This window comes from Mus musculus, chromosome 15 (assembly GCF_000001635.26).
Source record: "Mus musculus strain C57BL/6J chromosome 15, GRCm38.p6 C57BL/6J".
NCBI classification, from domain to species: domain Eukaryota; kingdom Metazoa; phylum Chordata; class Mammalia; order Rodentia; family Muridae; genus Mus; species Mus musculus.
Genome location: NC_000081.6, coordinates 101,320,170 through 101,431,183, shown reverse-complemented (window position 1 = coordinate 101,431,183; position 111,014 = coordinate 101,320,170). Strand labels below are relative to the sequence as shown.

General features: G+C 50.4%; 2 protein-coding genes, 2 long non-coding RNA genes and 1 other non-coding gene across 18 annotated transcripts; 2 read left to right on the top strand and 3 right to left on the bottom strand.

The window, feature by feature from the left end:
* Positions 1-3,377: 3,377 nt before the first annotated feature.
* Krt7 (keratin 7) lies at positions 3,378-18,781 on the bottom strand. Its single transcript, NM_033073.3, has 9 exons — positions 18,405-18,781; positions 17,004-17,215; positions 14,903-14,963; positions 12,771-12,866; positions 11,517-11,681; positions 10,585-10,710; positions 7,694-7,914; positions 4,061-4,095; positions 3,378-3,670 (listed from the first exon to the last, which is right to left on the bottom strand). The coding sequence occupies exons 1-9, from the start codon at positions 18,708-18,710 to the stop codon at positions 3,519-3,521; spliced, it is 1,374 nt and encodes a 457-aa protein (NP_149064.1). The 5' UTR covers positions 18,711-18,781; the 3' UTR covers positions 3,378-3,518.
* A 210-nt stretch (positions 18,782-18,991) lies between these two features.
* Positions 18,992-48,606, top strand: Gm671. Of its 5 annotated transcripts, none has more exons than XR_384459.2 (4): positions 18,992-19,081; positions 32,666-32,887; positions 34,010-34,169; positions 35,483-35,766. It is a non-coding gene; the product is annotated as a predicted gene 671 (long non-coding RNA). The 5 variants fall into 5 exon arrangements; XR_875677.1 differs by lacking the exon at positions 18,992-19,081 and adding an exon at positions 29,495-31,635; XR_003951453.1 differs by lacking the exon at positions 18,992-19,081 and adding an exon at positions 45,731-48,606 and having other exon boundaries at positions 32,495-32,887; positions 35,483-35,684.
* Positions 25,327-72,591, bottom strand: Gm35853. 9 transcript variants are annotated; one of them, XR_875668.3, is made up of 5 exons: positions 72,424-72,591; positions 66,367-66,933; positions 63,744-64,282; positions 27,625-27,745; positions 25,327-27,109 (listed from the first exon to the last, which is right to left on the bottom strand). It is a non-coding gene; the product is annotated as a predicted gene, 35853 (long non-coding RNA). The 9 variants fall into 9 exon arrangements; XR_875669.3 differs by having other exon boundaries at positions 66,397-66,933; XR_875672.2 differs by lacking the exons at positions 66,367-66,933; positions 72,424-72,591 and adding an exon at positions 65,965-66,336.
* Krt80 (keratin 80) lies at positions 61,022-82,869 on the top strand. Of its 2 annotated transcripts, none has more exons than NM_028770.3 (9): positions 61,022-61,429; positions 66,766-66,974; positions 71,644-71,704; positions 72,442-72,537; positions 78,843-79,007; positions 79,385-79,510; positions 79,968-80,188; positions 80,960-81,015; positions 81,145-82,869. In NM_028770.3, exons 1-9 carry the CDS (start codon positions 61,130-61,132, stop codon positions 81,267-81,269), a joined length of 1,359 nt encoding a protein of 452 aa, NP_083046.2. In that variant the 5' UTR covers positions 61,022-61,129; the 3' UTR covers positions 81,270-82,869. The 2 variants fall into 2 exon arrangements, with proteins under 2 accessions (NP_083046.2, XP_006521550.1); XM_006521487.4 differs by lacking the exon at positions 61,022-61,429 and adding an exon at positions 63,475-63,730.
* Positions 61,750-61,832, bottom strand: Mir1941 (microRNA 1941). Its single transcript, NR_035462.1, has one exon. It is a non-coding gene; the product is annotated as a microRNA 1941 (primary transcript).
* Positions 82,870-111,014: the final 28,145 nt, after the last annotated feature.

Here is a 111,014-nt window from a genome sequence, read left to right as displayed (position 1 = left end):
CATACTGTTCCAGGCCTCCCTGTCTGTGCACAGGGAACTGTCCAAGGGGGAACTGGTGGGATGGGGACTATGGCCACTTTCTGTCTGGGTGCCTCGCCTTCTGGGTTGACCCCATCTGTGTTTCAATAAACGCTGCTTCAACGCAAGGCTGTGCGATGTTTTGTGTCAGTATCTTACCCCCCTGTTTGCACCAGCCAACCAATCTTAGGTGAGCTCCAAGGGGCTTATCCAGTCACCCCTGTGACTCCTCTTTTTCCAGTCCATTCCCACACTCTGATCCACACTCATCCTTCTCTCTCCTTGCCAGCCTGGAGCACAGCTCTAGTTCCCTTTATAGCCATCCCCCACCAAAAAAATAAGCCATCTTGTCATCCTAATTAGGGTTACTACTGCTGTGATGAAATCCTTGGCCAAAGCTACTAGGAGAGGAAGGGGTTATATTGCCTTGTGCTTCCATACTGTGCTCATCATAGAAGGAACCCAGGACAGGAACTCGTAACAGGGCAAGAGCTGATGCACAGGCCTTGGAGGGGCGCTGCTTACCAGCTTGTTTCCCATGGCTTGCTCAGCCTGCTTTCGTATAGAACCCAGGGCCACTATGGGCTGGGCCTGCCCCAATCTATCACTAATTAAGAAAACACCCTACAGGCTTGCCTACAGCCTGAACTTATGCAGGCATTTTCTCACTTGAGGCTCCCTCCTCTCCGGTGACTCTAGTTTGTGTCACATTGATGGAAAACTATCTAGCACAGCCAACCCCTTGTCATCTTGACATTCAAACATGCCACTGTTAAAGCCACAAACTTTCCTTCCTCCCCCCCCCCCCACTCCCACGGCCACCATCACACATTAATATAAACATCACAATATAAAACATTTTACAAATTTAAATCGTCCCACTGTCCTACAAATCCAAATAGTTTTAAAACTTCTCTTTTAAAAATCCAAAATCTTGGGCTGGAGAGATGGCTCAGCAGTTAAGAGCACTGACTTCTCTTTCAAAGGTTCTGAGTTCAAATCCCAGCAACCACATGGTGGCTTACAATCATCCATAATGAGACCTGATGCCCTCTTCTGGGGTGTCTGAAGACAGCTACAGTGTACTTACACATAATAAATAAATAAATCTTTGGGCTAGAGTGAGTGGGCTGGAGAGAGAAGAAAAAGTGTCTGAAGACAGCTACAGTGTACTTACATAGAATAAATAAATAAATCTTTTTTAGAAATCCAAAGTCTTCTTTAAATTCTATCAACTGTGGGCTTCTATAAAATAAAATTTTAAGTTAAATACTTTCTTATTTCAAGAGAGAAGAACCAGGGACAGTCATAATCAATTCTATGCAAAACCAAACTTCAACTGTGTATGTAACTCAATGTTCAATGTCTGAGATACACTCATACACTTTGGAGGAGCTGTGGGCTCCTCCAAAGGGCCTGGATCACTTCTCTGTCTCTACCATAGCACACACAGCTTGGATTCTAGCAACACCTGGCTCTATTCCGCCTCTGGTGCTGTTCTTGGTGGTCATCCTATGGTACTGGCAAATTCTGTTGTACACAGCTAAACACTGTGGTCTCTTGCTACAGCTGAGCTGCACTTCCACCAACAGCCTCTCCTGGGCTATCTTCAGAGACCCCAGCCCTGCCACACAGTGCCAAGCCTCAGGTTGTTCCCCGTGACCCAATCATGCCTTCAAAACTAGCACCACCTGGGTGACTCTTAACCTTATCAAGTTAGGCTCCCAGAATGAGGCCCAACCCCTAAATAGAACTGGAATTGGTACCAGGATAGTGAGGCGTTGCTGCGGCAGACCTGACGGTGTTGTGGGGAGGATTGTGGAACTTTAAGCTAGAAAAGCCATTAAGCGTTGAGAGCTCAATGGCCTGTTCTGTAGGAGTTTCAAAGGTAAGAATGTTGAGAGTGGTACAGACCATGGAGGTTGTGTCTAAATGACCAGTTTCCTCACCATTCTGAGCAAAGGGGCAGCTCTGAGTCAGGATGCCCTGGGGACTTGGGCACTTTTGGCTTCTGTTGGACAAATTGGCCCCAGAACCCTTGTGCACCCTACCCACCTCATCCAGTCTTAGCTGTGGTGATGGACAACATCCCAGCTTCCCAGGGGCCGACTTCCACTGCCTGGGCTCCCTCTGCTTGCTGTGCTTGGCCTTTCCCTTCTAACAAAGCTCCTGCTCTGCTAACCATGCCTCCCCCACCCCCTACTTGGCCTTGCTGCCCGGGTTTCCAGTTTGAGGGCTGTGAGCTAGGGAGGGAGGAAGGTTGTCTCTGAGTACCTACCCATTCTGCACAGCATAATCTCCAAGGCACAGCGGATGAGTTGAGAGCCTCCTAATACACAGAACCACAAAGGCTCAGAGAGGTGGACCTGAGACTCCTACACCCTTGATGAGTTAGGATCTCACCACTAGGAATTGCTAAGACACCAGTGATCCACTTCCTACCTGCCCTGCCCCATACCATGCCCAACTTCAATACTCCTTCCTGTGGGGTTAAATACATAGACTCCTCAAATGTCAACATGTCCTTGGCAATGTCCCCATCCTCTGTTCCCTGTGCCACCCACACCTGGCTAGCCAATGAAGCTCACTCACAGAGGATTTTTATTAAAACCACCTTAGGCTGCTTCCACCCCTACCCTGCAGGCCTCAGACTCAGAGACCTCCAACCAGCCCTTGAAATACACTCTGCCCTGGCATAAAACCCTCACTACACAGACACATAAACCTCTACATCAGAGACCAGACATTTGGAAGCCCCAGCACAGAGGTTCCCTCCTCCCTTCCTAGGGATATAGACACACCCATTCCTCCATCCAAGGATCCAGGAACAAACCTTCCTCAACACACACACACACACACACACACACACACACAGCCTAGGCTCTAGGGAACCTCTCTTATAGTCATATCTCCCTCCACGACCATCATCCCCAAAGAATCTCGAGGCAAAGGACAGGACCTCTTGTAAGTATCAGAACACAAAGTCCCAGACCTCAGGAAGGGCTGACTGTGGGTGTCTTGGGGAGTTTGCTGGGCCACCAAAGCCCAGGGCCTTGGAGAGCTGAATGTGTGTGATCTCACTTCAAGACCATAGGCTGTCAACAGAGGGTGTGGAGGTGCAAGTAGACCCTCCCTGAAAGGAAAAAGGTCTTCAACATCCACCTGTTACCACAACCTCCTGTATCCAGTGGCCATATTAAATGATCTCAGGAGAGGCACTGGAACCAGCTCCAGCCTGGATAAGAGCCAAGGTGGCACCATGGATGGGGGTCCAGCACCTTAAAGCCATACCCATGTCAGTCTGAACCCCAGTCCTGAGCACACTACCCGCTCTGTTCCCTGTGAGTACCACTCCTAGCTAGCCGATGCAGCTCTCTCAGAGAGGCCCTTTATTAAAGCCAACAGCAGTTTCAGACTATCTTCCAGGCTCGGGACAGGGACATGAGATGGACAAAAGGGTATGGGGGGTCTCTCCAAGCCCACAGCTTGGTTGTATGTGCTCAATTGTGGGTGCCCCTGCGGGTAGTAGATGTGGTCTTGATGGAATAGGCCCTGAGGGCTCCGGGTCCCCCACTGAAGCTCAGAGCATTGCTTCCCATGGTTCCTCCGAAGATAAGCTTGCCACCATTGCCCCCAGTGGAATTCACAACAGCTGGAAGAGGAGAGGATCTGTTAGTTCACACTCCCCTACCCAGGGAACCCATCCTTTCCCCTACCTACCTCCCCACCACAGCTGCCCCTCTCCTCAATCTGCCTTTCCTCGCTAACAGCCACCCCCCAGCAGCCCAAATGAAACTTCCGATAGTGACAGGAGCCCCTCCCTCCACAGGAGCTCAAAGCCTTCTCTCACCTGCCTTCCCACTACCCCACCCCTGCTCTGAGCCACTGAGCTAGGCGGATATGAGTTCCTTGGAATCTGCCAGAGCTGTATATGGAGTTAGGGGAGGGGGCTCCCAGCCACACAAGCCAGACCTTTGGGCCAATCTACCCTGCCAGAGACCCAGCTAGGTCTACACAGTTCAAGGTGTGACCAAGAACTTACAGATATTCACAGGTCCCATTCCGTCTCCAGACAACCTGTGGGGCAGAGGACAGATCTGTGAAAGCAGCTCTTACCTTAGTGCTGAGCTAGCACCACTGGCCACCTGCTTCGAGCCTCTAAGCAGAATGTCCATCCTTCCTTGTTCCCAGCTTGCCCTTAGCCTTGTTTGAAAATACCTGAGAGACCCCTCTCCCAGCCAACTACATGCCATGTACCACAGTCGCTCCATGTCTCACCTCTAAATTGTTCCTACCTCCAGAACCAAGGTGGCAGGTCTATGTGTGAAGACTGATGCATTGCACTCAATTTCCCTACCAGCCCTGAGCACCTAGGGCTTGGGAAACAGTTGTCATGCTTATTGTTTGCGAGCCGTTCTGCCCTTCCTCACCAGAAGCTCTCAGAATGGGCTGTTGCCTGCAGACTCCTGTGTCCAGCCCCTAGCATGAGGCCTGGAATTAACAATTACTTAATAGGTGCTGAAATAATTAATGAATTGTTGACTGACTAACTTCAGCCCCAGCCAGGACTTTGAGGGTGGGGGCAGGTGGGGTGGCTTTCAGAAGCCCGTGGGCCTGAAACAGGTATTGCAGTGGAAATTAAAAATCTGTCTGAGACAGCTGGGTGTGTTTGTTTGGTGACTCAGAGTCCCATTGTCAACAAGCTCTTGGCCTTGGGGTTCAATTTGCTTGGTTTGGGTAAGAGACACCTTATGTTGATGGGGAGGGGACTGACGCCTAGGCAGCCTTAAACTGAGGAGGGAAGAAGAGACGGGTTTTCTGGGCACTTCCAGGATGCTGGATCAAATGATAGAAATTGCTAGAAGGTGGAGCAGTCAAGGTCAGGACCCTGTCAAGCAGCAATTCCATGTCAGAATGCCCAGTGTACTGTCTAATGGGCTCAGGGGAAAGAGACCTAAGGTCCAAGGAAGAGTGACTGATTTGATTTTTCCTTTCTAATTCTATGTATATGTTGATTTTGTGACTCTATTTGCAACATTGTATCTCAAAGAACACAAACTCGTAACAATTAAGAAAGCTTCAGAGCAGCACAGTCCCCAATGTGCCCAGGAATCACTAAGGGGTTGAGGGATTTAAAACAGGAAAAATCAAGAGGGGGGTGGCGTATGAGTAGAAAGAAGGTTCAGAGAGAGGTGTCTCAGATGCAGCCGCCTGAGTAGCAGTCAGCTGGCCTTCCCGGGGGCCTCTGATGTTTAGTTCCTCTTCCCACAAAGAAGCCAGGGAGTTAAATAAAAGTACTTATAAATAATGTAATAAATTATACTGAATAGGGCACACAGTCTTCCTCTACATCTGACCTGCACCCTCAACCATGTTTCCCCCTCCTCCTACCACCTTGGCTTTCTGCCCCAACACACCCCTGCCTTCCTAGCCATTCGATTCATCCTCACCTACACACATACAGCTCAAGAATAATGCTCAGATAATGCTCAGGAAAGAAAAAGTTCTCCTGTTAAACTTAGTATTAAAAACAACAACAACAACAACAACAAATGCAAGTTCCAGGGGCCAAGTAGATGGCTCCACGGGTAAGAGAGCATACCTACCAAGTCTGACAGCCTGAGTCCAAGCACATGATGGAGGGAGAGAATCTACTCCCAAAACCTTCACACCCAGACACACTGTGGCATGTACACACACACACACACGTTTTTTTTTTAAATTAGGATTTCTTTAAGTGCAAGCAAATACATATTAAATGTTAATAATTAATAATAATAATAATAATAGTAATAATAAATGTTAAAGTGCATGTTCCTGGTCTATAAACACTCTCCCTTTGCAGATGTTTTTATCTCCATGATTTATGCACCTCCTCCCTGAGGGTAGAAACATGGCTTACATATCATCTGACTCTATGCTGGGTTCCAACAAGTGGAAACTAACAAGTCTACTCCCATGCCTATGCCTCTCCAAATTCCAACCATCCCCAGGGCACCGCCTTCGTAGTCAGCAGAAGCAATCAGCCACTGAGGGAGTAAGAACAAAACCAGCCTCAGACTGAAGTGCTCTGTCCTGCCGGAAGCCAGCCCAACCCCTGCCAGCCCCTGCTATCACTGCAGGTGACTGTGCAAACAGCTCTGGGGACAGAGGAAATCTTCTCAGCACACCGAGTGCCACATGGTTAGCCCAGTTAGCCATGAAAGCAGCCTAGCCCCGTGGGGGCCCTGTGGACATCCATGGTCAGGAATCAGCAGGCTTCAACTGCATATTACACTGTCCTTCTGAGGTTCATTGAACCACAGCTTGTCCTTCTGTAGACCCTGGAGGCAATGCTCCTGACCTGCCTTCCTGAATACATGCTGAGAACCAAGTAAGAGAGCCCCACTAGGGGCTGAGAAGACAGCTCAGAGAGTAAGAGCACTTGCTGAACAAGCATGAGGACCTGAATTTGACTCCCCAGAAACAAAAAAAGCCAGGTGTGTGTGTGTGTGTGTGTGTGTGTGTGTGTGTGTGTGTGTGTGTAACCACAATGCTATGAGGGAGCAGCTGGAAGATAGGAGGATCAAGTGCAGTTCCCCCCAGACTTGAGCAGGCTAAATAGACCTTAAATGCTTTCGTGAGGTTGGACCTTAAGGACCCAGGTGGAGTAAATTTCCTACAGGAGTAGACTGCCTGCTGAGCTTGCTTTGCAACTCAATCCAGCTGAAAGGAAGGATGGGTCTGTGGGCTCTCCCTATATAAATACAGTGCTGACTATTAAACTTTGAACCTTGATCAGAAATTTGTCTTGGCTTCATCCTTCTCTCATACCCCATCCTTTTCATTTCCAGCCCCCCATTCAGGTAAACCCAGTTCATCCATAGCTGATGGTTCAGTAAGAGACCTTCTCTCAAAATCAGGCAGACACGGAGCAGGACACTGGCACCCTCCCCTGGCCTCCAAGCATCGGCTTGGATGTGGGAACCTGTGCACACACGTGTTCATACACCAGACACACGCACCAAACACACATTTACACATACACATACCAAGAAGTAAACTATTTTTTAAAAAGACCTGCTAATGGCCCCATGTGGGACTTAACACATAGCCTTTCCTTCTAGAACAGTGGTTCTTAAACCTGTGGGTCTTGAAGTGTTGGGAGTCAAAGGACCCATTCCCAGGGGTCAAATATGAGATATCCTGCACATCAGATATTCACATTATGATTCATAACAGTAGCAAAATTACAGTTATGAAGTAGAAATGAAAGTAATTTTATGGTTGGAGGTCACCACAGCATGAGGAATTAAAGGGTCACAGCTTCAGGAAGGACCACTGTTCTAAGAGGACATTTTCTACAGGGCTAAGAAGCAACCGGCCGGGCGCGGTGGCACACGCCTTTAATCCCAGCACTTGGGAGGCAGAGGCAGGCGGATTTCTGAGTTCAAGGCCAGCCTGGTCTACAAAGTGAGTTCCAGGACAGCCAGGGCTAAAGTGAGAGACCCTGTCTCAAAAAAAAAAAAAGAAGAAGAAGAAGCAACCGTAAGTTTTGTGCACCCTCTCACCCTATGCCCTGCAGAGGAGGGGCACCTAGGGGATGCCTGTAGATCTATCAATAACAAGGACAGACCTCACCGACCCCCAGGACTTAACACATAGCTTGTCTGACTGATTAGCTTGTCTCTCTCACCGGCTCTCCTCGCCCTCCAGCAGCTTGCGGTAGGTGGCGATCTCAATGTCCAGCGCCAGCTTGGTGTTCAGGAGCTCCTGGTACTCTCGAAGTTGCCGGGCCACATCCTGCTTGGCCTTCTGCAGGGCAGCCTCCAGCTCCCCCTGCTTAGCATGAGCATCCTTGATTGCCAGCTCCCCTTGTTCCTCAGCCTCTGCGATGCTGGACTCTAACTTGGCACGCTGTGGGCAGTAGTGAAGCCATGAGTGAGAAGCCAGCAAGCTGACTGCTTGCTGCCTTCCCACCAACCCATTCTGCAGCAAGCGCCTGCCCATCTCGCTGAGGATGGCTTTACTGTCCCTGCCCACTCCCCTGAATACCAGGGAATGCTGAAGGTTAGACACAAGGATGTGAGGTCCAGTGCTCAGGGTCTGGTGCTGGCCTTGCTACTTTCTAGTGGTGTAAGCCTTGGGTGAATTAACCCCTTCTCCTCCTTCTAAAATAGTAATGGTCACAGCATCATCTACTTCATAGGGTTACTGCGAGGGTGTGATAAGCTAAGACACACAAAGTCAGGCTAGAGAGACTGCTCAGTGTTTAAGAGTACTGTTGCTCTTGCAGAGGACCCAGGTTCAATTCCCAGCACCCACATGGACATTCACAACTGTCCCAAAGGTCAGTCCTAGGATGCATGTGATATATATATATATATATATATATATATATATATATATATATGTACATGAAAGCAGGATCCTCATACAAATGAAATAAAGCGAATAAATAAATATAAGCCTCAAATTTTTAATTATAATTTTAAGAGTCTTTTAAAAAGGAGAGTTGTGCAAAGTCTTAACCTGATAGATACCTAGAACACACCACATTGTCAATCAATATTGCTATAGATTACAAACCCTAGCACCTGTCCCTCCCACCCCTCTACCCCCGCCAGAGCTCCCAGGCCATGGGATCCTGACTGGGTCACAGATGCCAGCAGATAACAAGAACTAGATGCCATCTTTAAAACGGAAACCAGCAATTTAAAAGAAAATGGACAGGAATGTGGGAGAAGTTGGAAGGAGGAGGTGATGTAACTACATTTTAATTAAAAGGTATTTTTTTTAAAAAAAAATAAGATAAAACAAGAAGCATGTGTGAATGGAAGGCTTGGATCAGAGACTGTATACCCTGTAGGTTGGGGCAAGGTGACACAGCTCCCGTGAGCTGGTGTCTGCCATGAGCATTGAGGCTGCCCCTGTTTTGGGAGCTTCTGTCATTTGAGTCTTGATTGTGCCACAAAAGCCCATGTGTTGAAGGTCCTGTCCCAGCTGACGGGGTTTACTGGGGGGAGTTGGGCCTTTAGTGGACAGCCCTGGTGGACAGAACTGAGGTCACTAGGGATGTGCCCATGAGGGATATGAGGGACCCTGATCCTTCTCTCCGTCCACACACACATACACGCCATGATGTTCTGCATAGCCACCCACCCAAAGTGATTATGCTCAGTGATCGGCCACTAAAACTGAACCAAAATGACTCTTTTTCTCCTCTAAGTTGGTTCTCGGGCATTTTTTCCACATGGGTAGATAGATGGCTAACACAGCCACTCACAAGAGTGGTCTCACCTTCCCATCCCTACACCCCAGCCAAGAGCTTCTCCACCCTTGCCAAGGACCCCTCTCCACCCTAGGGTCTTCTCTCAGCTGTAGTCTGCCTCTCTACTCCATGGGCACCACTCAGAGGATTCCTCTCACACTAATGTCCCCTGGGCCAGGGCCAGCCCACTGCTTCCAGAGACTCTTCCCAGCCCCTCGAGGCCCGCAGTTGTGATAGCTGTCTGAGTAAGATCACTCGAAAGTGGATGGATATGGGGAAGGTGACAAGGTTTGAGAAAGCGCCCTTGTTCCCCTGAGCCTCCTATCCTGGCCAAAAGTCCTGACTGTTTCAGTACAGAGCTACTCTCCATGCTGCATCCAAGCAGCCACCTTTGTGTACAAACCAGCCTACAGGGCTCAGGGACTTCTGGGTAAATCATCCCCATATTCCCACTGCAGCTGCTGCACCCCCATCGCAGACACCTGCTCTGATTGAACTGTCCTAAGCACCTCCACCAGGACTTAGGGGAGCCTTCCCTCATCAACACCCCCCAATTCTGACTTCCAACCAACTTGCTGTGCTCTCAGCCTCTGCTCCGAGGCTTTCGTCCCTATGGTGTGACGGGTTCCAGAAGACAGGACCAGTGAGCCAGACAGATGGCTTCTGCTCTCAAGGAGTATGCAATTCCAGCCAAGTGAAAACTGCCAGAACCTTAATAATAGCCTCATACCCTCTAGTGCTTCAAAGAACTTCAGATGGGCTGTTGGTGTGATGCCGGGTATTTAAAGAAGCCATCCTCCACAAGGGGGCTCCGGTCCTAAACCCCAGGGATGAGGAAGCAACGGCCATAGCCAGAGCTGGGAGAATCACATTCCAGCTGGATGGAAAGGGCTTGGAGCATAAATGTTCAGTAAAAGCCAGCTTCAGGAAGCATGGCTAGCATGGCCTGATCAAAAGGAGGAGGGGTGTCATCCAGAATGAAGATGGGGGGGGGGGGAGACACGGACGGACAGACATGTATGGACTTCTGATAGGTGTGCTGTAAGCCCCAGAACTAGGAGCAGAGAGCTCAGCGTCATCTTTGGCAGGCAGCTGGAGGTCCCGTCCACAGGCTCCATGCCCAACCATGAATGACTCTTACCAGGTTCAACCCTAAGCCAGGGTCTGGCCAACCTCACTCCACCTGTAGGTCTCACTAAGGACCTGAGATGTGAGCTGCACCCACCTGGGCCCAGGCCTCCCAGACTCACTCTGACCCTGACCTGACCTGACTAGCTGCCTCCCACTTTCAGCAGGACAGGAGAGCGGGTTCCCACCTGGTTCTTCAAGGTGTCAATCTCTGCCTGCAGCCTCTGGATAGAGCGGTTCATCTCCGCAATCTCATTCCGGGTGTTGCGGAGGTCATCCCCGTGCTTCCCAGCCTGGGCCTGGAGTGTCTCAAACTGAAAGCCCAGAAACACAGTTACGGCACGGTGAACCATCACAGCCAGCCACTGGACCCTCTCCCCATCCACAGATTCCAGCCTGCATTCCCAAGAAAAGGTGCTGCCTCTCAGCCACCACCGTTGCCCAACCCCGTCCACGTCCACACCCCTCAAAGTCACACTACAGGACACTACGACCTCTCCTACTCAGAATCTGAGAGCAAGAGTCCAAGACTGAGTTTTTACCCGTGCATACTACGGGGATCCATGCCCTATACTCCCTTCAAACCTGACTTCTGGCTTCCTCCAGAGTCTCTCCCGTTTCTTTAGCAGATTGCTCTCTGCTGTTCTGACTCTGTAGCAACATTCAAGTCTCCTGGACCTGGAACGCTGGACTTCAGGATCCAGTACCTTGCTCTTCCACAAATTAGTTGTGTAGAGCTGGAAGCTCGCTCAAGCCTCTCTGTGCCTACTTCCTTGTGTTTAGAACAACCGTAATAGTGTTGCACACATAAAAGGGCTGTTCTGTGGGCTAAGTGTGTGGAGGTGACAGGCCATTTAACACTCCTCCTAGCCCTGCCCGATTGTCACTATGAAACCGAATGCCATCGATCTGTGTGTGCCTCATTCCTCTTCCTGTGCCCCATCATCCTGGGTTCTCACCTAAGGCAGGGGCTAGCCTTGTCACCTTTCTTTCTGAACTCCAGAGTATACCATGGCCTTAGCCACTGGTGTCTGACAGGTCCTGAAGGCTGGAGACAAGGTGAGGAGCACCCAGAGCCTAGCAGAAAGAGGAGAGATAGATACCCCAGGGAGCCACACACCTTGGTCTGGTACCAAGCTTCAGCCTCTGCCCGGCTGTGGTTGGCCATCTCCTCATACTGGGCTTTGACGTCAGCAATGATACCATCCAAGTCCAGGGAGCGGCTGTTGTCCATGGACAGCACCACAGATGTGTCTGAGATCTGCGACTGCAGCTCTGCTAACTCCTGCAGGGACCAGACAGAACACTGGGATGCATGCCTGGGACATGATCTATCCTGTTCCCAGACCACAGTAGAACCTACCCCACCTGGAGTGGGCAGAATGGCCAGGTAATAAGGGGCACGGACCCAGCACATACCACACAGTTCTGCCCACCCTGGCTGCTAGCATCTCAATATCAGAGTCTGATAGGATTAAAAAGAGATAATTAGACAATGTGGTCCCCTCAGGATACAAGTCTAATGTAACAGGAGCCAGTAGAGATACTGAAACCATTCTTATTCCACCATGTGACATTCTGCAGCCTTGGAAACCACAGCACAGCTGTGTTTACAGGCAGGCAAGCATGTCTGCAGTATGCCGTCATCTGAAAGAACATGGGACTGATTTTCTTAGAGCACATATTTTAGCCAGTCATGGTGGCTCACATCTCTAAACCTAGCTTAGGAAGCTAAGGCTAAAGGATCCTAAGTTGGAGGCCCGTGTAAGCTGTATAATGAGTTCAAGGTCAGTCTGGGTGAAACAATCAGATTCTATCTCAAAACCTGTGCGGACGCATGTCTGAGTGTGTGTGTGTGCGTACAGGCGCACAGCGGTCGAAAAAAGATAAATATAGACACAGTTTATTAATTAATCTGTTTTCAATTTTATGACTTGCTTTTCCGTATTATTTGCAATGGGTATGAACTACTGCCACCAATGAGAAGAGACTGTGTCACGTAGAGTAGTTTTATATGTGTGTGTATACATATATACATCATATACATATACATCATATACAGCCAGCTACATATACATAACACAAGTCAAAGATGGGAAGACCGACCCTGAGCTTGATTTTATGAACAGCCTAAAGACCCTCACTCCTGACAGTAACATGCATGTAAGCACCAGCTCTAGACCTAATGGAGGCTGGATGATCCCGTAAAGGCTACATCTGAGAGACCAAAGAAGCATTTGGTGCCCTGTCCCAGTCAAACCTCTGTCAGATGATGCCATCGTACCTCCTTCCCAAGGCTAGATGCCAGATGGCATCCACTGTTATCCCCTTCCTCGGGCTAGGAGACATGCCACCCACCCACCCTGGAACTCACTGTCTCGTGAAGGGTCTTGAGGAAGTTGATCTCATCCTGCAGACTGTCCGCCTTGGCCTCCAACTCCACCTTGTTCGTGTAGGCGGCATCCACATCCTGGGGTGGAGAGACAGGACAGAGTGACATCAAGTCCTCAAGACAGAAAACAGTCCTCGGAGACGACGGCAGGTTAGCCAATCCTGCCCAAGTTTCCAGGACAAAATGTCCCTGCTTCCCCAGGCTCTCCAGGTTGCTTGCTGGATGGGTGACATTCCCATGCACCCCTGGAACCAACAACACCTGCAGCCCCCCCAAAAAACTGAGCCCAACCCAAACATGTACCCAACTCCCAAGGGCTTCGTGAGGTGGACGGGACCCTGACTGTGTGACCTGGAACAAGTCACGGCCGCACTGAAAGCCTCGACTTCACAGCCCATGCGAGCACAGCACCAATCATTCAGACGCCCTTTGCCCTCCTAAGACGAGCAACTCAAGCTGGCCTGGTTTGCTGAATCACGGGGTGACTCCAAGGCAGGTGAGCCACAGGTAAAGCCCATTTGGGAGCTAGGGTCTCTGAGAGTGCATTTGCATCACTGTGACCAAAATGCCTGACAGAAGCAAGTAAAGGTGAAAAGACTCCAGATCTCAGAAGTCCCAGCAAAGAGCACAGCAGCTCATGTCATGGCTGACCAGAAGAGGGAGGGAATTCTTTATTCTCTCTCTCTCTCTCTCTCTCTCTCTCTCTCTCTCTCTCTCTCTCTCTGTGTGTGTGTGTGTGTGTGTGTGTGTGTGTGTGTGTGTGTGTGTGTCTGTCTCTCTGTCTCTCCCCCATGTATGTCTGTCTCTGTCTGTCTTTGTCTCTCTCTGTGTCTCTCTTTCTGTCTCTCTGTCTCTCTCCCTCTCTCTTTCTGTGTCTGTTTCCATCTCCCCCTCTCTCTATCTATCTGTCTGTCTCTGTCTCCACCCCCCATGTGTGTCTGACTGTCTGTGCCCCCCCCCTCTCTCCCACTCTCTCTTTCCTTTCTGCCCAGGGTCCTAGCCCATCCATCAGATGGTGTTGTCCATATTCAAGACAGATGGTCCTCGCTCAGTCAGCCCTCTCTGGAGACACCCAAAGGTACACCTCACCAATCTTACAAGTGATTGATAATGATATAACTGAAAAGCAGGTCTTCCTGTGTAGCCCTGGCTGGCCTGGCATGCACTGTGTAGTCCATGCTGGCCTCGGGCCCACAGCAGTCCTCTGCCTGTGCCTACCAAGCACTGGAATTAAAGGTATGTACTAGCACATCCAACTCCTGGGTGATTTTAAATGCAGTCAAGCTGGCAATGAAGACTAGCCTTCGTACTCTCTGACCTACCCTTTCTTGGAAGACTCGTGAGTCTTCAAGGTCCCGCTCTGCCTGCAGCAGGACTTGGAACACAGAGCTGCTTGATGAGAGAGTTTGGACTCAGAATTCTAACTGGCAGGTAGCACAAATCCCCCAAAGGTGCTTTTGCAGCTTTCCAAAAGTCACCTGCATGCCTCCAGGGTCAGAGAGTTCATCTTGCTTCAAGATAGTTTACTGTTCACTCTGGAAACATCTGAGGCCACCCAAGAGCCATGGAGTCTGGAGCAACCCCTAGCAGAGAGTTGCTTTTGTGAGCCTAAGAGCTCCCTATCAAACTTCCATCTTCTGGTCTTAGTTCTAATGCTAAAGGCCTGGAAACAACTCTATTCAGTCACCAGAGATATGCATGCACACACACATATACAACACACACTCACACATATACACACATATATATACACACATACACACAAAGACACACATACACATGTACACAGAGACACACACATACAACACACACACTCACACATATAGACTCACATACGCACAAACATGCACACACATATAGACACAGACATGCACAGACACACACATACAGACACACACATATACACACACTCACACGGAGACACACACACAAACACACATGAGCACACAGCATGCGAACAGGGGCTGTGCTGCTCTGGTGTGGCTTTGAGACTTTTCCAAGCTTATCATTCCCTGTTTAGTCCAAAGCAGGCCTTGACCACAGACCTAGCCCTGTGGTAAAGCCAGGGTCCCATCCTGTGTATGAGATGGCCCTCTAGTACCTCTGCCCCTCACCTTCTTCAGCAACACAAACTCATTCTCAGCAGCCGTGCGTCGGTTGATCTCCTCTTCATACCTGCAGGGGGAGGTGGGAGGGTAACATACAGCTTAGCCCCCAAGCACTCACACACAACACTCAGTGACACACCTCAGAGAGCAGGGGTCAGGGCTACAAAACATAATTTCTCTCACCTCCATGCAGAGTTCCAAGGTTCTAAGTCTCGGCATGGAGGGAAGGGGGTTAGGAAATGTATATGAATTAGACGCCAAAGGCTGCAGCTACTGATGGGGAGAGCAATCATAGCCATGCTTAGGGGCTGTATATGGAGCCTGCACTGGTGTGCACTTCCTGTGGGATAACTCTCTCTCTCTCTCTCTCTCTCTCTCTCTCTCTCTCACACACACACACACACACACACACACACACACCCTCCCAACAGCCCCACAATATAGTACTGTAATTGTCAGAACTGAAAACACAGAGGCAGGTCACCAGCCCAGGTCACTGTACTACAAAGGGACAATCCCTAGCTTAACTCCCCACAGCTAACACAAGCCTGACCACTAGGTAGGCCCACCCCTGAGTTGCGAAGAGGAAGCTCAAAGGGGAGAAGCTTGATGAGTCAGGACAAAGCACATGAAGTCCTGAAAAGCCAGGCCACACTGGATGGTAGAGCCTACATCTTTCCCCCAAATCCCTCCTCCTCCTCTGAAGGAGCTGGCACCTGGCTTTGGGAGGATTTCTGCAAGCAGGGCAAACGGGAAGAGTATGCATTTGCCTGTTCCAGTGTGTTTGTAGGGAAGAATCAAAAGAAAATGTAAGGACAGGTGGGAAGGTGGGGATGAAGGACTGAGAGCTCAGGCGCTCGCAGGAATTGCCTGCTGAGACTGGCAGGAGGCAGCCTGGATGAACGGCTTTGGTAGAAAGCAGGGCGCCAGCCAGGAGCCAGGCTGGGGACATTCACACATCCAGAGTGGTACTTCAGTCTCACAGAAGCTACATCTGCAAGGCTCTCTGAAGCTCCACCTTGGGGCTGGGTTGCTGGGCTCCAAATAGGCTTGAGCTCTCAGGGCAGCCATTCCCCTTCCCTGTGCCTGCTGCCTGTCCCTCATTCGTCCTACCTGAAGCTCACAGAAGCCGGCTGCTCTGAGGTGAGGGGGGCTGGGTGTGGGCTGACTGCCTGACAATAGGGGCTGGCTGGCTACCCAGAATCCTCTTGCCCTGCACCTGTCTGGTTCCACCTTCTATGAGATTGTCTGTTGACTTTTGCCCAAGGGAAGCAGCTGGTGGGAGACACTCCCCAGAGGTCCTGTTTGTTCTCCTCCGGTCAGAGCTGGTATGCCTGGTCCCTCTTAGTCACACAACAACACACAGAGCACACTAGCTGTCCCCGGTGCTCAGGGGCAGGGGAGGAGGGGAACAGGGGAGGGGCCCCGCTCAAGTCTTAGGCTTTGCTTTCTGTTCAGTGAGAAAAAAAGAGTTTTCGGGGACATTCAAAGGTACCCACAAATCCCAGGCTTCCTGTCTCTGGTGGCTCCGTCCCTAGTTTGCCCTGAGCCCTGCTGTGTCATGCAAAACCATTAACTCCATCTGTTTCTTTCCTTCTCATATCAGCTCTTTGGCCCCTCCTGGGAATTAAGGACCCAACTTCAAGAACAAGTTTCCTGTGACCTGCAATGTGATTTTGACTAAGTCCCATAGACAGTCTGGTTTCCAATTCTTCATCTGCATGAGGTGGGAAAGGCTGTCCTAGAATAATCTGTGAGGGCTATACGTTCTGAAGCATTCCAGTCATAGGACACCTTCTACTCATGGTGCCTAGGGACTTAGGCACCAAAAAAGGAACTAGCACTGTCAGGGTAGACAGGGTAATTTCTGACTAAGCTGAGGGAAAAAATGACCAGAATGTCCCAGCAACAGCCCCTGGGGGCAAGAAGGAGAGGTGAGGCAGGGACTGTGTCAACAAAGGCCATAGCTCCAGCCATTCCAGTGCTGAGCAGCTGTGCACTCTGACCCCTGACCAGGTCTGAACCAGGGACACTTGTGGAGGGTCTGTGTGTGAGAGGCATACTGTCCCCAGGGCTGGGATCCTCCAAAAGGCACCAGGGACATTACTTATTCTTGAAATCTTCCACCACATCCTGCATGTTCCGCAGTTCCACCTCCAGGCGGCCCCCATCCAGCTGCAGTGTCTCGAGCTGCTGCCTCAGCCCAGCAATCTGAGCCTCAAAGATTCGGGGAAGCTGGCTGCTCTTGGCTGACTTCTGTTCCTGCAGCAGCGCCCACTTGGTCTCCAGCATCTTGTTCTGCTGTTCCAGGAAGCGTACCTGGAGGGGTGTGGAAGAGGAGGAACCTGAGGGGCCAGACTCTACTACCACAGATGTTGAAAAGTCTGGAACCACTGTGCAGCAGAGCCCATGTGCCCACTAGTTGTGCTTACCCCTCATCCCTAGGACCCTATTTCAAGTGTAAGCCATGGAGTTGATGTGCTTGGCTTAGTGGAGTACACTGTTCCTAGCCAATTCTGCTTCAATGGTATTTTCTACCTCTGCCCCTTAAATAGCCCCTTTCTTCTCTGAAGCTGGGGGTGAGAGGGTATTAGGGGACTGACTGGACTGGCCCCTCCTTCCACGCTGGAATTTTTCTTTCTTCCTCAGTATCTTCTCTCCTTCCTCTTATCTCAGCCTGAAGGTGGGAGGCAAGAAAAGCCCTTGAAACCAGCAGCCTGAGGAATCATGAGCTGGATTAGGATGGCACAGCTCAGCATAGAGCAGGAAGTGGGGCTAGAGCAGTCTGGGAAGTTTCTTTTAAGGATTTCTGGGACAGAACGGTACAGGCAGGAGGACTGGAAGGGAGACGGTGAAGCAAGGGATTGGTCCTAGCCAGAGGGACAGGCAGGACTGCAGGCCTCAGCTTCCTAGATGCCCATGAATGACTGGGATGGACAGCCAGGGAGATACCTTCCAAAGGGCCCCTCTCCCAAGTCCCAGTCTCCCACAGAGCCATCTGCAAAGGCAGAGGTAACCTTACCTCCTACCAACAAAAAAGGTAGAGGAACGGGCAGGTAAGTAGGGCAGAAGCCTCCCTCCGCCAGGCCTTTATTCTCAGCATCTACCTCAGATACAAAGTTCTCCCATGGAGAAAGGAGGAGTCATCCCACCCCATTCCTGACTCCTCACAACCTCCTCCCAGGGAAAGGGACCCAGACACCAAAGAACTAACTGCTGGCCTTGGCCTCCAGAGCTCCTAGCCTCACACCTGTTACAAAGTGGCTCCAAATCCCCCGAGACCAGTCAACTATGGAAGCTGGAGAGAACTTGGGGGCAATCCTTGAGTCCTTGAGGAAAGGGAGGGGCCCAAGGCCATTTGTTGGCAGAGCGGAGTTTGGAGACTAAAGGAGGGTGTAAGGAGAAGTACTATACAGAGCCCACCGAAGACACAAGAGGAAAGAGACCTACACCAGCCTCCCAGGGCAAGGCGTGGCCGGAAAGAACCGTGCGACTGAGGCTGTCTCACCTTGTCGATGAAGGAGGCGAATTTGTTGTTGAGGGTCTTGATCTGCTCGCGCTCCTCCTGGCGCACCTGCTGGATGGTGGGATCGATGTCCACACTCAGCGGCGCCAGCAAGCTCTGATTGATGGTGATCTCGCGGATGCCAGCGCCCACCGGGCCCCCATAAGCGGAGCGCACGGCCACACGAGGCCTTGATGAGCCCAGGCCATAGAGGCTCCTGCTGCCGAAGCTGGCGCGGCCCGAGCTCAGGCGCACCTGAGCCCCGCGGCCCGGGTAAGCAGTGGAGCGAGAGCTGAAGTGGATGGACATAGCGGCTGGACACAGCTGGCTGGACGAGGCGAGGAGCAGCGCGAACTCCCTGACCTCAGGCAGTCTGCGACCTTTTATTCCTCCATGCGGGGCGGAGGCTGAGCGCACACAGGTGGGGACAGGGCGGGGCTGGCCGCTGGCCACCTTTCTCTGCAGCCAGGGCCTTCCTGTCCGCCTGCCTTCTGCCCTCGCACCGCCCCCAGCCGCCGCCCAAGGCTCTTCGTCCACTCGGGAAGTGTCTGCAGGAGGCCGAGACGCCGTCGTGAGACACCCACACCTCAGGCAAGTTGTCCAAGATACCCACAGCCCAGAAATCTCTGGACCGCAAAGAGACCACCTTACAATTGGCAGGAGAAGGCTTCCTAGAGCAGGTATGAGGAGTGAATACCTAGATTCCTGAGGCCAGTAGGAAAGCCAAGTGCTACAAAAGGAAGTGCCTGACAAACTTTAGCTCCTGCTGAAAGTTGAAACCCCTCACCCACTGGCTGGGGAAGCCCTAGGCTTCCTAGGACTCTCCTTCCTGGCCCAGCTGCTACTGGAGAGCTCAGCTCAGTTCTTGAGTAACCTGGCCCTGTGACGATCCTTACTGGGAAGAGCTGTTTCAGTAACTGCGCCCTCCCCACCATCCAAGTTCAGAGGGCTTGCCTCACCCCCTCCTCAAACTACTGTATGGGTTCCTGGGATGGCTGTGCGTACCCTTCTGTGCCCTCATACCCCTAACACACTAGTGTGAGTGTATATGAGTGCAGTCTGTGCATGGGGGGTCTGGATTCACAACTGAACACATTTGTATGCACATGTGTGTGTCCTGTCTCCCGTTCACATCCAGACGTTCCTCCCTGCTCTGCCTCATTTTTCCTGCTTACAAACCCACTAGGCTATGCCTGACAAGGGAATCAACTAAAACTGGCCTCTGTGGTAACCCGTGGTGGTGTGCTCAGTGCTCCTCGGAGTGCTCCTGGACTTCCAGTTTTCCCAGACTCACTTGGACAGCCTTTAGCCCACCTCTGGCTCCATGCAGTGAGACTGGTCCTTTAGGGGCGTCCTAGGTGGGGAGGATGGGAATGTCATATTCTTCCTGCTTTGCCTTTTCAGGTAGACAACCCTAAGCTCTCAAGGAGACTCCCTACCCCTCAAGGTGCTTCCTCAGTCCTTTGTCCCCCTCTGCACCCCACTTTCCATCCTGCTACAGCCCCTGCCACCCATCCCCCACTTTGGAGGTTGTTTCTCACCCACACCAAGAGCTCCTTCTCTTTCTCAAGCTGAGCCCCAGCAGGGCACAGCTAGTGCGCTGACCTGGACGGGTCCTGGCCCCCTCAGCCACAGCTCCTTCAGGATGAGGGTCTAACAAGAGCTGGGAAGCACACAGACAAAAGTACCTGGGCACTTCAGTCCAGGCCTCGGCCCCCTATAACCACCACACACAGGCTTGAGAAATACTTCCTCATTCCTGAGCCTACCCCACATCTGCCCTGGGCCTCTTACCCCTCCCTGGAACATTCTTTAAAACTCCAGTGCTAGCTAGATTCCTCCTGCTCCCACATTCCCAGACCAACCTGAGAGGCCACTCAGTGCCAGGTGGAGGCAACACACACACACACACACACACACACACACACACACACAAATGTCCTTTGAAGTGTTTCACAGAGGGCTGCCAGCCCCTGACACCACACCTCCCATCAAATTCCTGCCCCAAAAGAGTTCACAGCCTAGTGGTTCATCTGAACCCAGTCTCTCTCTGTCTCTCTCTGTCTCTCTCTCTCTTTCTCTCTCTCTTACCCATTCCTTCCCCTCCCCTCTCACCACATGCAGACCTTAGAGAGACTACCTCCTATATTTTGCCTTAGCCCCACAAACTCCTCCATTGTCTTCTGCCTAACTCAGTGAGGCTACACACACTCACATACACACATTCACACACACACATTCACACACATATTCAAACACACACCACACATTCACACATACCATACACACTCACTCACACTCACACTCACACTCACACTAAGCGATGCCAAGTGTAAACTTTGCTTGTCCCCTGACTCTCTTGGCTACTATGCTAAGCATCCTCTGGAACCCAACCACCAACAGCAGTGAGCACAGATTATTAGCACTACCTGTATCCACCAATCCTGACCTGGATGCCTGGCCCCTGCAATCCTGGCCCAGTGGACATTGTGGCTCCATTCACAGAGCAGGAGAAACATAATAACTTGTATTCAAGACCAGAAAAAAAAAAAACACACATTCTAATTCTTAGACCGGGGGGGGGGGGAGTTTTTTTTTTCATGATCTTGAACTGTGACTGCTGATCAGACTAAAAGCCATTTAGCAGTCTGCGTGAGCCACTGGGGGAGGTAGCCAATGGCAGAGTGCGTGACCAGCATGTATGTGGACCAATGCTCAATCTCTAATAGTGGCACACACAAAAACTTCAGGGCATACAAGCATAACACAAAGGAGCTGAGGGACACAGGCTGAGAAGGATGTGATGGACAGCAGGCTACTTTCCTGACTGTACACCACCATCCTGAAGAACATAACAGGCATGGAGAATGTGGGCTGTGGTTTACATGGTATCTTCTGCGCATGTGCCGGCTTAACGTACTGAACCATTTTGTCCGTATGATATAACCTATGACACAGAGGTGTATTGTACCTCTCCACCTTTTGTGACAGGCTGTCACCGTGTAGCCAAAGCTGGCCTCAGATTGTTGATGACCCCGTCCCAGCTTCCTAAGTGCTAGAATTATAGACATGTCTCACCAAACCCAGTATGGTCCTCATATGAAGAGAATACATTGAAGTACAAATAATTTAAGTCACTTGCCCAAGCTCCCACAGCTAAAATGTAGAAAAGCTAAGATTTGAACCCCAGTAGTTGGAACCACTAGATTACTTTAAAAAAATAATAATAATGGTGATGATTAGGACCGTGGGAGATGGGGGAGATGGATCTGTGGTTAAGACCACCCAATTTCAGTTCCCAGACTCAGGTCAGGTGACTCACATCTTCCTGCAACTCTAGCTCCAGGGAGCCAATACCATCAGCCTCTGTGAGTGCCTGAAGGCATCTGCATGTACACATGCATACACACATATACACATACATATACACATATACATATACACATATATATACATACATACACATGTACACATACACACATATACATATACACATATATATACACACGTACACATACACACATATACATACACACATATATATACACACATATATATACACACACACATATATATATACACATACACACATATACATACACAATACCCATATACACATAAATACTCATACATACACACATATACATACACACATACACACGTATACACACATACACATACGTACACACATACACATACTAAATAAATAAATGATATATAAATAAAGTAAATACAATTATAACAAAGAAAATTACTTGCAAATATGAAGGACTGCTCAGCACCTCTCAAACTGGGGTAGGAAAAAGAATAGAGGCACAAAGCCAGGCTAGGCATGGTGACACACGCCCATGACCCAAGCAAGGCAGGAGCTGACAGTGAAGGCTGTGAGCTGACGACCAGCCAGAGCTGCACAGCAAGATTCTGTCTCAAACAGTAGACTTGAAACCCTTTTGTGCCTGTGAAGCCAGTGAAGACTGAACCCATGTTAGCAGCACTCCAGCCTTGTGCTGTGCTACTGGGGTTATTGATTGTCACCTCCTCCTGCAGGGAAAGTTGGCAAAAGATCTCAGAATTTAAAAGACATCAGCAGGGGCTGGAGAAATGACTCCATGGTCAAGAGCACTGGCTGCCCTTGTGTAAGGATGGAGTTCCTTTCCCAGCATCAACTTGGAGGTCTGTAACCATCTGCAACTCCAATTCCAGATCTGACACCTTCCTCTGGCCTCCATGGGCACCAGCCATGCACCTGTGCACACACGCATGCAGACATGCACACACACACATGCAGACACTCACAAATGCATATAAGATAAAAATAAATAAATCTTTTTAAAATATGGTCATCAACCTTTACATGAATAAGTGAAACAAGACAATTCCATCAGCCCTTGACTAAGTCAGGGTTCTTCTTTTCCTGGTGGTCACAATAACTGCACATGTACCCAACGGTCCCTTCTGTGCTGTATTATGCTCAGGAAAAACTGGAAACCCAAGTGCTAGGGAGCCCTGATGATGAGTTGAGCTAGCTGCTACATTAGTTACAACTTGGTTGCTGTGTTAAAAGGCAAATTACAGAAGAAAGAGTTTATTCTGCAACTAACAGTTCCAGAGGGTTAGAGTCCATCATGGTGGGCAGAGGCTGCAGGAGGTGGCTCGCCAGCAGCTGAAGTCTCATATCCTGAACTACAAGCAGGAAACAGTCTTAAAACCCCAAAGCCTGTCCCAGTGACAAACTTCCTCCAGCAAGGTCACACCTCCTAAGTCTCCCCAAATAGCTACCAACTGGGGACCAAGAATTCAGATGGGTAAGACTTACGGGGACATCTCATTCAAACCACCACAGCAGCACTCGGTGGCACATTAATACATCCTTTCTTTGCTAAGTTTTCAAGCTTTTAGTTCATCAATTGGTTTTTATGTGTATGGGTGTTTCATCTGCATATATGTGCATATGCAGTCACATGTATGAAGTACCCAGGAGGCCAGTGAGGAGGTCAAATCTCCTGAGGCTGGGGTTGCAGCTGATGTACTCTGCCACCTGGGTGCTGGGAATCGAATCCAGTTTCCCTGGAAGAGCACCCAGAACTCTTAACTGCTGAGCCACCTTTCCAGCTCCCCTGAGTTTTCAATCTTTACATATCTGCTGCAAAACTGGCAAGGCCTTACTTATCTTAATGACGCTTTAGCTCTGCCTGCACAGTGATGGGTTTCTTCACGTGTGTGTGTGTGTGTGTGTGTGTGTGTGTGTGATTGCCCTCTCTCCTCATGCCCCCTTCCCCCGCTGCCCTCTCATGTCATCCCCCCACCACCACTTTCAACTGTTTCCCTCTCTTCACCCAGATGTCCCCTCACCTTTCTAAGCTTTCTTTTCCATTACCCTGTCTCTGAGCTAATTTTTGTCAACTTAACAGCAACCTAGACACAGCTGGGAAGAGGGACTCTCAAGTTGAGTAACTGCCTCTGTCAAGTTGGCCTGTGCATGGGTCTGTGGGGGCATTGTCTTGATTCCTGAATGAGGTGGGAGGACACAGCCCACTCTGGGTGGTGCCATCCCTGAACAGATGGGCCTGGGACACGTTAAAACTGAAACTCAGCAAGCCAGGGAAAGCAAGCTAGCGTGTAGCATTCCTCCATGGTCTCTGCTTCAGTCCCTGCACCAGGGTTCCTGCCTCTAGTCCCTGCTTCAATCTCCTACCATGGTTTCCCTCACTGATGCCATGTGGCCTGGAATCTGAAATAAACCCTTTTCTCCTCAAGTTACTTTGGGTCAGTGTTCATCACAGCCGCAGAAAGCAAAGGAAGATGCCCTGCTGATTCCCTTTCTAGATCCCTGGGTAAAATATCCTCCGAGGTTGTACGTGCCTCCCTCCCTCAGCTGCAGCCACTTCCTGCTAGGCCACAGCCACCTTCTGGCCACCTCTTATCCACTGTTTCCCATTCACAAGAACCCTAGCAGGAAGGTCCTCGGCTCCCACCTATTCCAGCAGCCTCAGTCTCCACACAGATGATCCGCCCTCCTCACTCCTGAAGCTGCTCAATTCCAGCAACTTTCTCTTTCATCTTTATTCTTGAGTCACACCTCCTAATAGTGCCACTCCCTGGGCCATGCATACTCAAACCCCCACAAAACCTAAACTTCATAGCTTAGCATCTATGAAGGAAAGCACATTGAAGCCAGAAATAGAAATATCCACATGGAATCTAGCATTTAGAAGTCTGAGATAGACCAGCTTGGACTAAGAAAAAGAGCAGAGAAGAAGGGAGGAGAGAGGAGGGGAGAAGAAAGGAGGGAAGGAAACCATACACATACACACACTCACACACACATACCAACACATATACTAACATACACTCACACATACACACACACACTAACACACATACTAACACACACATACACACACACCAACACACACTCACACATACACATACATACTAACACACACTCACACACATATACACATACATACACACACATAACACACACACAGCACAACACCACCAACACCAGGACCCAGCTGATTCGCATTCTCCATGCGTCTCTCCCCTCCTCGCCACAGAGAATCATTGTGTTCTTCTTCACTGTGGAAAGCCCCTCTGGGAGAAATTCCACCACCTTCCTGCCTCCCAAATTGACTTCCCTTCCTCATTCTCCTCCCTCCTTCCAAACTGAGGACAGAGCGGCCCCTCCTGTCCCTGGGACACCAGTTGCTGTCATCTCCTCCAGAATTCCACTCCATTAGCAACCTCTTCCTCCTAGAATTCCCATGCCCTTCTCCACCCTGCTCCCTCCAACCACCTCTTCCTTTGCTATTACAGAAGCCTTTCCTCTCTGTGCACCTTCATTGCCCATGAGGGTGAGAAGTCAGACATCACCAGTAAGATGAGGTTTAAGTGGCATGAAGAAGCAGATATTGAAAGGATCTTTTGAAATTCTTTATATTTGTTATTTATTTATTATTGTAAGTGTGCAGCAACAGAGGATATGCTACACGGTGCGCATGTGAAGGTCAGAAGGCAGCTTAGAGTCAGCTCCCTCCATCCACCATGTGGGTTTCGGGGGGTCAAACACAGTTAGCTAGACTTGGTTTCAGCATCTTTACCCACTGAGCCAGCTCCAGCTCCAGCTCCAGAAGGACCCTTTGGAAGAAAGGGAAAATGATAGAAAAGTTGTCTTAAAGCAGTAAGCAAGCTTAAAGAAAGGCCTATTTACAACAGGTGAGACCTATGCACACAGAATGACACATGAGAGGCAGGTGTGTGAAAGGGATCTGAAATGAGAGAGACTTGTGCAAATCGAGGAAGCAGGGGCCAAAGGAATGCTCCTAAGAGACTTGGCAGAGCACAGGAGACAAGGAAGATGAGCTGAGGGCAGTGAGCACACATATATCCAGATGTCCCCCGTGGGTGGTGCAGGCCAAGTCAGGCTCTAGAGCATCTATCTAGGTCAGCTTCTGGCAGACGCATCCGCCTTCTCCAGTACAGCTCCAGGGATTTGCTTGCCTGGGTTACTGAGGAAATAAAGAAAAGACAAACATACAGAGGCAGAAATATTGGCACTGGGTGTTCGGGGCTCCTCGATGAAGACGTGAGGCACCCCGGAAGCTCAGCATGATTATTAGAACAGTTGAATGGGGACACTGGGTCATTGGTAGAGCTGAACAGGAAGGCGGGGTCAGCTAAGCTGTAGGGGCAGTCTCTGTTGGTGAGCAGTCTTCGGGCTGTAAGTACCTGGGAGGCAGAAGAAGCTAGGGTGCTCGTTTTTTGCATACACTGAAGGGAAGACTTTGCCTACAACCTAGCCTGATGGTGGTTTTAATATTTCCCATGGGTCTCAGATATCAGGGTCCTCGACGTGGTGGTGCCCATGACAACAGCACACATCCACTCTGGATTTTATCCACTTAGGTCTTCCCTCACTCCCCACAGCTGACCATTCCATGTGTGGACTTTCTCTAGTCTCTCTCCTCATGGTGTTCCACCCTAAGAGCTCAGTCGCCTCAGGGGAAGCTGCACAGCTCTCCAGAGGAACAGCCTCATCCCAGCTGCATGTCCTTGTAACTGACCTCTGTGAGACTCCACTTATCAATCTGTAAAGTGGGCCTCAGCAGTGTCTGACCCATGGGGCTTAAGTACTGAGAAACAGAACAATCCAGTGTACTCCAGCTCAGAATCCCTTACAAAGATCCAATAATGGAGATGTCACCTTAGCAGCTGATCAATGACACATCTGTCATGTGTTAGACATTCCTAGCCTCTCCCAGTAAAGGTCCCAAGGTTGGCATCTGGGACACCACCTTCCTTATTTTTATTCCCAATTTCACAAGACTTTCCGGTTATCAGAATCCTGGCACTTCGCATGTACTTGCTGAATGTTCTTGGAACTACTTATACAAAGCATGGTTCCCCTACTTTCTGTTGCTGACCACCTTGATATAAAATGGGCAAATGGCGAGCAGAAAGTGAGAGCCCTTCAGCAGCCTGCAGGAGTTCACCGGTCCCTCATGGAAGCATTCTCTGCTGGAGCTCAGCTACAGCACCAAGACCAGCTTCAAGTTCTATCCCCCTGGGTGCAGAGGGGCCTGGGTCAACTCCAACCCCAACTTGAAGTTCTTCTCAAGAGCGGCACAAAGAGAACCTGCAGTTCGAGCTCTTCATGGTGGTCATAATGTTGGCCTTGGAGAACACGCACCAGGTCACCGATGGCTCTGTGGACATAGACGTCTGTGCTCAGTGGGACACCAGGAGAAGACTTGCAGGGCATGCTAAGTACCAAGCTAGACAGAGCGCCAGGCCAGCTCAAGACGGTTCAGGTACAGTTCACACTGAGGGCAACCTTAGTCACATCACCTGATCGATCGGTACCTCATTATTTATTCAACAGATATTTGGAGAACTGTGAGCGATGTGGCAGCCCTGCGCTTTAGCCTCACTTACACAGTGATGCATAGCCCACCAAAATGGCAGAGCCGTGGGTGGGGCTAGGGAGACAACTCAACTGCCACAGTGCTTGTATACACATGAGGACCTCACTTTAGATTCCCAGCGCCCACATAAAAAGCTGGGTGCCGTGGACGCCTGTCGTTCCAATGCTATGGAGGTAGAGGACACAAAGGGTATGGCTGGACAGTAAGTGAGCTCTAGGTTCAGTGAGAAACCCTGTATCAAAAAAAAAATGAAAAAAAAAAGTGGAGAATGACCAAGGAAGACACCCAACACTGACCTCTGACCTCAGCCACTTCAACTTCTGAATCAGGAGTCTCTCCAAATACTGATCTCCCTATGCAGTGTCTCTCCACCTGCAGGTCGAGATCCTAGTCTAACGGTCCTTTCACAGGGGTCACCTAAAATCATCACAAAACACAGATATTTGCAATACAATACATAACAGTAGCGAAATTGCAATTATGAAGTGGCAACAAAATAATCTTATGGTTCGGGGTCACCACAACACACAAGGAACTGTATTAAAGGGTCGACGCTTTAGGAAGGTTGAGAACCACTGCTCTTATGGCTTCCAATTTGGCATCTTCTGAATCCCATAACACAGTCCAGTTTTATTTTTTTTCCAGAAGACGAGAACAACAAATCCCCTACAGAACAAGCCAGAACAGCACCCTTCCTCGACAAATATAAACTTGTAAGCGCACAGATAGCCATCTCTGCTTGTCACATGTTCTTTGGTTGTACTCTGGGGCCTCCCAGGTTATCTACATATCATTCTCTAGCTCTTTTCCCTAGTGGCAAGCATTACTCATTGTTTCTGAAGAGAAACGGGGGAGAATGCTGGGAAAGAAAAGAAGCCGTGGTGGGAAGCAGGCTCTAGACAAACTACGCAAGGCGTCCTCTCCAGTCTTTGCACACGAAGGCTTTGTGTTTCTTACAGCTTTGCTTTTAATTATAAAAGCATTTGATACATAGGGTCATTGTTTAGAGAAAGAGAGGGAGAGAAGGAGGAGGAAGAGAGAAGGGGAGAGAGGGAGGGAGAGGGGAAGGGAGGGAGCAGGGAAAGAGGAAAACAGGGAGAGGGAGATAGAGGGGGCAGGCAGAGAAAGAGAAAGGATGAGAGGGAGAGAGAGGATAGAGAGAGGAAAGGAGGGAGAAAGGGAGAGGGAGAGAGATGGGCATGGAGAGAAAGACAGACAGACAGATGAGACAGAAAAAGAGACAGAGAGATACAGAGACAGAGATTCAAAAATCAAAGGTCTAGGCATGATGACTAACACTCAGAGCTAAAGATGCAGAGGCGGGCAACCTTCTGAGTTCTAAGCGAACTCTGTCTACACAGTGAGTCCAGGCCAGCCAGGGGTACATTGTGAGACCTTATCTTTAAAGGGGGGGCCTCTGGGGAGAATGGCTTAATTCTTTCATTATCTCCCTCAATCCCACACCCTCCCATCCTGCAGGACCATCTCATGTTTCCCCTGCCTTGTGCTTGGAAATGTTTTCATTTGGGTTTGTTAATAGTTGCTTTTCTTTCCCAAGCTGTATTAGACTAAGAATTAATGATTATAAGACTACAGTGTTGCGACCCCTCAGCTCAGGCCAGATGACTTCAGATTTCACTTCCCCTTTTCCCTGACTCTTCTCCCAACCCCACAAAACTCCCCTGTTCCAAACCCTGGGCTTGGCTGAAATAGCCTGACATTGTAGCTCCAATCCATTACTAAGGCTTGACTTGTATTTTCACTCATTTCAAAACCTTTTCCAATTTATGATCACTTAAAATCACTTTATCATGACGCATTTATTGACTATAAAGTTTACTAGCTTGTTGCTGTTCCATGTTTCTTATGATATTTGTCTAATTGTTACTGTGAGTTTGAGATTTCACGTTTAAACTTCATTTGCTTAGGCTACCTTAAGAAATGTTCCATTGGGTATCTTTGTGTTTCTGGAAATGTCTCCTCTTCTGGAATTCTCACGGTTAAATATTTTGGCAAAGATTCTTGGACCTGAGGCTGAGCAAATTTCTGGAGTCTTAAGCACTACATATGTGTCTTATTTTTATTTATTTTAATATTTACTAAATATTTATTTATTATTTTTCTAGATCTTAGTATTCAAGTCTTTGTTTGTTTGTTTGATCAGAGTGTCCCATAGCCCAGGTTGGCCTCAAATTCACTATGTAGCTAAGGCTAACCTCAAACTCCTATTCTTCCCGTCTCCGCCTCTCAAGTGCTCCAATCACCAGCCTATGCCCCACACCTGGCCTCAAGCCTCCTTTGGGTCACACAAACCTTTCTCTGTCATTTTTTCCCTGTTGCTTCTACTCCTTGTGTTGTTTTTAGAGCAACCCTCAGATACAAAGTTTCCCAGCTTCGACCTCCTTGCTCCTTTCAGTTGTAACTTCCACTCCCTTGATACTCAAAACCGCAAGAGAGTCTATGTTCACTCAAAGTGGCAAGAGAGTCTACTCATTTGATGAATCTACTTTTAACTTATTTAACTGGGTTTTAAATTAGGTTTTGTCATTTGTGAGGTTGTTCTTATTTCCAAATTATTCTTTAGCAGTGTTGTCGAAGACCCTAGGGGTGTTTTTGTTGCTGCAGACATTTTTTTAAAATTCTGTCTTTCTAATTCCCATGACATATTCTTCAGTTGGTGGCACGTGGTCTGATAGGTCCTGCTAGGATCCTCCTTCTGACTGGAGCAAATGGGCAGGTGAATAGGATCCTCTTGTGTGAAGAGGGAGGACAGCTTCTATGCTGCCTTCAGTGTCAACAGAAAGGGCAAGCAGAGTGAATGCCTTCCCGGGAAGCTGATGGCAGCATATCTCATACTTAAAACCTTTTGCAGAGTGGCCTTTTCTGATATGAAGAAAGTGATTCGCCAGTATCCATGACTCATGGGTGTCTTGCCTCGCCTTCCTGGGGTTCTAAGAATCCTAAGTCCCTCCTGCATCTGCTCTGGGTTGCAGCAAGCAACTGAGCTTCCCTACCCACTCTCATAGTCAGTTTAGTGTCCCAGCAGGACAATGAAGTAGAGACACCCTTCCCCACTCCACCCGCCGTTTTTATAATTTCCCAGATAGATATAGACAGACAGATATATTGTTATAAATTCTTGCCAAGGTTATACATAAATATGATTTAGAGGCAAACACAAAGCTTATAATGCAGGCTAAGGAGAAGGTGAAGTTGGTAAAGTGCTTGTCTTATAAGCCGAGAGATCTAAGTCCCCAGATGCTATGAAGAAAAAAAAAAAAGGCAAGCATGGTAGTTGTTATGAAATATAATGTAGTGACGATGGGGGTAAGGAGATACCTGGCAGGCCCATGCCAAGGTGTGCCCCTGAGAAATCACGCCATGCAACAGACCTGGTAAAAGAGAAGTTTATTTGGAATGGTGGGAGTGAAGACCTGGAGAAGGAGTAGAAGCAGAGAAGAGAGGAAAGAGAAAGAAAGAGGTAGGCTAAGAACACAAGAAAGAGAGGAGGGAGGCGGAGAGGAGGACTGGAGTATTGATCAGTCCTTGTTATAGCTGCTGCTGTCACACCTGGCTCTGGCAGGCAATGGCAGCAGATGATGCAAGCTTTTGCTGGGTCTCTGTTGCTAGGTCCCTGGGAAGAGCCTAAAGAAATCATTTTAAGCCAACAGTAGTGTGCTTGTAATCCCAAAGTTGTGACACAGCAGCAGAAAGGTCCCTGGGACCCAGGGGCCAGCTATCCCAGTTACCTTGAAGATCCAGGCCAGTGAGAGACCCTGTCTCAAAAAAAGGTAACTATTACCGAAGAATGATACCCAAGGCTGTCCTCTGGCATGTCCAAAAGTGCGCATGTGCGCGTGAGCACACACACACACACAATCACAAATTTCTGTTGAGAATTTCTACTCCCCAAAGGCAACAACATGAGGCTTTTAGCTCTTTCACTGAAAATGCATATTCATATTTTCATATCCTTCATCTGTGCTTCTGCTTCCTGCTTCATGGATGAAGTACCACCTGTACTGTAATATCTCTCCAACACAGTAATAAGAGAGGGACTTTTGATCAGCATTTCCATCTCTGTTTACTAGCTGTTTTCTTCCTGTTTAATCTGGGGTTTTGTGTTTTGTTTTGTTTTATGGGGTTTATTGCTTGTCTTCCTATCTGTGCCTTAAGCTCTAGGTTTTGTCTGAGTGACCCTTCTCAGGTGACTGATGTCCAGTGACCAGTGGATGTCTCACATTTCAGAGTTGTCACTAAAGGCTAGCTGGACACTCTGGTGCATAGAGGCAGAATGTCAAGCCAAGGTGAGTTGTTGGCACTGCCTGCCTGGTTCTGGCATTCTAAATGCCAGGGGAAAGACCAGGATTAGAGGACTCAGCCTTCTGTTACCACCTTTCACTCCCTCCATCTTTTCTGCAGGCACTATGCCACAGCATGGTTTACTGCCCCCTGTGATAAAGACTCCATTTAACTCTCTCCAGAGAATACACTTCCTGGCCTGTGCTGAAATATGAATAGGCAGGATCTGGATGTTCTGAGTGGGCTAGGAGGCCCCAAGGTCCAATCACTTTCTAAGTAGACTTTAACCAGTCTCAACAGGTTGTAGGCATCAACCTATTGAGGTACAAGTTACATACAATTCAACCACACAGTTGGACCAATTCTAATAAGTGTGTTGTTATTATCAAAATAAAGATAAATAGCATATCTGTCACCCCAAGATTCTCTTGTACCTCTTAATAGTCAATGCCTACAACCCAGGTCATAAGCATGCAATACCCTCACTCACTGTTATATATGAATTTGTCATTCCTAGAATTTCATATCAATAGACTTATACAATAAGTGCTATTTACTGTCTAGATTTTTAATTCATGTTAAATTTTTGGAGACTCAATCATATTGTGGCTTATATCAATTATTATTATTTATAATTGCTAAATAGCATTCATGTATGTATAGCACACGTTGTTTACAAGTAGATCTTGGTAGTATTTCCCAGTCTCTTCAGCTCTAATTAAAGTTGATAAATAGACCTTTATATGAGCGTTTTTACATATCAATGTTCTGAAATAGAAACTTCTGGTTTGTTTGGAAAGTCAGTTATGTCAAATGATGTTTTGCTGGGGCACACAGATTGAAAGGATGTCCTGTTAAAGCAGACACATGAAAGAACATTTTCCTGAAGCAGACACAGCTTTGGCAAACATGTGAAAGGACGTGAAGGAGTATAAATATGAGCCCACACACAGTGGGAGATGGAGCATTGGTTTGGTTTGCGCCGACATTCTGTTCTTCACTAACAACTGACATGTATTCGTTTGCCCTACATAGCATTGTTGAGGTCCACTTGTGGTAATGACGCCAGTGAAAGAAACTTGCCAAAGAACTGCTCGTGGCATTCCGGTGGCAGCTTGCCACTTCTACAACCTCACCTCAGGCCAGTTAGTGAACCTTGCGGGTTCTTCAGGATTACACTACAGCTTCTGGTTTCTATTTGGTGTTTGCTATGGAACTGAACTGCTGACAAAGAGGATCAAGCTTGCTCCCAAACAGGTAAACAGGTCCACTTCAATATCCTAATAACTTTTCTCTTCCAATACCTCTGATGGATAGTGGGCTAGAAGAGAGGTTGAACCCTTATTTAAAAGATGTTGCAAGAAATATATACCTACAGTGTTCATTTCTCCTGGATAAGTACCTAAAGGTAGAATTTCTGGATTACAGATATATATATATATATATGTGTGTGTGTGTGTGTGTGTGTATGTGTGTGTATGTGGGTGTGTGTGTGTATAATCTGTAATTCAGGCAGTACGCATCTGTAATCTCAGCACTTGGAGGCTGAGATGGGAGAAGTCCAAAGCAGAGGTTAGCCAAGCTGAATTCATAGCAAGTTCAAGGTCAGCCCCAGATAAAAAAGTTTCCATATCATTTACTATCCACCCAGCAAGATATGAACAGTCTAGTTGCTCAACACAGTTACAGACACCTGATATTATCAGTACGCCTCCTGAGTCACAGCCAATGACAGTTGTAATTGATTTCCAAGTAATTATTAACAAACATTTCATGCACTTACTGGCCATTCATGTCTTACCCTATGATGCATATAATAAATATTTCATCCATTTTTAAATTGAATTATTTGTCTTCTTATTGAAGTGTATGCTGTATATATTTTGCAGTTAGGTCCCCAGTCAAACATATAAATTGTGAATATTTTTAGTCAGTCAAACCCAGAGCCTTGGGTGTACTACTCAACTGTCCTATCATTGAGCTGTGTTCCCATCTTTTGATTTTCTGGTGGCACTTTTTAAAAACTGAAGGGTTTTAAGTCCAGTTCACCCAATCTTTTCATGCTCCATGTTTTTGTGTTTTTTTCCTAAAAAATTTCTCTCTGCCTCAAATTACAAAGTTATTTTTTCATTCTATTCTGGAAGTGTTATAGTTGGTTTTTTTTTTTAAATTGGAATCTATGATCTACAATTGGGCAATTTGTGTAAAATATATTAAATTACTTTTAAATCTGAATATCCAGTTCATTTTTTGAAAGGCTGTTCCTTCTCTATAGAATTGCCTTGTAATTTTACCAAATATCAATTGACCGTGACTGTGTCTAGAGTCTAATCTGTTCCGGTGACCTGTGTATATAACCCTTCCTTCTGCCTGGTCTAGACCACTTTGGTCTCTCCAGCTGTGCAACCACCTGGATCTCCCCAGCTGTGCAACCACCTGGATCTCTCCAGCTGTGCAACCACCTGGGTCTCTCCAGCTGTGCACAGCTTTGCTTAAGGACCTCTGACTACCATCTCCGAGCTCTACCAGGTACATTCAGGTGAGTCTGCCTTCTGGGTTACCCTGGGTCCCCTGTTAAAGCACAAGCCTTCAGGAGTCTCTACCAATGATGGCCCCTGGCTATTCAATAAGGACTCTCCCCACAGCTGAGGGGAACTTGAAGCATCTTTTCATCCAGTTTGAGTTCTGTAAGGTGTCAGACTTTGTGGAGGCCGTTCTTCTTTGCCTGACACCTCATTACTCGGCAGGAGATTAGGATGCCCAGGGCCCATACTGGAGCTCACTCAGTCCTCTCCCACAGATGCCTCCAGAGTCAGCATTCTCAGGCCTAAGTTGCAACTTGCCCTACCTTCTCCTTTCCAAGCATTCTGCAATCATCCCCTTTGTTGTTTTCTTTGTCCGTTGTACGTGCTGACAGCTGAGAATGCTGTTGCTGCGTTCAGCCGTTGCACCTATAAAATTACAGCTGTGCTGCTATAAAACCACAGATGTGTTCCTAAAAAGCACCAAGCTGCACAAACCCAGGCAAATTCCTGAACCACCGGGCTTAGAAAGGAAAAGTAAGATAAGAACATGAGTCTCAAAAACTCCATCAGTTACACCCAAACAGAAAGGGGGCCGAACAAAATAGCAGCTACTTTACTAAATGATTAAGAAATTGGTGTTGCAGGTTTTTTTTTTCCTTGAAAAAGCAAAGTTCAAGTTTTTGTAGCGGTGGATGTGGTAAAGTGTGCTAGGGCTTTTGAGGTGTCCCCCAGCAGTGATAAGAGAGTGGCCTGAGACCCAGCAGCAGAAGACTTTAGTACCCACATAGACAAATGTGGGCAGTAAGTGGAAGCCACTAGCAGATGTTCAAAGCATGCGTTTCGTGGTTCCTACCTGGCTCGGTAATATTAGGCTCAGCTTCCAGAGTCACCCGGGGTTTCTCACGGACAAAACTGTACATAAGCAAATATGAAACTCACAGTATGCTCGTGTATGTTGTTCTGTGAGTCAATCCTGTAAAACCAGGCCCTACTTTCAAATTGATGTGGAATTTGTGTGTGACTTAAACAAATAAACAGCACTGCCCTGTTTGCAGAATTAGGAAGGGATCGTAAGAGTCCCCCGTATTTAACTGGAAGTTGTTTGTGTCTCTCCCAGTTAGACAGCAGGCTCTCCAGATAAGGACTAACACCTCCCCCACATCCCCACTGTCTAGCACAGCACCTGACCCTTACTAAATGCTCACTGATTGCTAATGAACAAGAATGGCCATTTAATATGTGGAATCAACAAGATATTTGTGTGCATTATCAAAAGAGACTGTTAGAAATGAACTCTCTTCTTCAGAACATACCCTTGACTTTACAGAACATATAGCTGCCAAAACATCCCAGTTGGAATTTCTCAGGACAGCTGGAGATTATTTGGACCTAGCTAGAACAATCTAGAAAGTTCTGGAACAAGCCACAGCCAACAAGGAACAGGTCCACTGGCAAGTTGCTGGCATAAAAGACATGTGCTAGTGATCCTATTACTCTGAAGACAGAAGGATAAGGATCAACAGTTCCAGGTAAGCCTAAGTTATACAATGAGATTGTGTCTCAATCAATCAATAAAAAAGGAACCATGTGGTCCCATGGGCCTCAACATTTCAGGGCCTCCAGTCTGACCTTATTCATAAGGCTCCCCTGAGGGACAACGGCTGCTCCAATTAATAGAACAGAGATGTCAGCGTAAAGTATTAACTAGATAAAGAGCTGCTGGCTGCAGGCATGAAGGGGCACAGGGAACTATGGTAGAACTAGTAGGTGAAGCAGCCACAGCAACATAGTTGTTAGAGGGCGTCGAAACTGAGACCTGTGGGAGAAGCTGAAGCCCAGCGGTCCTGGTATGTCTGAGCGGGTGGACACTCTTAGGGTGACTTTGGGTGCTGGAAAACTGCCAATTGGCTGTCAGACCAAGCAAGCTAGTGGCCAGGTAGCCCACAGAGAGCAAGCACCTGGCTCCCTCTTGCGTCCCCTGTTGGCTGACCTCGGTAAAGGCCCCGAGAACACAGAGGTGTGAATTAGCATCCAAACTCCAGCAGCTCCCAGAATATAATGCACAGGCTCTAGGAGCTTACTCCTGTAGTCCCAGCACCTGTGAGCCTGAGGCAGGAAAATTGAAAGATCCATGTCAGCCTGTGCTACAGAATGAAAACGTGTGCCAAACAAAGAGAAAATGTGATTCAATGTGCCCTTCTTTTTTTTTAAGTAGTGTCTGTGTATTTGGAGCTGAGAGGAACTTAGGAACTGTCACAGTCATCAGCCAGCAGGTGACCCTGTCCACCTCATGCCCCGTTTCCCTGAACTGATTGAACCAACCTTTAGTTTAAGCACTGGCCCTCAACTCTCCCCTCAGCTTTGTCCAGCCCCTGAAATGTGGGTTTATGTAACTGAGGTGCCCTGATTCAGGCTTTCTGACTAAGCAATAAAAATATAGTACAGATATCCCAAAGCTTTAGAATTTCCACGTGACAGAACATCTTTTATTGCTGCCATCATCTCTGGCACACAGATTGTCTTTAAATGGTCCTTCAATAAATGATATATATATATATTCAAATACACGCTAGGTATTTTTTATCTTAAAGGTACTGCCTATTTTCTAAGCCACTGTGTTCTGAATCTGGCAGTCAAATTCAGGTAACCCTTCAGGGGAAAAAAAACAATTCAGTTAAACGACTTTTATGAAAATGTCCATCATTATAACAACACACACACACACACGAAGAGAGAGAACATTTAGTATACAATAGTTCAACAGGGATATGATTGAGTAAGTTACGAGACAGCTCCTCATTGACTATAATATGCCTGCATTTAGAATCAGGGTTATGAGAATAGAATTATACTAAAAAAAAATATTTGTACTTTGGAGAGGCTGGTCACCAAAATAGACACAAATGTGGGATCAAGCTTGGGTCCCGATCCCAGCTTCGAGCTCCTGGCGACTGCAGTGGGAGGCTCAGGCTTTATCTGCAATGTCAAGAAAGTGCCTACTTTGCAGGATTATGTCAAGGATTAAATGAGATAACAATTGGTACACAGTTGGCTTGGCATCTCATAAGCACAGGATGTCTTTGTTGTCTTGAGTAAGCGCTCCATGGAAAAGTAGTGCAACACTACACACGCAACCGTGCTTAAGGAAGAGATGCACTGGGGACACTGTGCTTTGCTATGAGCAGCTGGGACAGGAGAGGGAATACATACAGTATGTTTGGTCTCTGCCCCCAGTTCCTGACAAAGCTCCAACCCCCATGGAGTTTCCTGAAGTGAAGGGACACTGAAGTGACTTTTCTTCTGACATTTCAGTTTCCAACAGTCTTCCTAAGTCCCTCATGCGAGCATCTTAGGCTCTGAGGTCACACAGGTGAGCTGCAGGAGGGCCCAGGACCTCAGTCACAAGAAAGGCCACACCAAGTTTGGAAGCCTGGAGCTTTCTGCCCCATTGGCCCTGAGCTCCAGAGAAGCAAATGGGGCTGGAGACAAAAGTACCCTTAATCCCCTAAGTTAGGGAATAGGGAACTTTCAGGTCAGTGAAGACTTACATGCCCCTCAAAGCCCCCAACTTCTCAAACACAGAGACTAGAGGTTGAATCCAGAGCCTTGCACAAGTTAAATAAGCTTCCAATCCTGAGTTGCACCCCTGAACTATCTTTTAAACCTTTTTAATAAGCTGATAAACAGAAGTGAACTGGTCCTCTGACCAGCATTCTTAGCAAATGACCAGCCTTGAAGAGGGAGCTGTAGGAGGCCCAGTCAGATGGAAGTGGGTTCTAAATCTGTGGCTGGGGACCAAAGTGGGCAGTCTGTGTAACCCAGCAGGGTCTGCCTGGATGCTGCCATGCTTCCTGCCATGATGATAATGGACTGAACCTCTGAAACTGTAAGTCAGCCCCAATTAAATGTTGTCCTTTGTAAGAGTTGCTGTGGTCATGGTGTCTCTTCACAGCAATGAAACCCTTACTAAAACACTTAACAATCCTTCTCCCATGACCTCTAACTAGGTGCTAGGATTGCTGTCATGGGCCACTGTGCCTGGCTCTGTGCGGGTTTTCTCAATATGTGCCTGGGAAGTTACTGAGATCCTTGGAGAAGCATAAGAGAGAAGGGCATGAGAATCCTAAGAAGGAGAAGGTAGCCCTCTGGCTTTGCTCATCCAAGAAGTTGGTCCCTCAAGTCACTTCCATGCTGTACTCTGCTGTCAGAGATGCCAAAGTGACACAAACATGGGGGCAACTTAGTATCCTCAGTATCCTTAATATCCACCCAGACAAACACAGCTGCAACTTAGTGTCTTCAATGAGTTCCCACAGGATGTGCGCACCTCCCACTTGCCTTCCTACCCCTCACAGTCCAAACAATGAATTTCAGAAGCTTCACCATGACCTTGGTGTGAAGTTTTCACTCTGAAGAACCTCATGCCCTTAAATCCCAGACAGCTAGAATCCACTGCCCTGAGCAAAATATTTGAGACATCAAGAGAGTAACAATTCACTGGCCAACATTCTATGTAAAGGATGAACATCCTGGATTTCGGAGCCCAGCGTTAGGGAGGGGAACTTCTGGAACGAGTCCCCTGGGAGCACTAAAAGATATCCATGATTCATAGTCTTTCATTAAAATTCCCATTATTCCCATGCTACTTTTCAGCTGAACACGTTTTAGAACTACTTCTCAGAAATAGTAAAGCTTGAAGCAGAATCCTTTTTCGTGAGTCAAGGATCTATCAGCAAATCCTCAAAGGCAATGAGCACAGCCAGGATCTACATCTTGGCACCTGTGGTGATTACATTTTGCTACCTTGACACAAAACAGGGCTTATCTGGGAAGAGGGAGTCTCAGCTTAGAGGATTCTTCCATCAGATTGGCCCACAGGCAAGTCTGTGGGACATTTTCTTGATTGATGATTGATGTAAGAGGGCCAAACCCATTGTGACCAGTGCTACCTCTTGTTGGCCTTGGGTTATATAAGGAAGCAGGCTGAGCTAGCCATGAAAAGCAAGCCTGTGGACAGCGTTACTCTGTGGCCTCTGCTTCGGTTCCTGCCTCCAGGTTCCTGCCCTGACTTCTCTTCATGATGCGCTATGATGTGGTGGTACGAGCAAAATGAACCCTTTCCTCCCCAGGTTGCTTTTGGTCATGCCATTTCTCACAGCAACAGAAAGCAAATCACAGTGGCATCTAAATACACTACCCGCTCTGTGGAGAAATGGTTCTTTCCAGGGTTGGCGCAGAAACACCTTGTTCCAGAGAGTTAGGAAATACTTAAAGGGTAGGAAAGGTGTGTTGAACAGCACCAAAGCCAGCCTGAAGGCACTCTGTTCCCAGAGAGGACATGAACATCAAAATAACAGGTGCAGCAGGTAGCACGTAAAGTAAGAATCCTGTCAGTCACGCGAGGTAAGGAGTCATACGCACACACAAGAGAGTTTCTCCATACAGAAGACACAGACTAGTAACCACCTCGGGGATAACTTGGACTTGGGAATAACTCGGACTTGGCTACTACCATAGTATTCATTAAGCCGAGAAATATCAGTGACGCTGAGACCGGAGAGAGGAAGTTTGATGAGGATCGGGGTGTGTTTACATGGACACAGAGTCTCTCCCCACATTTTCTAATTAAATAGAGGAAAAAGGTAATTTACCATGAAGACACCTGGCAGACACCGTCTTAACCAAGGGACAAAGGTTAACATCTCCAGTAATGGAACAAACTGAAGTCACTTACTGCCTACCAGGCCACTGGCTCTATGGTTCTCTACCCAAAACCCAAGAGAAATCTAATCTGGAGGAAATATCAAACAAACCCAGACTGGGAACCTTCTACTAACCTCAAGGAAGTATCAAAGTCACTAGTGTCGAGATGGGGGAACTTTTCCAGGTTAAAAAGTTTCTAACAAGACCCAGTAACTGAGAGCTAGAAGTGCAGGTTAGTGGAAGAGCACTTGCCTAGTACCCTTGGTTCAATCCCCAGCACAAAAAAAGAAAGGAAGGAAGACAGAAGAAAGGGAGGAAGAGAGGAAGGATAGAGGTTGGGGGGAAGAAAGAGCCTGTATATAGACAAGCCCCGCCCCCATCCCTGACAAGCCCCGCCCCCATCCCTGAGTTTAGTCCTCATCAGAGAGGTGGGGAGAGGAAGAGAGGGAGTGGAAGGGGCAGTGCGGGAGAGGAGGGGAGGGGAGGGGAGGGGAGGGGAGGGGAGGGGAGGGGTGGAGAGGAGGTAAGGAAAGGCAGAAAAGAAATGACAGCCAAATGCAGCAATGCATGACCATAGCCAGTTCCTCTTGCTGTGTACAGGGCATCGTTAGACCGACTGGTAAAACTTGAATAAGGTCTGACAATGAGGTGGCAGTTACCCATTGATAATGAATTCCTGAATCTAATGGCCATGCTGTAACTAAGTAAGAGAATATCTGTTTACAAGAAAGGCACACCACATGTAGTACTTGGGATCGAGGACCATCAGGTCCCGACTTCTCCACAAGTTACAAAGGACTCCAAAAACAGAGTTCAAAAATGTTTTCATCAGCTGCCACCACACGCTCCGACTTCATTTATCTCACTAAAAGCAAAGGCTAAAGCCAACTCAGGCAACCAAACCTGTTCACCCTGACTGTCAGGGACAGGGTGCCAGGCATGGGCTGGGCACACACCTCTGTGTCCAGAGGTTCAGACCCAAGGCTTGGTTGGGGAGGGCCAGACCAAGGCCACAGTCAAGGCTTAAGAGAGGAATTTCAGCGTTAAACACTCAAGAAGCCAATGGCCTCTGGGGCCCAGAGGAGGAGAAGCAAGCTGGTTCTTCTCACACCCCACAGCAGCCAAGACCTTCCCTCAGGCCCAGAGGCTCAGAGAAGGTGAAGGTTGGGAGGAGACAGAAAGCAGGAAGCAGAGCCTCTGCCCACTGGCGTGGCCACATCAGATTGACAATATTGAATACATATTTGTTGATTTAAGTCTCCACACCTCATTGTCTTCAGACCCCTCTGCCATATACCTTGTGTTACTGTCCAGGCAAGAATAGGCAGGGATCAACAGACACCAAGGGGACCCCCTCTCCAGCCAGCCAAGCTCTGGTCCACATTTTGCAACATTTAACAGGCTTGAATTTTCTCAGGGATAGTTTTATAAATGTCAAGAAATGAAAAATGGCCTGGGCTAGTGGTATATGTCATCATCTCAATACCCAGAAGGCTAGGACAGAAAGATCAAGAATTCAAGGCCAGCCTGGGCTACATAGTGAGCCTCTGCCTCAAACAAACCAACAAGGATGGAAAAGAACTGAAAGCCTGTCGATGTGAATCTTCCCTGCGTGTCTGAGAGCTGCTGCCCACAGGCCTGGGCAACTTCAGCTTCATGCCTCCCCATGAGTCCCCTGCCTCCCAGCGCTGTCAAGGGCTGAGCCATAGGGGATGCCCAATGGATGCTAAGTGTCTCTGTGGGTTTATGTCTTTTGTTTTGTTGGAGGAGGAGGTTTCTACAGTCTCCGTTCATATCTGTTTTGTTTTTAGACTGAGACCAGACCAGCCTCCACCCCTGTATGTAGCCTATGTCAGCTCCTGTCTCAGCCTGTCTACTGCTGTGATTGCAGGAATGGATCATTCTCACCATCTTATTTGTCTGATGGTTTTGTTCTACTGTGTTCTGTTCTTCTTGCTTTCCTCTGTTTTGAAGACAGGGTCTTACCCCAGGTCAGGGTCTAACCCCAGCTGACCTGGAACTCACAAACCTCCTGCCTCAGCTCGGGAGTCCCAGATCTTAGGTATGAGCCACCACTCCCTGCCTGTATGTTCTCTGTGTGGGTGTTTGCTCAGAGCCTTTGTCTGCATGCCTGGAAGGCAAAGAGAGGTGACAGCAACGTACTTCATCCTTCCTTCCTCAGCCTGCACAGGCCTCTCCAAGGCATTTGGTCCTTTAGTACGTGCTTGTCCAAAAGGACAAGGTCACGACGTGACATGGGAAGAACTGACGAGCTCTTGGCCCCACATGAAGGATGGCTCCCAGGATGAGAAGCCAGGCGCTAAAGAGACACAAAATAGAGGCTAAAATGGTTGTCATTGCTAGGCACAGAGATGGAGTCAGCAGCCCGCCCTCGGGCACTGTCCATTACCCTGAACAGACATCGTTTGCTGCAGCTGGGTGGGTCCCAGTCAGAGAGGGTGGCAGTTAGATGAAAGGGTTAACAGGAACTCACTACCTACAAATGTTCTGCAAACCCTAGGCGTCTGGACCAATGAGACAGACTAGACCTCGATAAAGCATGAAACACTTAGGTATCACACAAGGCTGTGCCCCGGCTGAGCTCTGGAACTCCAGTGACAATGAGAGGTTCTTTAGACTGAACCAGCCCAGGGATGGAACAGTAGCTGACACAAGGATCCCGTCCAGGCTTGTACGGCCTTCCCCCAGATGTTCTGTCTAAGAGGCATGTGCACATCACGGAGCGCCTGAACACACACCGATAGGGTACTCAGGAGATCCAGGAATGGGTATCACGATAAAATGGCAGCATGTGTGTGTTCCTGCCTGGGTCCAGCATCTGACCCCACGGTGACCTCCCTCCTCCCCAACCTGGGCTGACTCATGCTTCCAGAATGGGAACCTGAGTGTTCTGGCTACCTAGCCACAAGTGACTCACATCTCATCCAGGGGATGCTGTAGAAAGGGCTTGTGGCAGCTGCCAGCTCTCAAAACACACTCACTTATCACTTCCTGAGCACTTCCTGTGCACCGCCACATGGCCACGGGTATATTGACCCTGGGGATGTAAAAGCACCTTCCCCCTTTTGATAAAGGAGGGAAGTGAGGACCAAAAAAGAAGCCCACCCTGAAGGAGCCAGGCCTGGCTGCTCTTACAGGAGCATCCAGCATCATGATAAGATCCTTGCAGCCCCAGCTCAGCCACTGGGTGGGGCTAGCATGGTCCACAGTCAGTCTGACAGCACAGGCTGCACCCGGAAGGAGCTTCACAGGGAGGTGTCCTTGCTCTCCTTGGTCCCGGCCCTGCTGGAGTGGGTGGGTGGGTGGGTGAGTGAGGCGTGGGGGCAACTTAGCCTTTTTTTCATGCCTGTGGTTTCAGGTGGCCACTGAGTCAGACTTAAATGACTGGGGACTCATAGTGTCCTAGGTCAATCTGGCATTTCTTTGAAAGGCGCTTACCATTTCAATTGCCCCAGAACCACAGGGTACACACTGCTTTCCCCAGCACACCTCAGCATTCATAGGGCAACAAAGGCCTTCTTAGGGGCTAATCTCCATCATGAGCATGTGACGACGCAGGCGTGCACATATGCCTAACTCAGGTAAACAGCCAGGCCCTCCCAGATATACAGACCCCGTACAAGCCCTAGCTATGCTCAGTTCTCAGGCACCCATGTGTCTCCATGTTGCTCTTGTGTCCCAAATCCCCCGGCTGCTGTGAGATGGGAGGCTACAGTGCACAGCAGCAGGGCACGCACACACTGCAGACAAGTACATACCCAAGTTGTTCACACAGAAACCTGGGGTGGGACTACGAACAGGAAGAGGCTGCCACTGGCCAGAAGCTACAATCCCCAGCCTCATCTCTAGGAGTCACTGTCAAGTTCTCTGCCCCAAACCTGAACTCTGAGACAGGAAGGATGAAGGAGACCTGAGGAACAAGCTCCCCTCAGTCCTACCACCTGCCAGGTGGGCAGCAGGTGGCACCACTGGGCTGCAGATTAGGACCCAGCTTTCCTTGTGGTGGCAGGAGAGGGACATGCTGGTGGCTGGAATCATGTAGGATGTGGGATAATCTCCTACCGAGGCAGGCAGCTTGAACTCAGAGAGACTGAACCCCAGGAGGAGGTGAGGGAACTGAAGAGCACTGGAAGAGGTGGGAGAGAGAAGAGGGGGGGGCACTGGGTGAAGAAATGGAGAGGGTGAAGCAGGAGAGGAGTGGGCTGAGAGGGACGAGGAAGAGAAGAGGGACAGGAAATGAACAGAGCAGAGCAGAAAGACACAGGGAGGGAACCACATGGCCATCACATAGGCTCGTATCACCAGCCATAGCTCCCTTTACCTGCCAACCCAGGACTCGGTCAGGACAGACAGACACTGCTTGAGCTATGCCTCCTTGGTCCCTCCTTTCTTTCTTCAGACCAGCGATCTGAAGGTTCCTGGATTGGAGGGCTCTGCAGACAAGCAGAGTTCACCACCTCACGTGAAGTGCAGGGAGCAGGGAGTCTGTAACTTAGCTTGCTAGAGCCAAAACTCCAGAAGCAGGGACCCCAGTGCATGGACAAGGTAAGGCATCGTGTCTCTCTCCCCGCTGACCTCTGCTGGCTAGACTATTCCAGCCCAGAGGTGTACACTACCTCAGCACTTTGGCATAGGCTAGCTGGAGCCTAATACCACCACCAGCAAGTTCTGGGTGGCAGGCAAATGTGTCCTAGAGCGCAGGCAGAGGGGGCTGAGCAGAGCTGGATAGTGAGTTTCCCATCTCCCCCACCCACCCCATACCTTAACATCTCCACAGCCCTGACCTGGAGACAGGGCCAGAAGTCTTTGTTGCCTAGACCCCTCCTGTCCTGCTGTGCATAGAGTCAAAGCTGAACAACAACATGGAAGCTGTGGGGCCTACACTGCTGCAGTGTAGGTGAGGCCTGTCATTTAGACCTAACCAGTGACACAGTCTTCCTTGTCCTTTCTGCCCTGGGGGCCTAGGAGGGTCTGAGAGACCTCCTGACATGACCTCTGGGACAGGCTGTTTATCATAGCTTCATTCCCAGAATTCCCTGTCCCTCCAGCACCCAAGCACTCCCAGAGGTCAGGAGAGGCAGCACTGTGATGTGGTCCAGCCTTAGAGGCCTAAAAAGGAGTTGCTGAGGGAACCACAGTGCGCATTTGACCCTCAGTTTCCCCCTGTATCAGAGCCCTGGCACCAAAGCCTTCACTCCATGCAAATAGGTGACCTCACTTTCTCACTTCACTCCATCCTCCTTGATGAAACCAGAAGGCAAACCTCCCATAGTCCTCTAGTCCATATCTGACCGTAGCAAACCCTGCTCAAAGATCCCTTCCATGGCTGCCCACTTCCCCCACACAGGAGGCACCCACCTCTGCCTGCTGCTACATCTTTGTGGCTTTATCGGCAGATGGCAAGAGGCCCTGCCTGCTCCCAAATCACAGGACTGTTCCCAGGTCTCTGAGTGTGCTGGTGTCTTCCCTGTACAGCCACACCCCACCACTGTGAGTGGGTCGGTGTGCACCTCAGAGCCTACAGCCCCCCCACCCCACCCCACCAGAAGCCCTTCCTGGAGCAGACAGCCCCTGAGTATTTCTGTGAATTTCTCCTACTCTGCAATACCCCCTGCTGTGAGAACTCGGGATATCTCTGCCAAATCAGTATCTTTAGCACCTCACACACCACTCAACACCTCAGACGTGTTGATGGATGTTACCAACGATTATTAAACACCAATAATTTCATCATGTTGTGATTCTGGCTCCTCTTGGCCAGAGGGTAGCTGGGGTAGGCAGCTGGAAGCCACTGCTCAACTAACGCTCTCTCTCTCTCTCTCTCTCCCTCTCTCTCTCTCTCTGGTACTAGACCTGCCTTTGCTATGTGGTTCACAGGCCTCAGCAGAGACATCAGAGACTGCTGACTAGCTAGTCCCTAAGACAGATAGTCACTCTGCATCCACACCAGATTCCGAGTTCTGAAATCACTTTGACGGTACAAGGCCTGTGGGTGCACCAGAGAACCCGACAACCTGCCAAAATCCTCCGGGCTTCCGCAGAGCAGCCCAGAGGCTCCAAGGAATGACATCATCTCTTCTCAACAAGTAGCTAGAGCAAGAAGATGATACTCTGAGCCCTGCCCTTGGGAAGCTTCCAGAGGAGCAACACCCAGGAGCAAAGAGGACCCAGGTACAAAGGCCAGGCTACCACACAGCACAGTGGAGATGACATCCACAGCAGTGAGAATGGTGGTCCCCGTTCAGCCTCCGAGCTAAGCCGTTTAATCCTTGAGGCTGTGGAGTAGGCAGGGTACTAGCTTCAGAGATCTAACACCACTCATCCCCAGTGGTGGGCAAGAATCCAAACAGAGATCCACCAGTGCGCATGCACTTGCCCTTTCGTCCACCCTAAGTTCTTGGTAGGGGCTTGTCACTTCCCTTTCAGAAAAGCCTTGAGGGATCCCCACTACCAATAACATAGCCCTTCCCAGTGAGGCTCCCCTCAAACCACAGCCGAGGAAGCAACCACTGTCTTCCACCCACACCGGCCACATCTTAGGTTTCACCCTGGAGTTTCCCAAGTCTCCTCTGTGCTCCGAATGAACCGCATGCCCCATTTTACAGATAAGAAACCAGAGGGTTAAGAATGTTAAGTAACTAGCCCAAGGTCACACAGCTGGGAAACAAATGAGCCTGGCTAGAACCCGGGTCATTAGCATGCCCATTTGTGTTCCAGGCAATTAGGGAAGGGGAATTAACGACCCGTGCTGCTAATGGTCCCAGGGAGAAAGGTTCCAGAGTTGACTAAGGCACCTGGGCCTTGAGAAATGGATGGGTCTGCACAGTCAGAGCAGGAAGAGTGAGAAGAATATGGAAAGTGCCGAAAGGGAGTTAGTGGTGGGCTTGTCCAAACTAGGCAGACATTGGGACACGGTAAGAGAAGCCATAGAATGGGAGTCACTCCGTGTGTCCCCCTAACTTGTTGCACAACATTAAGTGAGCCCCTTCCCTCTTTTGACGACTTTTCTATATATAAAAGACTAATTAAGCCTGGGTGGCTTCTTGGGTCCCATCTGACCCTGACATCCTGGGTTGCCACTGAGCCAAGAAATGAAGACTCTGAGAGCCGATGCTTCAGCATGGCAGGGGACAGGATAGCATTGGCTGGCAGAGGCCCGGCTAATACGGCATCTAAATGGAAACTGAGGGCGGAGCCCAGGCACGCACAGCAGTGGCCCCAGCAACCCTCTTCACCATCTTAGGAACATGTGTGAACTCACTAAGGAGTTCCAGCCTGTAGCTGCTGGACCCTGAAGGTAAGAAGTCCGAACAGGATGTGGGCTCACAGAGAGGAAATGAACCATGCCCACCACTACCTAACATCTGTGATACCTGGTCACCCTCAGGAAAAGGAGAGAGTCCTCGGACAAGGCTCAGAGAAAATAATCCCTAGAAGGATGGAGACTCCAGAACAGAAGCAAGTGGTCTGCAAATTGGAATGTATTTGAAGATCAAGTTAGTCCCCAATCGAAACTGTGTGTGGCACCTACTTTTAAAGAGATTCCAAACCATCCACAAAGGGCAACTGTCCCAAAGGCTGTACACTCAGAGCCACCAGGGCAGAAAAATCTCTTAACTACAGACAGTGGACATGCATGTGTGTGCAGACACACAGACAGACTGCTACTCAGAACTCCAACAAAGCCCATCTTGGGTCACTCATTTCTTCTAAGCCCAGCCTTTCAAACAGCCTCCATTTGACACTGCCACCTGGGAAGTCAGACTTGCTGTCTTGCCTTGGCCCATCTTGCTGCTTTTCCTTTCAGACTCAAGAGGTGCCTGATGGAAACAGTCCACCTACTCCACGTGGCTACTTCCACCTCTTGGAAGGCAAATGTAGCCCTTCTCTCTTCCACCTATTTAGCCTCTTGCTTTCCTGTCTCCTTCACCACAGAAAGTGAACTGAATGAAGGTAGGAGCCCTGTGGTCTGTTCCTGATGTTAGCCCCTCTGCCCCTTACCCCACCACCACCACCCATCCTATCTGTCCAGTAGGAAATCCTTTCTGTAGTTTAGTCTTAGGGCCTCACACCATCTATCTAGAGTCTGAGGTGATGGAGGCTTAGTTAGCTAGTTGGAAGAGTTGCCTCCTTACAGGGGAGAAGGCCAGAAGGGAGATTACTAAGGCGCCGGGCCCAGGGCTGTGACATGCACCTGCCACAGCTCCAGGGAGATGAGGGACCTGCCAACTTACCCCACCCCATGAGCTCATGGTTACATCTGCCAGGCGCTGGCCCGGGGGAGCAGGTGCTGACAACAGAGCCTGGGCACAGGGCCGAGGACGGGAAGGCGGGAAAACTGCTGAGGGCCAACAGCAAAACCAGCCTACAAGACTCTGATGCAGCGGCCCTCTGGCCTCCACGTGTGACCTCTGACCACGTGTGACCTCTGGCCACCTCCGACCCACCATCTCTGTTCCTCCTCAGGCCCCTGACTCTGGGCACAGCCTCTTTCTCATAGTCCTCTGTCTGGAAATCAAGGACGGGAGGAGGGCAGGTCACTCCACTTTCCCAGTGATATTCTCCCTACTGTTGTCTCCCCAGGGACTCTGGACAGTTGCCCTGTGTTAAGAGTTTGCTGGGCAGGAGATGGTCGACAAATGCTGTCATTTCTGAGGTTGTTGTAGGCACACACCTAAACGCCAGTTATAAAGTGACTATAAATCCCCAAATAGATGCTTCTGTCCTGGTACCAGCCCACCCCTAGAGGTAGGACCAAATGGAAGTCAAGCCCAACCCAGGTACAATTGAGCCACTGGGGTCAAAGACCTTCTCCATCAATCCTTGGTAAGACAAGCTGCAGCTTTCAAATGGCAGGACTGAAATGCCAGGAGCTAGACCACCAAGGACAACCACTGCATCCTGGTTTGTGTGCGGGTCCTGAGAGCTATTATACACAAATGCTTCCCAGAGCCTTTTCCACCAGCAAGTTCCAACCAAGCCCAGAACCTTCCAGCTCCATAGCCCTGCCTCATCCTGTTACCCAAGGGACCCCCTCTCCCTCTTCCCCATCCTTTGCCCCCACTTGAAATCCCCCTTCAGATGTGCAAATTCCCAGGCCAGAATTTCTCTAGAACTGTCTCTGGGCTCCTCTCATACTCTCCCTTGGTTTCTCCACAAGAAGCCACTCTTCCTCCTTTCTCCACGAGTCCCATGGAGAAGATACTTAACTGATCCATTTCCTACATTGTCCAGAGAGGAGGACCTGGCTTAGAGCCATACCACATTTCCGTATCACCAAGAGGACTGGGCAGGCATATTGCTGGACAGTCCCCACCCAGGAGGCAGGGTAAATTCTCAGAGTAGCCAGTCACTGAGTCAGGTGGCGGGTGTGGGGTCCCTCGGGACTGGAGGGTTCAGAAATGATGCTATTGAAAGGCCTATTGCCTTCAGCCACCACAGAGACAACTTGGTCTTTCCCAGCTTAACCCACGCTGCCCTTTCGGGAAGCTTCCCCACCCCCACCCCCCGCAGGCCCCACCCAGCTCCAACCACGGCTTACTCCACGTCCCCTCGGCACGTAGATGCAAAGTTTACTGTGTGCTCAGTCGCCTTGCTTATGTGTTCCTTTGCAAATGTTCTCATAGATCTCAGCTCTGCTAGCTACGAGAGTCTCGAGCATTAATTAAGTCCATTTTGCTAGAGGATTAGTCCCTGCCCTTAAGGAGTGCCAAGGAACACTCTGGAATCGAAGTCACATCTCTCTCGCTGCAATTTTTTCCTCTTGATAATCAAGCAATCTCCCTGACGAAACTCCCCTCGGTAAGCAGCTTCTCCCCACTTCTCCTGCTTGGACTCTCCGGGAGGCCCCAGATAAGGTCATATGGGGGCAGAAATCTCTGGAGTGCCTAGGAGAGATTAGTTTCTGTCAAAGGAAAGAAGCGCCTTTTGGTGTACTGCAAATCCTTCCGAGACCAGTTCTACTCCTCCTAGCCCCAGAAACCAAGCTGTCCGCCAATACTGCATCTTCACCAGAACCCAGAGGGCTCCCGGCAAGGCCACATGAAGCTATGGGGAGAGACTGGGAAGGAGCCTGGGAAGGAGCCTGGGAAGGAGCCTTGGTCCTAGCCCTTCCTGACTGTGTGAACTTGACCTCTCTGTGCCTTTATTTCACTATCTGCAGGGTGAGCACAGTAGTCAGAGCCCTGTGAGGGAATGGGTAGCCAAGCACGGAGCTGAGAAAGACACATTTGTCTGTGTTGCCTGGGTCGTAGAGAGTGGTGCGGACAGGCGGAGAAAAAAGGTGGGCCTCCCTGGTATATCCTCCTCATCTCCCTGTACCTGGGCCAGGGATCTGCTTCTGCTCCTTCAACTCCAAGCCCTTAGCCAACGTGGCTTACAGGGGAGTCGGGCATCAGGAAATGCTTTTTATAAAGAGCAGATCAAGGGATCTGGCTCCTTGGGTAAGAGTGCTTGCTGTTTAAACATGAGGACTCTATGAGCAAGGCATGGTTTGAGTTCAAACCCCCAGCACCCATGCAAAACCCTGAGTGTGGTTACGTGTTCCTATAACCCAGCACTGTTGGAGGTGGACTGGAGGGTCCCTGGGACTTGCTGGCTCCCAGCCTCTCCAGTGAGACCCTCCCTCAAGGACCTTGAAGGAGTAAGGTGGAAAATGACAGAGCAGGACACTCAAGTCTCTCTCACCTCTGTGTACATGCACATAAGTCTGTATACATATACCACACAGCGTTCACACCCCACCAATCGGACCGCCAGTGCCGGAGGTATTTATGGGAAGACACCAAGTCCCTGAAACCAAGTCCTTTTGCCAACTTCCCAGCTTACCCTGAGCATGGGCCTTACCGGGGGCCAGTGACAGACTGGCGGTGAGGGCTGCTAGAACCTTCCTAGTGCCAGCACTCCTACCAGGGAGTCCAGTGATCTGCTTTCATGGAAAGCATTTTCTGATGCCCTCGCCCCAGCCATGAGCTAGGTTGGCTAAGGGCTCAGAATTGAAGGAGAAGGAGTGATGGTCCATGGGGCAGGTTTGCCTGGAAGGCCTTTCTTTATACTCTGCCTACCTAGCACCAGACCTTCTCCAGGAAAACGTGGAGAGAAGGGGCCTCTGAGAGCTGGGGTAAGAAGGGGTGAGCCAGTCCCTGCTGTCCTGGTCCTGCCCTCAAATGTCAGATTATCTGTCATGAGTTATTTTGTGTCAGCCCTGTGGGATACAGAACATATTTTACACAGAGGCCAGCACATGCGCGTTGTCGTGAAACTGTGCTTTGTGATGCGTTATCAGCTCTCCATCCTCGTGACCCTCCAGTGAGTCACAAACAAACATCTGAGAAATCCTGTTGCAGGTGATGTGAGCAAGGTTCAGCCCAAGGTGGGTGAGTGCTCCCACCAGGACCGGGACACCCACTCAGCAGGTGAGAGAGGTGGCACGTTGCATCGGCTCCTTCCTCTCTCCCTTACTCATAAGGTCTCATGAGTGGACAGACAAGGCCACAGATAAGGAGGCAGAGAGAAAGTCACCCTAGCTGCCCTCGGTGCCAGCCCCTCAACACACAGTCTCCCTCCTCCCTGGAGCTAGAGCACCAGAGGCCCTTCACAATGGGTCAAGGCCTAAGGAGGCTTTGTAAAAACGAAAGGTGAGTTTGCCACTCACTTCAGGACTCATCTACAGCCAAGTGTGCAATCTCCCATGCCGGGAAGACTTTTAGTGAGTCTCTATGAGCGAGGCATGGTTCTGGGTCCTTGCCCAACCGAGTAAATTTCAAATGGAGGAGGCAAACCTGTAAGAAGCGGTATAAAGAAGATGGAATTGGTTCCAAGCCATGAGGATACAAATAAGAAGAAGCTATAAGTTCACTGAAGGGGCAGCAAGCAAGAACAGGAACCCTCTTGCTTCCTCCTTCAGAATCCAGAGGCCATTTTAACATAATGTTTCAGTCATAACAAAGATATGATGAGAAAGGGTAGTGGCCTTCTTACAAGGGAACTTGCCCAGGGCCTCGAGAACTCCCTGGTAGTTCCACACTCCCTTGCTCATCAGAGGCTGCCCCAGACCAGAGCATCTTGGGCTCGGAGAGGCCTTCTCAGAAGGGACATCTCAGTTCGTGTTGACAGGCACTGTCTATGGTGACTGAAGGAGATCAGATTGCCTGCTAGGGTCCAGGGCACCTTGTTGGGAGGGGCAACGGAGAATATCATCAGCTCAGCAGCAGACAACCAGCCCTGCCCAGAAAGAAGGCAGAGCCCACACCTGGGGCTCTCTGCCCAGGAATGCTACCTGCCAGCTGAAATCCTGGCCCACACGAGCACCCTAAGGGCTGTGGGAGGGGGTGGAATTGGTGCTACCCCCACCCCCACAGACACCCAGCAGGAAATGTGTGGAGTTCGTCAACATCTCCCTAGCCACCAGGCCAGTGGCCCTATGGCTGCCAAATAATGGGGCAGGAGCCAGGTCATTAGGCAGGGAGACTGTCATTAGAGCGGGTGATGCCACCATGTACAGACAATAGCAAATAGTCATTAGTGGCTGTGTCATGGGGTGAGGCAATGCTGGTGGGGGGAGGGGAGCAGCCCTGGGTCCAAGGAGCCTACACACACAAATGCACACAGGCACACGCAAAGAGCAGTGCACACACGCTCAAGTACTCACAAGCAGAAGTGTGAGTGGAGACAGTCCCACCTTCATGTCTATTCAGGGGCATAAAGACACACTTGTATCTCTGCACATTCAAATACATGTCTTACGTTCACATGCACAAATGGTCACATATACTCCCATTACAGGATATCAGCAGACATTTGTGTGTTCACACCCTGAGGTAGGCTATAGCAGATGCAAAAAGGTGTCTACCCACAAGGGAACATGAGCACACACACATCGTGTTCACACAGGGAAGAGAACACATACACACAAGCATGTGAGGCATATGTTCCCAAGGGGGTGTGGGAAATTGTGTTTTCACACTCGGACATGTACTTTTTCATACACAAGGAGTGTGGGTGGCTATACTCACATGGTCACATGCATGAAGGCTGTGACTAAAGATATATATGCACTCTCACACATGAGCTAATTAGACACATTGGTCTAAGAGGTCTCCAGGACCTAACATCCTCCCACAACCAGGCACCCCAACACACAGGCATCCTCTTGCCCTGAGATACACACACACACACACACACACACACACACACACGAATCAAAGGGGAAGCTCTTACACACCCCCATTCTCACACCTCTACTACGAAAAGCTTAGAAGCCAAGCAAAGGAAGACATAGCCCTCCAAATAGCAGCCTGAAGGCCAGCTCCTACCCTTCGAATGGCCACCGTGACCAGGTTTTCAGGGCCTCCTGATCTCCATGGCAGGAGACTGGCAAGAAGATGGGGCTCAGAGAAGTGGGAGGTCTCCCACAGTGTGTGGCCCACTCCCTGTCCTCTTCTCTCACGACATTTCTCTGTCCCCTGTGGGCTGCAGAGAGAACAGACAGACGACTAGGCAGCACTTATCTGACCAAATCCAGGGTCAGTTTCTTCCTGTATCGCTTTACACGGTCTCGGACTCTCATTTCCTGATACCGCTATAAAAATCGCCGTGAGATTCATGGCTTTACACGTGTTATGCTTCTTATTTTACACAAGTTTATTCATTTCTACAGCCCTCAAAGTCTGAAGTCTGACATGGATCTCAGTGGGCTAAAGTCAGGATGTCAGCTACCTAGGCTCTTTCGTGACTCTGTAAAACTACCTGCCAGCCACAGTCTTTAGCTTCCTCCAGATCTTCACCTCCATTTAAAGGGCTCAGGAAATGACCCTGGGTCCACCCAGGTAAGCCAGGCTTGCCTCCCCAACTCACTGGATGGGGTGAGGAGTGGGGTTATTATTGGCTAACCTTGGGCAAGCGGTTTGAGATGCAGCACCCTGGCATCCCCAATGGCTAAAGGAAACGGCACCCACCCTGTAGATGGTCAAGGGGATGTGGAAAACCTGTGAGCATCGCACGCAGGCCACCTTCAGTCTTCAGCTCCCTGAGCCTGGAAGGGGCCATCTACAGACAGAGGAGGTAAGGGCCCTCGGGGACTAGAGGGTCACATGCAGACCCGGGCAGTGAGGACTGTGAGGAGTGTGGGTGTCTCTAGGGCTGCTGCTCCCTGTGAGACTGCATACACTGCAGAGATCTGTGGCAGACTGGTGCATGCTGCTCCTGGGAATTACAGTCTCCCTCTCCTCATCTGTTACCATCAGTTTGCAGGGCCCTGGGGCCAGCAGGAGGGTAGGAAGCCCAGCCTGGACTACTATTACATGAGTATATACAGACTGCAGAGAGATAGCCTGACAGCACAGACCCCATGTGGAGGAATAGCTCACTGCAAATAGTCATTAGATTCCAGCCTTACCGGGTGCTGTTTGTCCTCTCTGAACACAGCCAAAGGCACCTCAGAGAAGAGCTGAGGTCATCAGATTCCCGCTGCCCAGTCTTGCAGGACATTTCTGAAGCTCGGCTGCACCCATCGGCCCCGCCCTCTTGTCTATATCAACCCAGGACCCTTTGGTATCTCTCCTCAGTCTATGCCAAGTTCATATCTCATCTCCCAACTTCCTCTAGAAACTCAGAAGTTAACTGAGGGACTGGGCCCCCCTAAACATGAGAGGGGCTGGAGTAGGGGGAGAAGATCTAGGTGAAAACCCCAATCCTCAAAGTGGGGTGCAGTATCTCTGGGACTGCCTGGATGTGGCAGCATGCCTGAACACTGGCATAGGAATTGTGGGACATATGGAAGGACTCCTACCTTCTTCCTGGGACACAGGGAACAGGCCATGTGCAGGCTAGCATTTTACATACCAGCTACCTTGGAGATTCTCACATTTGTCTGCATCAGGGGATCCCCAACAGATGTCCATGGGGAGACACTGGGGGATGAAGAGGGGGCCACACAGATGCCTAGCAGCAGCAGGGCACTGCAAGGCAGGTGTCATAAACGCTCAAGGAAAGACCACAAAACTCCCTGGCCATGTCAATGCTGGGAACAGAGAGACCCAAGGACTAGAGTTGAGGCTTCAGGTTCCAGATCTCCGCAAGTCTCCTACATGGGCACTGAGGACCCTTCCCCGGGGTGTGAGCCACCTGGAGCCTGGTGGCTCCCCGCCTGGCTGCTCTTTACCAGATCTGGCCAGCTCGTCAGCTGGAGCAGAGCCTAGTGTCACTGTAGGCTGCTGCCACCTGGCAGGTGCACAGATCTCTCCACAGGGTAGAGCATGGTTTCGGTCTATTATCAGACCAGATAAAGGCAGTCTCTAGAGCTTGGGGGAGAGTTTAGGCTTACAAATAAGCATCTCCAACATGCCCCACCACTCCTCCAGTCTCCTTTGTCAGCTGTCCACCTCCCAATGACTCTTTGTTCCTCTCTAAAAGCAGCCCCAGGGAGAAGGACAGCTCCTAAACAGCTGTGTGCTGCGAAGGAGGCAGGGAAGAGTAAGGAGGCTGGAACCAGCCAGACTGGGGCGGCTGGAAGCTGAGGCGAGGTAGAAAGGAATCCTAGAACTCAGAAAGTCTTGGTCTTGTGGGCCATGCAGTACGTTTACTCCTGGGGTTAGAGGATGCATCTCCAGGTACAGATTCTGCCTAGCTTGTCTTGTCCCACTGCTTGACAGGGCTTGCACCAAGGAGGGAATCACGAAACCATTTCCTGAGTAGATGGCCAAAGAGCAGGGGGAAGGCAGGATTGACGCTTTCTCCGATGGTCCAGATTCCAGGAGTGCTTGGAGGAGGGAAGTGGGGTCCTCAGAGAGGGAGAGCTCTTGATGCAGCTGTGACTACAGGACCATAACTGAAGAAACACCCCTGCTGTAGTGAAGGCTGCATCAAGAGTGGTCCCTCAAAGTAAGGGAAAGGAGTCTCAGAGAAGACTTCCTGCAGGAAGGAACAGATAGAACAAGCTAAAGGCCAGCGCAGAGGCTCTGAGGAGGCAAGAAGGAGGGAGCTCTGAGTATGTGTGTGTCTAAGACCTGCAGGAGCCATCCTCGGGGCTGGAAGTGACCTGGGCATAGTGGATGGTACACAGAGTGGACACGGGGGACACTATTTCTCAGACTGTCATTTCCTCCTGGCTGGCAAGCAGATGGAAGGATGCTGTTGGGGAACTAAGCTGCCCTGCAGCCCCTCATCCCTCCCCCGAGGGCATCAACAGCAAGCGGAAGCAGGGGCCCTCTGCCAGTTTCCCCTTGTGCAATCCTTCTTCCTGCTCCTCCCCATCCAGAGGCAGGCCTGACAACTAAGCCAAGAGGCCTCCGGCATGAACTGGCCACAGGCTGGTTTTCCCAAGGGAGGGCTGAGTAGCTGAAGCCTAGACCAGAGAAGACAAAATATTCCATGCTGGGTCCTATCTGCAAAAGGAAAGAGCCTGGCACCTCTGAGTGGTCCCTGCTCTGCCCCAACTACATGTTTAACTATAATCTAGAACCACTGAGGCTTCTAGTCACCTAAGGAAGCTTGCAAGGACACCCTTCTGGTCTCAACCACACAGCTTTCTTTTCTTTTCTTTTCTATTTGTCTCTATTTGTTGAGATAGGATGCTACTATGTAATCTTAGTTGGCCTGGAACTTGCTCTGTAGCCCTGGCTGGCTTCAAACTCAACAGAGATCCTCTCGAATGCTGGGATTAAAGGTATGAGCTACCACACTCAGCCAACCACCAAGATTTCGGCTATGACAGGAAGATATCAGGGTCCCCAGATACTGGGTGGGAAATACAAGGAATGGTATATTTAGGACTCAGTATAATACAGGCCTCTGGGAGTCGGTTGCTTGTGGTCTTCATGAGACTCCAGGACAAGGACCCTGTGTTGACATGAGATTTAGCCAACTCAGCCCAGGCAAGCAGACAACCAGATCCTGTAAAGCCAGGGCCCACAGGTCACCTTCTTACCACCTATGTCCACACAGAGACTCCTGCACAGACCACTCAGGGTCTGTGACTCCGAGATATCTCAAAACTCTTGGTGATGAGTCCTCTGTCCCAGTAGGCAGAATGAATGCTCTGTGTACAAGATGGCCTTTTACGTAGAAATGGCTAGTGCCAAGAACCTACTGTGTGCCAGATTCTATGTGAAGACGTGTGGTATCAAAGGAATTTAGCCCTAACCCACCCCTGTGTTCACAGAACTCAGCCGAAAGGCAGACACAAACACGTCAACAGCCAACAATAAATAACTACAAATTGGGCTAAGTGGGCTGAGGACGGGAAAGCGCAATTAGCCTTGCGGCCTCCCCAGCCCTTAAGGTTTGCCCTCATTACACAGCTGGGCATGCCCGCCCTTCCCAGGGTTCCCTGGCTAAGGGCCTGGTTCACTCTGCAAGCGGAGAGCCTGGCAGAGCAGGGGGCAATGACAACTGCCTAGGAAAAAAGAAAATTTTAAATGAGTGTTCAGCATAACCTAACGTCATGAATCTAGAGAGATCAGGCGCTTGACTAAATCACACAGTTGCTAAGCAGCAGAGAACCAGAAGAGAAGTCAGATGTCCCAACTCTGGGCCACTGGTGCCCATAACACCCACCCATCTGCCTGTCTCGATATCCTCACAGCCTGTCTTGAAATAGGATGTAGCCTCCAGGGATCGACAGCACCCTGACTCATCTCAGAGGCTCTGAACACTGTCTAGTCAAGCCTCGTGATGTCAGTGCTTCACATCTGAGATGTCCCACACCGAACGTGACGTGGCCGCACGCCACTGTCCAGGTGTGGCTACAGAGGGTGGACTGCCACAGGAAAGAAACCGAGGAGCTGGGAAATGGAGGAAGTACGCAGGCAGCCACCGTAGGAGGACTTTGACCCAGTAGTGAAATGCATAGATTGCAGCCTCTGGGCTCCTAGGAAATCAGGATTCCTCTGCTCTCCACAGTACCTGTGACATTCGAGTGATGCCAGCTCCTGTCACCACGGTCACCATCCCACACAGATCTGCACCGCCCAGCTTGTACTTAGAGCAGCACCCTTCCTCTGCTCCACCCCTACAGCTCTTCCTCTTCCTGGGGCCCCTCCTGGAAGGTATTTCAGAGCTCTTTACCTGAGCTGGTGCCTCTGCCAAGGGTGTACAAAGCTTGCCTGGCACACGGAATGGGCCTCATCTCTCCGCCCTTTCTACAAACCCTGCATCCTCCCCAAAGCCATCCTCTGCTCCCCACTCTGGAATCCTCAGGATGCTCAGAGGCTAGAGAGCTACACTCCCCCATCCCTGCCTCCCCTAGAGCCTCAGCTTAGCCCTACCTCCAGGGAAGACCCCCGAGGAAGAGAATAGGCACTGAGCAGGCAGAGTCCTCTGTCATGGACAACACAGGAATACATTTGAAAGGAACCAAGATGAAGGAAGAACATGAGCAGGTCTGTGGAGGCCTGAAGCAGTTCCGAGACACTCTTTCTTCCCATGTTCCCCTGATTCACTGATGCTGGCTCAAAGGCTGGCCAGTACTCCTACCGATGTTCACGAAGCAAGCACTTTCCGCTCTCTTACAGGGAGAGGCTGCCAGGGCCGTCCCAAGGAGAGCAAGACAGAAAAGAGACACTGAAACTATGACATAGACATGAATGCCATTCCTATAAGACCATCCAGCCAGACGCCTCTCCTCCCTAACCATGAGGGACAGGTCAGGGAAGAGCAGAGAGAACAACAGGAAATCGTGGAAGAGAAGCAGAGAAGAGTAAGGGAGACAGGTCAGAGGTCACTGGAAGTGATAAAGGAGATCTCCAGAGTCCCAGACAGCCACAAAGATCCTCATATCCTTGCCAGCTGGCATTGCCCAGACCCAAGCATGCCTGGAGCATATCCAGGAAGCACCTGGGAAGTCTCCAGTGAAACTCAACATTCCTTATCTCTTGCTACCCTTACTACCACAGACTTTGATTTGATAGGCACTCAGTCCCTGGGGCCCTGGGTCCTAACAAGACCTGGAGAGGATCCTATCTGAGCTCAGCAAAAGTAGATGCCCTTCCAGTCTGAGAGGGAAAGCCTCTGGTCAGAGACAACCTGTTCAAATGGGTCTCAGGGATGCCAAGGAGAGGGAAGTAGAGCCAGAGGAGGTTAGGGGTCATGGGAGGACTTCCTCAGGAAGGACCAAGAAGTAGGTGGGGCAGAGCTGTAGAGTTTGTTTATTTGGGGCTTTTTTTTTTCTGCTGTTCCTGTTTGGCAATCACAGCCGTGGCAGTCAAAGTCACCTCAGCACCCAAAGAGAGCTCGGAGCCGGGGGGGGGGGGGTGGCAACAGATAGCTCCCATGTCCCACCCAGTAGCCATTCTTCTAGGGAGTCAAGAGCATCCCTAAGGAAAGCCCCCAGAGACAAAGGCCTCCATGTCGGCTGGGAGTGACCACTGACTGTGACTTACCAAGAACCTGTCAAATTCAGTGGGACGTGACAGGCTGAACTGAGCGTTAAGAGGAACCGACCTGACCAAAGCAAACAATAAGGAGACAAAACCAGCTTCGTTCTTGGTCCCCCGCCCTTCCGGTGGCTTCCAAAGTCACCATAAACAACCAGTGCCCTGAGACCAGGCACGCCACCCCACCCTCTGTACTGAGGACAGTGAATTCATTTGGCATATGCCTTAAATGGAGGCAATGGTAAGGACAGAGAGAACACTCAGGCCGTACCAAGCGCAGATGCCACTGGCTGCCCCCTCAGAGCACTCTGGGCTGACCAGGAAGGGTATGCCACTAGATCTGACAGCATGCCATTCAGATACCAGAAGAAGACGGTGGGAGGTTGGGGCGGCCATACCAGACACACCAGGCTGCTGAGTGGGGTACATATAGCATGCCACAGAAGTAGGGCATACATTGTCCTGGGAACCCAATTACCCACGGTAGATCCTGGAATCCAGGATCCAGACAGACTCCTGATGCAGAATTCTGTATCCAAGTGAACCAGAAGTGCCCATTCATGGGAACCAGGCCTGGACCCCAGGCAGGTGTAGGTCATGTGGCTCAACCATCATGCCTGGTTAAAATGTGTGACTGCCTCGGTCCCCTCAAAGGCCGAGTCCCCTTGGTTTTTACAGACACACCCTTCTCTGAGCTCAGGGAGATTATGCTGGACCTAGCAGGGTGGGTAAGAAGAGGCCATCTCTGGATAAGGAAGAGCAGGCCCTGGCTGAGCACTGGGCTGAGAACCTTTGTAGTTTCCAGAAATTCCTTGGGCACCTTGATGCCTGTTTCCGTACCAGATTTTCCATGAAGAAGGTAGAAGCTGTACGGGTAGCCATGGAGGAGGAACGGGAAGAAGAGTGAAGGAGAAGGCAGGGCAAGGAGCTGGACACCTGGAGGCAGAACTACAGCCAATCAGAGACCCTCTTGGCCCCTGGAGCGGGGGGGGGGGGGGGGGGGGGGGAGAGGACTCTGAACCCAGGCCAGCTGTTTGGAGTGGGTCCTCTACTCTGCTTGTGACTGAAATCTTAAGCCCATTTTTCAGATGAGGGTAAAATACAGCCACATAATTGAGGTTTTCTACCAGTGGGAACAACCAAGCTGACTCCGCACGCAACCCAATGTCACGTCACGTTTCAAAAACCAAGAGCTCTAGGCCTCGGTCATGTGCTTCCTGCAGGCCTTGAGTCAGTGGGGTGCACTCGGCTGGTCCTCAGTAAGGGAGAGAGGGCAAGAGGGAATGGGAAATTAGCAGGGGACACTGACAGATGGATAAGATAAATAATAAGGGGGCTGTTTTCCAACAACAGCCTGGCATGGCGCCCAGGGCAGTCATCACCCTTGGAGCTCAGGGCTACACTTGCTTCATCTTTTCCAGAAGTATGCGAGCCCAGATACGTCAGCCTTTCGGTATGCAGCGTGATCTGTGGCTGGCTGCCCGCCTTTCTCCCTGCTCCTTCCTTCAGAACTTCGCCTTCTTGGCACTGACCACCCGGCCCCACCCTGCCCCACCCAGCCAGCCCGGCCGCAGGCCCCCTCCTCAGTCAGGCCCCTCTTGCAGGGGACTGTGACAAGCCCCTTCAACAAGGCAGAGCCCCTGTAGGGCAGACAGAAAGCTGTGGTACGGGGAGGGCGGGAGCCACATCATCTAACTAACAGGTTGGTCTGGCTTGGAGGAGTCCCGCCCTCCTGTAGCTAATGAACACTATGCAACAGGTGTTTTCGCCTCAGTCCCCAGCCGGCCCTGGATGTGACAGGAGGCGGCTGCCAGCCACCAACTCCAAATCTCCCTAGCTCACTGGTGAGCCCTCCGGCTCCCAGGCCCAGGGGGGCCACCATGGCCTACCGCTCCTGCGTCGTTGGCTTCAGCAGCCTCAGCGGCTGTGAGATGACCCCTGCGGGCAGTCCCCAGCCTGGGACCTCAGGATGGGGCAGCTGTGGGCTCCCTGGGCCTGGCTTCAGCTCTCGAAGCCTCACAAGCTGCAGGCCAGCTGGCACCATCCCCAAGGTGACTGTGAACCCCAGCCTGCTGGTGCCTCTGGACCTCAAGGTGGATCCAGCTGTTCAACAGCAGAAGAATCAAGAAAAGGAGGAGATGAAGGCTCTCAATGATAAATTTGCCTCCCTGATTGGCAAGGTGAGCTAAGTGGGAGAGGGCACCAAAACAGAAGGGCCCCAGGCTTTCCAGGTGACCTGGCTGGTGGTTCCCTGAGCATCGGTCATGCCCCGCCCCTGATCCCAGCCAATGGGGATGCAGCATGGCTAAACCTGCAGAGATGGGTTAGGGAAACCTGATACATCCTGGTGTCTGGGGTGAAAGGAACTTCAGGGTGACTCTGCGGGGTACTGGATAAGGGTGCACTACCTGGCTGGGGATGGGAGGGCTCCGTGTACCCCTGTAACAGTCAAGGGGTGCTTCTCGGGATGGCCTATGGAGGTGTGGCCTGCTGACTTCTGCCCAGGTGGGTGGATGGGAGATACTGCTAAGATGCCCTCAAAACCCCAAGCCTCTGTACCAGCATCTCCCTCCCACCCTGCTGGCTTTCCCCATTCATCCGTAGAGCCACTGTTCTGGCAGGTCCAAAGGGGTGGGGGTGGGAGCGGGGGCAGAAGGAGGCTGCCATGGAGTTTGTATGAGTAAAGACGCAACTTTGGCTTGTCAGGAGAAAGGAATGTAGAGGACTGTGTCAGAATCCAGCCAGCAGCCAACAGTTGGCCTGCTTTGCACTCACCTAGGTGGAAGGAACAGGCCCCTAACAACATGGCCCCCACACTTCCTAGACTCACTGCCTGCAGCTAGCCTAGGGCTTCAGGAAGTCCTGTCTACCTTCCAAGCCTGTGCCCACTCAACCACTCCAAGAAGCCTCTGTGAACAATCCTCCCAGCCCTGCTTCCTCCTGTGTCAGAGCCGCACTGACTGAACTACACACTGGTGTGCTAGGCACCACAGGGCACCTCACAGGTTCACCTCAAATCCCCTTAACTGTAAAGAAAGACATCTCATGACTTTGCGCAGAACAGGGAACCCTGGCCAGTCCTTATCTGCCTCTTGGTTTCTGAGTCTGCAAACCCTTGCACATTTCTGGGGTCCTGAGCTGTGGGGGTGTACAGACAGACAGGCAGTGAGAAGAGAGTGCCACGTGTGGCCTGGATGCCTGAATGCCACAGGAACGTAGCAAGGCGGCGGTGGGCCAGTGCTAACTAACATCACTACAAACGTTGTTTTCCCAGCTGTGCAGATGAGGCAATAGGACCAGAGAGACTCATTGCATTGCCCAGAGTCACAGAGCCAACAACTGATACGGTTTATATTTAAACTCAGGTCTGTGTGTGTATGATGTGTATGATGTGTATGTGTGTATGACAGACAGACAGACAGACAGACAGACAGACAGACAGACAGACAGATAGACAGAGACAGAGAGAGAGAGAGATCTGAGGCAGAAATGGTGTCTTTCCCTGCCTCTTCTGACTAGTTCAGAGTCTCCTCATTTACATCCAAGATGCCCACATTGGGGGAGGAGCAAGAAGACCTTTCCACAGCTGCAGATGGAACCCACGGCCTGAGAGGTAGGCCCTGCAGAGGTGCCTCCTTGACAAGCCTGGCTAATCCCTTAAAAGGAGTGCTTCGCTGAACTATGTAATTTGGCTCCCATGGGTGGCTTTTCTCTCCTTCGAACGATTGCCAATGCTGATGTCACTCTGTGCCACTGCCATGGGCACCGGGTGGGAACCGTGGGTGTGGGCCCAGGGAAGGAGCCCTCACAGTTAGGGTCCTTGAAGGTCCTTAGCAGAACTCAAGCTTCCTAGCTCTCAAAGTTGGCCTTGAGGTGGGGTGCCCATCACTGTAGGGTACAGGGAACTATGGGTTCCAGCCCTGTGCTAAGCAGAGGCTTGGGAGACCCCAAGGGACTAAAAAAGTATTAGAACCCTATTTCTGAGTTTGAACCCTGGACCCACCACCAGTCTGCTGTGTAACTGCAGGCAACCTGCTGAACCTCTCTGGGCCTCAGTGCACATCCATGTAATGGGTTTCTCAATCAAATGGGACGACTTTTGAATAGTAGTTGGAACACATCTAGCAGATAGTGCAAGTTTTCTGAGCAAATAAGCCTCATTCAGGGAGCTCCTAGCCACACACACCGCAGGCCCGAAGAGGAAGGGAAAGGATGGGGAGGGGCCATAGGGCAAGGCACAGCCCAGGCTTCAGAGAGAAGTACTGGCAGGGAAAGCACAGAAAATGGATTCCAGGCCCAGAGCAAGGCTGGGATCCTGAGCAGAGAAGAGGAAGGAGGACTCCACTCCTCTCCCCCTTCGAAGCCTTCTGCCTCCCAGAGAAACGAGTGCTTGTGGAAGCGAAGGGAGTCGTTCCTCTAGAGCCCGGCAGAAAAGCCTACCACTGTGGTGTGTGCTTGCCTTGAAGTCTGTGTTTCCTTAAGTAAGTCACTTACCCTCTCTGTGCCTCAGATTCTGGGGCTCCTGCCGGTGGGGGGCTAACAAGTCCACAGCCACGGGGAAAGACGAGGGAAGCCTCGGAGGGCAGCGTCCTCTCTATCAGACTGCTGCGGGGATCTCAAACACACAGACAGCCTAGGCATTGGGGCTCTGGGGAAGGACTACACAAGCCCAGAGGACCATCCAGGAGCAGAGGTGGATAGCTGGAGACAAGGGTGGGTCATGCCAGCTCAGATGTCTCTGTTGTCAGTCCTGCTGGCATCAGACACTGGCCAGCTCAGAGGTGGACAGCTGGAGACTAGGGTGGGTCATGCTAGCTCTAAGGGTCTTGGATGTCCCTGTTTTCAGCCCTGCTGGCATCAGACACTGGTCAGCTGTCCTGCAGGTCTTGTGCTCCTTGGCTAATACTGGGATCTGACATCTTCCCAGCATGTCAGGGATCCCGGTCAATGTCTCCCTACTGACTCAGTGGCTGGACCTTCCCCAGGGTACATCGCAGATTCAGGCAAGAGCTCAAAAGGTGACTTGGAGTCCCCTGTAAAAAAGAAAGGAAAAAGAAAAAGAAACCTCACACCGTGAGTCCTGTCCAGCCTGACCTGGCTCCCTGCAGCTCCCAGTCTGCTTCCCTAACTGCATAGTGAGGGGTAAACAAACCAGGAATTTGCTCTGGAAGCCACCCCAAAGCTGCCACTGTGCCTGATAGGGCAGGGCCCCGGAGATGCCCCTGTGCACCACAGGGCAGGGGGACCGGCTAGAGGAGAATGCAGTGGCTCCTCTGGGGACCAAGGATTACTGGCCCTCCCTAGGTCTTTGTTCCCACAGGGAGGAGCCTTTCTGCCTTTAGCAGGCCCTGGTTAAAGGTGACTTTTCATCCCCACCCACTGAGACAAGAGACTCCCCAAGACTAATGGAAGTCAGAGAGTATATCCTTGGTCCTCCAAGAACACATGCTCTCTACCTAGACTGGCTAGCCCAATTCGTAGCATCTTCCCACAGAGGTTAGACTAAGGGAAGAACTTCCTGATATAAAGGTTTTTCTGTTGCTCATGGGTGGAGGTAAGAGCCTCAAGTCTCTCCTCTCACCGCACCCTCAGTGTAAACACGGACTCCTGCTTGTCAAAACGGAGGGAAGGTGGGGTGAGCTGATACTCCCACACACATGGACACACACAGCGAGAGAGAGAGAGAGAGAGAGAGAGAGAGAGAGAGAGAGAGAGAGAGAGAGAGAGTGCTAGGCAGAACCTTCTTGACCTCCAGCCTGACTGAACCAGTTTGCTTGTGGCACAGGTTTAAGGCACTGTCTTGCAAAAACTTCCCAGCAAAGCAAGATGGGTGTGAGGCAGGGGAATGACCGCTCACCAGAGTCACAGTCCGTGCCTCTATCCAATGTTCCTGCTCTCCTCCCTTCCAAAAACAGAAGTGCCACATGCTTGATGCAGCTCTGTCTTGCTGTGGTCCTGGAGCAAGGCCAGCACCCTCAGCATACCACCATCCAGTTAGCACAGCCAGCTCTCACCTCTGTGGCCACCCAGGGCTCCCAGGCTAAAAGGGAGAAGCCGGGGTGGGAGTGGGGGACTTCCAGATTTGAGTTTTGGGGGCACTCTTCAGGGGGAACAGAGAGAACACATGAAATGGAGGAAGGCAGGGACCCCCCAAAAGGATAGGCAGGGTGAGGATGAAGCCAGGAAGTCTCCATCATCCTAGGATACACTCCCGTGGGAACTGAAGCTAGAACAGAAGTAGGCACGCAGCCTTCTGGGTGCCTAACTGTGATCCAGAGGTTGTGAGTGCCTGTAGAAATCACAGGGAGGAGCCTTTCTGCCTTAGCAGGCCATGGTTAAAGATGACTTAAACTCCACCCACTGAAACAAGAGACTCTCCAAGGCTGGTGGGAGAGAGAGGAGGTGAGGGGGACAGTCAAAGCTTTGGGAAAACCACAGGGCTCAAAGGCCTCCGTGTCCCCATGTTCAAGGCCGCCCTGACTCTGCCGCTTCAGAAGGGCCCTGGGCTCCAGGGCAGCAATGCTCTGCCCACAGGAGACACAACACAGTGGTTAAAGATCTCAGTTCAGGGCTGGGGTCACAGCTCAGTGGCAGAGTGCTCACCTAACATGCAGGAAGGCCCAGATTAGATCCCCAGTACTACACAAACCAGGAGCTGTGGTTCCACACTTGAGAGGCAGAGGTAGGAGAACCAGCAATGGAAGGTCACCCTCACCTATGTAATGAGCTTCCAGGTCCCAAAACAAACAAACAGAACTCCAGGTGCCAGGCCTGGCTCTGCTGCCTGCTAATTCGGTGACCTCAGGCGATTCTCACAGCTCCGTGGGTTGGATGGCCCCCCTCTGGAAACTGTGCTGATAGCAGGTACCCACTCCACAGGGTGTTGCCTCAAAGAAGTTGGAACACAAAGCACTTGGAACCAGTCTGGTGCACAGGAGTTGGCAGCTCCTACACGTCAGCAGCTTCCTCCCTCCCCAGCCCATCCCCACCTTCTGCCCCCTGACAGCTCTTTCAGGCAGTATCATCAACCTCAACTTTCTAGCTAGGGAAACTGAGGCTCAAAGAATCTGCAAGTCTGGATCAGGAGGATTAATACTAAAACACACAGCAAGCCTACCTTGCTGAGGCCAGGTGAGATCAGGCTTACCATGCAGGAGAGGCAGGTAGGACCCTGATGTCTCCCGTGCCTCTGTTTTTGGGCTCTCCCAGTCCTGCACCAGCCTATGACAGGCAGGCATTCCACACCCCTGCTCCCCTCCCTCATTGGATGGAAGCCCTGCCCAGTTAGGAAGCCGTCAATCTCTGGTCTCCACCTTCATCCTCTCCTTATCTCTGCATCTTCGACTCAACAGCCAAGAACTGGCGGTGGCTTTGCATGCTGAGTGGAGCCAGTGTTGGTGAATGTGTGCAGATGAGCTGCCCTGTGACAGGGAGCCCCACCTCGGGGTCCCCCAACCTGTCCAGGGAACCCAGTGTGGCACCCGATGACCTACTCAGTACCCTCCTGCTCTTGCAGGTCCAAGCTCTGGAGCAACGCAACCAACTGCTGGAGACCCGATGGAGCTTCCTGCAGGGCCAGGGATCAGCCACCTTCGACCTCAGCCACCATTATGAGACATTCCAGGGCCGGCTGCAGGAGGAGCTTCGTAAAGTGAGCCAAGAGCGGGGACAGCTGGAGGCCAACCTGTTGCAGGTGTTAGAGAAGGTGGAGGAGTTTCGCGTCAGGTAGGTCTCACACTGGGAACCAGGGGTAGAGGCTGAGGGTAGGAACCAGGCTGTACTCTGGTGGGGTGCACCCAAGGTGGAGAAAGAGGAAGTGTGTGGTAGAACACTGATCTTCTCTAGATATGATTCTTGAGAACATCATATATGTACATACTGCAGGTATGGGAAGAACCTATAACACTGACCCTGACGATCCACCAAATTTCAGCCCCACCAGCTTACAGCTAAGCCCTTGGGTGCTGGCACAACACAGGCCTGGCTCCAGCAGTCTCTCCTGAGCCTGCATGCATGCCAACTCCTGTGTACTACCCTGGGACAGACATCTTGCCTCTAGCAAAGCAACATAAAGGCCGTGCTCTGCAGCACACTTTGGATATGATCTTGGAATCAGGAAAGAAGAAGGAACACTGAAGTGCAGGCGGGGGACAGACAGGACAGGGCTTATCTTCATAAAGCAGCAATCCCCCTGTAGGGAATACTGCTGGCATCAAGGTAACTGGCAAATCAGAAAGATGATGGAAATATAGCCCCTGCCCACAGGATTCTCTTACAGCTACTGGGGTAGAGGGACAGACGGACAGATGGTGAGCAAGCACCACTCAGTAGTCACAGGTCCAGCCTAGGCATTGAAGTAGGAAGTATGTATCCTCATCCCAGACCCTAGCTTTGTGGCTTCAGGCAAACATAGCCTACTGACTGACCTCTGAGTGAGTGGACACAGTGACTGACACTAACCTCAGGTGCCATGAGCAAGAAACTGAGAGTTCAGGTTGTGCCTGGCAGTGACTTTCCTGTCCCCTAGAAAATTGAAGTTGACCAAGACTGGCTGAACTGAGCTGGCTAGCCTAGGAAGGCTCAGGACAGGTGACCCTCTAAGATCAAGCAGTGGGCAAGTCCTCCAGGACAAGGCAGCTGAGGCTGAGCAGATAAACATCGCATACCCTGAGCCTGTCCTCAGGTCCAGGTCTCCTTCTGAGGGGCCTCCACCCTGGATTGGGGGCGGGGGGCGGGGGGGGAAGGTAGGCATGGGGAACCAAGCATGCCTGATCCCTGTCCTGCAGTGTGGTCCACACCCTACCAATCCGAGGTAGGGCCAGCATTCTAGGGGCAGCCAGGCAGAGCGTAGGGTAGGGCAGCTTGCCTAGAAACCCAGGCTCCAGAGTTGAAGCTCCATATAAGCCACCCCTCCCAGAGAGCCCTGCCCTCCCAAATCCTAGGAAACCCACATGGGCATCTGATCACTCAGAACTTCCCCGCACTTGTTCACCAGGGGTAGCAGCCCATTTCACTGCTCTCTAATAGGTCTGAGCACCTCATAGGAGTCACAAGGCAGGAACTACTAAACAAAATTGCCACCTTCGATGGCCATGACAAAGCACCATGGCATCCCTGGGGACCTGCAGCTGAGTCCCTCTCAGGCACCACTGGTTGCTGTCACCTAGCTGCTGACCTGCTTCCTGTCTGCCTTGCTGTTTAGGCTAAAGCTGCTCCTCTGGGGAGGGGAAGAAGAGAATAAGTCTTATAATGGGGTTTCAGGAGTTTTGGGTCTGCAGGCTAGAGCTGAAGCTGTTGGTGTGGGGTGGAGCCGGGACAGGGAGGAGCTGTGCCTTGCCTCTGCAGGGTGATGAGCTCAGTCTTGCTCCCAGAAATAAACAAAGGGGGGAGGGGGTGACTTAGCAGGCTAAAAAGGGCCTGAGAACAGGTTCAGGAGCTGGCTACGGATTGGAGGTGGGAGAGAAGATAGGCATCACCTGAGCCTCTGTGGGTGGAGACTTGCAGAGGTCCCCAAGATCTGGCTAGTCTAACTCCTAGTTACTAAGAACAATGTAACAGTGTAACAGTGTAACCATGTAGAGGCCTAGCAAGAGGAAGCAAGGTGCCCAAGCTCATACAGCAGGAACCTCAGGGACAGCACAGAGCTGCACAAGTTGTTTGATGAGAAGTGTGTAGTTGAGGGACAGCTAAAGGCTGAATCTAGCTAAGCATCAGACTGCAGGCCGGGGCACACTCAAGCAGGTTGTACACCCTTTGAGGAAGGGGCTCTTCCAGCTCACACAAAAGCTGGGACTCAATAACAAGAGACTCAGGTTGACTAGGTACCAGCCACAGCCTGGAACCCATGCTAAGCCCTAGACCTTCTGCTGGACCATTAGCCTAGGCTCCAGGCATTGGCCCTCTTGGGAGGATGTCTCAAGATCCTAGGAAGGATACCTAGGCAGGCTCCCTCTAGCCCCAACTCTCCTGCTGTCTTTCCCTACTTAGGGCAGGCCATTTGGCTGCCCTTAAAATGTGTGTGTGTGTGTGTGTGTGTGTGTGTGTGTGTGTGTGTGTGTGTGTGTGTGTGTTTACTAGGTCCCCAGTGAGTCTTTCTTGGTGGGTCTACCTGAAACAGTCTAGAAGCTAAGACCCCTCATCCCCAGCGAAGGCCTCATTCATAGGATAGGCAGCTCCACAGTGCTCAGTCAGGACCAGGCACCTCCTAAACCTTCTCAGAGGACACGGCCACCAAGGAGGTGGCTCTAAGCCATTAAGAACAAGTAGGACAGTGACAGAGACGAGATGACATGGCCATCCAAAGGGGAAGCAGACAAGGAGGCTGCCCAGGGAATGGAAAGGGAAGAAGGGGCTAAGCAGGGACCTGGCACCCAGAGGTCCTACCAGATGCTTCCCCGAAGAGCATCTTGTCTGCAACCACAGAGAGCCAGCATTGGGGTGGCGCCTTTGCTATAAGCACATCAGAAACTGCCTCCAGAGGCCTTTCCACCCACTTCTTCCAACCCTCCAGGTCTCATCACTGACCTGCCTCGGTTCTCTTGGCAGATATAGAAGTTCTGGATCTTCTGACCTAAGACTCTGCTGAAAGCTAATTTGTAGCTCAATTGGTGGGTTCTGTTACCTGGAGGAAATGTGGGTGCTAACCAGCTGCCTGCATTCAGAGGGCAGCAGGATGAGGGGCTCACTGTCTTCATCCCCAAGGTAGGGGAATTTTACAAAGGCTCCCAGAGCATGCCTCACTCAGACAATCCTAAGGGGTGATAATGATGCTCAGAGAGGCAGCCCCACTCCCCCCAGGGCCACCAGAGGCTTGATTGTAGAAGTACTAGAGGCCATGGCAAAAGCGCTAGCAGTCCTAGGTGACAGATCTGCAGCAAACAGTGGGACCTCACATGTTCCTGGTCACAGACAACGCACACACATAAGTTGTAACTAAGCTGTGCAGTTGCCCCTCAGGGGAGTTAGCACTTGAGCCCTCTGCTCAGCCTGCACTCCTCACAGGACCCTGAGGTCCTCCCCAGCTGCAATCTCTGAGGGTCACAGGAGAAGGTGTTAGGGACCACCAGGAAAGGGAGCCCGTGGTACCTGTTACACACATATAGACACCTATAATCAGCACACCTGTAGTCAGAACCTCTGAGCATTTTTGTTCTCCCTGATGCATGACCCCTGTCCAGCCCCATCATGACCCTCAGAGAGCCTCACAGATTCCTGGAAGACAGGGTAAGGCCAAGTGCAGCCTATTCCCCAATTTTGAGACCTTGGTGCCCTCTGAACCCTGCCATCCTTAGGTCCACTCCCCTTCAGAAAACATGTGGGTCTAGTCAGCTGCCAGGGCCACTGTGACACTGCCCTTCCAGGAGGTCAAAGGCTGGGCAGCAGGCACCTGTAATTAGAACCCTGAGTCAGGCATTCCTGGAAAGGGGAAAAGAAGCTAACCCATATCCGTGTACATCCACTGGGGCTGTCCCTGAGGGCGAGGATAGGACATCTGAGGCTGGCAGATGCCATCCACCTGATGAGGCCAAGACTACTGTCTTACCTAGAAGAGGGAAAAGTGAGGGACCAAAGGGTTCTGTCCCCACCCAACAATCTCCTTTTTACAAACCCAGGGTGAGCCTGACACAGGAGGGAAGCTACATGGAAGAGAGTTGACAGGCATGTAAACTCCTTGGCACTCCATTCGCACGATGTGTATGCTTACCCCTGTTGCTTCCCTTTCATCGCCTCTTTTGAACAATGTACAACAACTGGCTCTCCCCTGTGAACACCTTGTCTCTCATACAAAAGGGACTTCAAGATGCCAGCAGGGGCTGCTCTCAAATTCTGACTTAGGGTGAGACAGACACCTGGCCAGTCCTAGGTGCACCCCAAAATGCAGCTTGCTTTAAATGGACAATCATGGATTTGGTCTTTTCCCCTCAAGATTCTCTAGTTTAACAAGAGGAATGAGCTAAATGCTAGAAGAGGACTGACTACAGGCATAGCCCACCTGCACTTGTGATTCTGGGGGGTGGGTAGAGAAAAGAGCCACCATGAAAGGGGTACACCATCAAGAAGGCTTCCCAGAGGGCTGTGCAGTAGAGTCTGTGCCCACCAAAGGAAGACCCAAGTTCTCTTATTTGATTTTGATTGTTTTGTTTTTTGTCCTAACAAGGCATCACTATGTGGCCCTGAATAGCCTAGAACTTGCAGTCCAGGTTGTCCTCAAGCTTGTTGAATCCTGTCTCCGTCTCTCAGGTGCTAGAATTATGAACATATGCCTCCACACCCAGAATGGCTACCTTCTCTAATCATCACAAAGCACAAAGATCTAACAGAGACCTGGACTCTCAAGGAAAGTTAACTAAACCCTAAGTTCTACAACATTGCTAAAGAACATCTCTCCCCACAGGTATGAGGACGAGATCTCCAAGCGCACAGACCTGGAGTTTACCTTTGTCCAGCTGAAGAAGGTAACACCTAGTGCCCAGGGTCCTCCATCATGACCCTCCCTCCATCATGACCCTCCCTCCATCATGACCCTCTCTCCATCATGACCCTCCCTCCATCATGACCCTCTCTCCATCATGATCCTCCATCATGACCCTCCCTCCATCATGACTCTCCCTCCATCATGACCCTCTCTCCATCATGACCCTCCCTCCATCATGACCCTCTCTCCATCATGATCCTCCATCATGACCCTCCCTCCATCATGACTCTCCCTCCATCATGACCCTCTCTCCATCATGACCTTCCCTTTATCATGACTCTCCCTCCATCATGACCCTCCCTCCATCATAACCCTCCCTTTATCATGACTCTCCCTCCATCATGACCCTCCATCATGACCTTCCCTTTATCATGACTCTCCCTCCATCATGACCCTCCCTCCATCATGACCCTCCCTCCATCATGACCCTCCCTCCATCATGACCCTCCCTCCATCATGACACACACACACACACACACACACACACACCCCTGCCCTTGTCACCAGCATCATCCACTTACCTTGATACCTAAGCAAAACCCTCAGGCACATGGGCTGAGGGACCAAGAGGCAAAAGGCCCAGCAGCAGGCTGTCTTTCTTCAGGCTCAGAGGCAGACTTCCTCTGGATATCCTCCCCCTCCCCTGACTCCTGCCCAACTCCTGCCCCAAGCCCTGGCTTTCTTAGTCTCCACTCTCACCTCCACTCCCAACTCCAGGACCTGGATGCTGAGTGTCTCCGAAGAACTGAACTGGAAACCAAACTGAAGGGCCTGCAGGGCTTCCTAGAGCTGATGAGAACAGTCTATGAGCAGGTGAGAAAACACAAGGGGAGGTCGTGTTTAACAGTCGCTATTTCCAGCCAATGACATCACAGCTTCCCAAGTGCTCTCTGGGTATCAACAGTCCTTACATTTCCCTTTGTTACACAGCCTACTTCGGCTGAGCTCTCTTTGAGCCCTGCAGTCCAATCCATAGCTCCTCTGGCTCTGATGAACAGAGAGCTTCACCCTCTCCCACTCTTGGCGAAGACGGAAAGACTCGTGATGGCATTCAGCACAATTTTTAATTTTTGAAATGATATGGCAAATGCAGACAGAGGAGCTCCTAGAACATAGCCCCATCTATCTCCCAGGTCCTCAGCTGAGCCTGGGGAACTCAAGGACTTGACTCTTCAGGAACGCTATACCTTCCTGGGTATCCTACCATTCTCTCTCTCTCTATCTCTCTCTCTCTATCTATCTATCTATCTATCTATCTATCTATCTCTATCTCTGTCTCTCTATCTCTCTCTCTCTCTGTCTCTCTCTCTCTCTTTCCATATCACCTGTCTCATGGCTAAGGGGTACAGGCGTGATCTCTGACAAACATCTACAGTATAATAAGTAGAGAGAGCCATTGCTAGGGTTGACAGGCTCCAAAGCCAAGTGCTGCCAGCAGCTGGTGCCATAGCAAAGAAGCCAAGGTTGGACCAAAGGTCAGTGACAAAGTCACAGTGCAAGCAGAGTCCTTCCATGGGCCCCACAGACTTCTGAGCACTGCTTCCCAGCCTGGTAGGGGAGACTGGGCCTTTCTTCCATCGGACTCAGCATCCCAGGACCCCTGTGGAACTCACAGTCATCTGTGGCATAATGGGGAGAACCCCCACCCTCAGGAGCAGTAAGAAGGCCAGCTCCCAGCTGACCACACCAGCATCCCTGGAGGGCATATAGCCCATCACAGCCCTCTAGCCCAGGCCACAACCTTACCGGTTGATTGTTCTGCCCAAGCTCTCTTTGGCTTGGTGTGGGCCAGGCAGGCATCCGGGGCCAATGCTTCAGAGTCTGTCCTCCACTATGCATACCGATGCCTGGCAAACTCAAAGCTCTAAGGCAAAGTGGGGGGCCTGCAGCTGAGACCCAGGCAGAAGGAGGCTGGCCATAACCAAACATTAGAAATATGCCTAGAGAGACTTTTTGGCTCCCTTGTCAATAGCCAGGCCTGTGAACTCCATTTGGACGGAGCCACAGCTCTTTATTTGGAGCCACCGCTCTTGGGCTCTGTTTTGACTCCTCTTTTTTAGAGTTTCTGTAACTCTGGCCAAACTGTTGTCGCCTCTCTGTGCCTCAGTTTACACATTTGTAAGTTGAGGAGAACAACAGAAGAGATGCCATGACCGAGGAAATGCTTATAGAAGAGAGAGTTTAACTAGGACTGTGCTTACAGTTTCAGAAGTTAGTTCATTATCATAAAGGCTTCCAACAAGACCACGCCTATTCCAATTAGGCCACACCTACTCCAACTAGGCCACACCTGCTACTCCATCTCAGATAGTCCCACTCCCTGACAACTAAACAGTCAAATATATGAGCCTATGGGGACCACTCTTATTCAAACCTCCATAGCATCCTTGACCGTCAGATGCAAGAGTCCTACATATACCCAAATCACCTGATGTTCGAGTCTCCTACATAAAGTGGCACGTTGTTTGCATGTGACCTGGGCACCTTTTCCCCTGTATTGTAGAGATATACTACCAAAGACAATGTAAACAGTAGTTCTCACGCCATCTTGTTTGAGGAACCAATGGCCAGGGCACCAGCCTGCACATGTCAGTAGAGGGGCGATTTTACCCCATCTGTGTTTGGCTGAAGCCTCTGAGAAGCAGGTGGCCACAGAGGCCAGCTGTAAACAGTTGCTTCTACTTTTGTGAGCACCAAGGTGGCCAGTGAGCTGGGCACCAGGATGTGGGTTTTATAATCCACTCTGTGTGCATAATGGCCTTTGCCAAAGAGATGCCAGTGAGCCCCTAAGCCCAGGCTGCTTGTCAGAAATAAAATCCAAGACATGCAAGTGTTTTCTAGAACCCATGTTTTAGAACAGGAAGTTGGGCTAGGCTATAACTTTTTAGTAGGGTGCTTCCCTGGCCCTAGGAAACCCCAGGACTCAACCATCTCTAGTGCTGCCATCCCCAAAAAGGGAGACAGAATTATTTTAATGCCATATTCCCCTTAATGTGTTATTATATTATCCAAATATCCAATATATCCAAAGTATGAGTATTTTGACTCATAATCAATATAAGTACTAGTGGACTATTTTACTTTTCTTTCTCCTATTAAATGTTCAGAGTCAGACATAATCTGAACTCTGAGGAGAGAGAGGCAGGAGGATTGAAAGTTCAAGGCCCCAGCCTCTATACAATGAGTTCTGAGCCAGAGGGTTGCAAAGTGTAAAATGTAAAGTGAAGCACACTTTACACTTACAGTAGCTCACTTCAGTCAGATGAGCCACGTCCCACATGCTCCACAGCCACTGACAATGACTGGCTCCCTTCCTGGACAGAGCAGGCCTGAGCAAACAGAGGTATAGGCTACAGCTCCCTCTCATGACAGGAAAACACAGTGGACTATGAGTAGCTCTCGGAGCCCTGGACACTTGAGTTTCAACTTTGGGTCTGATCAGAAAAGCCTTGTGTTATAGACCTATATCCTATCGAATTCCAAAAAAGTGGGGAGCCTTCCTCTCTCCCCAGCACCAGGGAGCACATTGCTACAAGGCCATTTCCAGACAGCTGGGTAGAACCCACTGGTCAGCTCTGCAGTGTGCATGGAATCTGCATGTGTCTAGTCTCAGTACTGCCTGCCATTCCCAGATGCCCTGGGTCCTGGGAGATTTGGGCAGAATCAGCTGAGAGCCCCCTGCAGCCAGTCTCCTAGGAGGCTGCAGAGGTGCCAGCACCATCTAAATGGTTTTGGCAGGGAGACAGGTTCAGAACAGGCTGCTCTGCCCTGCAGTCTAGATCCCAGCCTTATTACCCATGCCAATCACAGCAACTGTGGCATTAGATACTATGTATTGATCACTTAGTATTGTCTGGGTACCGTGCCGAGTGTTCTCCAGACCAACTCACAGTTAATGCTCCTGAGCACTCTGTGGATTTGGATGACGACGGAGTGAGTACATTTTTAGAGTAGCCAGATTTAAAACCTGGCTCAGTAACTATGAGAGCTGGCTAGAGCAGGTTGCTTTAATATCTCTCTCTCTCCCTCTCTCTCTCTCTCTCTCTCTCTCCATGCTTCTATCTCACCATCTGTAAAATAGGAAGCACAATACAGGCACTGTGCTGTTGGGAGTGTGTGTGCATGTGTGCATGCGTACACATTTGTGCTTGTGTGAGTACCTGCATGTGTATACACATGTGTGCCTGTGTACATGTGTGTGTGCATGCATATATGCATATGTGAGTATGTGCATGCATGCATGTATGAGTTTGTGTGCATGCGCGGGTATGTGCCTGTGTGTGTATGTGAGTTTGTGCATGTGTGAGTATATGCATGCGTGTATGTGTTTCTGTGTGCATGTGTGTGTGTGCATCTGTAGGTATGTGCTTGTGGCGGTCAGATGAGAACTTCTGGTGTCAGTTCTCCCCCTTCACCCTGACTGAGCCTGGTGTTTTTGTTATTCAAAGCATAGCATGATGGTCTAGGTGGCCCTCAGTCTTCCAGGGACACTCTTGTCTCTGCCTCCCATCTCAAAAGTTTTAGGAGCAGGAGGATTACAGACACACACTAAGTGCCCAGCTTTACATGGGTTCTGGGCACTCAAACTCAGGTCTTAGCCTTGCCCAGCACTTAGTCACCTCCCAGCCCAGACATTATTTCTTAACAGATCCTAAAGCACTTAGAATAATGTCTTCCATGGAGTAAATATTTAAAAAGCATTAACTGCTTTTAGTTCTGTCTGGCACCCATTTTACAGGTGGGAAATGGAGGCTTGGGGGCATTTAAAAAAAAACTTGATCAGAGTCACCTAATGACTCCAAGGGGGTCGCATTTAGAATACAGTGCCTCTGAGAGCTGTTTTACCAAGCAACACTTGGTTTCCCCGGGAAAGCCACTGTCTCCTCGGTGCCCCTAAGGGGGTAACACTGTGAGACAGACATATACACAGCAACCTCCTCCAACTCCAGCTCCCTAGAGAAACTCTAAACTATACTGTGGCGCAATTCTTGCCAACTTGGGGTGTTAGGGGCCCACCCCAAGGTGGCACCTCACCACACAAGCAAGCATTGTTATACCCTCCTTCCCGGAGGGACAGCGTGTCTGGACAGGCACACAGCTGTTCCAAACATCACTTCCTGCTTCTGTTTATCTCACTCTGCCTCGCCTGCTTCTTTCCAGAAAGGTCTGAGGTGGTGCCATCAGTGTCAGCCATCCCTCAGCCCCAACAGGGAAGACCTGTCCTTTGTAGCATCTCCTGGCCAGGCCCTGGACTTTCGTGGGCCAGATGCCAAGTCAGGCCTGAGATGAAGGGTGTGAGGCTATATCCATGATCCTCACTCACTGGTTTCCACTGTGTGCCCACCAGGGGATTCCCAGAACTACATCTCTAAAACTGTCCTAGCAGGTGCCCATTTGCAGGGAGCCATGTTGGGACTTCGGGGACTGTCATCCTGATTCCAGTCAGTGTCGTCAGCCTGCCATTACCCAGAGATGTATATTCTATTCATCCAAAGATTAGTCAAAGATCCCCACAGCTCCTGGTCCCCAGGCTGAGGTCCTGCCAGCTGAAACTGCCTCCAGAATTCTTGCAGCCCCTGAGCTTCCTTTCCAAGAAGTGCTGATGGTCAAGGCTGCAGACAAGCAAATGGGAAAGGCACCATCCATTGCCCAGAGAGTCCATCTGACCCCACCTCGTCCCTGAATCTATACTCTAGAACACAAGCCACCAATAAGAAGTCCCAGTCCCTGCCAGGGGCGGAAACTAGAGGCACCACCACAAGCTCTCTAGGCAAGATGATGAACAGGGGGAGGGGGCCCCAAAAGTGAGGAAAGTCAAGATATATGGCCACGAGTGAACCAGCTGAATCAGGACCTAAGCAGGCCTCCAGAACCAAGTGCCAGCTGTCCTAGGAAGCAGGGAAGAAACTGACAAGTGTGTTGCACGCGTTTCAATAAGAAAACTGTAAGGAAGAAAAAAGTGAAATGGGCAACTGAAGACTTCTAGCGATACCCACCAATTTCTGTTCACCCTTCCCGTTTGAATCCTGCCTGGGAATGAGGTTGTCAGCAACCAGAAGCACCGGCTGGAAAGTCGTGACTGAGACAAGGCCAGGGATCTGTGAATGCCAGAAGAGGCAGAGGTCCAGGCAGTACACCCACAGACTGAGCTGCAGCCACACAAAGCCACCTCGGCTGGCTCCCTGCCTGCTCCCTATGGCCAGCAGACTCACCTGTCTGTGGAGAGTGCTGGCAGCCATGCTCCGATGACACACAGTCTGCTCCTCCTCCCAGCCTGAGGCCCCCCCAAGGCACCTCCAGAGGAAGCAGCCCAGCCTATGACAACACGTTGCAGCCCCTGAGAGACCCCTGTTCCCACATGTCTCACTATTTAGTCCTGAGGTTTCCCGTGGGAAAGCTGGCCTGGCACTAGAGATAGTTAGATAGCTTAGCTCCTCTGTGCTAAGCTATGCTAACAGAACACGGGAGATCAGCGGAACTCCACTCCCTGCAGTTGCCTCCACCTCCCCACATGATCAAGAAAGGATAAACTCTGGGCACTTGTGGCTAGCACACTGTTGTCCCTGGAGTGCCGCCTGGGGGAGGGAGTCATTATTACTTCCAGCTGGTTCTGGGGACTAATGATTCTCATAGCAGAGGTGCTTCTGGGCCCAGAGCATTTTGTACCCTCCATCCCCACCCTGCCTAGCATCTTCCTCCACCCTTTCTAGCCCAGTAAACTTACATGTTCCATCAACAAATGTGGGGGCCCACAGCTCAAGATGACCCTGCCAGGCTCCTTGGGGCTCCCTACCCAATGAGGAAGCAGAGGGCAACAGAGAGCAAGGAGCCTGCCCCATTCCCCCCAACCTCTACACCAGCCAGGGGCATGGGCCTTTCCCACCAGCCTGGGGGAGGGGTCCTAGCCTGATTATGAAAGTCAGAGCCACCTCTGTCCTTTGCCCTCACTCAGAGGGAGAACATGGGGAGACAGAGAGGGCAGTAAGAGCCACCTGACTCCCTGGGAAGTCACAGGTGGTAGCATAGACTCCATCTCCTGGGGGTACAAAGGGACTGTGTGTGAGAGACCTTGAGTCCTCTGCAGGAGTCCTGAGCCTTCCCCGTTCTGTGCTGCCCAGGAGCTGAAAGACCTTACAGCCCAAGTGAAGGACGTGTCTGTGACTGTGGGCCTGGACAGCCGCTGCCACATCGACCTGAGCGGCATCGTGGAGGAAGTGAAGGCCCAGTATGACGCCATCGCTGCTCGAAGCCTGGAGGAGGCTGAAGCATATTCACGGAGCCAGGTTGGGGACTAACCTAAAAAGGACTAGACCGGAGGTGGCTAAGGCCTTGTGGCTCTGGGCCCTGAGATTCTCTGAGGCGTATCGGGGAGCATATGCAGGGAGTGTTGCAGCATCCAGTCCACAGGCAGCATAGAAAATGTGAGAGGCAGTTCCTGCAGGGCTCCGGGGCTCCGGGAAGGCAGGGGCCGTGGGAGGGGAAGCTGTATGGGGCCTTCCTGGAGTCACAGGGTGGCCAGGTATGAGAGGCCGGAAGAACAATACCAGGAAAACACGGGGCTGGAGGGGGAGAGGGAATAGACTGAAGAAATGAGGCCGAGAGGGATGCTGAAGGGGCTGCAGCAGGCCACCCTTACCATCCCTCTTCCACACCCTTTCAGCTTGAGGAGCGAGCTGCCCGCTCAGCGGAGTTCGGGAACAGCCTCCAAAGCAGCCGCTGTGAGATTGCAGACCTCAACGTGCGCATCCAGAAGCTGCGGTCTCAGATCGTCTCCGTCAAGAGCCATGTGAGAAAACCTCTGAAGGGCCAGTGGGGACTTCTGGGTCAGGAGACATGCTCCGTCACACAGGGTACACACAAGACCTGGCAAATGGCCCTGAGTAGGTCTATGCGTGCCTCTGGCCTGTTTTCTAACCCGACAAATGGAAAGAAACGTACAGAGCCACCCTCTGTAAAGTGCCCAGAGCTACTGGGATATCAGAAAGCACTCCCCCACCCCCTTGCACAGCCCGGGCCCTCATCCTTGCCCAAGCCCAGTCAGTCATACAGAAGATTGAGACCTACGTCTCAGGTGCTGGTCTAGACTCCTTGTGGTAGCTTGTGAAATGTCCCATGTCTAAGTGAGCTCCCTGAAGGCTCATGACACCTAGAAATAGTGTTGCTTAGCTACACACACACTGGGACAGAGGCAACCTCAGGCCTGGCCCACTCACTGCTCCTTCCCTTTGGCCTCCTGGCTGCAGTGCCTAAAACTGGAGGAGAACATCAAGGTGGCTGAGGAGCAAGGAGAACTGGCCTTCCAGGACGCCAAGGACAAGATGGCCCAGCTGGAGAATGCCCTGCAGAAGGCCAAGCAGGACATGGCCCGGCAGTTGCGCGAGTATCAGGATCTCATGAACACCAAGCTGGCTCTGGACATAGAGATAGCCACCTACCACAAGCTGATGGAAGGAGAAGAAAGCCGGTGAGGAAGGGGAGAGGGGCGGGGCAAGGGCGGGGCAAGGGCGGGCCTGAAAGCCACCTGATAGGGCTGTGATCCAACTTCACTCAGTTACTTACTGGAATTGGGACCTAGTTCTGTATGGCCTGTTTGCCTAGCTGGAAAATGATAAGCATGGCTCACCTGTGATGGGAAAGTCAGGAATCTGACCAGAGAGATGGCTCGGGGTTAAGCTTCCCTGCCAGAGTTTTACCCCTGGAACCCAAGTGGTAGAAGGAGAGAACTAATTACCACCAGTCTAACCTTCATGTACCCTCTGTCTCACACACACACACACACACACACACACACACACACACACAGAGTTTTTTAAAAGTTCAAGGTGGATATCCTTTTTAAAAAGTACTCAGCTGTGTTCACTGTGTATGCTTGGCAAAGAAGGGACCGTGGCCCCTGGAGCTGACCCTGGGCAAGGGGCAAACAGAGTGCAAGCATCCTGGTTTATCTGAAGTCCATGTTCGGGTCTCAAACACCAAGACTCTCCTCCCCTCTCCCCTTAACACTATCAAGTGTCTGAGGAACCAAAAGCAGGGCACGTGTGGCTCCTCAGCTCCCTAGCTTCTAGGGATTCCAGAGACAAGGAAAAGCAGCTAGCCAAGCTCACAGGACAGGACAACCACAGGCCTGGGAGCCACAGCCAAGAATTGCCCTGCACTTAGCAGACTCCAGCCCCCAATCCTAATGGGGTTAAAATCCCAGGTTCCCTTCACACCCTACCATATCTCCCTTCTGCAGGATGGACCTGCCTTCTGCCACTGTGGTCAGTACTGTGAAATCTGGATGCAGAACCAGTAAGTCTACCCGCCCAGAGACCCAAGACAGGGACACATCGGGTGTGGGGGACCGGGGCCCCAAAGGCATCACCTAAGCTGCTTCAAATCCTCCAGCCCTTCCCTCCACACCCTCTTTGTCCCCTGTAGCTGCCTCCAAGTCTGGCCTCACCAAGACCTCCTCCCGGAAGAAGAAGAACCGCAGAGGCCCAGTGATCAAGATCACTGAGATGTCAGAGAAATATCTCTCCCAGGAATCAGAGGCCTCAGAGTAAGACAGCAACCCCAGAAAGAGCCTCAAGTCACTTCCACTGCAGCCGACTTAAGCTAAACTCAAGAACGTGGCCTGGAGCCTCCAGGTTGGGAGGAGAGACACTGAACGGGGTGAAGTGGGTTCTGGCTGAGACTGGGTTTCTCTGGGTGGTCAGAGAGAACCGGCAGCTCCATTCCTCATCCGCGTCTCATTTGCCACCTCTAGTCTCCTGGCCACAGCTTGTCCTGGCGGGCAAAGGGGATCTTGGGGCCTGCCACCTCTCCGCTCCTCTGAAGATCCTCTTCCCACGTAGCTCTGACAAGGTGCTTGACTTCTGCCCACTGCTTGCCCTGACTTCTGCCTCAGCCTTGCCTTGCCTCTGCCTCTAAACCGAGGCTGGCATCCTCGCCCACTAGCCAGGACATAGACTGGGCTGAAGGATACACTTGGACTTTGTCTTGTATATGGTGTTCCTGCGCCTGGGGGCTGAGGACTCCTAGACCCCCTGCCTCCAAGCCTCCCAGACACCTGACAGTATTGGGGGACGAAAGGCTTGATGTGTTAGACAAAAGCCTGAGCCCCAGAGTGGCCCAGATGCCTGCATGTACCCCCTTCCAGGGACCTGACTTCAAAGCTATTCTGGACAAGCCACCACCCTAGGAGCAGAAGCCAGAGATAAGAGTCTGACACCAGGCCTTGCCTCCCCTCCCTGCCATTCTAGGTTGTGCCACCATCCTGAAATCTGGGCTCTGGCTCCAGCCAGGGTCTCTCCAACCTCAACATTTGTCTTTGGCACAGCAGGCACTAGAGCCCTAGAGCCTGCCAGAAATGCCCATCTCCCCCAAATCTCACTTCCTAGGGCCTCTGTTCTATCCCCTAAGACGGTCCACCCAGTTCTCCCCACCCCCGCCCCTCCCTTCCTCCAAGCTTACTCCCCCTGCCTTTGGTGGGCCATGAAGAAGGCTGAGCCTGGGAAGATCTGGAAGTTTCGTAGGCATAAATTTGGTCCAGGAAGCCCCAACAAGGGCCTTCAAAGGACTCAACCCAAGGGAGCCATTCTGTATCCACCATGGGTGTCTGTGTGTTCCAGCCCTGGCTCCCACCTCTGGGGTTTGTGGAGCACAGCAGTGCCAGCCTTCCGATGCCACCAGCCTCATTCTGCCTCCCTTTATTCCCAAGACCCATGTCCTGGCTCCTGCCTCACCTCCTCTCCTAGCCCACCTCCCATTCCTGCTTCTCATTCTCCCAGACCTGGTTTCCTCAAGGCCCCTGGCCCTCCAGGCCTGCAGGGAGTGTTGATAGGCTGCCAGCTCCTCCAGGCCAAAGGAACCCAGCAATACACACTTAACCCTAGAGTCCCCGAAGCGGGTGCTCAGTGCTGCTTTCTCTCGGGCTATTAATCCATTTCCAAGGGAGCAATCCTCAGTGGGACATGAAATATAGAACATATATATTATTTTTTCATAACTTATGTGGCTTTTAACTTATTGCTTCCCTTCCTGTTTCTGCATGATAAGTGCTGAGTATACTATCAGGATTTTAGAGAACTCATTCCAGCCACCTGCTAGACTGGCTGACTTGGGCAAGGGGTGAATAAAGTACTGAGATTCATCCACAGATAATGTTGCTGTGCACTCGTTTCTGTTTGTCAGTTGCTGGCTTGCTTTGTTTTGTTTTGTGTGTGTTGGAGACAGGATCTTAGGTAACCCAGGCTGGCCTCAACTCATAGAGCCAAGGATGCCTTTTCCTTGATTCTTCTGCCTTGGTCTCCCAAAGAGCTGTAATTACAGGTCTACACCACCATGTCTTGATTGAGTATCTAATCTCATCTTCCCCCTTGGGGTGGTCTGGTCACATACATCTCACCCAGGTTGACCTTAGGGAGTTACAAACTCTCTGGTTATAAGGAACTGGCCTATCCACAGACCGAGCTGTAACTTCAGACCAATAGGGCTTAGATGCAAGAGGTCCCCAACCCTTTCTTGCTACCAGGAGCCTATTATAATGAGCATCCATATTCACGGTGCCATGTCTAAGGACTGTATGGGCCGCCTTCTCCAACTGGTGGTAGGGTTCCTTCTCCTGTATTTCTGCCCAACCTCAGGGTGGCCCAACCCAGAGTATATTTGGAAGGGGCAGGCCTAATCCTGCCAAATCAAATTCCAGATCAAAAAATAAGGATCAAGAACCAGTGACATGGCTCAGGGGGCAAACAGACAAGCGGCCAAGCCTCATGGCCTGAGTTCAATCTCCTAGACCTATATGGTCCTGGTAGAAGGAGAAAGCTAACTCCTGCGATGCATGCACATACCAAATAAATAATAAATAAGCAAGTGCCTATATCAGATAGATAGATTTATAAATAGATGACTGATAGATTTATAGATACATACATACATACATACATACATACATACATACATACATACTAGATAGATAGATAGATAGATAGATAGAAGATAGATAAATGATAGGTAGATTTATAGATAGATGATAGATACATGATACATACATACATGATAGATAGATGATAGATAGATAGATAGATAGATAGATAGATAGATAGATAGATGATTGATTAATAGATAGATACAGCATACATATATACATGATAGATATAGATACATGATAGATAGATAGATAGATAGATAGATAGATAGATGATAGGTAGATTCACAATCGATAGATGATACATTATAGATAGATGATAGATATACAGTAGATAGATTGTAGATAGATACATGGTAGATAGATGATTAATAGATAGATAGATGATACATGATAGATATAGATAGATAGATACATACATACATACATACATACATACATACATACATACATACTAGATAGATATATAAATAGATAGATAGATAGATAGAAGATAAATAAATGATAGGTAGATTTATAGATAGATGATAGATACATGATACATACATACATGATAGATAGATAGATAGATAGATAGATAGATAGATAGATAGATATAGATAGATGATTGATAGATAGATAGATAGATAGATAGATAGATAGATAGATAGATGATAGATAGATAGAGCATACATATATACATGATAGATATAGATACATGATAGATAGATAGATAGATAGATAGATAGATAGATAGATAGATAGATGATAGGTAGATTCACAATCGATAGATGATACATTATAGATAGATGATAGATATACAGTAGATAGATTGTAGATAGATACATGGTAGATAGATGATTAATAGATAGATAGATGATAGAGATAGATAGATAGATAGATAGATAGATAGATAGATAGATAGATAGATAGATGATAGATAGATAGGTAGGTAGATAGATAGGTAGGTAGGTAGATTGATAGATACATACATACATACATACATACATACATACATACATACATGATAGATAGAGGATAGATAGACAGACATACAGATGTTCTAAATGACCCTCTCTAAACCCTATCCTAGGAGGCCAAGACTATGGTTCCTTCTCTTTCCCACAGTCAGATCCTCAGGTAAGATGGCAACTCAAAATAACTAACCTGGGCCGGGGCCTAGCAAACACATAAGTGGATGATCACAGTCAGCTATTGGATGGATCACAGGGCCCACAATAGAGGAGCTAGAGAAAATACCCAAGGAGCTGAAGGGATCTGCAACCCTATGGGTGGAACAACGTTATGAACTAACCAGTACCCCGGAGCTCTTGACTCTAGCTGCATGTGTATCAAAAGATGGCCTAGTCGACCATCACTGGAAAGAGAGGCCCATTGGACTTGCAAACTTTATATTCCCAGTACAGGGGAACGCCAGGGCCAAAAAGTGGGAGTGGGTGGGTAGAGGAGTGGGGGGAGGGTATGGGGGACTTTTGGGATAGCATTGGAAATGTAAATGAGGAAAATACCTAATAAAAAAAAAAAGAACCCCCTCCCCAAAAAAATAACTAACCTGGACTTCTCTGTGAAGTACAGAAGTGGCTCCTTTGGTGGGTCAGGGAAAGGTCAAGAGCTAGCACACTGTAGCCCACCTACTCCCTAGCCCACAAGACCTTGGACAAACTGAACCTCAACTTGCCTGTCAGTGTCAGGGAGCACATAGCTTTCCTCACTGCTTCACGGTGTCTGGGGATCTGATGATAGGGTTGTATTCATGCCTATCAGGAACACTACATCATCTTCTGCTGCCACACTCTGCCCTGTAACAGTTCAGCCAATGGGAAAGGTCATTAATGGCATCACTACTGTTGATACGGTAGATATGAAGAGTTATAGACAACTGACTAAGCCTGAGGTTCAAATCCAGGCAAGGAGACCGCATCATGTCACACATAGGGCACAGCACAGCTAGGCCATAGGCTCAACTCTATCCCTTCCCCTTGGGACCTTGACAGATAGGATCTGCTCCCAGGACTCAGGGCAGATAAACAGAGATGCCCCTCATTTTCTCCAGAGATCCAAACGGTTCTTTGTTTTCTATTTTTCTCACCTCCGAATACCTGTTTGAATTTCCAAACATGAATGAGTTTCATGCTCCAAGGTTCCGTGACGTATTTATCCTTTTACTTTCTCTAAATTATTTTTACCAGATTCCAACTGCATGGACTGAACACTAACTTTCAGCCATCTTTTTTAATATAACTTTCTTTGAGGACCATTCACTTCCTGGTCCATACCATTCTGGCTGCTCCCTCACATCTTTATTATTGCAGAGTTAAAAAAATGTTACTGTTTGACTCAAGAGTTCTTTGGAAATCTATGGTGCACACCAGAGTCATTCATCTTAAGCCTTTTTTTAAAAAAAAGATATACTTATTTTATGTATGTGAGTACACTGTAGCTGCCTTCAGACACACTAGAAGAGGGCATCGGATCCCATTACAGATGGTTGTGACCCACCATGTGGTTGCTGGGAATTGAACTCAGGGCCTTTGGAAGGGCAGTCAGTGTTCTTAACTGCTGAGCCATCATCTCTCCAGCCCTACAAGCATTTTTTAAACACAAATTTAGTGGTGCGAAGCCCTTTCCAGATGTACACAGGAGCATGTTAAATTCTCCCATCCTTTTGTCCCTGGAACCATCACTCCTAGAACCTCCACTAAGCAGGTCAGAGGTGGCTGCCTTGCTCTCTTCGTCCTGGCTAACTCTAAACATCATGAGGGCAGAAGTTTTGTCCCACTGTCTCCAGGGTCTTCAAACCCTAGCAGCATAACTCTTGCCATGAGTTACCGTGTCACAGAATTACATGCAGACTGCCGCACAGATGAAACCAGCCAGCCATCCATTCAGAGTTGGATGACGAGGCTAAAACCAGCAGAAACCTTGATAAGGGCAAGGATGGACATCTACCTTCTCCACAGTCTGGCTCTGCCTGTGCCTCATGCAGGCTGACACTGTAGTCACCTCTGCAGATTTAATGCTAGGGAGTACCCAGAGCCAGGTTTGCACTCATTCTGCTATGGCCATACTCTAGGAGGTTGGTATGCAGAGGTGGCATGGGGTTGGGTGGAGACTTCCAGACAATGCAGCTGTCCCTAGCCATCCACTGATCCACGAGCAGCCCTTAACAAGCCCATTTTACTCATTGAAGTGAGCTTGGGTAAGTCATCCTTTGAGCTGTGGGTGCCATCCCAGTCTGGGAGCAGGTAAGAGTTTTTTCTCATTCCCCCTGAAGACATCACAGTCTGAAGGCCTTGCAAGAGCCCCACTGCACACAGGGCAATAGACAGGAACCTAGCATGGCTCTCCTCTGAGAGGCCCAACAAGCAGCTGAAAAAGTCAGATGCAGACACTTATAACCAACTAATGGACAATCACTCCTGTGATTGAATTAGGGAAAGGCTGGAAGAAGCTGAAAAGAGCAACCCCATAGGAAGACCAGCAGTCTCAACTGCATGTTGAGACTCTTAAGCCCTGGAGCAAAAAAACAGTACCTATACATATAAGGGTATAGTCGTGCGAGTGGAAGGGTGGACTAAGTCATAAAAGGTGGGTGGAGCTGGACAGGCACCACAAGTTGAGTCCTCAGCTCAGAGCCCATGCTTTACGCCTGGAAATTGATACCCCTATAAGCTCCAAAAGAAGTGTCTGCCTGAGCCCTCATCTAGAACCCAGGCAGACCCTGCAGGCTGAGGTTTATTGAGACTGCCTTCCCTCGTGCCACTTCTCCTGGCAAGTTCAAATCTAAGGGAAACACACACACACAAAGCATGTCCTTAAGTTTGGGGAGCCCTACCCCTGCTGAAGGAGATGCCCACACACACAGAAACAGAAAGAGACAAACCAGAGATGCCTGGACTGACACCCCATCGAGTTGGAGGCTGCAGTGCAGTGCGAAGTCTGTCGCTGGGGGTTCCCGGAAGAGGGGAAGCCAAGTTAAAAGAGCATTAGAGGTAACAGGGAAGATGGAGAGAGTGACCTTGCTCAGCCCAGATTGCCCAGCCCCCAGCAGGGTTCCTGGAGATGAACAAGAAAAACTATGAGCTTCTGTAATATGTGGAGGCCTCTTAAATGCTCACCAGGATACAGCCCAAGAGCACAGACTGCAGCCTGGTGTCTACTGGGAGTCTAGCATGCTGTTGGCACGTGGCAAATTCTGGTGGAAGGAGCAAGCAGATAGATGGTGATAGCAAGGGGCCATAGCTGCTGAGAAATGCAGAGAGCACCATCACGGAGCATGTTTAGTGAGGCGGAGAAAGCGGAAGCGGGTCTTCGTCTTCAAGGACTCGATCCCGGAGCAGTGCCAGGATCCATGCATGTCCCTTACTCTGCCCCCGTTGTGCCAGGTTCTCTCTATCAAGGTTGCCTTGTGGGGCCTCAGGCTAGTCACGTTCCAGAGTTGTAAGGACACTGAAGATGAAGTCTCTGACACAGGCCCAGGGGCGGGGGACGGGGGTTGGGGGGGAGTGGAGCTAAAGATCCCCCTATCATCCATCTGGGTTGTTTGTTGGGGCCTTCAGCTATTCTAGGAATCATGCTGACACACCAGAATGACAGAGGACATCCTGGGGGGCTTATGAGTCCCCCAGAGACCTATGGGAGCAGGGAGCAAGGGGAAGATGAGGCTGATTGGTAAGCTGTTTGTTTTGACCCATTGCCACCGCAGTGCCCAGTTACAGGCTATACAGCAGGAAAGGGTCCTTCACAAAACCCCTTCCCAAATGTCAGGCATCAATATCTAATCTTCTTAAGCTTAAAACATCCAGTGTGCCAGGTATGGTGTCTTCAGCCTATCAGTTGGCACCTTGAGCTGTCAGTTATCTGAGTTCCCAGGACAACACACCCCTCCCAAAGGGGCTGCACCCATAGTACCTGAGATGAGTGTGTCCTGGCACTGGATGGGGGCAGGGGAGTGGTTGGGGCATTCTCCGAGAGCTGAACTATACTTACATTGTTAATTTGTTGTAAAGCTTTTACAAATCAAGGCAAGGGGGCTGGAGAGATGGTGTGGCGATTAAGAACACTCTCTGCTGATCTTAGCAAAAGAGCCAGGTTGGATTCCCACCCAGGTTGGAGCCACCCACAAGGTGGCTCACAAGCTATCTTTAACTCCATTTCTAGGGAAATATGAAACACCCTCTGGCTTCCGTGATGCACAGAAATACGTGCAGGCAAGACACCCACATACATAAAATAAAAATAAATCTTTTTTTTAATATGATGCATGAGAAAAGAATTTAGCATGGTGCCTGGCACAGAATAGTTGCTTAATAATGCTGCTAACAGCCAACACAAGCCCTTACCAGCTTTCCCAAATCCCCAGTGGAGATGAGATGGGCTTTCTATCAGGCCTCAGTAGCCTGTCCTTTGGAGTGATTAAACCTACCTGTTCATTCTCAGAGATAGATTTGGAGAAAGTGAGGGCCAGAGAAATGACCCAGCCCCTCCTCTTTCCTTCTGGCACAGTCACCCAGGCTGCTCCCCAGTAGAAAAAGGTTGACCAGCCCAGACAACCAGCACAGCGGCCACCACTGCCCTCTCCTGGCAGAGGCAAAACCAACACATCTCTGGAGCCTCCAGGAAAGAGGCAGAAAGAAAGCAGCTAGGGATGTCTTTGGAAGTGCTAAATGCCAGCCTCAGACCTACATATACTTGGCTCCAATTTTAGACCTCAGTTCTGAGAGTCACTCAGGACCGATGCCCCTTTCCTTCCTGCGCTGTTTCCTCCCCAACACCATCCACTGAATGGCTGCCACAGCGCCCAGTGGCTGCGGTGGTATAACTCACATGAAACCCTTCCCCTGCTCATCTGCTTCCTCAGCATCAGGTCTAGAGTAACATCACCACCACCCCCCATGGACACCCCATTCCAAGAAACCACCCAACTGTCTGCAACTCCACTGCCCCTGTTCCCTGGATCCCTTTCTTTTGCTTTAGACAAAATAAGGGATCATGCTGATCTCTTTCTTGTGCTTTGGTTGGTATCCAGACAAAATAAGGGGCCGTGCTAGATCGGACCTGGTGCCCACTCCACATGAGAGAATTTACATCTGGTACCGAAAACTCAGTCAGAAGCCTGTGGCCAAAGAAGTCATAGACTCTAGTAGAGAAACCATTGCTGTTGGTTTGCTAAATGGACATGGTGTGCCCAAGAATGGCCATCTAAATAACTACATCTGTGCCCAGAGAATACTGCTCCTGTCCACTCTAGTCAGAGAAGCTTCTTTTTGCAATGATCAGCCATAGTTGTGAAGATTGATGCCTGGTCAAGAACAGAGAGAAGAAATGACCATCGGATACCCATGCATAAATGGGACGTCTGTATCATCCAGACCCCAGGGAACATCCTTCCGAAGCCCAGGGAACATCTTGGGGGGGGGGAAGAAGTAGAAGGAACGTAAGAGCCTGGGGAAGTTGGGGAATTGGGGTGAGGTGCTGACTTCCTGGCGTGACGTGGCTGCTGTGCTTATGAACTCACACCAGCTGTGACTGGCTACCTGCACAGAGACAGCATAGGATTAGGCCCCTCAAGATCCCGTCATAAACCTGGATGTGATGTCACATGCCCTCCATCTCAGCACTAGGGAGGCAGAGGCAATCTTTGTGTTGAGACCAGCCTGGTCTAGATAGCTAGTTCCAGGCCAACCGAGGCTACACAGTGAAACCCTGGCTCATAAAAGGGGAGGTGATCTGGAAGTGGAAGGGAAGCTACCTGAGAAGAAAAATATAATCAAAATCAATACATGTGTGAAAATGTGATGAAACCCATCGTTATGTATGATTAATGTGTGCTGATAAAAAAGCATTTTAAAGGAGAAACCACACTTGGGATTTCCCACAGAGAGCTAATGGGGGGTTGGCTAAGACACAAAAGAGAAAGGGGAACACCTGTCACTCTCTGGGGATTAGGAAGCCCAGAAAGTCACCCTAGAACTGAAGGAGGCAGGCTCGAGCAGGGAGAACCTGTGGTGCTTTCTGGACTTGAAGGCATGGGACTAGAGAAAGCACGGCTGAATATCAAAGGCTATATGACATTCTGACAAGGTATCCGACTCTGGATCTGCAGGGGAAAGGGCAAGGGTTACACAGCTGTCCTAGGAGGAATGTGGGTGATGTCTCCAGGTCCCTTGCCAGAGCCTCTGCTCAGAAATAAAAGATCACCCCTCCTCTGCTGGCTTGCTTCCATTTTTTTTTTAAGCTTTCAGGGTGTCTGCTAAGATATCTGAGTCTGATGGCTGTCACAGTAGCCACTTAATTTCTGCCCAAAGGAAAGCAAACAGAGCCAAGGTACAAACACCCCAACTCCCAGACTTTAGGGTCAGCACAGCTAAGACACAGAGAAGTCACTCAGTCTCTGTCTCTCTGTCTCTGTCTCTCTGTCTGTCTTTCACACACACACACACACACACACACACACAACACATACACACACGTGCACACACATCTGTGTCTCTCTCTTCCTCCCTCTTCCCCCTCCCCCTCTCCCTCCCCTCCCCCTTTTTCTCTCTGTCTCTCTCTGTTTCTCTCTCACACACATACACACACACACACACACACACACACGCACACACGCACACATCTGTGTCCCTTTGTCTCTCTCTCTGTGTCTCTCTCTGTCTCTGTCTTTCTCTCTCTTTCTCTCACACACACATACACAGCACACACACACACACACACACAACACAAACACACACAGCACAGAGCCAGTCCTACCCTCCTTTCACCTGCCTTCCTTTGTGGCTCTATCTACAATCTGCAGGCTCCGAGCGCCCCCTGCTGTCCATTGTCACATCTATACCAGCACACTGAACAGTGAGCCCTTACCTTAGGGACTGGGACAACACCCTACTTATGTGAGCCACAGAAGAGGCTTAGCACCATTTGGGGTTCCCTTCTCCCCTCCACTGCCTCCAGTACAGAGGTGGATTGCCTGGCAGAGATCTGTGCTGAGAGCCACAGGTGCCCTGACTCTGGGCCCCCTGTAGGGTCATAGGAGAATTGTCCCAAGTTCTGAGGTTGAACCCTAAGAGAGAAATAAAGGGGCCAGGTTCAGGGCTCCTTAATGGAGTCTATTACAGATCTCTGTCCCTGGTTGGAGGTTGAGAAACCCCCTTTCTTCTTCACATCTGGCATTTCTTGCCCAAGCTGTGGACTCCCGAAGGCTCCTGTGCCGTCTACAAGGCTGTCACAAACCCATGTGGCACCAGCCTGATAGTCCTTCCATGAAACATATTAAGGTATTCCACTTGTGTCCAGAGCCAAGAAGGGAGAGAAGGCACATGGGCTGACAGGGAGGTTGAGAGAACCACATGGCACAGTACACACACATCACACATTTGCACTAGTGAATATAGACATGCATTGCACACATGTATACACACGCATACACAAACATATGCATTTGGGCTTTATGGGTCATATAAGTGTATACATCTTAATGGAGGCATCCTACAGACACCGGCCACCAGCATAGCAACCATCTCTGCAAATGTGTGCACATACCCTGGTCACTGCTCACATGCACACATCCCAAAAGTGCTGAAATGATTCCACAGTGAGACGGAACTAAATTTGAAGCCTGATTTTGCCCTTGCCCTTGCCCTTGGGCTTGTACAACTTTCAGAGTCTCAGTTTCCCCATCTTTGAAAATGGGTACTAAGGTTACCTGCATCCAGGGCTATAGGGACTGAAGAGGATAATGTGTGTGGTTGGCCAGGTACAGCACAAATGTTCTGTGACTGACAGAACACATCCCAGGCCTGTTTGTGACAGGATTGGAAAGGGACAAGAATGGTCCCTATCTATGATTTGAAACACTGTGGCCTCAACCTAGGTATACACGTGACCAGGAGCACGCACACACTGGGGGCACTTGTGTGTTTCCACTGTTTATTGAGGCTGCTTAGCTACCGCTGTGCTTAGAGCCCATGAAGCCCAACCCTCTGGTGCCTGTTGGGACAGGACCTGGCTGGATTCTAGCATTCCTGCTGCCTCCACTTCCTCTTGGTCACAGACAAGGAGTGCAAACTAGACAGCTTAGGGATCATTTAATCCCTAGGCCACAAAAGGCTTTACTTTGATACATTGTGGCCTTGGCGTGAGACTTGGGGAGCCTAGGATACATTGTGGCCTTGGTGTGAGACTTGGGGAGCATAGGGTTCTCCTGAGGACTCTACGGCCTGCTCACCCCCTCCCTGTTTGCACAAGCTGCATATGCTAAGACCATAGCTCTGTTGAAGCAAAGCTCTGGGGTCCAAGCACATATCCTCCCAATACCCTATGGCCTATGGCAGAGGAAAGGAGTTCTTTGTCCTGTGTCAAGAGGAAAAGGACCATGGTTCATGTGCTGACACAGAGCCACAGAGCCATCAAGCCAGTCACAAGGTCTATGGGGCTTCAAGGCCACCCCCTGGAGGCTTTATATCAGTCACAACACTCCCAACACACCAGGTCCCAAATGACTTGTCGGAGACCCTCCCCTAATGCTCTGACAGGCATGATGGCATGCCCAGCACCTCTTCATCTGTCCTCTGAAGTAAACGGACCACAAGATAGCCAGTACTACCCTCATTGGTCCATCTCCCTCTATAAATGAGCAAGGCCACCTCACCTTAACTGGGCAACCTCACCTTAACTCTAGGGCACAGCCCTCCTTCGAGGGGTGACATCCCAGAACCATGAGTGTACCCTGCCTGCTCATCTTAAGAGAGAATCTGAAGGCCAGGCAGAGAAAGGGCCTAAGCCACACAGCTTAGAAGCAGTAGAAGCAGGCTGACCAAACCCCATTAGCAGACAAAGGTAGACCTCTCCCTCTGAGCTTTGTTAAGTACACTGCCCAGCTGGTGAAATGGGAGAAAAATGGGGAGAGGGGCCATGTACCCTAAATTCATGGAACTCCCTCTCCTGGAAGGAGCAGCTCTCCAGGGCCAACCTGAGAAATAACAGAGTCCCTTCTGGAACTTCCCAGCAGGTTGGTGGATCAGGGGGAAGCATTATCGCAGCCAGCCATGGATCTGGGTAATGACATTACACCTGCCTACCATGGGAGACAGAAATAGGGAACAGTACTGGCACAGGATCTAGTTCAGGCCCCTACCTGGAGGAACTCCAGCCTCAGTTTACCCAGCTGTCAAATGAAGATAACATTTGTGCTCCCCTCTGGCCACCACACTATGCTACCTAAGATTGCTCTTTAGTTTGAGTCTCTACCTCCAAAGGCCTGGTGGGTGCCTGCCCATAGCCACTCTGGCTCAGCCCTGCAGGCCAAGAGCAGAGAAAAGCAGGGGCCTGGGTAAGCATTCCTCAGGCCCCTCTAGCCTGCTCCCAGCTTCCTTTTAGAGCCTCCAGATAGGAAAGGCCAGACCAGCTTACCAGCACAGACCAAGGTTTCTGTTTCAATACAGTCCAGTTCTCTACCCCCAGCCTGAAAACCACAGCCCACGGAAGGAAGGAGGATTAAGACACTACGAAAGGACCCTTTGTAAGGAGCTGAGCATGGACGGAAGCACAGACAAGCCTTTTTTCTCCTGATTAGCACAACCGCAGCCAGGATCGTGACCCTCTTAACAGGAAGAAACTGAGGCCGGAAATATGGGAGGCTTCAAAAGCAGTAAGGGCATGACTCATGCCTCCAGGATTCCTTCCCATAGAGAAGCCACCAACTAAAACAGTGAGCCAGAGACCCTGACAGAGTCGGGGTGCTAAGCCTCAGGTACCCCTGTGGGGGCATGGCAGAGGGCAGGTCCCGGGGCGGAGCTTGCAACCTCTGTTCCTGTAGACACCTGGTATCCACCTGCGGTGGTCCGCGTGCCTGGGCAGGGAGGCTGCTCAGGGCGGCCCAGACTGGGCAAGATGGGACGGGACAGGACGGGACTGGACGCGACGCGGGCGGTGCCGCCACATCTGAGCACAGCATTCCAGGGCACCGCGCCCGGGACAAGGAAGGAGCTTCCCAAAGCTGAAATGGAACCTCCCCTTGCAGGCTGCTATGGACCTGAGAGTCTCAGCACAAGAAGGAGGATGCTACCTGTACCCCAGTCCCAGAGAGCCTCCCCTGGTCCCACCACCCTCATCAATCACTCATTAGACAGTTCCTGCTGGTCGGGAGGTGGGAAGGATGAATACAGGAGCTTACAAAGGCATTCCTTGACCTCTACCCTCTTACCTGCCAAGGTTCTTAGTCTCCACCCTCACTGCCCCCTACTCACCCACCACACTAGCCACGATGTCTCCACTACCCTACTATGGCTCAGGGAAACCTTTTGCCCAGGAGGCGGCCAGTACTGATCCCTGACCCTCATCCACTTCAAACTCACTAGTGAGGCTCCTCCTTCCCCCACCCTCACACACAACCCTGACAGGTCTTCCCCATAGGTCCTTTGGGTCCTGGCCCTAGACCCTCCAACACCTCTCAGATAAGCAGATCCAAACTCTGTGTGAACAAAGAGAACTTTATAAGCGATCAGCCAGCACCTCAGCCCTGGGCCTTCCCAGTTTCCCATTCACACACACAGAGGTCTACATATTCTCCCATGCATGTGTGCATGGATACACACATACACACACACACACACACACACACCCTTGATATCCCCCAATCCTGTGGCCTTGGTTCTCATGGGTTTCTTACCCCCATCCCCCATCCCTCTACCCCACCCACCCTTCCACCCCCACCTCCCACCCAACCCCCGACATCTGGCAACTGTATTTCAAAATGCTGAGCAATCTAGGCCAGCAAGATGGAGCCTCAAGTCCTAAAGCCCATGGTGGGAGGAAAAAACAACTCCCAAAATGTATCTCCTGAGCTACATACACACACACACTAACAATAACAACAATGATAAATATAATAGAAATCTTTTAATTTAAAAAAGGGAGAGGCTGGGCTGGAGAGATGGCTCAGTGGTTAAGAGCACTGAGTGCTCTTCCGAAGGTCCTGAGTTCAAGTCCCAGCAACCACATGGTGGCTCACAACCATTCGTAATGGGATCTGATGCCCTCTTCTGGTGTGTCTGAAGACAGCTACAGTGTACTTAGATATAATAATAAATAAATAAATCTCTTTTTTTAAGTGGGGAGGAGCTGGAGAGGTACCTCAATGGTTAAAAACATTTGTTGCTCTTACAGAAGACCCATGCCTGGCTCCCAACACCCATATGGTGGCTCATAACTAACTTTAGTTCCAAGGGACTCAAGGTCCTCTTCTGACTTTCATGGGCACTAGCCACACACACGGTGTACATACCTACTACAGGCAAAGCATTCATACAAGCCAATCTTTTTTTTTTTTTAAGTCAGTCAGCTATTCCCTAGCCAAAGCCTCCCCTTTGCTGACACAGCGCTGTGCTCAGGGAGGTTCCTAGGGCTACAGATGCTGAGGAAGCAGCACAGATTCTAATCCCAGGCACTGTGTGCTGCTGTGTGACACACCATGTGTCCGCGTACGGCCCTAACCAGAGGTGGTGACATCAGCCATTGCTAAAGACCACGCCAGACATGGACTCTGTTCACACATGTGCTCACCTGCCACAGTGTTTGTATACAGTAAGTGCTCACTAACTGTGCACGTGGATCATTGTTCACAGACTGTGACCCTTCTCTCTCTCTCTCTCTCTCTCTCTCTCTCTCTCTCTCTCTCTCTCTCTCTCTCTCCCTCTCTCTCTCTCTCTCAGTCTTCCTCTGAGCCTAAGCCCTAAGAGAAGCCATACAATATGCCACTCATGCCTTGACATTTTTGGCTTCTAGAATGTTCTAAGTGTACTTTGTCCAGGGCCAGAGATGCTCATTCTGAGGATGCATCCTGAGTTCTCCTCTTTCTTCTAATTCTTCAAGGCCTATAGGTACCTCTGTAGCCAGCAGAGAAACACAGGCCAGGCTCTTGTGTAACCAGATGCCCCATTTATAATAGGCTGACCCAGATGTCCCAGTGTGTTGCAGATATGGTGTCTGCTTTGGAATATATAACATCAGAAAGAGTCAACTGGTCATGCTTGTTAGTGTGTGTCTGAAGGGCTGCAGGGTTAGGAGGCTGGGGACTGGGAAATGAACGGAGCCAGGACCAGACCTGAGCCAAGACCAGACTACCAGGACTTGGTTCACACATCAAGCTTCCCACCAGAATGACCAAGATGAGGATGTGAGCTCCCAGTGGTGGGGACTATTCAGCTTTTGTATACACTAACATCAGACGCTGTAATGAGGCCGTGGGCATCAGGCTAGCAGGGGACTCAAATGGGATGCCAGGCATCAACAGAGATGCTGAGTCAAGAGGAGACTGTGGGCAGCAGGCAGCACACCTGAAGAGCAGAGCCATGAAGGCAGAAAGCTCATGGTCCAGCAGGCTGGGGAAGGAGATAAAAGAGTGGTCCCAGTAAGCGCAGAATGGGATCAAGTGATTCCCCAAGCCACGGGGATGGGCCCAGGGAGAAAAGGCACCTGTAAGCCGACCTCCAGTGCACTGTGTCCTGAAGCACCAGGCAGCCCATCCTCTAGAGCAATGGTTCTCAACCTGTGGGTCGTGACCCTATCACAGGGGGAGCCTAAAATCATCAGAAAACACAGATGTCTACATTGTGATTCGTAACAGTAGCAAGATTAAGAAGTAGCAACAAAAGTAGCTTTGTGATTGAGGGTCACCACAACACGAGGAACTGTGTTACATGGTTGCAGAATCAGGAAGTTCTTGAAAACCACTGCTTAGAGGCAGAGGCTTGAAATGGCGAGATTAGAGCTTGGCATTAGGCAGAACTGCCTGCTTGAATTATCTAATTTATAAAACTACAAGACACAGGGAAGGGTCCCTGAGCCCCAAAGCTTGTGGTAGTTATGAGCACAGGAGCTTGGTCCCTTCTGCTCCATGCAGAGAGGGCTGGAGAAGGGAGAAGGTGGCTCTGCGCATTAGACACATTCACATATTCTGCTTGTCTCCACACAAAGCCACCCTGCAAAAATCTCAGTAAGCAAGGTCCTCAGAGTGAACAAGTTAAGAGGCAGGGAAGCTGAGGTAAGGGAGAGGGGACCTAAACAATCATAGAGGGTACAGTAAGAGGCACTAGACTCCAGGGCAAGGAGTTAGGGGAGGTGTGACCTAGACTCTGAGTTCCCAGCTGTCTCCAGCTCCTGGGAAATTACACCCACCCTCACTTTCCCACAGCTGTTTCCAGGGCCTCCTTGTCTGTCAGCAGAGCTGCCGTGAGACTGCTATTAAAGCCCTTTCCAGAGAGTCCTGTGCTAAGACTGCTTCAAAAAGCAAAGCAAATCCTGCCCCCAAAGCCCCTGGTATTACAGAGTCCTACTTTTCATCTCTCAGGCCCAACCTTGGAGGGTGCCCCTAGTACACACAGGCCAGGGCACAGGATGAGGCAGAACTCTCTGCACCAAGGACTGGATGAGTAGGTAGTGGTGATCTGGGAATTTGGAGAAGCCAACCTCCCAAGGAGAAGCTGGGAGAGAGCCAGAAAGTGGGGAGGGGGGGTGCAGGTAGCAGATCAGGAAGACAAGAAGCTATGCCCAGTATAACTCAGGCCAGGTCCCTGCCGAGCCCTCCTCCTATGAACCTCAGACAAGAGAGACCAGAGAGCACCAGCACGGAGGGAGCATCAACAGGGAGGGAGCACAAACATGGAGGGAGCACCAGCAGGGAGGGAGCACCAGCAGGGAGGGAGCACCAGCCTAGCTGCCATGGCCTGAGGCTGTGAGAGAGCAGTGAAGGTAACCTAGCCATCCACTCATATGACAGTGACCAGGGTGACATAGCCACCTTCCTACTTCCCATGTGCCCACTGGAGTCTCGAGGAAGACATCAGGGGCTGCACAGGCAGATAGGTATAGGAGAGCTGGGTTCAGGGCCAGTGCCAGCTCGGAGACACCACAGAGGCTGGGCTTTGCCTGGGCCTGGCAGGCAGCCTGTCCTCTCCCCACCTGGCAGGAGACACTCATTACCTAATAAGGAACTTTCTCCTGTGCTGGGACAGCTTCTGGCAGACTCTGGAGGGTACGGGCAGAGGAGGTGGAGCCAGTGCTCAAGCAGGAGCCTCACCTGCCACCCTCCTCCTGGGGACCCTACAGGGGAAAATCAGCCAGTCTAGACAACCTCGGATACCCTAAGCCTGCCTTGGCCACCAAGAGCCCCTCTGAGGGAAATGGAGCCTTCCTAACAGCCCCTTAACCTGCCCTGCCTCTCCTCACACCTGATTTACATCCCTGCTGGCCCTCCTGACCCCTACCACTTACCCAGGAACACACAGTCACCTGTGAAGAGGGGGTGATCCTCTAGAGACCCACATTTTGTGCCTTGTCCCTGTCAAAGAAAGAAAATATCCCAGAAGGCACCTCCTGTAATATAAGGGCAAGAGATGCCTGTCCAGATTCTAGGGCAAACCTCAGAGGCAGAAAAGGCAGCCAGAGCAAGACAGTCAGCATGGTGGCAATGTCACCTTAGCTAAATGACCTCTCCTATCCAAGACACATTGAAAATGTGAAGAATAGATCAGGGTCCCCTCATTGCCTGACACTCAAAGTCCTGGACCACACCAGCCACGGCCAGTCCTTGTTCCCTCAGAGACAGGCATGGCCATTCCTAGCCTGTGGGAGTCAGGAGAGCTCTGCTGGCCCCATCACTCTTCAGGGAAACAAGGCTCAGGTGCCAGGTCCAGCTTAACTCTAAACAAAGATGTTGATGGGTCTTAGCAGTGAGGTGGACCAAGGAGGGGGCAGGGCAGCATCACTGATGTCCACACATCTGTCTCAGGCCTCACTGGCCATGTGAGTGGACAGCAACAGCCTCCCAGAGCCCCCTCTATGACATGGAAATGTGGGAACCGCCCCCCCCACGTTATGAAACACCCATAATTGACACCAAAGCAATCAGCACTCAGTAACCCAGGGGTGCCCTTTGCAGAGTGCCTAGGAAGACCTGTGTGCCCCTCAGGGTCTCAGCTGCACCCGCAGATGCCAAACCCCAGCCAATTCCTCTCACCCCTGCCATGAGCCCACCTGGTTCTCAGATAGGGAACATGGGGAGGATGAACCCAGCTGATGTTGCTCCAGGGGCAGGGGCCATTAGTCACTAAGGGACACCTTGGGAACACTCACAACACTACCAACAACATCACACCACCAGTCAGGCCCCTCTGCAGTCAGGATACAATGCCCTAATCCAGGTGTGTCGCCACGAGCATCTACTGTGCTGCTAGGTTGCTTGACCACACCCTAATGACTCAGAGCTGGGGCATGAACCTGCCAGGCCAGTGGGAGAAAAAAAGCCACCAGCTAAGGGCTTCGGCATCCAGCCTGAATCACTCAGAGACACACCTGTCCCCACCCCTCTCTAATGGTCCCACTGGCGGAGGGTGGGGGGAATCACAGGCCTCCCCACCCCCAACCACCACCACCACCACTACCACCCCACCTAAGTCCCTGCAGCAGAGGCAAAAGGGAGACAACCCCCCACTAACCAGGTCTGGATGAGGAACTGGGAGCTGAGCCAGGGAAGACTGGACAGTTTGGGCTCAGGCCAAGATTGCAGCCCACCAGGACACCCAGCCTGGGCACTAGAGTCCAGTTCCTGGCTTCCCCAGGGCCTGAACCTGGCAGGTAATAGAGGCAGAAGAGAAATTCCCCCATGAAGGAATGATCCAGCTCCAGGCCAGGCTGCATAGCCATAGCCCTGACCCCTGACCCCTTGGGCCCCTGACCCTAGCCGCTCAGCCAGGCTCTCAAAATGTGAGAACCATGACAAGATGGGACAGCCATCTTCAGGTAACCCTTCTGGTTAAGGTGAGGCGAGGTGCAGGCCCAGCTTCACCACCCCAGGAGGGAAGGGAAGGACAGGCCTCACTCTGCTGAGCCTGAACCCACCACCAGTCAGGGCTCAAAGGGGCCAGAACACCCAGACGCAGTCCAGAGTGAGAGAAGAGGTGGAGGCAAGACAGATAGAAAGGAGGACAGAGCCCCAGGCCCCAGGCCCATCATGGGCCTTGGTCCACATGACACTAGATCTTGTGCTTAGGACTCTTTGCAAGGTACCTCCTTCTGCACCCCTCCCTGAACCCCAGGGTGGAAAAGACCCAGCCAAAGTGAGACAAAAGGCCCAAAGGAGACTGAAGATGTATTTGATGCCAGCCCAACCCTGCCTACTGTCCCTCGTCCAGAGACCTCTGTCACCCAACATAGTGCTAGTCCCAACCCCAAGTCTGAACTGCAGAGGCTCAGACCAGCAAGCTAGTCCTGTGCCTCTCTCTCTCTAGATAGCAGCTGGCAGGGGTTTTAGGATGGAGAGGGGGTTTCTGTAGCAGGAAGAGCTGGACTCTAGTGCCCAGGCTGGGTGTCCTGGTGGGCTGCAATCTTGGCCTGAGCCCAAACTGTCCAGTCTTCCCTGGCTCAGCTCCCAGTTCCTCATCCAGACCTGGTCAGTGAGGGGTTGTCTCCTTTTGCCTCTGCTGCAGGGACTTAGGTGGGATGGTAGTAGTGCTGGTCGGGGGTGGGGAGGCCTGTGATCCCCTCAAGTTGGACCATTAGAGAGGGGTGGGGATAGGTGTGTCTCTCCAAACGTTAATATGTCCCTCTCTTCATGTTTCAGATATAAACCCATCCCATCCCATCCCAAACCCTGTCTCTCAGACTGACACACTCACACCACAAATTCCAGTGTTACCCAACCCTGACCCTACTCCACAGCCCCTCCACCATGGTTCCTGTCCATACTCCGGAAGCACACTGCCTTCACCACTGACACAGCCCTGCTCCAAGCTCCAAGCTGCTTCTGACCTCACTGCCCACCTGGGCCCAACCCACAGCCACCATCTGGAGCCCTCTTCAGAAAGCAGTGCCTGGGGTAGACCAGAGCAGTGGGATAGATGCCCGCATGCCCGGCCTGTGACTCACCACAGGGGAGCAAGGGCTTGAAACAAGACAATCTTTCCCTGAGGTCCCCCAGCAGTTCCATTCCAGGACTCCCAAGAGTCATATAGATTCCAGACCTACTGTCCCGCTGTGGCCTGCCCTATTTCCACAGTCAAGTGTACTGTGCTACACAGCTAGAAGCCCTCTGCCTCACAGCTGGAAGCCCTCTGCAACAATACCCTCCCACACCTCAACCCTCAGCAACCCAGGCTCCTGGAATAAAGGCCAAAAGTTCTTCCCAGCCCCCAGATCTTCCTGCTATGGAAACCCCCTCTCCATCCTAAAACCCCTGCCAGCTGCTATCTAGAGAGAAGCACAGGGCTAGCTTGCTGGTCTGAGTCTCTACAACCTCAACCACTTCCAAGGCAGCTGCCATAGCCAGCTGAGGGGATTCTGAGCCCCAGCTGAGGCCACATTCCACAATCCCTGACACCACTCCCTTCAGCTTCCTCTCACCCTCAGCCCTGAGGAGGCAGGGCCATCCCTGGTGACTCTTTTCTGGGCCTGTCACCATCATATGAGGAGCCCTGGCTTAGAGAGTGGTGAGCCAAGGACACACACACACACACACACACACACACACACACACATACACACACGAGGCCCTGTCATGTCACGTCACTCAGTGGGGTTGAGGCTGAAGCTCTTTTACCCAATCCCAGGTCTCCATATAACCAGGGCTCACACCAGAATCCTAGCCAGGAGTCACAGCCACTTGTGGGCAGTGGGAACCAGGGGAGACAGGAGATTGGGGACAGGTAAGGCCAGGTCCCAGGCCAGGGTGTCCCAAGTAGAGATGCAGATTCTCATAGATTCTCCAGTTCAGTTCAGTTCAGTTCAGTTCAGTTCAGTTCAGTTCAGTGAAGAGGTTCTTCCTCCTAGGAAACCCGCCCTGCTCTCCAGCAGCCATCATGGCCCAGGTCCCTGCCCTTCTTGCCCCCACCGTCCAACCTCAACTCACCCCATGTTCATCAGAGGGATGATTCTCCCTGTCACAATGTGGGTCTTTCAAAAGCCTGGGTTAATAGCACAACCCTCCAAACACTTCCGCCTTCAGCCTGCAGTCCTCATCACGGAGTGACCCTCAACCCACCACAGCAACCAAGAATCCACTGTCTGCCAGCCACACCCAGCCCAACCCAGCAGGACCCCATGATGTACAAAATGGTGCCCAGGCACAGTGAAAGCCATCTTTCCTTCCAGGCCAGCCCCATACTCCTCCAGCCCATGTTAGGCCTCCCTATAGCCCTAAGGCAGGCTCCAGGTTCCAGCTCCAAAGGCCCTCTTCCCTCTCACCCAGACTCCCAGCAACAGCTTTGGTATTCTTCACACCTGGGCACTCTTTACACCTGCACACACTTCACACCTGCACACATACTTCACACCTGGGCATTCTTCACACCTGGGCACTCTTTATACCTGGGCACTCTTTACACCTGCACACTCTTCACACCTGGATACACACTTCATACCTGCGCACTCTTCACACTTGGGCACTCTTCACACCTGCAGCACTTCACACCTGTGCACTCTTCACACCTGCACATACTTCATACCTGGGCATTCTTCACCCCTGGGTACACACTTCACACCTGCACACTATTTTCACACCTGCACCTCTGAGCAATAGGTTCTCCAGCCCAGCTCTCTCCACCTGACATCCCCTGCCACCCTGACTCCGAACTAGATCCCCACCCCACACCCCTGCATGTCCAGCACATCCCATGATGGTCCTGTGGCAGGAGTATGTATGGTTGCTTGAATCTCACTTATAAGAAGAGTGACATAAGACTCCAAAGCTGTCCTTGAGTGAAAATGTGGAAGGGAGTGGGGGTGGACAGGGCCAGACTCAGTCTTTTACCTGAGTCCTTACAACACAACTGTGGGGACCCTAGGCCTGAGAGAGTCAGAGGAACCAGGACATTTACAACTGACACCATCACTGACTGCCCTTCTCCTCATGTACACACACACACACACACACACACACACACACACACACACACCTTTTAAACCATGTGTGTATAACCCAGCTCTCCCAGGCCTGCAGCTTCCTCACACCACACCCAGACCTGCTGGGCAGGCTCAACAGCCTCTCTTGTCCACCTCCCGCAGAAAAGCTGCCGCAGCCCTGCCCCCACTGGGAAACAGCAAGTTCCACGGAGCAGGAGCGCCCTCCAGTGGACAACATAGGACTAGACCTCCTTAGGCTCTTGGGACCGAACCAGAGCTGGTGAAGAAAGCCACCAGGCAGTTGGCAAGGGTGAGTGAACTAGGAAACAGAGGCAAGCGGTGCTGCAGCTTGAGTCTTCCTTCAACTCAGTGATGGTTGGACTGGAGCTCGAAAAGTAGGCAGAGTAGTGCCCTGAAGCTGATGAGTGAGATTGTGACGTGGGCCTGGGCTGAAAGGTGAGGGAACCAACGGAAGGGTTCCCTTCCTGTCAATGAGTTTGTACAGGAGGACCCACCCGTGGAGTCCCTGTAGCAGGCAGAAGTAGGGCTTAACCAAACCTCTCTATATAGCCCCATTACTCCACCCTCCTCTCTAAACAGCTTTCTGGGGGAGCTGCCGGTAGCCCTATGAGCCACTCGAGAGGGGCACCAGTGTGCATACACAAGAGAAACCGACGAACTTGCCAAACAGGCCAAAGCAGTCCTCCAGGTGAGGTCGTCAGGAACCCACAGAATCTTCTCCCACCTATGAAACATACATGGCTTAGATCAAAAACCCTAAAGTAAGTTGAGCAATGGCCCCAGAAAAATCTACCTGGGAGGATGACTTCATCTGGAGTATGCAAGTGAGATCCCCTCTAGTTCCCAAGTGAACCCTAAATCTAATGACAGGTATCCTTGTGAGAAACTGACAAGAAGAATACACCGGCACGTGGTGAGCTCAGAGCAAATCTACGAGGACTGCGGAATCCTCCAAGCTGCTAAAAGCCAGCAGAAGGAGGCAGAAGAAGGGTCTGCCCTGGAGCCTTCACCAGGGCCACAGCCCTGCAGACCCCTTGATATAAACATGGACTTACAGACCTGTGAGGTAATCGATTTCTGGTGTTTTAAGCCACCAAGTTGGTGAATCCTTAGGACAGAAAATTAAGACACTCGTGAAAATTAAGTATCTCTGCAAGAAGGGGCCGTGACTATGGACTTAGAGCCCCTAAGGGGAAGGGGCGTGACTATGGGTTTAGACCGCCCCCCAAGGGGAAGGGGCGTGGCTATGGGATAGCCCTCCTAGGAGGAAGGGCATGACTATTGATTTAGCCCTCCCAGGGGGAAGGGGCGTGACTATGGGTTTAGACTGCCCCCCAAGGAGAAGGGGCGTAACTCTGGGCTTAGACTCACCCCCAGGGAAGGGGCGTGGCTATGGGATAGCCCTCCCAGGAGGAAGGGCATGACTATGGCTTTAACCTCCCAGGGGGAAAGGGCGGTGACTATTGACTTAGCCCTCCCAGGGGGAAGGGGCATGGCTATGGGCTTAGCCCTCCCAAGAGAACCATGAGGGCATCTCCATGAGGTTCAGGTCTAGGATTTAGCTCAGCAAAGTGGGGTAAGGGAAGATCAGGAATTCATGGTCATCCTGGCCCTCAGCCAGCTCCCGGCCCACTTACCTACAGGAAACCGTCTCAAAGGCCCCACCGCACCACGCCTTCAAAAGTTGAACACTTCCACACTTGCTCACCTGGCAAGCACCTATTGACAATATCATGTAATTGGGCACCTTCATTCTGCAGATGTCCTGAGATTTAACAGTCCTGGGGACTGTTCTAGTAACATTCCTATTGCTGGGGCTAAGACACCATGACCAGGTCAGCTTATCAAGTGTTCATTTGGGCTCACAGTCCCTGAGGGTTAGAGCACATGGCCCTTGTGGTAGGGAACATGGCAGCAGGCAAGCAGAAATGTATTTGCATAGCCGCTGAGAGCTTACATCTTGATCCACAAGCATGAATCAGATGCGATGATAGATAGATGATAGATAGATAGATAGATAGATAGATCACAGCATGAACCATCTTTGATGACTTTTGAATGCTTTTGAAACTTCCAAGCTCACCTTGGCCCCTGAACACACCTCCTAATCCTTCCCAAATAGTTGCACCAACTGTGGACCAAGTAGCCAAATCTATGAGCCTGTGGAGGCCATTCTCATTTAAACCACCACAGGGACGGTTACAAACAATGCGCGTGCCCACTTTGCGCCCCCCCCCCCGCCCCCGTGAAAACCCTCCTGAGCTCTCTCCTGACTGCTGCAGTTGATGTTCCTATGCTAAGTCTCTGGCCTGGGTGAATCTTCCAGATGTTGGACAGCTGTGATGAGTTCCTTCTTGGTCACAGATATATTGTCTGCATCCACCTGTCAGGCTCCACCATCTCTCTGACCATCAGGCTGGTGAATTTAATGGACATGCCCTAGGGACCATGACCCCTGCATTTATCTAATGTCCAAGGGTGGTACTGATATCTGTACTTGTGGGAGGAAAATTGGTTGACATTTGCACTGTTTTTTAAAGACTTTTTAAATTTTATTTATTAAATATTAAAGGGTAAGAAAAGCTTTATTTGGGAAATGGGGGTGATATACAATTGTGAACAGCTGACCTAAAAGTCCTATTTGTCATCCAGTGTGTTGGGGTGGGGTATACACATGCCTTGGTGTGAGTGTGGGGGTCAGAAGACAACTTTGTGGACTGAGGCCTCTACTCCTACCTTTATGTGGGTTACAGGAACAAAACGCAGGTCATCAGACTTGCATGGCAAATGCTCTACCTACCACATCATCTTCCCAGGCTTGAGCTTGATTTGTCTGACTGGTTGACTTTGAGAGATAGATAGATAGATAGATAGATAGATAGATAGATAGATAGATGACAGATAGGTAGATAGGTAGATAGATAGATAGATAGATAGATAGATAGATAGATGACAGATAGGTAGATAGATAGATAGATAGATAGATAGATAGATAGATGACAGATAGATAGATGACAGATAGGTAGATGACAGATAGGTAGATGACAGATAGGTAGATAGATAGGTAGATAGATAGATAGATAGATAGATAGATAGATAGATAGATAGATAGATGACAGATAGATAGATAACAGATAGGTAGATGACAGATAGGTAGATAGATAGATAGATAGATAGATAGATAGATAGATAGATAGATAATAGATTAGGTAGATGATAGATGACAGATAAATGATTAGATAGATAGATGACAGATAGATGATAGATAGATAGATAGATAGATAGATAGATAGATAGATAGATAGATAGATGATAGATGGATGGATAGCTAGATAGATAGATAGATAGATAGATAAATAGATAGATAATAGGTAAGTAGATAGATGATAGATTAGGTAGATGATAGATGACAGATAAATGATTAGATAGATAGATAGATAGATAGATAGATAGATAGATAGATAGATAGATAATAAGTAAGTAGATAGATGATAGATTAGGTAGGCGATAGATGACAAATAAATGATTAGATAGATAGATAGATAGATAGATAGATAGATAGATAGATAGATAATAGGTAAGTAGATAGATGATAGATTAGGTAGATGATAGATGACAGATAAATGATTAGATAGATAGATAGATAGATAGATAGATAGATAGATAGATAGATAGATAGATAATCCGCAGCCCAAAGCAGCCTTGAGCTCACAATCCCTCTGCCTCTTGCTCCCAAATGCTGGGATTATAGGTATGCACCACCAAGAGTTAACACCCTTAAAAAATTTTTACTTTAGTTTCGTTTTAATTACGTGTCTATGCCTGTATACCTGTGTCTGGGGAGCGGTGTAGCATATGAGCGCAGGTGCCTGTGCGGCCAGAAGAGGGCACTAAATCTCCTGGAGCTGGAATTAGAGGTCATTGTGTATTGCCATGTGGGTGTTCAGCAAGTACAAGCTCTGAACCACTGAGCCACCTCTGCAGACCCCTAAGTTGACCCTCTTGACTGGGAGTCCCACCTGCCTTTCCCACCCTGGAAGCCTTGAGCCCTGGCTCACTCCACAAGGGACTGTACTTGCTCTAAGAATGTCAAACCCATCTCAGTATATGGGAAGCAGAGGAAGGTGGGTCCCCGAGAGTTTGAGGCCAGCCCGGTCTACATAGAAAATTCCAAGCTAGCCAGGGCAACATAGTAAGACACTGTCTAAAACACAAAAGGAACAGAGTCATAAATAAATAAATAGATAGATAAATAAATAAATAAATAAATAAATAAATAAATAAATAGACTGTCAAAGCCAAGTTCCTATTTAGAGATCAATGAAAAGCTGCTAGGTGCTTTCAGTAAAATATAAAACACTTGACATCCACTTACCTGGCTCTTGCTGACCCTCCAAACATTATCCCTTTACTGTGTCACCAAGTATCCCAAAACTTAGCCACCCACCACAATAGACACTTTTCAGTTTCTGTGGTAGGAACTGTGAGCAGCCCAGCTGGCTGGCTTCAGGCTCTGGCTTCTTGGAGGTTATGATCAGGGTGCTGGCCACCTGACAGGAACATGGCTGAGAAGGCTCTCCATGTGGGCACTAGCAAGAGGCGTTGGGTCCTAGGCCTCCCACAAGTAGATCACGCCACTGGCTGCCCACCATCCCCGTGTTACGACAGCTAGCTTCCCTCACAGAGAGAAGAGGAGATTCTGGAGGAGCCATGGTGCCTGTGTGAACCCAGGCAGGAGCTTAATGAACCCTCCCCTCCTCTCAAGTTGTGTCCCTGTGGCCCTTCACATCATTGGCACAGCTACAGTGTCACAGCAAAGGCCATTAGCAAAGCCAAGAATATTGAGTCCCAGAAGGTTTGCTAACTCCTCATCCGGACTTGGAAGTCCTTGTAGTCATTGGAAGTGAGTCCTGGGTGCCCACACTCTCAGGGAATGTCACGGAAGCTCCACTCCCTGCCCCGAGATGTTGTAGAGAACCACACATACCAACAGGCTGGGTGGCAGTGATGCCTTGGGTCCCCCAATGTCACTTCATGTCCTACAGGACTAGAGTGTCTAGGTGCCCCCTCTCCCCAAGTTGTAGATGTCTAACTAATGGCAGAAGTTTGTGGAGCATGTCTGTCCATGCTGCTGCGTCTCAGATCACTGTCTCGCCAGTCATGTCCCAACCCCCACTCCCTTCACTCTCTGCTCACAGTTTAGAACCTGGTGAAGTTGCCTGATCTCTAGGGCATCATTCTTGGTCTCTGAATAACACACACAGAGTTCCTGCACCTGATGCTTGTCCGTTTGATTGGGGACACCACGTTCTCAGCCATCCTCCTATCTCTGCAGGTTGATTCCTCCTGGCTGCACCCCTGAGTTTGTGAGCTTCATGTCACAAGGAGACTGGACCTACAGCATGGTTCGAGAGCCATTGCTAAGGGTCTCACTAGTGTTGTTTCCTAAACAGGGCCATCCTGGTCCTTTATAGGTGAGCTGGCTGTGTTGAAATTCCTGGGAGCCAGCCAAGGAGAGAGGGAAGTCAGAAGCAGCAGAGTAGAGTGATGGGGCATGCCTATCTCCAAGCCCCTCTGTTGACCCAGCATTCTGAATCCAGGCCACTCGGACATCAAAAGGAGGCCAGAGCACACGAGGAAGCTGGCCTAGACAGCCCATGCAAAGAAAGCACCTTACAGAGCTAGGGAGATGGTTCAGTGGTTAAGAGCACTGACTGCTCTTCCAGAGGTCCTAAGTTCAATTCCCAGCATCCATATGGTGACTCCTGACCATCTGTAATGGGTTCTGATGTGTCTGAAGACAGCTACAGTGTACTGATACATATATAATAAACAAACCTTTTTTTAAAAAGAGAGAGAAAGAAAGAAAGCATGTAACTGCCTCCAGTCCTTTACACCAGGACATAACCATGCTTTGCCTCACAGCTGTATCAACTCACACCAAGCTAAAAGACACACACACATGCACACACACACATACACACACATGCACACACACACATACCAGTGCTCACTACAAGCCCTGCTCTTTCTCCTCCTCTTTCTCTTCTTCCTTCCTCCCTCCCTCCCTCTACCCATTCAGCAACAGTACAAGATCCCTTCACTACTAAAACACCTGGTTCTATTCTCACCCCTCATGTATAGTAATTTAAACATTTAGTCCTCCCAACATCCCGTGTGGGCAGTTACTATTGCTAGAAAGACTGAGTGAATCACCCAGGGTCACACAACTTCTGAGTGATAGGACAGGGTTCAGGGCTGTTTCCCATCAGCCTTCAAGTAGACGGCTACAAGGCCCCTCTGGCCAGCTCTGGCCCTGAACCTGTACCTCTCTTGCAATATAGCCATCCCCTGACTTCCAAAGATGTCTCCTCTCCCTTTCTGCCTCACCTCTGATAAACTCTGCCTGGCTGATGTTCAAGTATAGCAGTGGTACCCACTGCCACGGGGACAAAGATGCTTTCTTTACAGTTAGGGGGCTCTCGTTCTTAATTTTATCATTAACGACAGCTTCTTTCCAAAAATCAAAGTGGGAAGCAACCTGTCTCAAAGTCTCAACCAACACCCAGAACTGAAAAGTGCTTGGCCCTGGGAAACAGAGGTGACAAGAAGGTTGTGACTAAGTCTCAAGGCAGCCGGGTGGGGAGGAGAAATCTGACCCCAGACTATCTGCAGGAAGCAGGCTGTTTGCTCTGTGGCCACAAAGTCTTTATCTCATTGTAATAAAAATTGCTCACACGGGCCCTGCTAGGAAGAAAGCTGAAGGGTGGGTGGACTGGTTGTGCCCTAAGAAAAACATTTTTAAAGCAAAAGGAAACCATATTTTATGGGAATGTTGACCGATGCTGAGGACACCACACTGGTAACACCCAGGGACACTGAGTACGCCAGAGCCCACAGTGTTCAAAAAAGGCTCCCGGGGCAGGATGGTCAGATCATGCTCAGGACCCAGAGTACCCAGAGTTGGCTGGATAACTCAGCCTGACAGCCCATGCTAAATGCCTGGCACGGAGTCTGGACTGCTCTGAGACACTGGCCAGTCCTGGAGAGTAAGATGAGCACTCCCATCTCTCTAACTCAGCCTCTGGTTCGGCACCTGGACAGCTAGGATGCTGTAAAGAAGGCCATGTGTGGCTGAATCTGGCCTCACAATCAAAGACCTGGAGAACCGCGCAGGTCCTCTCTGGTGAGGATCACTTGTATGGTCTCTCACCAGATAAAACCAAACTGAGCAAGAGGAGGAGGAAGTGTCCTAAGTTTAAGTGGCAGGACCCAGAGTACCCAGAGTTGGCTGGATAACTCAGCCTGACAGCCCATGCTAAATGCCTGGCACGGAGTCTGGACTGCTCTGAGACACTGGCCGGTCCTGGAGAGCTTTCACTGAAGCAGTTCATGGGAAGGACGTCAGCCTCTCAAAGGGCTGACTGAGAAAGAACAGCCAGTCCCATTCAGACTTTCCAGGTAT

Excerpts from the sequence above, each read along its gene's own strand:
- Krt7 (NM_033073.3), bottom strand. The coding sequence starts at position 18,710 with ATGTCCATCCACTTCAGCTCTCGCTCCACTGCTTACCCGGGCCGCGGG. Across the intron at positions 17,216-18,404 it reads TCGCCTCCTTCATCGACAAG|GTACGCTTCCTGGAACAGCA; the intron begins GTGAGACAGCCT and ends ACACCCCTCCAG. Across the intron at positions 4,096-7,693 it reads CTGGAGGGCGAGGAGAGCCG|GTTGTCTGGAGACGGAATGG; the intron begins GTGAGAGAGACA and ends TCTGCCCCACAG.
- Krt80 (NM_028770.3), top strand. The coding sequence starts at position 61,130 with ATGGCCTACCGCTCCTGCGTCGTTGGCTTCAGCAGCCTCAGCGGCTGT. Across the intron at positions 71,705-72,441 it reads CCTTTGTCCAGCTGAAGAAG|GACCTGGATGCTGAGTGTCT; the intron begins GTAACACCTAGT and ends TCCCAACTCCAG. Across the intron at positions 81,016-81,144 it reads GAAATCTGGATGCAGAACCA|CTGCCTCCAAGTCTGGCCTC; the intron begins GTAAGTCTACCC and ends TGTCCCCTGTAG.